Source organism: Ipomoea nil, unplaced genomic scaffold (assembly GCF_001879475.1).
Source record: "Ipomoea nil cultivar Tokyo-kokei standard unplaced genomic scaffold, Asagao_1.1 scaffold1421, whole genome shotgun sequence".
Classification (NCBI taxonomy): domain Eukaryota; kingdom Viridiplantae; phylum Streptophyta; class Magnoliopsida; order Solanales; family Convolvulaceae; genus Ipomoea; species Ipomoea nil.
In genome coordinates this window covers 7,046,867-7,185,000 of record NW_017617849.1, presented here as the reverse complement: position 1 = coordinate 7,185,000, position 138,134 = coordinate 7,046,867, and the positions used below count along the sequence as shown (strand labels likewise).

The 138,134-nt window shown below is 34.7% G+C and overlaps 18 protein-coding genes and 1 long non-coding RNA gene across 37 annotated transcripts; 9 read left to right on the top strand and 10 right to left on the bottom strand.

Annotated features, from left to right (window-relative positions):
* Positions 1 to 3,602: 3,602 nt before the first annotated feature.
* LOC109187248 (ras-related protein RABC2a-like) lies at positions 3,603 to 6,122 on the top strand. Its single transcript, XM_019337408.1, has 6 exons — positions 3,603 to 4,208; positions 4,929 to 4,997; positions 5,089 to 5,154; positions 5,284 to 5,405; positions 5,489 to 5,617; positions 5,709 to 6,122. Exons 1-6 carry the CDS (start codon positions 4,043 to 4,045, stop codon positions 5,811 to 5,813), a joined length of 657 nt encoding a protein of 218 aa, XP_019192953.1. The 5' UTR covers positions 3,603 to 4,042; the 3' UTR covers positions 5,814 to 6,122.
* A 64-nt stretch (positions 6,123 to 6,186) lies between these two features.
* LOC109187247 (monocopper oxidase-like protein SKU5) lies at positions 6,187 to 9,540 on the top strand. Its single transcript, XM_019337407.1, has 8 exons — positions 6,187 to 6,661; positions 6,735 to 6,844; positions 6,942 to 7,212; positions 7,476 to 7,590; positions 7,845 to 8,208; positions 8,562 to 8,930; positions 9,015 to 9,271; positions 9,372 to 9,540. The coding sequence occupies exons 1-8, from the start codon at positions 6,530 to 6,532 to the stop codon at positions 9,422 to 9,424; spliced, it is 1,671 nt and encodes a 556-aa protein (XP_019192952.1). The 5' UTR covers positions 6,187 to 6,529; the 3' UTR covers positions 9,425 to 9,540.
* A 2,121-nt stretch (positions 9,541 to 11,661) lies between these two features.
* LOC109187253 (monocopper oxidase-like protein SKS2) lies at positions 11,662 to 15,366 on the top strand. Its single transcript, XM_019337418.1, has 10 exons — positions 11,662 to 11,794; positions 11,898 to 12,010; positions 12,244 to 12,514; positions 12,879 to 12,999; positions 13,204 to 13,564; positions 13,655 to 14,029; positions 14,255 to 14,333; positions 14,653 to 14,830; positions 14,927 to 15,041; positions 15,125 to 15,366. The coding sequence occupies exons 2-10, from the start codon at positions 11,955 to 11,957 to the stop codon at positions 15,162 to 15,164; spliced, it is 1,596 nt and encodes a 531-aa protein (XP_019192963.1). The 5' UTR covers positions 11,662 to 11,794; positions 11,898 to 11,954; the 3' UTR covers positions 15,165 to 15,366.
* Positions 15,367 to 15,529: 163 nt separating this feature from the next.
* On the bottom strand, positions 15,530 to 16,921 carry LOC109187254 (hyccin). Its single transcript, XM_019337419.1, has one exon. The coding sequence runs from the start codon at positions 16,770 to 16,772 to the stop codon at positions 15,702 to 15,704; it is 1,071 nt and encodes a 356-aa protein (XP_019192964.1). The 5' UTR covers positions 16,773 to 16,921; the 3' UTR covers positions 15,530 to 15,701.
* A 2,322-nt stretch (positions 16,922 to 19,243) lies between these two features.
* Positions 19,244 to 20,709, bottom strand: LOC109187255. 3 transcript variants are annotated; one of them, XM_019337422.1, is made up of 4 exons: positions 20,571 to 20,709; positions 19,869 to 20,478; positions 19,648 to 19,829; positions 19,244 to 19,603 (listed from the first exon to the last, which is right to left on the bottom strand). In XM_019337422.1, exons 1-3 carry the CDS (start codon positions 20,619 to 20,621, stop codon positions 19,687 to 19,689), a joined length of 804 nt encoding a protein of 267 aa, XP_019192967.1. In that variant the 5' UTR covers positions 20,622 to 20,709; the 3' UTR covers positions 19,244 to 19,603; positions 19,648 to 19,686. The 3 variants fall into 3 exon arrangements, with proteins under 3 accessions (XP_019192967.1, XP_019192965.1, XP_019192966.1); XM_019337420.1 differs by having other exon boundaries at positions 19,648 to 20,478; XM_019337421.1 differs by having other exon boundaries at positions 19,244 to 19,597; positions 19,648 to 20,478.
* A 19,959-nt stretch (positions 20,710 to 40,668) lies between these two features.
* LOC109188064 lies at positions 40,669 to 41,935 on the bottom strand. Its single transcript, XR_002055351.1, has 3 exons — positions 41,833 to 41,935; positions 41,122 to 41,266; positions 40,669 to 40,958 (listed from the first exon to the last, which is right to left on the bottom strand). It is a non-coding gene; the product is annotated as an uncharacterized LOC109188064 (long non-coding RNA).
* LOC109188062 (probable pectate lyase 5) lies at positions 41,273 to 46,591 on the top strand. Of its 2 annotated transcripts, none has more exons than XM_019338560.1 (5): positions 41,273 to 42,010; positions 42,428 to 43,133; positions 44,211 to 44,402; positions 44,979 to 45,185; positions 46,329 to 46,591. In XM_019338560.1, exons 1-5 carry the CDS (start codon positions 41,874 to 41,876, stop codon positions 46,560 to 46,562), a joined length of 1,476 nt encoding a protein of 491 aa, XP_019194105.1. In that variant the 5' UTR covers positions 41,273 to 41,873; the 3' UTR covers positions 46,563 to 46,591. The 2 variants fall into 2 exon arrangements, with proteins under 2 accessions (XP_019194105.1, XP_019194104.1); XM_019338559.1 differs by having other exon boundaries at positions 41,276 to 42,010; positions 44,979 to 45,184; positions 46,325 to 46,591.
* Positions 46,592 to 47,540: 949 nt separating this feature from the next.
* LOC109188061 (serine/threonine protein phosphatase 2A 57 kDa regulatory subunit B' beta isoform-like) lies at positions 47,541 to 49,948 on the bottom strand. The gene is made up of 5 exons (XM_019338558.1): positions 49,789 to 49,948; positions 48,390 to 49,698; positions 47,912 to 48,212; positions 47,816 to 47,879; positions 47,541 to 47,673 (listed from the first exon to the last, which is right to left on the bottom strand). The coding sequence occupies exons 2-4, from the start codon at positions 49,539 to 49,541 to the stop codon at positions 47,836 to 47,838; spliced, it is 1,497 nt and encodes a 498-aa protein (XP_019194103.1). The 5' UTR covers positions 49,542 to 49,698; positions 49,789 to 49,948; the 3' UTR covers positions 47,541 to 47,673; positions 47,816 to 47,835.
* A 417-nt stretch (positions 49,949 to 50,365) lies between these two features.
* Positions 50,366 to 52,434, top strand: LOC109188063. 2 transcript variants are annotated; one of them, XM_019338562.1, is made up of 5 exons: positions 50,368 to 50,477; positions 51,462 to 51,706; positions 51,979 to 52,066; positions 52,178 to 52,244; positions 52,369 to 52,434. In XM_019338562.1, the coding sequence occupies exons 2-5, from the start codon at positions 51,562 to 51,564 to the stop codon at positions 52,420 to 52,422; spliced, it is 354 nt and encodes a 117-aa protein (XP_019194107.1). In that variant the 5' UTR covers positions 50,368 to 50,477; positions 51,462 to 51,561; the 3' UTR covers positions 52,423 to 52,434. The 2 variants fall into 2 exon arrangements, with proteins under 2 accessions (XP_019194106.1, XP_019194107.1); XM_019338561.1 differs by having other exon boundaries at positions 50,366 to 50,477; positions 52,178 to 52,434.
* Positions 52,435 to 54,447: 2,013 nt separating this feature from the next.
* LOC109188060 (serine carboxypeptidase-like) lies at positions 54,448 to 59,371 on the top strand. The gene is made up of 9 exons (XM_019338557.1): positions 54,448 to 54,989; positions 55,536 to 55,707; positions 56,171 to 56,290; positions 57,332 to 57,475; positions 57,552 to 57,702; positions 57,898 to 57,986; positions 58,311 to 58,569; positions 58,643 to 58,776; positions 58,907 to 59,371. Exons 1-9 carry the CDS (start codon positions 54,676 to 54,678, stop codon positions 59,033 to 59,035), a joined length of 1,512 nt encoding a protein of 503 aa, XP_019194102.1. The 5' UTR covers positions 54,448 to 54,675; the 3' UTR covers positions 59,036 to 59,371.
* Positions 59,372 to 61,123: 1,752 nt separating this feature from the next.
* Positions 61,124 to 64,519, top strand: LOC109188431. Of its 10 annotated transcripts, XM_019339105.1 has the most exons (5): positions 61,125 to 61,388; positions 61,513 to 61,552; positions 61,713 to 61,809; positions 61,935 to 62,005; positions 63,377 to 64,519. In XM_019339105.1, the coding sequence occupies exons 4-5, from the start codon at positions 61,998 to 62,000 to the stop codon at positions 64,206 to 64,208; spliced, it is 840 nt and encodes a 279-aa protein (XP_019194650.1). In that variant the 5' UTR covers positions 61,125 to 61,388; positions 61,513 to 61,552; positions 61,713 to 61,809; positions 61,935 to 61,997; the 3' UTR covers positions 64,209 to 64,519. The 10 variants fall into 10 exon arrangements, with proteins under 10 accessions (XP_019194646.1, XP_019194650.1, XP_019194653.1 ...); XM_019339108.1 differs by lacking the exon at positions 61,513 to 61,552; XM_019339109.1 differs by lacking the exon at positions 61,713 to 61,809.
* A 534-nt stretch (positions 64,520 to 65,053) lies between these two features.
* LOC109187547 (50S ribosomal protein L18) lies at positions 65,054 to 67,080 on the top strand. 2 transcript variants are annotated; one of them, XM_019337772.1, is made up of 4 exons: positions 65,054 to 65,490; positions 65,579 to 65,676; positions 66,476 to 66,628; positions 66,799 to 67,080. In XM_019337772.1, the coding sequence occupies exons 1-4, from the start codon at positions 65,364 to 65,366 to the stop codon at positions 66,952 to 66,954; spliced, it is 534 nt and encodes a 177-aa protein (XP_019193317.1). In that variant the 5' UTR covers positions 65,054 to 65,363; the 3' UTR covers positions 66,955 to 67,080. The 2 variants fall into 2 exon arrangements, with proteins under 2 accessions (XP_019193317.1, XP_019193318.1); XM_019337773.1 differs by having other exon boundaries at positions 65,059 to 65,490; positions 65,582 to 65,676.
* A 376-nt stretch (positions 67,081 to 67,456) lies between these two features.
* Positions 67,457 to 72,018, bottom strand: LOC109188279 (protein FLOWERING LOCUS D). Its single transcript, XM_019338887.1, has 4 exons — positions 69,982 to 72,018; positions 68,618 to 69,370; positions 68,452 to 68,497; positions 67,457 to 68,354 (listed from the first exon to the last, which is right to left on the bottom strand). The coding sequence occupies exons 1-4, from the start codon at positions 71,747 to 71,749 to the stop codon at positions 67,679 to 67,681; spliced, it is 3,243 nt and encodes a 1,080-aa protein (XP_019194432.1). The 5' UTR covers positions 71,750 to 72,018; the 3' UTR covers positions 67,457 to 67,678.
* Positions 72,019 to 72,640: 622 nt separating this feature from the next.
* Positions 72,641 to 73,351, bottom strand: LOC109187441. Its single transcript, XM_019337628.1, has one exon. The coding sequence runs from the start codon at positions 73,349 to 73,351 to the stop codon at positions 72,641 to 72,643; it is 711 nt and encodes a 236-aa protein (XP_019193173.1).
* An 809-nt stretch (positions 73,352 to 74,160) lies between these two features.
* LOC109188023 (exocyst complex component SEC8) lies at positions 74,161 to 88,540 on the top strand. Of its 2 annotated transcripts, XM_019338491.1 has the most exons (28): positions 74,161 to 74,216; positions 74,316 to 74,441; positions 74,562 to 74,638; positions 74,937 to 75,149; positions 75,712 to 75,885; positions 76,666 to 76,770; positions 77,968 to 78,077; positions 78,370 to 78,549; positions 79,272 to 79,440; positions 79,541 to 79,647; positions 80,102 to 80,409; positions 80,526 to 80,689; positions 80,836 to 80,951; positions 81,724 to 81,794; positions 82,144 to 82,274; positions 82,367 to 82,416; positions 83,181 to 83,281; positions 83,628 to 83,740; positions 84,052 to 84,159; positions 84,741 to 84,938; positions 85,268 to 85,353; positions 86,180 to 86,375; positions 86,508 to 86,585; positions 87,419 to 87,520; positions 87,616 to 87,690; positions 87,815 to 87,910; positions 87,994 to 88,043; positions 88,114 to 88,540. In XM_019338491.1, the coding sequence occupies exons 3-28, from the start codon at positions 74,597 to 74,599 to the stop codon at positions 88,199 to 88,201; spliced, it is 3,231 nt and encodes a 1,076-aa protein (XP_019194036.1). In that variant the 5' UTR covers positions 74,161 to 74,216; positions 74,316 to 74,441; positions 74,562 to 74,596; the 3' UTR covers positions 88,202 to 88,540. The 2 variants fall into 2 exon arrangements, with proteins under 2 accessions (XP_019194036.1, XP_019194037.1); XM_019338492.1 differs by lacking the exon at positions 74,161 to 74,216 and having other exon boundaries at positions 74,243 to 74,441; positions 74,551 to 74,638.
* Positions 88,541 to 88,762: 222 nt separating this feature from the next.
* On the bottom strand, positions 88,763 to 98,356 carry LOC109188022 (kinesin-like protein KIN-UC). 3 transcript variants are annotated; one of them, XM_019338488.1, is made up of 22 exons: positions 97,956 to 98,352; positions 97,280 to 97,380; positions 97,009 to 97,131; positions 95,642 to 95,827; positions 95,288 to 95,509; positions 94,813 to 94,972; positions 94,464 to 94,613; positions 94,219 to 94,307; positions 93,814 to 94,026; positions 93,537 to 93,671; positions 93,287 to 93,421; positions 92,664 to 92,843; positions 92,096 to 92,266; positions 91,838 to 91,963; positions 91,484 to 91,609; positions 91,289 to 91,409; positions 90,977 to 91,069; positions 90,486 to 90,611; positions 89,946 to 90,071; positions 89,546 to 89,689; positions 89,329 to 89,457; positions 88,763 to 89,131 (listed from the first exon to the last, which is right to left on the bottom strand). In XM_019338488.1, exons 1-22 carry the CDS (start codon positions 98,215 to 98,217, stop codon positions 88,983 to 88,985), a joined length of 3,267 nt encoding a protein of 1,088 aa, XP_019194033.1. In that variant the 5' UTR covers positions 98,218 to 98,352; the 3' UTR covers positions 88,763 to 88,982. The 3 variants fall into 3 exon arrangements, with proteins under 3 accessions (XP_019194033.1, XP_019194035.1, XP_019194034.1); XM_019338490.1 differs by lacking the exons at positions 97,280 to 97,380; positions 97,956 to 98,352 and having other exon boundaries at positions 95,642 to 95,778; positions 97,009 to 97,094; XM_019338489.1 differs by lacking the exons at positions 88,763 to 89,131; positions 89,329 to 89,457; positions 89,546 to 89,689 and having other exon boundaries at positions 89,966 to 90,071; positions 90,964 to 91,069; positions 97,956 to 98,356.
* A 2,883-nt stretch (positions 98,357 to 101,239) lies between these two features.
* On the bottom strand, positions 101,240 to 106,404 carry LOC109188324 (glycerol-3-phosphate dehydrogenase SDP6, mitochondrial). Of its 2 annotated transcripts, none has more exons than XM_019338951.1 (7): positions 105,832 to 106,404; positions 104,458 to 104,931; positions 103,713 to 104,044; positions 103,126 to 103,286; positions 102,712 to 102,970; positions 101,734 to 102,036; positions 101,240 to 101,638 (listed from the first exon to the last, which is right to left on the bottom strand). In XM_019338951.1, the coding sequence occupies exons 1-6, from the start codon at positions 106,190 to 106,192 to the stop codon at positions 101,737 to 101,739; spliced, it is 1,887 nt and encodes a 628-aa protein (XP_019194496.1). In that variant the 5' UTR covers positions 106,193 to 106,404; the 3' UTR covers positions 101,240 to 101,638; positions 101,734 to 101,736. The 2 variants fall into 2 exon arrangements, with proteins under 2 accessions (XP_019194496.1, XP_019194497.1); XM_019338952.1 differs by having other exon boundaries at positions 101,240 to 101,635; positions 101,731 to 102,036; positions 105,832 to 106,192.
* Positions 106,405 to 107,930: 1,526 nt separating this feature from the next.
* LOC109187559 (protein ACCELERATED CELL DEATH 6-like) lies at positions 107,931 to 110,243 on the bottom strand. Its single transcript, XM_019337785.1, has 2 exons — positions 110,047 to 110,243; positions 107,931 to 108,590 (listed from the first exon to the last, which is right to left on the bottom strand). Exons 1-2 carry the CDS (start codon positions 110,048 to 110,050, stop codon positions 108,016 to 108,018), a joined length of 579 nt encoding a protein of 192 aa, XP_019193330.1. The 5' UTR covers positions 110,051 to 110,243; the 3' UTR covers positions 107,931 to 108,015.
* Positions 110,244 to 110,714: 471 nt separating this feature from the next.
* LOC109188343 (tRNA wybutosine-synthesizing protein 2/3/4) lies at positions 110,715 to 116,430 on the bottom strand. The gene is made up of 9 exons (XM_019338977.1): positions 115,613 to 116,430; positions 114,726 to 115,119; positions 113,233 to 114,432; positions 112,907 to 113,036; positions 112,035 to 112,270; positions 111,774 to 111,909; positions 111,583 to 111,659; positions 111,137 to 111,243; positions 110,715 to 111,018 (listed from the first exon to the last, which is right to left on the bottom strand). The coding sequence occupies exons 1-9, from the start codon at positions 116,385 to 116,387 to the stop codon at positions 110,897 to 110,899; spliced, it is 3,177 nt and encodes a 1,058-aa protein (XP_019194522.1). The 5' UTR covers positions 116,388 to 116,430; the 3' UTR covers positions 110,715 to 110,896.
* Positions 116,431 to 138,134: the final 21,704 nt, after the last annotated feature.

The following is a 138,134-nucleotide window of genomic DNA, read 5'->3' as shown; positions in this document are numbered from 1 at the left end:
TAATAGTAAAATATCTTAATGATTATTTTCCTTATACTGCTTATTGATTCTTTTTCATTTTTCAGAGTGTAGAAAACATTTACATGAATAATATTTCCTTCCATTATTTTCCATATTTACATATTATTATTAATTTTCTTTTCAATATTATTATTAATTGTTTGGGAGTACGACTTCCTTCCATTCTTTTTCATTTTTTTTCATATTATTATTAATTGTTTAGGCGGGAGCTTGTAAAGGATGATTTGTTTTTATTAATTAATATAGAATATAAATATAGATTAATATAGAATATACATTACCAATTAAAATAAGTTTTTTTTTAAAAAAAAAAATTATATTGAACAATAATATTACCAATTATTATTATTATTATTATTATTATTATTATTATTATTATTATTATTATTATTATTATTATTGGTTCACATAGTTGAATTATTTATTTTTTATTTAATTATTATAAACATAAATGATATTTTACTAATTAATTTATGATATTTATCAAATTTTATTTTTTAAATATAGTGTTTTATCCATGCATTGCACGGAATTTTATTTTTGTTATTATGAATTTAAAATAAAAATAGAAAAAATAAAAAGATTCTCTAATATATTCTCTAATCATGTACATATTTAGATAAATTTATAGAAAAAATTCATATAATTAAGTTGATTTATTCCAAATTGTATTTCATATGTATATATGAAATTTAAAAATATGAATAATAAAAACTAAGGGAATTGTATTTAGAAATCAATAAAAAAATGTAAATTCTAAATTTTGTATGAATAAATAAATATTCTAATCGGACGCATATCCTTATATGATTGTATAATACTTTGTATATACACATAATATTTATTAAATAGGTATATAGGAAAGTCCTATAATATAATTTCATTAATTATAATTTATATTGATAGATTTATACTTAAAAAATTATATTTAGAAATTTAAAGAGTATATGTATGTATATTTAAAAAAAAATTATAAATATTCATGTTTTGTTAATTTTATAATTTCATTTCTTTAATTATATTTCATATTTTATTAATTATAATTTAATGAAAGTGTCACAAATATGTCTACGGAAGAAATCATATATTTCTCAATTTCATTAATTATATTAATTATTATTACCAAATATTGTGACAATTACCACAATAATTTCATCAATTATAACATTTATTTTCTTCCAATATTTAAATACATTACCATAAAATTACCATAATAATAACACAAAATAAGGAAAGAAAAATTATGAGAATAATCTATATCTATATATAATTAAAAGTAAAATCCTCCTAACCAAGTTTATCCCCAAAACTTAGGGGCATATATATATAAATTGCATATTTACCATATATGCATATTTTGTGTCTATATAGTATAATTTTTGGTATCAAACATTTGAATGGTAATAAACGGGGGAAAATGTCAACATACAAATGATAATTCTTTTATTACTATACTAATTTTAATGGTAATTCATTAATTACTATATTTCACGATGAGTCAGCCTGTTCATGCCCATCATTTTTCAAGAAACATAGAAATAAAATAGTCAATTATTAAAATTGTTTATGATTTCATTTTTAATTTTTGTCTAAAGTTAAAGATATATATTTTCGGCGATTATAACATTTTTTGTATTAACTGAAAATTTAAAAGTTTTACCTTTTTTGAGATCTCTTACCATTTTATAATTTCAATATTATGCGATTTTGAACTCATCCATGGTGTACAAATACACTCTATATGACCATACAAAATCCATTGAGGAGACATTTGCACTGAAGAGTAAACTTCTCCTTAAACTAAATTCGGGTGTCAAGAAAATCTCCGTTTTCATTCATAATGATATTCCTATTGCTGAGTCTCTCATCACTGTTCGGTACATCAATGATGTCTAGATTTCTGGGTCTTCCATTGTTCCCTTTGATCCTTATGATTGTGCCATTGCCAGTATTTTTTTATTTGGGTTCAGTACAACGTGAATTTTTTTGGGAGGTTTCTCTAATTAAATTTTTGGTTAAAAATTTATATTTCCTTTGTATTTTATTTTATTACTTTTTTATTTATTTATACTAATATGTGAATGGAGTAACACAAAATCTGAAATTGTATTTGTTATTTATTCCTTCTTTTTAAATAATCATTATTTTTGTGTTTTACAAAAATTTAGAAAAAATCAAATATAGCGAGATTTTTAATAGGTTAAACAAACACTCTACTCAATGATATATATAAAAATGCTGTGAAATGCTGTAAAATGAACTCTGCTTGGTAAAAAAAAAACATAGAAACTTGAATGACATGTACAAATCTCGAAGTCAACATACTAACTCTAAGTTTCAGAAAATCTTACAAAATTATCAAAATTACCGTCTTTATCATCCTCGACCGCATCTCTACAATCTTCCATAAAAACTAAACCAATAGGGTTCTGTTATAAATGCTCTTCCTCCTCAATTTCCTTTTGTTGAAGCAGAGCCTCCTTAAGTATCTTCAAACTCATACCAAATGATATAAACTGCAAAACATATTGAAGTATGTGAGAATATAGTTAGAAAAATGTAGAAAATTCATACAAAAAGAAAGCAGAGAGATGAGTCTGAGATTCTTTGATTGAAGAAGCCATTGTATTTATAGGTAGAAAATACTAATTCAAAAGGAAAGTGTAATAATTTATTTATTTAAGGGAAAGTATAATAATTTATTTATTTAAGGTAATAACATTATTTATTTATTTATTTATTAATTTATTTATTTTCCATTTGACATTTACTTACCAAATAAGTTTTACTACAAAAGTTTTGGAGGAAAAATTTGTTAGGAGAATTTTACTTTTATATATATATATATATATATATATATATATATATATATATATATATATATATATATATATATATATATATATAGATGTTCAGCGAATCAGTTGCCCCCCACACTTGCGAATAGTTATGGTTCTCAGTCTGTTTTAATTGGGAGGATTCTCCCTGAACTCTTTGTTACATTTGTTTTTATTAATGCATTATTAGTTTTCCTTTCAAAAAAAAAAAAGGTTTGTATTCTTGATTATTTATTATTTATTGCAAGTCCAATGGGCCTCGCAAATGGATATACATGGGCCCAACAGTTTACAGTAACAAATTTCAACATACATGACTTAAAACATTAGGTCCACTTGTACAAATGAGCCTGTCCATTATACAAAACATTTCATGTTGATATTGTTTTAGTATTGGCCAATAAAACGGTTAAAATGGGCTTAGTCTCATAGATCAATCCACCTCTAAACCTATTGAGGTAGAGGATAAGTTGGGGATTTATAGGCCCATCTCGCCTTGCCAAACTGGAGGCATGATGAGTTGGCTTAAATCACTGATTCAGTAAATAATATTTGAAAAAAGATATCAATATTCAAATTTTGACAGCTCATAGTAGATACGGATATTTAATTATGTCTGCTGATCCATCGAGTCGAGCCCCCAAAATGCCTATTGTACAATTGTGGAAAGATTTACAAACACTCATCAATGATTGTAGTATTCAATACAAACCAAAAAAAAATGTTTATAAAAACACATGCCGTAATCAAGAACAAACGGCGTTAAATCTACGGAAGCACCCTGGGAAAGGGCAAAAATGGGAAGCTGACGCCAATAAAAAACGAAAAGATCACGGAAGATGAAGCCGGTGACGCAACCTCGACGGGCCCAGAAGCTGGCGCGTGGACGACAGAGTGAGTGAAAACACGACATTTGTCTCGCCACCTCTCACTCTCACCCGCCAACTCTGCACCCAACCTTTTCAAACAATCTTTTCATTTTGTTTTAACACATAAATATCGTTGTCGGATTATTATTATCTTAATACTGGTAGTTTTGAATTTCTTGCTACCTCTTTTCATCTCAACCTACCCTGTTTCTCTCTCCAACAAAACTGCCACCTCCTCCATGTAGAGAGAGAGAGAAGAAGAAGAAGAAGAAGAAGAAGAAGAAGAAAACAGTGATAGAAATCTGCAGTGCAGTGATGATGGAGACAAAAGGCGGGAAGATGATGATGAGTTATAAAGGGTGTGGGTATGAATATTCGTTCAAGATTCTGTTGATAGGAGATTCTGGTGTGGGCAAGAGTAGTCTGCTTCTAAGCTTCATTTCTCATCACTATCCTCTCCAAAATCCCTCCCCCACCATTGGTAAGCCTTAAACCACTCAAATACTTGGACATTTTCTGGGTTTTATTTTTTGATATATAGCTTCATATACTCTATGAACTTTGATCATATAATCGTTTAAAAATGATGCATTATTGATTTTAAAGAATTATAGTTCTTGGAATATCTAGAGACTAGAGAGCAGTATCTATGTGCTGTGTAATTTGTTTGTGTGTTTTAAGACGTAGAGTGAAAGTGGTTGATTGCTTTAAATTTAAGGGGGCTGCTGATGAGTCCTTTTGAATTTTGATGGTTGGTAGGACTAGTTAAATTGGTTTAATTACTTGTAGTGTGGAAACGTATATAGATTAGAATGTTGATTAGGAGAGGTTTGTTTAGTTAGTCAACATAACAAAAAACTTGCCCGTGAGCTCTTCATAGGTTATATCTAATGTGGTGGACTACTGGGTCACCGTGATTACGCTTTCACTATCTTGTCTCCTTTAGTTAAGGAGTGGGTGTGGAGCCATTGGGGCGAGGATATTTTGCCTTTTAACATAACAAAAAGTTAAGAACTTTGATTCTTTCCATACAAAATCATTGACATCAAACATCCTATATATTGGTCTTCTTGATTTAAGCCGGTCAACTATGAATAATAGACTGATTTATCTTCTTGTGGTTAGAGCCATAAGGCCAGTTATCCAGTGCATACTTTCGAATAGTGATTTATTGTCGAAGTTTAACTTTGGCCATGTTTAGGTGTGGACTTCAAGATCCGGGTGCTAACCATTGGTGGGAAAAGATTGAAGTTGACGATTTGGGATACAGGTGAGTAATATATGAAACCATTATATTATATTGGCTCAAAAGTGGTATCCCATTTAGTTGTTTTGTCACTGGCCTGCATATATATATGCAGGTGGACAGGAGAGGTTTGGGACATTGATAAGCTCTTATTATAGAGGGGCACATGGAATTATACTTGGTAAGCCCACCACCATCATTTCTACTCAATTCCAGACAACTTTCTTAATTCCTACAACTTTGTCATCACACTTTCCTACAACATATGACCCATGTTCTATCTATGTCTGCTTTTGATTGCTTGTTTTAGTTTATGATGTCACGAGGCGGGACACCTTTACAAACTTATCGAAAATCTGGAGGAAGGAGATAGAGCGTTACTCCACAAATCCAGAGTGCATCAAGATGCTAGTCGGAAACAAAGTTGACAGGGTGAGTTGAATTGCCAATCTCGGATGGTTAGTGTATGTAATTATGTATCGTATCGTCTAGTTAATGACTTATTGGATTTTCAGGATAACGAAAGGGCTGTGAGTAGAGAGGAAGGAATGGCGTTTGCACAGAAACACAAATGCCTGTTTCTTGAATGTAGTGCCAAGACCAGAGAAAATGTGCCCCAGTGTTTTCGAGATCTTACTCTCAAGGTACACTATATATATAGCACGATTCAACACCCGATTTTTTCTTAGAAATGTCTGCCAATCGGTTTAGTTTGCTTTCGTTTTTTCGTAACAGATACTAGAGGTACCAAGCTTGTTAGAGAAAGGATCCAATGTTGTGAAGAACCAAATTTTGAAACAAAAGGAAATCGACGAAAACAAAAGCAAATGTTGTTCGTGATTCGACTTTAATGTGTGATGCAGACTACTGTTTAGAAGAGGGAAACAAAATGATCCTCCATTTTTGCTGGGGAAGAAGATATATATCTAAAGAAGACAAAAACTTTTGGGCTTGGATGTTCAGATCTGACCTGTTTCTCTCCTGAAACATCATGGGATAAGATCATTTCAGGGAACAGAGATCATATTTGTGTACATTTTTTTTTTGTTTGATTTCTTTAATGTTCAGAACACATAAAATAGATGACTACAGCTTATATCATCAGGAGATACAATACTGGTTTGAATGAAAACAGTTCTCTTGGCAGAATATTTTGTGCCAATGCAACAAGGTTCTCCTGCTTTATTTGATGTTAGAAGTTCTTAGGTTTATTGCTAAAGACAAGAACTTTGTACATGGGTTTATCATTAAACACAGCAAAAACTAGGATGATTTGAAACTGTCAAAGCCAGACCCACACACAGATTCTTGATTCTTTACAATGTCTCGGAGTTAACTAGGCTTTTCAAGCTGGCAAAGACTGCAATATCTGCATATCTCTCTGACCTTTTCTTGCCGGCCTCATTCTTGACTCTTTCTATTTGTAAAGACAATCGGTTTAGACATTTAGTTGAAACAGAACAAAGCTCAGAATCAATTCTGTTCGTCTTCATTGATAGGCTGCACTGTATATATATATTGTCAACTACATGGGAGAAAATTAAAGCTCAGGATCAATGGCTCCTAGCAGGTGGCTGATTCTGAGTCTGATTGTGGCTGTCTTAGCTCAAGTGAATTGCATTGATATCTATTACCAGTGGAGAGTTTCCTTAGACTACTTTCTGGATCCTCTTGGAGGTTCTAAGCCTGTAAGTTAATTTTGATCAAATTAGTTATATCTCGTTTACTTGAACACCACAATCACTGTTCTAAAATTTGCAGGTGATCACCATCAATGGGATGTTTCCAGGCCCTCTGATCAATTCCACAACTAATGATGTTGTTCATGTCAACGTCTTCAACGATATGAAGGAGCCTCTGCTCATAACATGGTACGTTTTATGTGGAATTGGTCTCGAGATCTCCCTAACGAACATTAATTGCAGCTAACTTTGTACTAGGATGTTTCTGATATCATGGTTTTTGAAGGAATGGGATACAGCAGAGGCTAAACTCATGGCAGGATGGAGTATCTGGAACCAATTGCCCCATTGAGCCTGCCACAAACTGGACTTATGTTTTCCAGACTAAAGATCAGATTGGGACTTACACCTATTTCCCTTCCATCCTTCTGCAGAAGGTGGCTGGAGGATATGGCTCGATTCGTGTCAACAACCGCGATGTCATACTTGTCCCCTTCCCGAAACCAGAAGCCGAGTTTGACCTTCTCATCGGGGACTGGTTCCGAGATGATCACAAGGTAACTATGCCCGCGTCACTACTGGAAATTATGGAATTTCCGACCACCTGAAAGTGATCTTAAATCAAGTCAAAAGCCTTGTTCCGACCACTTTTAGTATCGAGAAAAATCTTTATTGTTATTTCCGATCACTTTTTGCTTTCAACTCAATTTAAGATCAGGTGGTCGAAAATTTCATAATTTCCAACAGTGTGTGCACACACAAGAATACTCTTTGTGTGTAGTTGCAGTTTCATCTGTCTGCATTTTCTGGTGCCTCACAGCTTCTTAGGATTTACTCAAGATTCAAGTCCTACGCCTCTTACCTTGACGAGCCTGACGCGATTCTGATCAATGGCAAGGCGCCTGCAAACCCCGAGTCTTTCACTGTCACTAAAGGTACAAAAAGATAGATGCAGCAGAAACACACACTACGAAAATTATGGAATTTCCGACCACCTGAAAGTAATCTTAAATAAGTTAAAAGCTTACCACTTTTGGTATCTGGAAAAGTTTGTGTTTCTATTTCCGACCACTTTTTACTTTCGACTTGATTTAAGATCAGTTTCAGGTGGTCGGAAATTCTATCTTTGAACTTCTAATAAAGGAATTTTGCCTGAATTTCTATTTTGGGGGTGATGATTATATTGCAGGGAAGACATATCGGTTAAGGATATCAAACGTTGGAAGTGTGTTCAGCTTCAATGTCAGAATCCAGAACCATAAAATGGTGGTGGTGGAAACAGAAGGCTCTTACACCAACCAGATAACGTTAGACTCCCTGGACGTGCACGTTGGACAGTCATACTCAGTTCTTGTTTCTGCAGATCAAGACGATGAAGATTACTACATTGTCGCTGCTCCCAAGCTTCACGAAGCCAACGAAACCAGCCCTCTCGTCGCCAAAGGGATACTGCATTACGCCGGTTCCGTCGCTGCAAAGCCCGCCGGACCTTTGCCGGAAGGCCCTGACCCCTTTGATCTCCAGTTTTCAATCAACCAAGCAAAATCTATCAGGTAATTAAGCATTATATTAGTTTCCATTATATATACCCAGTTTGGTAAAACAATGGAAGGCCAATTTTGGCTTATTTGACCCTATTAATTGTTTGATTTAGTTAAAATATTAATTTTTTGAGAACAGTATTTATAACAAACATCTATAAGTTAACAACTAATTTACCAAACATTTTTTTATAGTCAGCTATTGTTATCAACTATTTATACCTTCTAATTAACCCAATCAGCTAACAACCCATTTTACCAAAGAAGGCCTATAATCACAAGATGAAGATGTTAATTAATTAAGTGATGATGAATATATATATATATATATATATATATATATATATATATATATATATATATAGGTGGAACTTGACAGCCGGAGCGGCGAGGCCTAATCCACAAGGGACGTTCAACGTCACCAATATTACACTGTCGCAGACCTTCGTCCTCCATGGCTCCAAGGGCGAAATCCGAGGAACCCCGCGCTACCTAGTCAACAACGTCTCGTATCGAACACCAGACACCCCATTGAAGCTCGCCGATTACTTCGTCAATGGCGCCGGCGTCTACGAACTCGACGACTTCCCAACTCACTCCGTCAAAGACGCTGCAGATTACGGCGTCTCCATCGTCTCCGGCACCCATAAAGGCTGGCTGGAAATCGTCTTCCAGAATCACCTCGCCGTCATGGATTCTTGGCACTTAGATGGCTTTGGCATGCACGTCGTAGGGTAATTAAGCTTATTATCTTATATCTTGAATTGAATAATCATACTAGGTTGTATATATTAATAATTTTGCTGATCGAAATATAGATATGGAGACGGAGAATGGACGCCGGCGGCGCGTGAGACGTACAATGTGTATGATCCGGTGGTCCGGTCGACGGTGCAAGTGTACCCGGGAGGATGGACGGCGGTGTATGTGTTCCTGGACAATCCAGGAATGTGGAACTTGAGATCACAACATGTTAAACATTGGTACCTGGGACAACAACTCTACATCAGAGTTCACGACGATGATCCTAATCCGGCCAAGGAGAAGCCACCGCCGTCCAACCTCCTCCTATGTGGTTAGCTCCGATCCGTTTACCTTTAATTTCTTAAAATTTGAATCAACTTAATTATTTCTTTCTATCTAATTTTTCGGTCACAATACTCCTTTTTTGGCAGGCATGTTTGCAACTTCACCTTCACCCGCTCCCGCTCCTCAAGCAGGAGGGTGATTACATATTTTAGTTAAAAAAATTAGCATATAATTTTATCATTGTGTTATAAATGTTCTCGATAATTTATAAATAATATTCACTTTATTCAGTGTATCAACTATCAAAGATGATAATTTTATAAATCTTTATTCTTCCTTGATCAACATCAAGATCAAGTTTCATGTAATGTATCATGGTTGAAAACTTTATTAATTTATTACATTTTATTGGTATCATGGTTGAAAATTAAGCTTTGTATATTTTTTTGGTTGGTCGGATAGAAATGGATGGAGATAGCGAAATTTTGGTGTATAAATATAGGAGTTTAATTTTCAACTTCAAATCAATGTTACGTTCCGTATAATCATGTTTGATGAATTACTACGTAAGTAACTATATATGTACGCTAAAATTTGAAAATGACAATTAAGGCTAATTAACGATACTGGCAGGTAGTGCCAAATATAAACTGCGTACACGCTAATACGCTTAATCTAATAATCTTATACGGAGTTTTTTTTTATTTTTTTTTATTTTTATTATCTGATAGTATACACTAAGTAAATCATGCTAATAATCTTGACCCTGTTTGGTAAAATAATTAGCTTATCAACTAATTTTGGTTTATTTGATCACTATTAATTGTTTGACTTAATGGTGTGGTGGCGGTGGTTGTAGTGGTGGTGGTGGCGACCACGACAACGATGGTTCGTGGTAGTGGTGGTGTGGTGACAATGGTGGTGGTAGTGGTGTGGGGTTGGGTGTGGATGTTATAAAATGACTTTCCAAAAAAAAAGATGAGAAATTATTTTCAAAGAAAATGAAAGTATTTTCTTTTGACCAAACAATCATTTTCGATTATTTGATTCACATTTTTCACTCTTTACCAAACATTTGGAAACTTGAAAAATGATACCCATTTTTCACATTTCCAAACACATCATATATGTTTAACCATGATGATAAGAATGTAAATTTATTTTCTTTTCAAAAAAAAAAAAAAAGAAGAAAAAGAATATGGTGTTTGTATAATTCTGGGTTAACAATCAAGCTTAAAAGTCCCACATTGAGGAACACTCTACCAACTAAAAATGACTACATCAAGAGTAAGTGATGAGCTATTTTCCCATAACTTAAAAGACTAAAAACTGTCATTTTTTCTATTTATAAATTCAAAAGCTGCATAAATATAAATGACAAGAAATTATTATAAAGAAAATATCTATGCAATTAATTAATACATGAAATTTAACACAAAATATCTATACGCTTTATAATGTTAACGTTCGGAGTAATTAACTTTTTAAGTCATAATATCACTGATTTTTTAAATCTTAAAAAAAAAAGAATTAAGATAAAAACCATTAAATTAAATTTCAAAATTAAAGAAAAAACCGAAAAATTTTGGGTGTTTAAAAATGTTTTGAATAGTTCTAACGATTTATTATCAGTTATTTTACTCATAATAATAAATTACCATTGTATAAATCAGAAGGTTACGAAAAGGATGAAGACAATAAACTTGTTGCCTAGCCAGTATCGTTCCAGCCTATAGTTAATATCAAGAAACGCCGTTTAAACTATGCTTAAACAACAATGATAAAAATATAATAAATTTTTTAAAATTATAATCGATACTTATACAATAATGGTAAAAACTAAAAAGACACAAAACACTAACTAGGTTGGTTAAATTATTTACTTGATTATTATTAGGTTCCAAGTTTGACTACCAGAACAACTTGTTGACTTAGTTTGGGTCGATATTAGGCTAGTTTATTACATTGTTGTCCTTTAATATGCTAGAGTCATAGGGCAAAATTTACATAGTGCACAGCCAAGATCGGATGATATCTACAAGTTTCTTTTGTCACTTAAAAAATACAAAAAAATCTGTAGTTGTCCAGCTAACTGTTCACTCAACTAGATTAAGGTGGCAGGCCTTGAGAATTTCAAACTTAGTTTTCCAAGTAACGATGCTATAAATGGTGAAGATTGTTACATATATCTCTAAAGTTGATTCAATTCGCAGGCGGCAGCCAGTTTAGGCCAAGCTGTCTTTTACAAGAACAGATAATAAGAAGCGTTTCCGACAACCAAACAACGTCGTAACATCCATCTTTCTGAAGACCGTCTTGTCTGGTCTGTTTCGTATTCATCGATCTTCTTGATAGAGTGAAGGCCGGAGCTATCGGAGAATTTACAAACTAAAGTCGGCGCCGGCGCCGGAAAATGAAGGTGGTGGCAAGCTTCATCTCCTCCTCAGTTCCTCGTCTTCTTTTTCTTCTTCTTCTTCTTCTGGGCATTGTTGCAGAGGGAGAGGACATTTTTCTGGATTGGCACGTCGCGCTTAACACCACCATCAAACCTGTTTCTGCGGATCAGCCGGTACACAACACACAATTTCGATTTTCTTCGTTAGTTTCTTGAAATTAATAAAAGTTTTTGGTTGAATCTATAGACAGTATGATTATGGTTATTATATATATAGGTGATTACTATCAATGATGAGTTCCCTGGACCTCTACTCAATGCCACAACCAATGACATGGTTCATGTTAATGTCTTCAACCACATGGATTCTGAGCCACTTCTAATTACTTGGTAATTTACCTTAACCTTCCCATCAGTTTATTGTTTATTTTCAAATTACAATTTGCATTTGCATTAAATGTCCGCTTACAAATTGACTTAAACTACTTTTTTATATATATTTTTTGTCTTATTAATTAAAGATTAAGCCATTAAAGTATTCAATCAAATAATGTCAGAAGAAAAGTTTTAGAGAAGAACATCACTAATTTATAAATTATGATGACATTGGGCCGGGCCTGCAGGAATGGAATACAACAAAGGCTAAATTCATGGCAGGATGGAGTGTCGGGCACAAACTGTCCGATCCAACCCGGAAAGAATTGGACTTATGTCTTTCAAATCAAGGATCAGATTGGGAGCTTCTTCTATTTTCCCTCCATCAACTTTCAAAAGGCGGGCGGTGGGTTCGGGCCCATTCGGATCAACAATCGAGCTTTCATTAGTTTGCCGTTCCCTAAACCAGATGCCGAATATGATCTCCTCATTGGGGATTGGTATAACCAAAGTTTCCAGGTATCTATAAATTTTTATAACGCCAAACATTGTGAATATGATTCCTTATCCGTTTTTATTATTTTATTTTTAACTTGTGATATAAGTTAATGGTTGAAATAATGAATGGAGATAAAGCTTGCTAGAATGTCTAGTTAGCTGTAAGATTAGGAGTTCAAACCCCAGTATGATTATTAGACTCCTTTGTGGTGGACAACAGTTGCGTGCAACATACGGAACATGTTTCACTAGTGCACTTCTCGTGAATTAACCGTTATTATGAAAGATATATTATATATATCTAATGAAAAAATTTAATCTTTTAACTTTACTATAACAAGTGTGGCATTGATAACATTTCTTATTTTGTTGTGCCAAATGATAGACAATTCGGAGGGAATTGGATTTGCCAGAGACAAAACCACCAAATATGATACTTATGAATGGCAAAGGATCATACCTGGACTCAAAAGCAAAAACTCATGAATCCTTCACAGTCACAAAAGGTATTGCACACATTATATTTTCCAACAAAGTAATTGCTAACCTAAGATGCAATTAAGTGTATGTTTTATGATTTATCGTTGCTCTCACCCTGAGAAGCCCTTTACTTCTCGGGTTCATACTTCAGCCTATAGAATTATAAAGTTGGGGGTAAATCACGGTGATTAAGTAGCTTTTTAGATTGATTTGTTGTTGCTATTCTGCAGGTAAAACCTATAGGTTTAGGATTTCAAATGTGGGAACAACATGGAGTGTGAACTTCAGGATTCAAAATCATAGAATGGATGTGGTTGAGACAGAAGGATCCTACGTTAACAAATTAATGGTTGATTCTCTTGATGTTCATGTTGGCCAATCATACTCCGTTATCGTCACGGCAGACCAAAACGTTGGCGATTATTATATCGTGGGCAGTGCAAAATTAGTTAACGTCACGAGTAACAGCTCTCTTGTTTCCGTTGGTGTTCTACACTACCACAACTCAACTACCCATCCTAACGGGTCGCTACCTGTCGGACCCGACCCGTTTGACATCAACTCCTCCGTCACCCAAGCTAGATTAATCACGTAAATAATGTTACACTAATTTTTCGAGTGACAAAAACCAAAATGTTACACTGATTTGATTTAACAAAAATATAATGTTTGTTTGTACAGGTGGAATCTGACGGCGGGGGCAGCTAGGCCTAACCCACAAGGATCGTTCAATGTATCAAACGTGACGTTATCACAGAGCTTTATTCTTCTTGGATCCACGTCCAAGATCCATTCTCGTGTAAGATACACCGTTAACAACGTCTCATACCTCACCCCCGATACACCGTTAAAGTTGGCGGATTACGCCTTGAACGGCGGCTCCGGCGTGTTTGAGCTGGATAAATATCCGGCCAACACTAGCCTGTCCAAGGCGGAGAACGGAACCTTTGTGGTTTCTGGCACACACAAAGGATGGCTAGAAATTGTGTTTAAGAATGATTTGGACAATGCCATGGACTCGTGGCATTTGGATGGATACGGGTTCTATGTTGTTGGGTGAGTATATTATATTATTTATGTGATAGCCCTTAGTTAGTATCTAAGTTAAGTTGTCCATAGTTAATCGACTCAAACTCAAACTAAGAAGCTCATAGGCAACTTCTATGGAGAGCTAAACTTAAAACATTGTGGTTATCTAACTAACTGTTCAACCAATTTAGTTGGGGTCACTACAATATAATTGTTTACTAGTAACCCTTTTTATTATCATTTCATATACAGGATAGGTTTTGGGGAGTGGTCACCAGAATCGCGACAAACATATAACCGTTATGATCCAGTTGTTCGTTCTACTGTTCAGGTATTCATTCTTATTTTCAAAAGGTCGAACCCCAACCCTAAGGGCCTCCACACCTCGACCCGACAGAACATCTGAGAGGATGTAAATCATGTAACTCAACTGAACATAAACCACAGAGGCTAGACTTCTACTGCTCACAAGAAGCCCCCTCACTTTGAGAGGTTGCTCCCACACTGTGAAACTCGATCCCTAATCATTCTTTCCAAACCTCATCTCTATGACCAGTTGAGTTGTCCATGCGGGCTGATATTCATCAGATTAATGATAACATGTGACGTTAGTAGCAGAAAGGTTGTTAATTAATATTATGATGATGCAGGTGTACCCTAAAGGATGGACAGCAGTTTATGTATACTTAGCGAATCCAGGGATGTGGAATTTGAGGTCACAACATTTGAAGAAATGGTACCTGGGCCAAGAGCTCTACATTAGAGTATATGATCCTGATCCCAACCCTGCCAAAGAGAAACCTCCACCCCAAAATCTACTTTATTGTGGTCAGTTTAATTTTCAATGCATTTTCATTTGGAAAGCTTTAAACAAATTTATTTAACTTAAATTAATTATTTTTTTACACTTTAATTTCTCGCCAGGAAAAGTACAACCACCACCATCTCCACCTCCGCCTCAAACACCACCACCAAATCCAAATATAGTGCCGCCGCCGGCACCCGTGCCAGCCAGTGCAACAATGTCACAAATGCGATGGTAATTAATAATCTACTAATTGATATTTTCTTAACTCAAAAATTGTTAAATAACTAATCTAATTGTATTTTCCATGGCGACAGGTTTAACATTGGCGTAATACTTGTTCTCTTTATACTTTAAATGGAGGTGGAGATATCAGATATATGGATATATAGTCTGAGTTTAATTAGAATCTTGTTGTAACCAAGTCATGATCAACTTGACTGGGATTACCCATCTTCATCTAAAGCTATCATAGGACATTGTTATGACAATCATGGGTTAATGCGGTCCATCTTCCGATTGTAAAACTATACATTTTAATGTTATTTTACATATTGTATGCCCAATGATACAGATGATTATAGGTATGGTAATGGTAATGCATGCTAATATGTTGCAATAATATAATATTAAATATATTGAAGTACAAATGTTTCATTTGATCTAAATTTTAATTTCATAGGAGACAATAAACCAAACTAAGTTTTGTAAAAGATTACACGTTCGATTCCTATCAGAACAGCCTATTAGCCTTCCAGACAACCTAGACTGGTTTACATTTTTGTGATTCTTTGACTATCAGACTCATAAGACAAGGTTTACATAGTACATAATTTATACAATTAAGTAGAAGAAGAAGTGAAGAAAAGAAAAGATCAGAAATGGATGGTGAGGTCAAAGAGTGATCTTGTTGGAGAATGTTATCTCCGTGTAATCGATTTCATCACCAGCAGCATCTTCTGCGAACTTGGCAAGCTTAAGAAGACTGCCAGTGGCAAGAATGTCCTTAGGGCTGATGTCATGCAACGCCCTGGCGTAAAGACACCGGCATGCCGCCCGTGCGGCCTCCTGCAACTCCTTTTTCTGGTGATTGGCCATCATACAATGCCCTAAGATCCTTAACGTCGGATGTAGAATCTCCCGTGAAAGATTTATCCTCCCTTTCTTTCTCTCTTCCTTGCTGGAGATTGATGACCCCGCCGCCGCCGGTGCCGTGCTGTCTCCGATGAGTAGGTTATTGTTTTTTCCGGTTTGGGTGGTTTCGCTGGGATCGCAGCCTTTTTCGCCGGCCCAGATTTTGCAGAACTCGCAGAAATCGAGCTTGGATTGGAGGGGGATCTGGGAGATTTTGCTGTAGAATAATTCTAAGGCGACGCCGACGATTCTCGCCCGTTTGGTCGACCGGACGCTGCTGAAGGGCTCTAAGCTGGAGGATATGACGGCCAATGCTAACTCCGTGGAGCTGCTCTTAGCGGTCTGTTTGGTTTCGTGGTAAATGCTTGAATGCGAGAGGTCGGGGATAGTGACGGTGACGGCTTGGCCGTTACGGGCGACGGTTTCGTGGGCGTATAGGGCTAAGAGGATGGCTTCGAATCCCGCGAGGGGCTTGTGGAGGGCGACGCGGGAGAGGTAGACGCCGGCGATGATGGGGAGGAAGCGGAGGACGACGAGGTGGAGATCGGGCTCTGAGGAGTGGAAGGTGTCGTAGAGCCAGCGGCAGAGGCTGTTGTCGCCGGCGCTGGAGTCCGGCTGCCGGAGGAGGTCGGAGATTTGGGATGCGATCTCGGAGTCATGGAGGAGGGAGAACGCCGGCGTCTCGGAGGAGGTGAGTGACGACGGGACGCGGCGGACGATGGAGGCGAGGGCTTTGATGGCGGTGTTTGCCTTGGTGTAGGAATCGGACCATGAAATATGTTGCTTAGCGGGGGCGGGGGCAGCGCCTTCTGAGTCAAAATCGGTGGACATTTGCGGCGGAGGTGGGTGGCGCGTGGAGGTTGCAGAGTTACCGATGTAAATGGAAAATTAGGTGACGAGGAACGTAGTAAAAATAGTTTTTACTTGTGAATGGAGAAAATTCAGGAGGAGTAAATGGTGGATCTTTCAACAGCAGAGTAATTTTTATTTTTATTTTCAAAATCCTATTTTCCTCTTCTTCTTCTTATTTTTTTTTTAAAAAATAAAAATTAATTTTGTAACTACCACGTCATCTAATCAATCCGTCAACAGGTCACTTTAGTTCAATTGTTTGAATTTGTGCGGTTCATAGATCTGATTGTAGTCTTTTTGAGTTGGATGATCTAATTGCTGTTTGATGTGTAGTTCAATGACCTATTTTACACTTATTCTTTAATTTAATTAAGCGTTGAAATTGGTACTCGTATATAGAGTAAATACCCAAAATGGTCCCTCGACTATAGCTAAATTCACAAATTGGTCTTCGACTTTCAATTTCAGCCAATTAAGTCCTTAACTTTGTAATTTTAACACAATTTGGTCCTCTATCTATTTGACCATTTGTTGATTGTGATTTTTGAGGATATATATGTAATTTCATGGTCCATCATCGGTTTTTTAAGGTTCCGGTTGCATTTCCAAACCGCACTGTTACATTCGAATCCACTGCCGAAAGCAATCTATCAAATCCGGTCGCTTTTCTTCATCCTCCCTTTGGATTCAATGTAGTTGAGTTCGTACCAGAGCGAAGAAGACGACGTGTTTCCGAACCGGTGCAACGTCATCCTGGAGGCCTCCACGTGCTCCGACGAGAGCTGAAGGTTCTTCTGGAGATCGTCGATCGCGGTCAACAAACGGTCAAATAGATGGAGAATCGAATCGTGTCAAAATTACAAAGTTAAGGACTTAATTGGTTGAAATTGAAAGTCGAAAACTAATTTATTATGAATTTAGCTATAGTCGGGGGACCATTTTGGGTATTTACTCTTGTATATATAATATATGACATCCCCAATTTTGTTAAATGAATATTTGTATTTGGGCTTGTGTGTCTTTGCTTGCATGGATTGGACCATCCACAATTTAATGAAACAAAGAGGATATTGCCGGCCGGCCGGCCGGCCTATTCACTCCTCCCCGCCTATCATACTTTAACTTCAAGCTTTTGTCCCACAATTTCAAACTTAATAGTTCAACTAACTCTACTCTGTCCCCTTTATTTTCATTCTCTTATGGACTTAGACATTCAAGACAAATCAAGGATAATTGTTAAAAAAAAAATTTGAGAACACGAAGATATAAATTAGTGTAAGTTACTCATAGTTGACATACTCAAATCAAGAAGAATAGCTCTCGTGGGAAGTCAAATTTAGAACCTTGTGGTTACCAATTTACAACTAATTAAGAGATTATGTGACAATGAGAAACTTAAGTGATTCATATACTATACATAACAAAACAAAGTTACAACTTTTTTGATAATTAAGTTTCTCCCTTTAGTATAATCAAGATTTGAAAATGTGTCATATCATATAATTAGGGAATACATATTTAATATTTTGGGTATATAATTTAAGACATGGATATCACTCTTGTGATTGGACTAGTATATCAAGAACTATATTACTTGATCAAGAAATGTATTCCCATACAGATATTTTGAGTTATAGCCACCATTTCATCCAATGAGACTATTGGAGGGTTTCCTTTTGAAGCAATAACAATTTTTTTTTAAATAATTAAAAATTGCATGATAATGAAATAAAAGTAGTTCATGATGAATTGGATGCTATTTTAATGGCAGACAGAGGCCATGCATGGTAGGTGCACTTTGATGGAAAAGTAGGATATCTGGAATCTCTAAGATTGCTTCTTCAACTCATATTTATGCATAATCAACTTCACTTTAACATGATTGTGACCCTAAAGCAAAGGATAATTACAAATATTACTAACCACAACTTTACTTCCATTCCATTATTGTATTAAATTACACAATTCTCCCTGCTCAATCATCACCATTTTTTATTTATGAGAAAGTCCGTAGTTACTATTATCCAAAGATACGTTCTGGATGAAGCTCACTTTGTGACTCTAAAAATCGGACTACAATAAGATTTGTCTTAAATCGACTCAAACCAAATCAAATGTCTGACTAACTTCACTCAATAATCAATTCATCACCACCTATACCTCTACAACTCTGCATAATCTCTCGATTAAGATACACTTGTACAACAATCATCCTTATAAGGCTATAATCTATAAATTTTTTCACCATACTTATACATTATACAATAAGATTAAGTTTATTAGGACATCTTATTAGACGAATGTTAAGATGTCCTGATAAATTGTTATATGTTAAGATTATGAGTTTTGAATAATTTTTCATCGTTCTCAAAATTATTAATTGAAGTAGTTGTGTTGCACTCTAAGTTTTTCATTCAATTAAATTAAATAATAAGAGGTAAGAAAAAGAATTTGTTAAATGAAAGGATTGAATTGATTTCCAAAACCATAGTATTAGTGGGATTCATGGTTGAAGGAGAAACAAATCAAAAGGCCATTCATAATTAGGCCTTCTTAAGCTCTGTCTCTCTCCTAAAATTAGTAATGAAGGATGCTTAGTTTCTAAGGCAAACCAGTACTAATTAATCCTAAACAATCTCTTTTCTTTTTGGTTTTTTTTTTTTTTTTTTTTTTTTTTGGTTCTTCCTAATTGGATGCATGCATGATACCATCCAGGCCATGTCATTCTGAGTAACTTTCCCAGAATGTTCAATTCTTAACAGTATGACAAGGATGGATATATGTATGCTTTCTGGTTAATATATATATATATATATATATATATATATATATATATATATATATATATATATATAGTAATGATAATGGAGGCGAATTGATGCCCGCGCCGCCGCTAGCTAGCAGAGATGATGTTGGTGGTCATCAATGGCGATATGTGGTTAAGGGCTTTTTGGTACTTTGAGGGAGATGGAGAGTCGCACGCGCCATTTGCCGGCCTCTTCTTGCTGAAATAACCCATGCCGCCGGTGGCGGCGGCGGAGTCCTGGAGGAGCAGCCGCTGCTGCGTGGGGGTGGAGGAAGCGGAGGGGGAAATTGTGACCGGCGGGATGTCGACGGAGTTGAGCTGAGGCGGCGGGTGTTGCCACTCCGGGAGAGGGCCGGCGAGGAGGAGCGTTTGGAGTAACGGCCCCGCTTCCATCACCGCCTGCAAGAATTTCCCCTTCTCCGGCAACGGCATTTTCGCCGCGATTTTATCCGTCACGTCAACACCCACAAACTTCGGAGTAATCGCCCCCGTCGCAATCGGCGGCGGCGTTGACGAGCGTTGACCCGGAGCAACATTAACAACAACGTTGTAGTTGTGGTTGTTGTTTTCCTCAGAATCCGACGACTGATCTTCATTGCTCGCCGCCGTGGTCGTGGCGCTAGAAGGCGGCCGGGCCTCCACAATGCCGCCGCGCGGTTGCCTCTGAATCTGCAGATTCTGCCGGAGAAGCTGTTTCTCTAATCCTAACCTCCGGCATTCCTCCATAGCCTCATCCCTCTCCTTCATAATCCTCCCCAGAAGATTCCTGAGCCGCACGATTTCTTGATCCTTCTTCGCAATCTCATCACGAGCACAAACAACTGTGTTCTCCAACTCCAACGTCGTATACAACAGAGAATGTTTCAGCTCCTCGATTCCCTGCACTCAAACCAACACATTTAACTTCAATTCTCATCAAAATCTCCAACAACAACAACATTAACAAAGATAGAATGAGTTAAAGTAGTTACCTCTTCTTGGAAAAAGTAAGGCAAGACAAGAGGGCTACATTGGTCTTCCATGTTAAGTGTGTAAACTAAGTAGTGTTTGGTTGAAAGAAGCTAAAGAAGAGAACACATACATCAAAGAGAAATGAATTAGGTATGACTTGTGAGGTATTGGTTACTCTCCCTACTTATAATGGGGTTTAAACTTTAAGGTGGGTTGCTTTCCCTTTTTTGATTAATAATTTTGTATTTTGATTTATGAGAAAGTCCGTAATTACTACTGACAATCATTATGCATGGATCATGATCCACCTTACAAGATAAATCACTGACATAATGTTTATTTGTAGTATAATAAAAATTTATTTTTAATACTTTGAATGTTTTTTTTTTGTCTGTACTGAAAGTTCATTTTTAAGTATACTACTTAAAAATAAACTTTTAATATACTAAAAATGAATATTAATATGTGGTATATAATCTAATTTGCTTGATATTGAAGATACATTATATTTTGGGTGAAGGGCGACTGGCTTGTGAACCTAGCTAGTCGACAAAGGACTACAAGGGATGAAATTAATCTAGGTTGTTCATAGTTAACGAGTTAATTAAACCAAGAAAATTGATAGATAGTTCTCAAAGTCAAATGTGAAATCTTATGATTATACTATTAAGTCATTATGATTATACTATTAAGTCAATTGTTTGATTAATTTGATTGGTTGCTAGTTAATTTTAGATTTTTTCCCTTATGGATAATGGAAAGGGTAGTATGGTTAATTAAGTTGGTGCAAGCTTTTTAGCAATAAAACTATATAAGATTCTTCATATTCGACGGGGGGCGGGGGTTGGGGGTGGAATGTGAACTGCTGGACTAAAGTTGACGGCCGTAACGTCGTCTGAAATAGTGAGTCCCAACTTGTGTAAATTAAAATAATTAATCGTAACGTTGACGCGCACGGTTGAGTAAATATAACAGCTATATATCCTTGTCTTCGGTCCTCCATAGTCGTTTTGCATTTATTTTGTTTTATTACTCCGCATTATCTATTTTATAAAAATTCTACAATATTAAAAATGTACTACTATTATAAATAGAAAAGAATAATGACATTTTTAAAAATAGAATGATAATTAATAATTAAAAAAATCTAATGCTTATTTATAATATTTTTTTTTTCAATATTTCAGAATTTTTCTTATTTTATTATGTTTGTAAATTAGAAAAAAAAAAAAAAACGTAATCAATGATATTTTGTTTTGTTTTTCTTTTTTCATTGGAAACTGATTAGACACCCATAAATAGTAAAACAATGACATCCCATGCTAAAAGAATGTACAAATTTTGCATAGTGAGTAAAAAAGTCTATTAATCAGATAGTTATCATGATTTATCCCTTAACATCCAATACAATCAACACAATTATTGGTCTCACGATAAATATGTATGAACTATAATAATATCAAATTTTACAAGAACTCAGTTCTATATTAATCGATGCTTAACTGCCTATTAGATATTAAATTCACAATTTAAAAAGAAAAGAAAACGAAATGTGTGTATATAAACTTATAAAGTAATGTTCACGCTTTTAGGTTGGGCAGATTCTTAATTATTTGATGAAATAATGAGTTAATCAACATTTTGGTCTCTCAATTGTTTTACAACTGTCAATGTAGTTCATAGTTTTTAATTTTAACTAATTTGATTACAAATTGTTTAAAGTTTTGTCAATTAAATCTTTTAGGAACTAAAATGGTGATTTTGAAAGTGCTTAATTAACAAAATTTTGAACAATTCGATGATTAAATTGGTTAAAATTAAAAATTATAAACTACATTAACAATTGATCTGGAAATAATTAAGGGATCAAAATGTTGATTTTCTCTAAAATAATGGATACCCTTTTTGTTTAAATTGAAACCTTTTTATGCATATTAACTATTAATGCATATATATATATATATATATATATATATATATATTGTGTAAAATATATGTTTAAAAATGATTAAGTCCTTCACACGTGATGAGTTTAGGCTTCTCCACCAGACCGGCCATGTCAATTGTGTCACAGGCAAGATCTAAAGAAATTATCTACAATATAATCAGATCATCAACTGCATTCTTTGGGGCCAATCAAAATATTCTTCTTAAGTCAGGAAAGGATGTATGATTGAGTGAAACATATATAATTCGATCTCATACAGTCATACTACAAGCTTACATGTTCGTCTTTTTATCAACACTTTCTTAATCCAGTCCAATGTATATATAGGATTTTCTTAATACGATTTACCTTTTCAGTGTAGTTTGTAGATAATAAAAAGAGAGAATATGTGGCTAGCTAACTCCCTCCCGGCCTTCAACAAATTTCTATTATTATATTTCTTCATCTTCTTCTCTCTTGCGTATATTATATTCACTTTATGACATTGTAAGCTATTACATGCACACGAGTAGAGTTCATCCCACACGCACCCTTGAATAGTGGATTTCCCTCGTCACTCAAAAAAAAAAAAATATTTTTCTTAAAATCAAGATTATCTTATAATATAGTAAATCAACCAATTATATAACTCATCCATAAAAATGTGAAGAAATTTTATTTCTAAAAAAAATCTCAAAGTGTAGCTTGCAAATCTTGAATCTTGAGATATGTTTGGACTATAGTTAACTAATTAATTAAATATACCAACATCTATTATGTATATATAAGTATATAACTATATATGCACCCAACAACTAGTTTGCAAATGTTGAATTTCTGAGTGTTTCTTGGTTTGAGGCCACAAGACATTTCTTAGATTCACACCTAAGTGCTAAGAACACCTGTGAGTGCAACAGTGAGGTTGAATTTAAATTCATTTATATGTATTGATATTGTGAGTGTTTTTTTTTTTTTCTTATATATAAAAAAATATAGCTAATGACTATTTAATTGTAATCAAATCAAACCCACACATTAAACTAAACAGTTTGGTCAGAGTAAAAGACATATAGCTTATTAGTAAATGGTAATGGTGAAATGATTGTACACCATTGATCCAAAGACTTTTTGCCCTTTCCATGTATATGCTATTGTTTTCCTTTTTGACTCCATAAAAGATATATAGAAATATATATATATATATATATATATATATATATATATACACGCTTGCGAGTTGAATAGATGCACGACTGCCCGAATGCACCCCAACTACTCAGCTTCGTCAAAGGTCTCCATCCTGTGTAAGTTTTTCTCTAATAATATATATTATTTATTAGAGCCTTAATTAAGTGGTGCAAGTTGACTAGACTTATTAAGTGGTCTGGTTAGACTGAATAACTAGAAGTTGTTAGTCAACCAGACTCTGTGCCTAATATAATCCTGGACTGATGGGATACAGGATGATTGATGTTAGCACATTCAGTTACGGTACTCAGACTGCTCAGTAGATAACAGTACACCATCTAGGGTTCTGAGTCAGGTATGAGGCAAAACATGGCTAACGGTCTACCGTTATAGGCAACAGGAACATCAACTATGGCCAACAGGAACATCAACTATGGCTGGAGACTACATAGCTACGCTTCCGCTCTCATACGAGGTCAGATTTCTTGTATACTATGGTTCAATATACTAACATCCCGTCCTTCAGGAATGCCTGGAGTAGTTGTGGTGCATTCATGCAGTAGTTTACAAGTTCTCAATTAATGTATAGTTTTTAATCACACTTTATATATAATAATACTAAAATAGAATATCAAATACATTTTTAATATATTAAAAATACATTATTTATTATATTGAAGGTACCTTACATACATATATAATGTACTCTTAGTATGTTTAAAATATACATTTTATTGCATGCAACCCCAAAGTTCATAAGTTTGAAATTAATATATGGCATAGCTAGGCGGCCTAATATTTAAGATTGTTGATGTGCAAATTGAGGACTACGGAGACAAAAGATGCGTTATTCGTGGATTCATCGGATACTATCCAACAACACTCTCCAACTTAATTGACGTGAAGTAAGCTTAGTAACATTAAGATTATATTCTCGAATTATTAGTTCTCATCTTTTATTGATTACACACTTAATTCGATAGTATTTGGAAGAAAAAATCAATGTTCGAACTAAGATTGTGATTTTGGTCTTTAAAGGTCAATTGCATGTTGCTACATCTAGAGTTAGAAATCTCAAAGGTCTAAAAATTTTGATCCGTGGTGACTCTAAAATTGTAATTCAATTACTATTGTAGTTTACTAAATTCTTAAAAATTTGTAATATTAAATACTATGTACTAAATTTTTAATATAGTTTAAGATTTGTAGTAATCACCCACCTTAAATATTATTTTAATTGTAAATATATTTATGTTCATAATTTTATAATAGAAATTCACACATAATAATTATTAAATAACAAAAATTATATTATATATATATATATGAATAAACCTCATATAGGGCATATTTTTATAACATATTTTTCGTGCATCGCACGGGACAAATACTAGTTATATATAATAATACTAAAATAGATGAATCAGATTAACTTTCACATTTTACTTGAAAATTATTCCCACAAAAATAATCTTCTCCATATATATGTGTGGACATGGAAACGAAAATTACAAATAAAATTTAATTGATGTTAACAACTCTTATTTGTTTTATTTGCCGCACAATGAAAGTGACCCCTTTTGACTGTTACGGGGTACAAGATCAAAATGTCTTCTAAAAAGGCTGTATGTGTGAGAATTACCAGACAATCTTTAGAATTTCACTTGTTTATTGTTAGTCAATTTTTCATATAGAACTATGGTGCATAAATATTTTTTAAAATTACTTTGAAATGACTTTCTCTGTAGTTAGTATGCAATGTGATAATTAAACTAACATGATTTCATTTTCACGAATTATACTATAAAACCACACCCTATTCTTGGAATATTGTCCGAAGACCGATGGGAAGAGTCTTGATTTTAATACATTGTTGGCGAATGACAATATATAATTTGGTATAGTATTGTTAGTTTTGACAATAATATTGGTCAATTTCAACGAGTTGATTGAAAATAGTCACAATTTTTTGTTTAAATCGTCAAAGTTGAAATACTTGTTACCAATAAGAAAAAAAGTTTTTTTTTCCAACTAATTTTGAGTGATAAAAAAATAATAGACTGACAATAGTGTGGGGAGTCTCATGAATTTAAAAACTAGGCTTCACTACAAGGAGCAATCTACACTTATAATCCAACATCTACCACCACATGTAGATGTAGAATTTGTTTAGAGTTTCACAAAGAAACTTTTATAAAGCATTAATATATTTGTTAACACCATCTCGATTGAACCCGTTGAATAGGTCTTCTCAACTACTTCTCCTGTCTAGTTTATTAACTATTACACAAAAACAAAGTTTATGTAGAGCGTACCTTTGGATATTAGTTACGGATTTTCCTCGTTGTCAAAAAAAAAAAAAAAAAAAAAAAATAGTAACATAAGCTATTTTAGATCAAACTCAGTCAGTTGAATTATTAAAAGCTGTGTTTTATCTTGACCAACATGTTAAAGTGGAAGTAAAATTGCACATTTACGGAGTACATTTTAATTTGTATATATTATTCTCAATCGGAATAATAATTCCAGCAATGGTCCTTCGACTATATTGATTTTCCAAAATTAGTCCTTGACTTTTAATTTGGACACTTTAGGTCCCTTGACTTTCAATTTCTTTTCAATTGAGGTCCTTTCGTCAGAATACGGTTAATTGAATTTTAAATGAAGGGGTAAACTCATCATTTCACATGCCTGTATTATTCTTAGTATTTCTCCATTGTATACGCGATATATATGAAGATAATCTTAGTCGAAACCCTAAAATGTTCCTCGTCGTTCCCCGTTTGCTGACTACGTGTGTATGCGTTCCTCTATTATTGAGATGTTTACAAGGTATAACAGCGAAATACGAAGGGAGAAATACGAAGAATAATACATAGGCAGGTGAAAGGACGAGTTTACCCCTTCATTTAAAGTCTAATGAACCGTATTCTAACGAAAGGACCTCAATTGGAAAGAAATTGAAAGTCAAGGGACCTAAAGTGTCCAAATTAAAAATCGGGGACTAATTTTGAAAAATCAATATAGTCGCAGGACAGAATTAACTCTATTTCATAATTACAAACAAGATTTTGAAACTTTTGCAGTACGTTAAACCTAAAATTAAGTCATAGAAAGTCAAAAGATAATTATATAAAATTATTAAATTCTACCTAAATTACAAGTTCATAACTACAATTTAAACAAGTCTAGGATGCACGTAACATCAACCCAACTTTTTTTTTTTTTTTTTTTTTGTCGATGCTGCTCATGTTTTTCTCCTAGGAAACTTTCATTCACCCCAGTCTATACGAGAGATGAGGGAAATATTTTTGCTTTTTTAGGGGTGGGGGAGGTATTGTGCTATTAATTTTTATTTTGTTTTATTTCATTTTATTTTGGTGACGAGAAAAACTTGCAGTTACTTTTTGAAAGTATGTACAGTGCACTAAATAAATCCAACTTTTATGTGGCATTGTGCAAACTACATAGGAAAAGTAAACTGATTTTTCTGGACTCGACTAATTCAGAAAGTGTTGAAAAAAAATCAAATTTATGTTTTTTTAATATAAAAATTATATTCTACTTTCTTGGTCACTCATTTTTGAACTTATTTAATTTCATAAATATAATTAAAGAATTAAAAGGGCGTAAAAAAAGAGAGAAATTTATGGTAGGGACCTCAGGGAAACATTTTGCAAAGCAAAGTTGCCTTTGAAGGAAATAGAATAACGGCTTCCATACTTTGACCAACTGCTCTTTCACGCGTTAGGTAGTGGGCCCAAATTTATTATAATTCTTATCAAATAGTTTTATGAGTAAATACCTAAAATGGTCCATCGACTATAGCTAAATTCATAAATTGGTCATCGACTTTCAATTTCAACCAATTAAGTCCTTAACTTTGTAATTTTGACACGATTTGATCCTCCATCTATTTGACCATTTGTTGACCGTGATCGACGATCTCCAGAAGAACCTTCAGCTCTTGTCGGAGCACGTGGAGGTCTCCAGGATGATGTTGCACCGGTTCGGAAACACGTCGTCTTCTTCGCTCTGGTACGAACTCAACTACATTGAATCTAAAGGGAGGATGAAGAAAGACGACCGAATTTGGTAGATTGCTTTCGGCAGTGGATTCAAATGTAAAAGTACGGTCTGGAAATGCAACCGGAACCTTAAAAACCCGACGATGGACCATGAAATTACATATATATCCTCAAAAATCACAGTCAACAAAGGGTCAAATAGACAGAGGACCAAATTGTGTTAAAATTACAAAGTTAAGGACTTAATTGATTGAAATTGAAAGTCGATGACCAATTTGTGAATTTAGCTATAGTCGAGGGACCATTTTAGGTATTTACTCTAGTTTTATTTTTTTTTTGAATGCTACTAGCTCTATTACATTGTAGAATCTGTTCGTATACTTTCTCAACCTACTGAAACACAGAGAGCTAATAACGCCTCCACTGAGGCTCGAACTTACAACCTTCCAAATGGAAGTCCAATCCGGATACCATTAGACCACATAGTCCTGGTTACTCTAGTTTTATTTAATTAATTGATTAATTCATGATTTTATTAAACAATCGTTTATTTTTGTTAATTTTGAACATGACTTAATTATATTGTTTTTTTTTTTTAGTAATACTAAACATGACTCAATTATATATTTACATTTAGCGTGAAAATACAGGTAGTTGACAATTTATTGATAACTGAAACAATTGATTAGAATTTTTGAATTTGATCGATATAATGGAAGCATGACAATGTGCAGAGGAGAGGCAATCTGAAATCTAGTTTATGTATATTTACAAAGAATAGAACAGAACGATGAGTTCTATTTTTTTTTTTTTTTTTGGAGGTGGTGGGGGGCTTAGGCTTCACCTAATCATTTCTTTACATTAGTTTTGAACAGTTTTTTAAATTTTAACATTTTTAAACAATAAGTTATTTAAAAAAAAAAAGTTGATTAATTTACTCATATTTTCTATTTAATCAAATCGATCAAATAGCTAATACTGATTAAATAAATCAAAATGAGTTGATAAGCTAACTATGTTTGTTTGAGTTTAACCATAAAAATGCAAAGAATTGATGCATGGAGGAATTGAAGACGTTGAATCGGTACACAGTCTTTAATTCTATTATTATTACTCCGTATTATTTTTGCAATATAATTTCAATATATAATTAATTCTCTACAGTTTCAATTTCTTGTGGATGAGTTAGAGGAAGACCCACTTTGGGAGTTTGAATTGGGGACTCGGAGGAAGACGATAATGGTGGACTGGAAAAAATATGCATTTTCATCATTCTCTGCGAATCTCTTCAATTTTTTATTTTTATTTTTTTTAAATTTCTTTGGAAAATGACCAAAAACAGAAGGCAAAGTTGAAACAAACGAGAATTTAGTAAAGTTTAAGTTGGACATATTTAAAAGAGAGTAAAATAGAGTTATGAATTTATTTGTTTAAATGGTTATTATATTCGCCGTGTTCAAAATTTTTAAGGAAGATCCTTGTGAGGAGTAAAAGTTTCACTTGGGATGATCCGTGGGGCCGTGGCCTCTTTCTTTTTAAAAAAATAAAAATTATATATTTATTTGAGTATTAAGAAAATTTAATTAATATATAAGTGAAAAATTAGAAATTTTATAAAGAAGAAAGTTTAATATTCGTTAAAAAAAAAAAAGTTTAAGTCGTGTATTGAAGTGGAATCAACTTCAAAGTTTCGTACTTTAACGTGAAGTCTTCCTCCTCTTTGAACCCACTTTTGCCCACCCCGCCGAGAACGAAACACAAAGGTAACAAGTCGAAGTTCCAATCCACACTAAATATACTATTCTTTTCATTTTTTTTTTTTAAAGAAAACTTAGGTGCTCCCAACTTCGCGTATTAGACTAATGCTAAGCCTACAAAACTCCTTTTTTAGAGTCACTGTAAAAATAAATGATGAGTCGCGCAATCAATCAGCGATTAGATCTTAGTCAACATGTGCGCACATGATAGTCACTGCGAAAGTAAATCATAAGTTGCACAATCAATTCACCAATTAGATCTTAGTCAACATGTGCACACATGAGATCTAACTACGCTAGCCCCAGGGACAATTCTTTTCTTTTCTTGATATAATTGTATATATATAATAGACATTAATTATTGATGATGCCCGCATAGCTCAGCTTAATGGTTAGTAGGCAGCGTTTGGGGAAAGAGACCAAGATTCAAACTTTGACGACGTCACTGTAAGGATTATGCCCAAAGTATATAGATCCCTTGTATGCGATAGATCACCCGATTTCGTTAGAATGACATAGTTGCAATTACTTTGAGAGGCAATGACGGATCATTATCCCAAACGAGTGCTATACACGAGAAAGTCTCGTGTGCTCTGTGTAAAGTTTAATGCACTTTGCGTGAAATATGTCTTGTGGTACAGTGCTAATGTGCTATCTAGCAAAGCATCACAAAACAGTAAACTAGCATCACAAAAAAGTAAACTAATCTAGATTATTCATAATTGATAGGCTTAAACCAAGCAAGTCAAAGAAAATTGAGATAAAATAATCTAGATTGTTCATAATTGCCATGCTTAAACTAAGAAAGTCAAAGGAAAAGGAAGTAAATTAGGGTTGCCCATAGCTAACGGACACAAACTAATAAAGTCAAAGAAACACAATTAAAGAGATAATCAGCGTAAGTTGCCACATAGTTAAATGACTCGATTTCTCAAATAAAAAAAATAACTTCTTGACCAACTCTGATACGGTTGCCCTCAATTATTATACTTTAAACTCCTAGATCCTTCTTGGTTTAATAAAAATTTGGACACAATAAAACTCATAATTTCCAAGTTCTGATTTGTTCCAAATTCTTGGAACACAATTAACATAGACTCTCACGGACAACAATTATTTTAAGCACCAATTAATTAATAGTATTATATGTCTGCTTTTTTTTTTTTGAAAGCGTATTATATGTCTGCTAATGTTACCATTATTGCCAATAAAAAACATAGGGACAAAAATTAGCATTGTAAGATAGCTTTTGCCAACATCCTTCCCCCCACACTCTCAACTAATACATAACCTAATCATCATATAATTGCATCAAATATACATATGATGGGATTGAGCTAACACCACTTAATCAACAGAAATATATTCTTGTTCTTTTTATCCACAAAAATGGATAAATATATTTAAATGGAGTGACAGTATGATTACAAACTAACTTATACTAACCTAACTTTTGCAAGATGGTTTAATTTACCATAAGTGTACCCATCAGAAATGTGTGACAACCTTAAAATTGGCCAATAATGGTGCTTCCTTAATCCCACTTACCACTCTCTACCCCCTCACAATACAAATTAAACTTATTAATGTACTCAGCAGTTATATTGCTGTGGCCTTGACACTTTCAGGCTTTCACATTAACTATAGTCAAATGAGACTATTGGGTGGAGACTCGAGGAATGAGTCTAATATCTTGCTATCAAAACGTGTCGTTGATTGTTATGTAAGTATAAAAAAATAAAGTTGTGTCTTTACTACTAATTATAACTATTAGTATATATAGCGGTAAACAATTAATCTTGACAATTAATATGTCAAGGATTTGAGTAATAAAAAATTAATCAATAATATATATTATCTTAAAGTATATAGTTGTCTTAAACACGCCAATGACCTTGTGGTCTAGCTAGTGGCATGAAGTAATTTTTTTAAATGGGAGGTCATGTGTTTGAGTGGGAGTAGTATTGACTCTTCGTATCAGATACGACATCGTAATAGAGTCAAAAATAATTGCCTTAAACACAAATTGGGCTTGGAGAATCTTAATTAGATTTATTTATTTATTTATTTATTTTCTAATTAGTGCATCCTAGCTTACACCGGATCCTCTGGCACTTTATATCATGAACCAGGTCCACATAGCATTGTGGACCATTGATCAAAATGACGTCGTTTTGATTTTTTTAATTTTAACTAAACATCTATTAATATATTTCAGGTACAAAACTTCATAACACAAAACACAAGACACATGCATATGTTATATATTTACTTTATTTTCAAATCTAATTTAGATAGATAATTTATGTTCTATAGTCACAAAATTTCACAACACAATACATAAATTCATAACATAAGACACACAATATGTTGTGTGTTACACAACTACTAATCTATTCTAGGTACAAAATTCATACTCTTAAGGTACAAAAATTCATAACACAAGACACAAAAACTCACAACACGAGACACATATATACACATGTTATATATTTACTTATTTTCAAATTTGATTTAGGCAGAAAATTTATGTTTTATCGGCACAGAATTTCACAACACAAGATATAAATTCATAATATAAGACACACAATATGTTATGTGTTACACAAGTACTAATTTGTTGCTAGTACAGAATTTCATAACGCAAGATACATTGTGTATAACGATCCGGATCCTCACAACCCGCAACTTGACTTGCCAGTCCATCCATTGTGTCCTAAGTTAGGCCATGACCTCTGTGCCCCAACACTAGAAAATCTAAAAATAAAAAATGTACATCAATATTATTACCAATCACCAGTTCTATAAAATTTGGACGATTAAATTACAAAATTTGTTCCCACATTTTTAACGCCTACTTCATCTACTTTTGCTTACGTACAAATTTCAACCATATATTCTTCTCCATGAATTCTATACATTGTGGGTCACATAATAAATTGGAGTTTGATTATATGTTGTAATTTGATTAAGGATTGATCACTATATATCCAGAATAATACACCAACCGCCCATCTCTTTTGGATAACGCGTCCACACATATGGCAGCAACCCTGGCGTCCAAGATTCATGATGTCGACATGCATGATGATGATGATTTCTTTATATTTATTGTCCTCTTATGAAACTAGGACTAGGATGTTTTCTCTGTTCGTTTCTCCTCCATATCGGACAACAACATGGGGAGATTTCCCACTGGGCTAAACTTTATTGCTCTCATCTTTAACTTTTGGTTCGTGCAGAAACACGGTTTTGATGAACTGTTTAGGAGAAAATTTATTATGGGTGCCCCGCAATAGTATATTGAATGAGCAATTGCACTTGAAACTTTTTTCAATACACTTTAGTGTGGGACTCGAAGCTACACGGATTCAATTTACCTCCTCGTGAATTTGAGGACGAGTTCATGAAGCTAATTAAGCTTGATTTACCTCTATCGGTTCGAACTCCACCACAAACAATCTGAAGATGTGCTCTACCAATTTAGTCTAGGGTTGAGGTTAGACTCCTTATACGCATAAGGATATAGTCTCCTGTGAAACTTGAAGTTTGACAAACTCAATTTACCTTCTCATAAGTTTGAAGACGGGTTCATTCAAGTTCGATTTATCTACTCTTAGTGAGTTTAATTTATTAGGTTCAGGATATAATTTGACAAAATTAAAAAAAAAAAAAATTATATTAAAAAAAAAAAAAAGAATTTTTATGGGTGGGAGCCAGGGTCATATCAATTGTCAAGCTTTGTTCTGTCCCCCTTTCATGTGAAAAGATTGATTAATAGTAAGGTTAGTTGGACCTTTTCTGGTTGTCCATTTTCTCTTATGATTAGATGTATTGAATATTATATTGTGATTCTTTCGATTCAATCAATTAAAACAATCCCCAGATTCTACCACTACTGTCGTCATTACCGGTCTTAATCCAACCGTTAAGCGGTCTGAACCTTTAATCAATTCAGGGTAGACAATAGAAATTTTTGTCGTCTGCTAATCACAAGAGATCTTGAAATATCATAACAAATTAAAGAAACTCAGGCCAATCACTTCAAACATTAGTAATGGAATTTATAATACAATTGTAAAATTGGATGATTGATTTTTGTATGTATTTATACTTTTAAAAAGTTTAAGCTCGGCTTTTTCAATATGAGTAAAATTTTACGGGTTCAACTTGAAGAGAATCTGGATTAGTGTCATAGTAGTGAGAATACTATACTCTATTTGGTAACATAGTTAGTTTATAAGTTAATATTGACCACTTGGTTAAACATTCAATATGAGTGTTTGATTAATTTATTTTTTATAGCAACTTATTGCTCCAAAATGCTAAAACTCAAAAAACTGCTCAAAATAGCTTTTTCGATCAACTAATTTACCAAACACTTATCTACGATCAGCTAATACTATCAACTTGTCAAACTCACTAACTCAATCAACTATCAACTAGTTAAACTCACTAGCCCAATTAACTAACAGTCATTTACCAAACACTACCTAAATGTTGTAAGTGTTAATCATATATAATATATATACATAAATAATAAATATGCAAAGCTACTAATAATTTAAAACTTTTAGTTAGAAGAAAACACAACTTTGTCTTTGTAACCTATCAAAAAGTAATCAGTTTATACACTTTAAGTCTTTAATTGAGATTGAATGCATCTTTCATTTATTGTAAATTAAAAAAAAAAAAATATCAGAACAAAGACGGTATTCATATACATATATACAGTTCAAAAAGTAATCAGTTTATACACTTTAATTGAGATTGAATGCATCTTTCATTTATTGTAAATTAAAAAAAAAATTATCAGAACAAAGACGGTATTCATATACATATATACAGTTTCTAGGTCAAACTTCTAGAATGATTTATTGTCAACTATTTTAACAACCTAGGACCATATTCTATACGAATTTATTATTTTGCTTTATTAAACTTTGTAATTTAGCTGCATAAGTCAATAACGGCTTATAATAAGCCGTGCAATCCAACTATTGGTTTAGTTTTTAAATTTTTAGTTGAAACAAAATACATTATTTAATTTTTCTAAATACATTCCGGTTTAAAGTTGTTGAAACCCATAACCATGCCACTACCCTTGACTCTGGGTCACGGGTTTGATCGAGATAATGTTAACAAAAATTAAATTTATGATTTGCTGGTACGAAAATCATGTTTTACCCACTCGACCACTTCTTTCGAAACAAATTGTCTTGTTGGAAACTAATATGGACGCAATCGTTATGCTGTGCATCCGTATGCACCATGCATGGTGCATACGGATACCAAAACAACGTCGTTTTATTAAAAAACACGCGTCTCCCCTTTAAAAAAAATTCAGGTTCGATTCCCAGCAACAACATTATATTGTTCATTCATTCTGGAATTTTAGTTCATAGATTATGGAATTATAGTTCATTGATTATGGAATTATAGTTCATCGATTATGGAATTGTAGTTCATCGATTTTGAAATTTTAGTTTATAGATTATGGAATTTTAGTTCATTCATTCTGGAATTTTTAGTTCATAGATTAGATTATGGAATTATAGTTCATCGATTATGGAATTTTAGTTCATATGTTGTTGTTGGGAATTGAACCTGATTTTTTTTTTTAAAAGGAAGACGCACGTTTTATTAAAACGACGTCGTTTTTGCATCCGTATGCACCATGCATGGTGCATATGGATGCAGAGCATAATTTGCCATATGGACGTGGGACTGGGGAGTATAACTGGGCCCAAATATTATTCGGCTGAATTTGTTGTAAAGGAACTGAGGAAGTGTGGGTAAAGAGGCTTGGGCTTTCTTGGACTGTTAAGATCAGATTTCAGTGTGGTCCAATGCAGTCCCAGAAGCCAAATACAAGCCCAAATGCTTTTTGGGCCTTATAGCTTTATTTGGTAAATGGTAAAACTCATCTCGTTGTGGCAAATTATATCACGCACCCAGAATCTACCTTGCAAAGTATATTTTGTTGGATGTTTATATTTTTAATATACTACATGTTTATTATATTTGATATAGATTTATTATTATTTTACTGTTGGTTCATTTTTAGTTATTGCAAGTCAAAATGAACTTGTAATATACCAAATTAAAAATAAACCTGTAATATTTGATCTTGTTACATGAACCTTGGTCCATAGTATAAACATTATTTCGCAACATGTTATGATTTTATGAAAGGAAGATTTATAATATCAATATTATGTACAAAATTGGGATAGGTAGTGAAGTATTACTCAAAAAGAACTAGTATAGGTTTTGGTACCCGTTACCATGTTTGTTTACCTATTATTGAAATCCAATCCTTTTGTAACTGCAAAAGGACATTACCCTACTGAGGTTCGAACCCACAACCTCTCATATAAGTGCAACTTGGTGCCATTTGACTACAAAGTCCTTGGCATATGGCTAGCTTAATCAACTTACATATGCCTAAATTATTACTCCATAATATTTAGTAGGACTCAAACTTTACATTTTACTACTAGCAAAGCGAACCTGATAAACTTATTTTGAGTGATTAATTAGTTAAGTTATGCTAAGTATGCTAAGTGTGTGTATATATATATATATATATATATATATACATACATACAGAGTGAAGAGTATTTTCTTGAAATTTGACATAATAAATGCAAAGATGTATCAGAATTCTTCGCTTTAATATAATCGTGTCATCGTTACATGGCAATTGGCAACATCTTCCTTTTTTTTTTTTTTTTTTTCCAGATTTGCATACTGCAGCCTGACTTGGATCTCATGCCAGTAGCTAGCTACCATTTTTTGACTTTAAAGTAACACCTCATAAAGATATTTTCCATCAAAAAGTAATAAAGATGAAATCTTAATTGGAATTTAAAAAAAAAAAAAACAGTAGAATAAAGAAGATCTACATTATATAATTTTAATATATGCATACACAAGTGCTAATGACCTTATGGTCTAGTGCATAAAGTGACTCTTCCAAATAAGAAGTCATTGGTTTATGTCCCAGTAAAGACGTTATTGATTCAGAATGAGTAGTACTCAAAACAAATATGCATAAATAAGTGATATATTCCTCTCGTATTCTAGTGATAGCACTTGTAAAATAGGTTATGTTAACTTAGACATTACATATACGTTAAACATACCAACAAATAATTAAAAATAGAAAGCATGCAACATGGGAAAAAGCAATTCAAGTCTTTATGTTTGGGCAATGCAAAGGTAGTGTAGTTACAATTCATCAGAATTCACGAAAAGCATGCACTTTGTACGTTGGATCATATGAGAAGCTAAGTTTGAATTGGTTAGTTGCATGATCCACACATTTAATTTAAATGCCTTTTTTTATTATTATTATATTAGGTTTAATTTGTCTATATCATATTTTCATATTTGATTTGTTTTCCTTTAATTTGTTAGCTTTTGACTTTCGTAGTTTCCTTGGCCAATTAAGTGCTAGTTAGGCTGGGTGTTCTCTCAATGGAAAAGTATTCGAAATGACGAGTAAATTTAGGCTTTCACAATCACTATTTGATCATATGCATTGAGTAAATTTTGTTTATGTTTGAATCAAAATAGTCTATAGCCCTGTTTGGTAAAATAGTTGTTAGCTGTCAGCTGATTGTGTCAATTAGAAGGTATAAATAGTTAATAACATTAGCTTATTGTAGAAAAATGTTTGGTAAATTAATTGTTAACTGATAGCTGTTTGGTATAATTTCTTTTTTAAAAAAGCTAATCGAAAAAGTTGTTTGGAGTAGCTTTTTGAATTTTAGTCTTTTAGAGTTGCAAAACGCTAATTAACCAAACATTTATATTGATATTTTAAGAGTAAATACCCAAAATGGTCCCTCGACTATAGCTAAATTTGCAAATTGGTCCTCGACTTTCAATTTCAACCAATTAAGTCCTTAACTTTGCAATTTTAACACGATTTGGTCCTCCGTCTATTTGACCGTTTGTTAACTGTGATTTTTGAGGATATATAAGTAATTTCACGGTCCACCGTCGATTTTTTAAGGTTCTGGTTGCATTTTCAGACCGCAATGTTGCATTTGAATCCACTACCGAAAGCAATCTTCCAAATTTGGTCGCCTTTGGTAATAGTTGGGCGTATTCATCTCCGTGCTAACCACCAGGGCGTTAGAGTTGGGGTGCACGTACAGGAGGTCACGTGCGAGATCGATCGAAATCAAACCGGAGTTGCACCCCATGCCGGAGAGATTATAGTTTTTGATAGATAGATTGACGAAGTCCCTGGAGCGGCTCTTCAAGAAAGTCGTGACTCCAAGCGACGTAGGCAAGCTGAACCGGTCAAAATTCTTTTGAGCTTTGCACGTGAAATTACATATATATCCTCAAAGATCACAGTCAACAAACAGTCAAATAGACAGATGACCAAATTGTGTTAAAATTGCAAAGTTAAGGACTTAATTGTTTGAAATTAAAAGTTGAGGACCAATTGGTGAATTTAGCTATAGTCGAGGGACCATTTTGGGTATTTACTCATATTTTAACTAAATCAAACAATTTAATAGTGGTTAAATAAGTCAAAATTAGCTTATAGGCCAATTTTTTACCAAACAAGACCAATATATTTATAATGTGATTTTATTATCTTATGATAGGATTATTGGTTAGTTCATGAATAGTGTAATACTTATCGCGATATACTTTATGAATGATGTCATTAGCTAGACAACAAGAGTCTTGCTACACTAACTTCTTAGGCTTACTTCCTAATATTTACCCCTTGTTATACCATTATTACTCGATTGACTCATTTTTGTATTTTATTGGTAAGTAGATTTTTTTTTTTTTTTTTTTTTTTGATACAAGGAGAAAGAAAACGAACACAGTGACCTAGTCATACTAACACAATCAATAGTAAACAAGACATCAACCTGTCTCTGAGACATCCAAAACATACAAATTGTTTTGTCTAGAGTCAACATTCGTTGCTAATCAATCATCATAAAAAAAAAAAATGTTTCTCTATAGTAGGGTAATAATATAGCATGACTATTATTATTATTATTATTATTATTATTATTATTATTATTATTATTATTATTATTATTATTTGTTTGACTAGAATAGAGCCTAATAAATTGGGCGGTGGAAGATTACAAAACAATGAGTCACCTAAAACGATTGTTGGCGGTAGGAAGTAGTTGAGGATTTCTTGGATTGATGTTACCAGCTTACGTCTTTTTGATGTGTTTTTGAGTGGAAACTGGAAAGTATTACTCTTCACCAATCAATTTTAATTTTGTCCTAAAAACACCCCTAATTTCAGGGGAATTTTTTTTCTTTAATTTTACAGTTGTCCTTTAAATTATTTGAGGTGGAATTCATTTTTTCCTTGTTGAAGGCCACACCCTGGGTCGACAGAGTATCTGGTAGTAACTCAACTGAATCTAGGCTAGACCTTTGCTTACCGTGCACAAGGAGAGCCCTCCTCACTGCCCACTGCCACTGGTGAGAGCAGATCTCTAGTCATTCTTTTAAACTTTCACATCTATGATCAGTTGAGCTACCCATGCGGGCAGGTGAAATTCATTCATATATATATAGATGATGATGTTGGCCTATACCATATTAATGAAACCATATTATCTCATTTATATTTATTATTAATTCTAGCAAATTTGAAAAAATAAATATTTAATACACTAAAATGAACCTTCAATATACTAAAAATAAACTTCTATATCAATGATCTACCTTGCAATGTAGAACATATTCAACAGTATAATGATTGTAGTTTAGGTGCTCCAGGTATTAATGTATGGTTTCAACTTTCAAGATTCAAAATGGAGTCTAGCCTACAGTTTAGGGTCAAGCTAGTTAAGGGTGCAATTAAGGGTCAAGCTAGTTAAGGGTCCATCACAGTTTATGCTTACAGGTTACATGCTTCTAAATTTTGTACATTATTTTAGATTAGTCGACTAATTGAATTGTGTTCTATAGTCAAACAGAAATTAGGCATTGTATTACGAACTGTATGGTCAGTTGCCGGATCCATGCATCAAAAGACTCAAATCAGTTACTAAAAGTGTCTAATATAATTGTGTTATTTAAACCATTATTATACATAAAATTGACATAACACTTAGTAAATTAGGGAGTTTGAATTTCATAATACAGTTTAATAAAGGAATTGGTGCAAGAATTTATTCTGACACCCCAGCCTTGTAATTTAAAAAAAAAAAAAAAAAAAAGTGTACAAAAGTGTGGCATCTGATTTGATCTGATCTGTCTTTATGTGGGAAATGTGATAATATCCTATCTATCCCTTTTACCTAAAGCCCTAAGGGGTCATACTATATTATTGCAAAATGGGAAACATGAAGAGTTGCCTTGAATTCTAAGGCACAACAATATATAGGAATTATATATATTTGTGGATTCATTCCATCTAATAATTACACTTAGCTTGCAATCACTACTTAATTGACCTATTGTTGTATTACCTAAATTCACAAAATTGTAATTGCAAGTCCACCATGACAGCTCCTAGTTGGGTGCTCAGGTTGACCATAACACGTGCCAACCACTTCTGTGATGACAGGAATAATAACGAAATATTTAACTTATTTATCCAGTGACGCTCGACTTAGGTGACTGATTTCCCAACAAGAATGATTATGGGCATATTATACCCAATGCTTGTGTCATCACACGAATAGAGTTGTTGTATAACATCCATCAATCTATCAATATCATATTATAAAAAAAAAAAATTGATTTTGAAAGAGTACAAACAAAAAATGCTTAGTTAGTTTAATTTTATTTAATTGGCATGGCATAAGTTCAAGTGTTACCGACATGCATAACATGAGAAACAGCAAATTCAACAACAAAAATGTTCTTACGTTACTACGTTAAGACAATTTGAAAATTGAAACAAGTTTTGGCTCTTTTATAAAATAATAATAATTAATAAATAAATAAATTAGGTGGTTATACAGCAAGATACTAATTTCAAATGACCAAACACGCTGTGCAAGTTGTTGAATTACTATTCTGCTATAGTATAGTAAACAACAAACTCCGATGCTATGTACTAGTTTGTAAATTACGTACACATAAAAGAGATTTATCCAAAAAAAAAAAAAAAAATTATATCAAAAAAATGTTGACAAAAATTAAATTTGTGACTTTTGATAAGAGAATTATGTTTCACATGCCTGGCTATTCATTTTCTGGGCATATTTTTATTTTTATTTTTTCAAATTGTAGGAGCCACACGCTTGACGCTTGCTTCATTAAAAATGGCAGTTTGTGATAATTAAAGTGGTTGACTGGTTGGTATTGAAGGCCAAAAAAATGACAAAGGTGCTATAATATTTTGCCTTAAGCCCTTAACTAATATTTTTTTATTTGGATAATGCTAGTATATATGCTACTATTTTATATTTCTTTAATACAAGTATACAACTTCATTTGCCAATCCCCAGACAGCACCAAACAAACCCTTATAATCTGCAAATTTCTCTTTACCTGTTAGAGCAGAGAACATAAGTTAATTGGTTTCAGTTATTCATAAGATGAGAGTGAAAAGAGGCAGTAGCCTTTGATGTCATTATGACTCAAAAAAGTTGCAAAACTAATCCTACTGCTAAGATTGGGTTTATATGTAACTTTTAAGATCTTTTAATTTTACCTTCTCCTCATCCATTGAAGCAAAAGTGAAAGCAAAAAAGAAAACTTTAACTCAAAGTATCAGAACCCAACCCTCCAGCTTTCTCCTTTCCAGCAAGAGAATCTTCAATCCCACAACAGCCAAACACACCATATATCTACCTCTCCTGTGAAATTTTAATGTAAGGATAATTTAACAGTACTAGACTAGTGTCATTAGAGAAGAAAGTGTGAACAGAGTTCATTGTATTGTCTGATTCAATGTTTGTGGCCAAAAGAAATATAAAAAACAAAAATTTGCCAGGAAGGGCTACTAATATTTTAGGATAAGAGCAGCCTTGATAAAAGAAAGGTGGAAGGTTGTCTTCCTATGTATTCACATTTGAGAATGGATTAACCCAGGATTCCTTGGGAAGAAAGCTAGGAATGTGAGTGTCTGAGAGAGGCTGCAAGGGAGAAGTGTAGAGACAACCATGGATGGAGACAACATAGCAGCCTTAGAAATCCAAAGTCTCTGTTCTTTCTTCTTGTTGAAACAACATGGTAGCCAAAGAAGATAGCAGAATGATTCTTTTTTCAATTTGATCATTTATAGAAAAGAGTATCACAATTTCCCAGATTTTGCAGCTTCCCCCAAAGTGTGCATTGAAGGGCAAGATATCTGGGTTCTTACCTCCATTTGGAGTTTCTTTTGAACAAGCAAGCAATAACAACAACTTACCAAATTATATACCTGTCCTTTAGTTTTTTACCATAGCATTTGCTCTTCCAAGGATGCTTCTTCCTGGCAGTGCCACCTGCATTTTCTTGTTCTGTCTTTTCTCTTTGACTCCTCTTATCAGTGCCACCCACAACCTCACCCTTCCCCATCAACACCCTTATCCTGAGGTGGTGGCTCAAGAAGTTCAAAGGTAAAACCTTCTCATCTCTTTCAAGATTGTGCTTCTGGGCAGGCTTTAAAGAATCCAGATTTTGCTCATTGTAAACATTTTTCAAAAATCTGAGCAGCTCTGTTTTCCTTCCAATGGCAGCTGAAAAGAACAGTTTTTGTTTGTTTCAAAGTGCTAATTTTCATACATTCTTCATTTGCTGTTTTCTTAAAACTGCAACTTTTCAAATTTGGGTCTACATTTCTTGACTTATTATAGCTTATTCCCCTTCCCCACTCTCCAAATTCCACAATGTTTTTGGTAAAAGAAAAGAAGTCAAAAACCCAATTTCTGAAAAAAGAAATCAACCTTGATTTCTCTGGTTGCATTGCATTTGTTAATTGCTATCCCCTGCCATTTCCTACGCATTTTCACAAACACCTGATGTGCTACCAACAGGAGAGTGAATGAATCAATCTCGCGAAGACTCCTGCTGCCAACGATTTCAAAAGACCAATGCCTCACCGGAAACCCTATCGACGACTGCTGGCAGTGCGACCCTAACTGGGGAAACAACCGCCAGAGGTTAGCGGACTGCGCCATCGGGTTCGGGCAAGCCGCAATGGGCGGCAAAGGCGGAATGATCTACGTGGTCTCCGACTCCTCCGACCAGGACGCCGTGAACCCCAAGCCGGGCACTCTCCGCCACGCCGTGATCCAAACGGAACCGCTCTGGATCATCTTCGCCGCCGACATGACCATCAAGCTCAAACACGAGCTCATCGTCAACAGCTACAAGACCATCGACGGCCGCGGCGCCAACGTCCAGGTCACCGGCAACGGCTGCATAACGCTCCAGTACGTCAGCAACGTAATCATCCACAACATCCACGTCTACAATTGCCTCCCCTCGGGGAATACTATCGTACGCTCGAGCCCAACGCACGCCGGGTGGAGAGGCAGATCGGACGGCGACGGGATATCCTTGTACGGCGCGAGGAACATCTGGATTGACCACTGCGCTTTGTCTCATTGTACCGACGGCTTAATTGATGCCATAATGGGGTCCACCGCCATCACCATCTCAAACAGCTATTTCTCCCACCATGATGAGGTCATGCTCCTCGGACACGAAGACGGATACATGCCGGACTCCGGCATGCAGGTTAGCGTCATTTACAACTTTACCCTTTTAAGTAATATTATCTTTTTCTCTTTTTCTTTTTGCAAAAATATCTTGATACGTTGCATGGTGTGCTCCAAATGTCACGCGCAATGGCGGCGGTTATTCTTTACGTGCATGGCACGTGCCTTACCAATCGGTATAATAACACTGCATACGTAAAGAACATTTTAATGCTACGTATAAATTTTTTAGACAAGTTTTATGATGTTGAAAATGTATGGTGTTTTGGTGTTTATTACTTATAACTTATAAGATAAGACATTGATACTTTCGTAAATAAAATAATTATTATTTATAAAAATATCACATTTACCTTTAAGTTAAGGAAAAGTTTGGTTTTGTTTATTCGATTATCAGTGTTTAATTGTTATAATCCCTAACTATTATATGCAAGTATAGGTTACCTCAAATATTATTTCAAATCATCATAATTTTGGCTCTTCTGTTAATAGTTTGAGAAAACTCTATTAAGATTAATAAAATATATGTATTGTCATGATTTTAAGAAATTACATGTTATTTAAATGTGTGAGTAGTACATGCTTTTTCACTTTTAGTATAATTTTTGTTATGATGGTTAGTAAAAGAGTCAAAATTACAATAATTTGAAATAATTAAAGGTGACATTTGCCTATCTATAATAGTTACCCGCTAAAAGGGACTAAATGCTAATAATAGAATAAATAAAATCACATTGTAAGTCAAGTACGATTAACTATAGAGTTCTTTGGCTATCTGATTATCATATGATAAGTATGTGGACATTAATCATTTAACCACATCTTTGCATGGTAAGCCCCATCGTCACGTCTCGAATCGAGTAGGAGCAGTGGCTGAACTCGGCCAACCTGACCGACGCCCAACATTATTTATTATAGTACACAATAAAAACACTGCTATTTTTATATTCTAATCCAACATAATTTGTGTTGACAAAATATCTCAGTCATAAAAAATATTACATTTTTATTAAATAAAATGTAACACGTATCACGTCACACATGATTTGAGCTAAAATATAATGTTGAAGGTGAGTAATTAGTTTTAGCGATGAAGGTGACAATTGCATTTAATCACTTTGGGGAAGGGTGTGTGCAAAGGATGCCAAGGTGCAGGAGAGGATATATACACGTGGTCAACAACGATTACACTGAATGGAAAATGTATGCTATCGGCGGTAGCGCTAACCCTACCATCAACAGCCAGGGCAACCGCTATATTGCGCCGCTTGATCCAAACGCCAAGGAGGTATTTTTTTTTTTTATTTTTTTTTTTTAAATTGCCACAATTTCTCTTTCAGTGATAATGGAAATAATTGGTCTAATAATGCATACTCCGTATGTATCTTTCAAATCCTCGTCAACTTAGCTGTTCTTAGAGCCATCGTTATATCATAAACCACCGTTCAACTTATTATATACACTTAGATGATTTACTTATGGTTCACATGTTGTTGGCTCAACCCATTTTGATTAATCAATGTTGTTGGCTCAATAATGTAACGTGGGGCATGGTTCTCTCTAAGAAATTAAAGTAAGAAGATTGAATTTAAATTTATTAGAGAAAATGGAAAGAAAATGATGGATCAACTTGGCTTAAGTGTTCCACTTCAATTATTAGACAGTATTTGTTTTCAATTATAATAAATTCTATAATCGACTAATAATACAATTTCAATTTGAAGTGTTACATTGCATCGTACTTTTGTTTTTACTTTGATTTGATTCGATTAACTATGTGTAACCTATACTGGTTTATCTCCGTGTGGTCATTTACCAACTATGGTCATTGTTGAGGTTCCATTAATGAATTTGTTTGGGACAGGTGACAAAGCGCGTGGACACAAATGAGGGGGAATGGAGTGATTGGAACTGGAGGACGGAGGGGGACATGATGGTAAACGGAGCCTACTTCGTGCCCTCTGGCAATGGTCTCAGCAACGAGTATGCCAAGGCCTCTAGCCTCGATCCCCAATCTTCCGTTCTTATTGACCAGCTCACCATGCATGCTGGAGTTTTTGGCGGTTCTAGGTATTGAAAAACTTATATATCGTTAATACACATCTTGCAATTTATTTCATATATTAAGATTATTTTTAAGGTAGAAACAAGAGCGGATTGAGATTCAATCATTGTCATAGTCATAGGGGTATCATAGTCTTCTTCGTTAGTGCATGTCTTCTTTCAACGAGGTCAGATCGCACGTTGCGCTCAATGGGCCTCTAGTATAGGCTCTTTGGACCGTTTGGTGCACTAACCAGAAATATCCGTTTGGTGCACTAACCAGAAATATATCATATAAACAATTGCTTAGTATAGTGTTTGAATAAACAATGATCATTAATTAATTACATGATAGTTTATGGCATTGTTTAAGGAGAGAGATGAGAGGTAGAGGAACAATGGAATAAGTATAAAGGTGTTATGTGGTACATAGAGCCATGTGAGTGCAGTGTACAGGCATAGAGAATCTAAGTTGACAGGCAGCCAAGTAGCCAACATCCTTGTAGGTAGAGTCGTAGTTTTGCCTCGTCTTTTAGACCCTTTTTTCCGGATTACCTTTTTGTGTTTCAAGGAAATTGTGTTTTTAATGCTCTTCACATCTTGTTCACAAAAGATAAAAAATTTTGTCTCAAGAACTTTTCATATTCTAGTCGGACACTATAGTTATTATGGTGACTTAACAGCTCATTAGGTGAAAGGATCAATGATTCATTAAGTGTGAGAATCAGTATTTGGTACCTACAAAGATTCACTTCACTAAAAAGAAAAACTCTCACAATATTTTTATCAGGCTTCAATCCTACGTCTTTTCTCACAATCTCCACCCAAAAACCAACTAAACTACTTGTGCTGGCCACATTTCCGTTATCTTCCCACAGGCATTAATGAATAAGTAGATCAGACCACTAGAAATCTTTGGTTGCCCTTACTTGATACCTCTTATCTTATCTTATCATAACAAAGAATCTTGGTATAAATTTGTGGAATAAGATCAAAGCCTTTTATCTTGACAACAAAACAACCTTGTAATAATGCATGGAGTAACAATAAGTAAATGTTTTGGATCGATAAATGATGTTATGGTGTCATCTAATTGAACTGCTTGTGTAGATAGAATTGTAAGTTAAGTTTGGCCTTAATTGATGTTAGTTTGCTATGACACTACAGGGGAGACAACAGCATTCCCATATCCTACGGTGGCGGGACCACCACCGGCGCAACCAGCAACAGCCATGCTAGGCCCACCGGCGGCGGTGATAGTGCAGACGACCCCTTCGGAATGATATTCGGGAACGCCGCTCCACCATCATCACCCCCTCCTATTGCAACCACCATTTTCTTCTTGTCTCTCTTAATTATTATTCCAAATTTGTACCTTAACATTGCCACCAACCAAGGTGGCTAATTATCATTACCATTATTATGTCTGCCATAGAAATATAATCAAGAAATTAAAAACAACAAATTATATCATTCAAGAAAGAATTGAACCAAATAAAAAAAAAAAAAAAAAGAAAATTTTAATCACTAACCACAGTCCCACTTATTTTTTTTGGTGACTAAGGAAACTCGCAATCATTATCTAACTATAACTATGTGCTTTTAAGTAAATCCAACTAGTGTGTAGTAGCCCATAACCCACAAACTAAGAGTGTGTATTGAGTAAAACTTAACTTCTGTGTAATAACCCACAACCTGCAAACCACATAAAAGAGATAAATCGCACTATAAAAACACTAAGTGACAAACTCGATCAAAAGAGTGTTGACAAGAATCAGACTATAATTATTAAATAGAAAGTTATGTTCCACCGACTTGGACATCCCGTTCCACCATTTTTATACATACTTGATTGGAATTAGGGGTTCATAGCTTGTAATTTAAGTAATCAAACAATTCTTCTAATTTTTTTTATTTTTTTTTTCTATTTTCCTTTCATCAGCAGTGGGATTTGTTGACCCTTTTGTCCATGATGTTGAGATAAAGTGACATTTTTGGATCATTACATCAATTTCAGAGCCTCTGTTAGGCTCTTCTTGAGCACACATCAATGTCACCTTTTAAATTCAACAAACAATCATACAATTTTGTTATCCTTCCGAATCTTATAATTGCGTCATTAACGTTGTGGGGTTGCTCCCATGTTGAGGAAAATTGAAAAACACTATTTAAAGAATCTTTTTCCTGTGCCGATATTTAAAAGTTTGAGTCTTATCTAAAACAAATTTTCTCAAACATGTGACTCTTATTAATTGAAAGATGTATTCTGTCTAACTAAACGTTTAAACTAATAGTGAGACGAGACCGTTACCGGAATATGAATATTCAGATGAAAAATTGAAAGTTAAAAACAAACAGTTTACTTGTGAAGGGAAGAATGGGATACAAGTAAAATTACCACTGTTGAGCTTCAACTGTATATAAAGCTATGGAGCTAAGTAAGAAGTAAAAAGTAGGACTGGATCTGTTTTCTCTTTTGAGAAAACTGGGTGGTTGATCATAAATTACAGCCAGCACTGTCATTATTGATGTTCACAAGTGTTAAAGAATAATGAATCTTGAAAGAAAGAAACAATATAATAGCAGTAGCAAAAATTGTTGAATTTTAATTTGTTTAGAAAAGAATGGTAAAATTAAATGATCAAACAATATCCATACCTCCTGCTTGCTGAATTAAGCTAGAAAGCAGAAACTTTTGAGCAATCCGGTTCGGTTTTAACCCCTGTGCAAGGATGATGTGATTCCAGTCTTAACCCCTCCTCGCTTTTGCAGCAGACTCTATTCTCTTCCATGTTTGCTTGCGCTGCTCTTCCACGGCTTCTGCACTGGCTTCTGTCTCCTCGAACTTCCTTTGACACTCCTCAAACAGCTCAGTGTCCATCTCCTGGAACATTCTTTGGACATTGGAAGTCAGCCCGTGAACCGCTTGGTTCCAGTGATCCTGCATGTTCCTTTCCAATGGTGTAAAGATGATGGGCAAAATAACATGTCGATACAGGGCAATTAATTCCACTATGTGTTCATTGTTCCATAAGAAAAGAGCACGTTCTGCAACCTGTCAAGTATAGATGAACCAAAAAGAATTTGTTAACAAGTACTGCAACCTACTAGCACCCACCATGACCTTTAGTCTGGCTCTGATACCAAATTGAAACATGTGCTCCATCAGCTTAAGCTAAGCTGATAGTTGGATTGCACATTAATGGTTATATACAAAAAAATTACATCAAACCTGGAAATTGGGGCTATTGAGGCTTCGACCAATTTGGACAAAAAGAGGAACCATGCAGCGCTGGAACTCAGCAGGATGTGTGCACTCCAAGATTTCTTCGAGTTCGCCAATAAAGAGAACTTCCTTTCCACAATTCGAAACAGGCCAGTACTTGAGCAGACCCTTGATGACAACACAAGAAAATCTATAGTCTTTCTCGACAAACAGTGAAGTGCAGTAAGACAAATGATGATGATAGTCAGTGACGCATTTGAGCTTGTGGAGAGGAATAAGGGCTCGAACGAGGAACAACTTATGCTCTTCTCTCATTGGCAACGCGAGCCCATTTATTATACTTCCAATAATCTCCAGCAGCTCCCCAATCCCATTATGCCTTTCTGTTTCAAATATGAACCTGTAGAGGATGTTGTTTATCGCCTTCCTTATAAACGGACGATGAACCATGAACTTCCCATATATACAGTGAAGAATAGACTTCAAATACTCTCGTTCCCTTAGATCCTCGGTTTCAAACAAATCAAGGAATTTGACAAGAAACGCGTGGTCGAGAAATCGCTTAGCAACCCTGGTGTCCATATCAGAAGACAAGACATATCTCAAAAGCAATTCATACACCAGCTGCATATGCGCCCATCCCGGGTCCAAGAACAAGTCATCTTCCTCAGGATCACCACTCTGCCCCCCAGTACACTCATACGAAGCAGGGGGCAAGCTCCTGAAAATGTTGATTGATATCATCTTCACCAAGTCTTCCTGCATTTGATCATTCATTTTACACGACCCCGTGTGAACTAGATCGATCAGCTCCGTCACTGTCTGCCGCTTGATCTCCTTCTCCCTGGCGTACTTCATCACGTCTATGAAATCGAAATGGACGCAGCAGATCTGGAGCTTCCGGACGAACAACGCGTGGCGTTCAGACGCCGGGACGTCCTTTAGCAACGGCAGGACCTCCACCACGCTTGGATCCGCCGGCGCGTTCGCCAAACACACCAGCTGCGGCACTTCGGAGACGCGTGAGGCGTGATGCGCCACCGCATCAGCGATGCGCGAGGCGTGATTAACCGTCACGTCCGGCGCCCCCGGGGCGGACGACACTGCCGCCTCTCCCGCATCGGTTTTCCCCTTTCTCCGTTTTATTATCTTAAACATAACTGATTATACCTAATTTCTCCGCCTCGATCACACCACCGCTATACCAAACGCCATAGCTTTCCTCTCTTTACGACTGCTCGTTAATTCAAAAACCCTAACGATAAACAATATCTACATAAACACAATCTTCACGAATCCAACACCACATTTTCCCCTATTATGCAAACCATGATAAATGAAATCAACACAAGTGAACAAAAATCAAATCAGAGATAAAAACCAACAAGTTGAGTACATACCATACCTGCATGAATTTCTTCCTTTTTCTCGGAAATGGGTAAGAGCGAGGAGACAGAGAAGAAGAGGGTACCTCCTATGGATCCAAAAAACAGAGAGATCCGAGAAGGGAGGAATGGAGTAGCAGCAGCCGCCATTTGCGCGGGTGTCTCACACAGACACTCTACTACTTACAAATGTAGCCTTACAATTATTTCTCCAAAATTGTTTTTTTTTTGTCCGACTCCATTAAAATGTAATCTGATCCTAAATTCAAGAATTATTATTCCCAATACCCTTTGTCTAATCAGTAACAAAAAATCAATATTCTGGTTCCAATGGGCAATCCATCGTTTCTTTTCCGACACTGCAATTGCAGAGAGCTCTGTCAAAACGAAAGCTGACATCATTTTTTTTCCTACCTGACAACGTGGGACCCAAATCCACGTCAGCAAGACGGGAAAGATTACAAACACACGATGCCAACGCACCACCGATCAATCGACCAACTAACGTCTATGATTTACGTGGGATTCGAGTATATGTTAGAATAGAACATCCCCTTTAATATAACACTGAACAGAAAAGACAATGAAAATGGTAATTTTGTTGAGTCAGATGCAAGAAATTCCCTCTCTTCCCTAAATATAAATACCCTCTTCATTCCACAGTTTTTATCTTCCTCTTTTCTTTCCTTCGTGGTGGGCATTCTGCAAGGTACAACTAACCTTTTTCCCTATATTTCTATTTTTACAGTATTTCTTTCTTGTAGGGTTCATATATGCCTTGACAATGTATGTCTTGTTGGTCTTTTAATGTTTTTGTTTTCATTCATTGGTTTGGTTTATGGCACCTGATGAGATTTAATGGGCACTCTCTGAATTGGGTTTCCATAATTGTTAAAAAGATTGAAGCTTTTGGGTAGCATGATTGTTGTGTATGTTGTACTGGAGGGGGTAATTTAGTACATGTGTCTTGTTTAGGGTTTGCACATAAATATAAATATGATGCTTGTTTGAACCAGTAAATCTTGTCTTATTTACTTTCTACCATTATTTTCGACTTCTGTTCTCGTTTATCTCAATAATAATAATAATAATCTTTCATTTTTTGTTGTTTGAAGTTCAAAAGAGTAATCTTTAAGGTGGTGAATTGAAAAGAGCTGCATTTGCTTGCATATTGGAAGGCTGCATTATACTGTAGTTTTAGATATGCAAGAGTCAAAATGTGGTTGTTCCATTACTCCATTGTGTGTAGAATGGTTGGGTGGATTAATGAACAAAGGTAGATACTATATAGTGACAGTGTAGTTCTATTTAGGAAAGGCGAAAAGAGAAATTCATTTAATCATCTTCATATTCCCGTGTTATAACCTGAATTCAAACATGTAAGTCTTAGGATTGATGAATTAGCCCATCGAATGCTGAAAGTTACCCGGTTAGATACTGTTTTGGTATAGCCCTGCAGTGGGGGGATGATCGAGTCTTGATAAATTGATTGTCTGATCTAAAGCATAAAACGGCAGTGTATGTATTCCATTCTTTACGGTAACAATAAAACTTTGGCTCATTTAAGATGTGGCGAGGGAAAAATGGATGGTTTTGTTTTTCACTGAGGGAATAAAACACGGAGTAATAGAGTTAATGCTATTGGTTTTGCATTCTGTCCATCTGTGTCCAAACACAATTGTTTTTATTTCAGGGATTTGCTACAATCTTTGTTGACCATGACTTATAATCCAAATTGAGGGGCACTGTTTTATAAGAATTTGTCAAAATTTACTCTTGCATTGCATAAGGTAATGATCGTCGACTCAATATCCATGGAAAGAGATACTGGAATGTCCCATTCCAATGAGAAGCGGCTTCTGGAAGGGTTCAAAACTGTTAGAGAAACTAAAACGCATTCAGGGAATGGTCCAAATGCTCCGATACTTATTAATCATGGTGAGTCTTTGCCTGTTTCTTCTGATCAGAAATTAGGGAACAAGGTCTGTCACGGATTGAATCTTACTAACCGAGGCAATAAACAATGCTGTTGGGCAATTTCTGTTGGTTCTGTCTTCTAATTATCCTCAGATCAATGGGGAAAATTAGGCAATTGATTATATCTTAATGTTGGCAACTGGAAACCAAATATTGTACACACAAACATGCAGTTGCAGACAAAAAGGAACATTTTTTTAGCGGTTAATAAATTATGTTTATACGTTTCCCAGCTGCCATTGCATGGCAGGAATGCAGAAGCAGATGGACCGGGGGTACATCACAGAGGTCAAAAATGGCGCTGGACGAACCAATCATAAGGTAAAACTTCCTTTTCACTATAGCATTCTAAAGCATGACATCTTTGGACTTCTTTTATAGTACGTTTTGTTTTACTACTGAACAACTTATTTTACGACGTTTTGTGTGCAGTTGGTCAATGACATATGAAGAGTTGTTGTCAACTAACGAACCTTTTGCCAAGCAAATTCCCTTGCGCGTAAGAATTCAAGAAAACATCTCTCTGTTAGTGCTCGTGTTAAAGATGTTCCTTCCCCTTGTGTCTTCTTGGCTGCAGGAATGGTTTGTTGAGGTTAAATTGGAATGGTTTCTGGATTTTACAGGAGATGGTAGACTTCTTGGTTGATATTTGGCACGACGAGGGACTTTTCGACTAGGTAACATTTGATCAACTGATTTAAGGATAGCATATTGTCGAGACGGATGTTCTTATTGTTGCTGCAGGCCAATGAGCATATACAGATTTGACACTATAACTCTGGCAAACAAGCTGGCTGCCTGACTCAAATTGCTGTAACTCTGATGTTTTTGATGAGACATTTCTCATCTTTCAGAATGTAATTAGCAAACCTACAGACCATCAGACCACATTACTTTTGTTGTACAAATATTGTTGTCACTTGTTAAGTTGTGACAAAAGAAATATTTATTAAAAGAAAAACATCGCAATTGTTGTCTCTCAATTAATTCTCATTGACTTCTACTACATGAACTTCTAAATCTTACTTCTAAAATTTTACTCCATGATGTGACACTGCGGCAGGCACTAATAACGTGTTTAAATTTCTTTTTTTTTTCTATATATAAATATATTACTCCCTCCGTCTCATTTTATATGTTTGGTTTGATTAACGAGGCTTGATTGAAGTTATTTTTAATTCAAATTTTCATAATATTAAGTTTAGTATTAGTATACAAAATTTTTATATTCAAAACTATACTAAAATAATATGAACTAATTTCACTTTTGGTCCCACGACTTTTGAGTTCGTATCACTTTTGGTGCACAACTTTAAATTTTTTCGATTTTGGTGCCTAACTTTGTTATTTGTATCAGTTTTGGTCCTTCCAGTCAAATTGACGGTAAAATATTTCCGGATTTTATATTTTAGGGGCGAAATCGTCATACCATGGAAAGATCTTCAATATTTAAACAAAAGAAAAATCATATTAAGAGGAAAAGAAGAGTTTGCCAATGGTCGAAACTATAAATCCCATAAATTTGTCTGGTTTCTGTCCGTCTTCCCCATTATTCTCATCGATCAAACACCTATAGATATGATTTTACAGTGATTTTATTTAGATATTGAAAATGTTTCCTTGGGATGACAATTTTACCCTAAAAATATAAAATCTAACAACATTTCGCTGTCAATTTGGCCGAATGGACCAAAACTAATAAAAATAACAAAGTTAAGCACCAAAATTAAAAAATTTTAAAGTTGTGCACCAAAAGTGATAGAACATTAAAAGTCGTGGGACCAAAAGTGAAATTAATTCAAAATAATATTAAACACAAAAAATCAAATTTAAAAATAAGTTAAAAATACTAAAGAAAATAAACAAAAAAGAAAGAGTTTGATTTGACCAATGAATAGTAAATAGAACAGATAAAATGGGTCAGATGAAGTATTATTTAGTAACATCACGGGTCAAAATAACTTTGTAGTTTGCAAAATATAACACAAAAGATATAATATTAATAAAAATTTGACTCGTAACCTTCTCCACTCACCTGGTTACTATTTTTACTATTTATAAGGGTTATTTTAATGGTAAGTTGTTAACCTTAATAAATTTATATATAATTAACTATCATGAACTTTATAAATATATAATATAAAGGTATAAAATAAATAAAATATTAATAATAATATTATTATATTTGAGCATGATTTACTTATAGGTCACACTTGTGTGAGACGAATCGGGTTGAGTCATGTCAGTATACAAATGTAATACGTATACTAGCAAATGTAATACTAATTATGAATAAAGTGTTTTTATTTATAAGAAAACGTAATACATAATTTTGAAGATAAATGTAATACTTTTACATTTTGATTAAAATTATTATTATTCTGTACTTTTTTGATAAAAGTATTATATTTTATTTTATAAGTAAATAAAGAGAAATATAATATTTTTGATAAAAAAATATATAAAAGTATTACATTTGTCCTTAAAAGTATCCTAATTAGTATTGCATTACTAATTGCTAATATAAATATTGCATTTCATCTTCATCAAACATATTTCAAGAATAAAAATATGTGAGACCTCATACAAGTTTTTGCTATACTTTGCATTAGTTATATAGACTAATAGACTAGTAGCTAAATAAAGTGAAATAAAGTGAGATAGTATAATATGCCTTCCTTCCCGCCTAAGACTAACGAAATCAAAACGTCCACTTTTCATCCATACCATCATCACTTGCACATTCCTTCTCCGCTACTTTCGTCCCCATCTCTCCATCTCTCCTAAGCAAAATATCTCTCTGTTTAAGTTCATACGTGTGAGAGTATACATCTCTGCGTACAATTAACTATATGCAGAGCCGTGCGGTGATCGATCTTCAGCTGTTTTAACTCTCTGTCTGGTTGTGATCTGTGAATCGATCTGCTGAAATGGAGAGGTCGATCGTTGTATCTCTTCTCGTATTGCTATTCGTTCTCTCGCCTTCATCTTGTTTGGGGGATTTATTCCCTTCGAATTCGAGGTTTGCGTCCGCGCAGGCGGAGAAGCTGATCAGAGAGCTGAATTTGTTCCCCAAGGAGTCCGTCAACATCGTCCCACGGGGCTCGCTTTCTGCAGCCGAGCAGGGGCCCAAGCTCGTGGAGAAGCTGTTCAAGTTCCCCAACCTCGCCGATCCTACCGTCTCCGTTGAGGATTTAGGTCACCATGCCGGCTACTTTAAGATCCAACACTCTTATGCTGCTAGGTATGTAGTTTTTTTTTTTTTTTTTTTTTTTTTTTTTTTTTTTTTTTATGGTGAACTTACTAAATTCTTTTGACATTATTGAACGTTCAGCCCCGAGGATTTTAATTTTGGTACATTGTATAATTGCTCGGTTTTGATCCATTATCAAGTGAAACACTGCTGTTCTTCGTTCGTGATGAATCACTTTGTGTTGAACGCATGATTAGCTGCTCTAATAGAGTGTAGGTTCCTGAAGTGACTATGTAAGGATTATACTGCATGTGGAGATTCTATACGGACTAAGCAGAAAGACGGTTGATAATTTTGGCACCATTTATCACTCCATCAGTGTTCCTTAAATGTTTTTCATACTCTAGTAGTTTACACTGAAAATTCATGGCTGTAGCATTAAAATTATGACTACAATGGATTGCATATTTGAGGTTAACATATCCACAAATTTCATCCAATTCATGCCTTACTGTGCCTAGCTTATTTATTTTTTCCTAGTCTCCACAACTTCCAAAGGTTTCCTTTGCCTAGACTGAACTGTGATTCTGTATGTAGGATGTTCTACTTTTTCTTTGAATCACGCCGCGGTAAAAAGGATGACCCTGTTGTTATCTGGTTAACGGGAGGTCCAGGCTGCAGTAGTGAGTTGGCACTTTTCTTTGAGAATGGACCTTTCAAAATTGCAAATAACCTGTCACTAGAATGGAATAAGTATGGATGGGATAAGGTACTTTGATGATTTTGCAAATCAGCTTTTGGTTTGATGCAATATGTTGAAGTTAGTATTGCATGGTAGAAGGGCATGATGAATAAAGTTTTAAATTTTTGTTAACATCCTCTTTTTCACTACAGACTTGACTGAGTGCTTTTACTAAGGATTTATATTGTTCCAATAATTATAATTTGGAATTTGAGTTTTTGACAATAGAATTCATATGAGGTGTGTACATGTAGAGGTTCTTGTATGATGCATGTATGTGAATATATAATTTCTACGTAGTTGAGCAATGTCAATGGCTTAATGCTGGAGTTTCTCCACTAAGCTGTGTCTTGTCTATTTCAAATTGTGTTTACTGGATTCTTTGTTATGTAACTTTTAGTTACTATAAGTCCTTTTTGTTAATTTTACATTATATATGATGAATCTTTTCTAATAGGGATGCAATAGATTTGACATGTTTAACCTGCAGGTCTCTAATCTTTTGTATGTTGACCAACCTATTGGGACTGGCTTCAGTTACAGCTCTGACAAACGTGATATTCGTCACAATGAAGAAGGCGTTAGCAATGATTTATACGACTTTTTGCAGGTTAATTTTGTCACTTGCTTAAATCGACTTTTCAAGTGAATATGGAAATTGTTTCCTGCTTGTGCTTTTGTTTCTCTAATTTAAAATAAGTCATAGATAGGTTATTTGGCTGTAATCTTTGTGTGTTTAACTGTTACGTTAAACAAAGTTTCTTACAAAAGTAAGGGGAATTATCTTTAACACTTCAGTGCTTTTTGCTCGCTACATTTCCATTTACTATCATGTCTTATGCATGGTAGATTGTAAGATAACTCTTTTTTTTTTTTTTTCTTTTTCTTCTTAGTTTTATTAACTTGTGTTTTGAGGTCCCAACTCGATAAATATTAAAGGCAGACCTTAGTCATATTGATGGGGTAATGGAGTGTCATTATTCGCCATCTTCTATCATGACAAGTACCAGTGTACCCCTGACCAGTATTATCCCTTTCTTTCCACATTGAGTGGATTAGGAGGTTGACAATTGTAAGCAGCAGAAGTACATAATGTGATTAAAAAATGATATTTAGATCCTCTAGTATAAGAAATAGACTAAAATTAGAGTTTTTTTTTTAAAAGTAAAAATTGTAATATTGCCTGTCCTCTGCTGCATTGTATCTGTTTCTAGGCAATCACATTCTTTAGTGACTGGATTTTCTCTTTCTTTGACAATATCTAGCATGCTATTCAATTTAAGCTGAGACACATGGCTAAGGTCACTACTTTAGTAGAGGCATTACGCTCGAACTTCAGCATTTCCTATGTTAATATACAACATTAGTTGAGTGGGATGACATTTAATTTGTAACTTGTTATCTCTCAGATGATTTGCATATGATAATTTCTTTAGGGAGTAGTGCATCATGCCTTCATCTGTTATAGATGAAAGGGATTGGTTTATGGTGTTTGCCCTAAATTTGAGATCAGTGTGATTTTATCCTCTTTTTTTCTAGTTTAATTTTTTGAAGGTATAGAGAAATCTTTCAAAGTTATATGTGAAAGTAACAGAATGCATACATGCTTATTTCTGCTTATAAACAACTTATTAATATATTAATGTTTTAGGCTTTCTTTACAAAACATCCTGAGTATGCAAAGAATGACTTTTACATTACTGGAGAATCATATGCTGGGCACTACATTCCCGCATTTGCTGCAAGGATACACAAGGGAAACAAAGCCAATGAAGGGATTCATGTAAACCTCAAGGTAATGTATTTTAGAAACTATTTACAGCTGTTGCTCTTATTCTTATTCTCCCTCTAACTTGAAAGTGATTGAAAAGGGATTTGCGATTGGTAATGGGCTCACAGATCCAGCAATTCAATATAGAGCTTACCCTGATTATGCATTTGACATGGGAATAATTTCTGAGTCTGATTGGCAGAGCATCAACAAGGTGGTCCCACTGTGTGAGGCTGCAATAAAACTATGTGGTAACAGATATTTTTCCTTTCTTTTCTCAGGTTCCTTGTATGGGAAAAATAGGTTGTTTTTTTTTTGGGGGGGTGGGGGGTCTCAAGTTTCCGTATAAAATAGCTTCCGTGTTTTCGAATTGTCTGAGGCATAAACACATTCCCTTGTATTATTCCTGTTTTCCTCCTGAATGTTCTCTTTTTTAAATGATTCAGGAACTGATGGGACTATTACTTGTGTGGCATCCTACGTAGTTTGCAATGGCTTATTTAATGCTATTATCACACGTGCTGGTAATATCAATGTAAGGAAATCATTACGTCCTCTTTGATATATTGTTATTCCATCCACACTGTAAGTGGTGGCTTTCACAATATATAATCTATAATCATCAAACTAGTTGTCAAGGGAAATGCTAAAAGCCCATATAACATAGAGAGGTTATACCAGATAGTTTAGACTTTCTCTGTTGAAGATCAGAATATCATGTACTGTATAAAGTTGTTAGCATAAGTAGACTGGTCCGAAGGCTCAAGCTTCCTTTTCTGGTTTTGACCAAATAAGAGAAGTCATGTTTGAATACTTGTTGGGATACATCATGGTTGACCTGAACAATTGATATTTGCAGTACTATGACATCAGAAAGAAGTGTGAGGGGCATCTCTGCTATGACTTCTCAAGCATGGAACATATGCTCAATGAGAACTCTGTCAAAACAGCTCTAGGAGTTGATGATATAGATTTTGTCTCGTGTAGTACTACTGTTTACCAGGCTATGCTTGTTGACTGGATGAGAAATCTTGAAGTGGGCATCCCTGCTTTGCTTGAGGATGGAATAAGGTTGCTTGTTTATGCTGGAGAGTATGATCTTATTTGCAACTGGCTTGGTATGGCATTTTACATTATTTTTCCTCCAAACCTGTAGTTTTATTGGAAACTAATTTCATTTAAATTGAGCAGGTAATTCGAGATGGGTTCATGCCATGAAATGGTCTGGTCAGAAAGAGTTTGTAGCATCTTCTGAAGTACCTTTTGAAGTTGATGGCTCAGAAGCAGGATTATTAAAAAGCCATGGACCTCTCAGTTTCCTCAAGGTCTCATTCTTTTCCTTCTTTGACTCCAATGCCCCTTTTCCTTTGATACATTTTCAATTTGTAACAGCGAATTGTTGTCAGTCGAGCTAACAATGCAATTTCTTGCCCTGGTTTTATTAATTATGAACAGGTCCATGATGCTGGACACATGGTTCCCATGGACCAGCCGAAAGCTGCACTCAACATGCTGGAGAGGTGGACTGCAGGTTCGCTTTCTGGGAGAATGGCTGAGCCTCAAAATTTGATCTCTTCAATGTAATCTGTAAAGAGTTTCTTGAATTTCATGAATAGAGTGTAGATGTCAAATAAATAATCTTAAGCTGTCGTGTTTAATATTGAAACGAACTGCACCTAGGTCCTCTGATCAACAGACTACAGACTACTGATTGGCTCCAACTATAATTACAATCGTTATACCCTGCACCACGGCGCGCGCAGCACTGTGCGTCTCGTGCCTCTCAAAACGACGTCGTTTTGAGAGGTGCGGAAGGTGATTGATGTGATTATTTGTATTTATCTATATCGTTATATGTATTTGTTTATACAATTATGTGTATTTTTTATAGGGAAAATGACACTTTTTCCCCCTAAGTTATATACTTATAGCACTTTTTCCTCCTCAATTATTTATGTAAGCATATTAGCCCCCTCAATTATTTTAAAAGTGGTGGTTTTTCCCCCTGATATATTAAATTGACATTTCTACCCTTAAAGTAAATATTTTATTTATTTTACTTCTCCAACAAATTATTGTGTATATGTAGCAATGACCACGGTTCGGTTCGAACTGAACCGGACACTATAGCAATCGAATTAAAAGTTTTCGGTTATGATTCAGATCTAGAATCCAATATTTAGATTTCAATTTATTAAATTTATGAACCAAAAAAACTGGATCATGAACTGTGAACCGGCGGTTTCGAATCCGGTTTGTGATTTTGAACCGTCTTTATTTTAAATTTTATTTTATTTTTTATTTTAAAATAGTCTAAATTCAACAATAAATGTATTTTATTTTTTCAGTTCGGAACATGAACCGACCATTTCGATTTGTGATTTTAATAAACTCTAAATATCGCGTTTTGATTCTAAATTGTAATTGGAATATTTTGATTTGGTTGCTATAATATCTGTTTGGTTTGAACCAAATTATAGTAATAATTTGTTGGAGAAGAAAAATAAATGAAATATTTATTTTAAATATTTATTTTAAGGGTGAATATGTCCATTTAACATTTTAGGGGGGAAAAGAGCCACTTAAATAATTCAGGGGGAAAAAGTGCTATAAGTATATAACTCAGAGGGAAAAAGTGTCATTTTCCCTTTTTTATACAGTTATATTTGTTTATTTATACAATTATATATATATATTTTTTATATAATTATGTAAAACGACGTCGTTTTGCATCACGATATAAATTGCCCTATAATTATGTTTGGTGTTGCCTTTTGTACCCAGTCTATGTACTATTCGGTTTCCCAACATTGTCTCTATTCAGATATCAACTTTTCTCTTTCGCTTGAATTACTTGTTGAGGAATTATAAGAGAAATGGTTATCAATTTTTGTAATAATATTATTAATGGAAGTTTTTAAGTATTAAAAGTGACATTAGCATTCCAACTGTTCCTCTTTTAACTAATCTAAATTAAATATAATTATATTACACAGAAGAATAAATTACTTGAAAATAATCAATTCATTTTATCTAGTAGATAAAAAGTTTCATTTAAAACTTATTTCAAGTAGTAAGCTAATATTTAATCACTTTCACACTTTTAGTGACTAGGTAGACTTCAATCTTTGTCATAAAGTCGCAAATATTTATTAGAGTTTGAATTTGGAATGGAATTTGCCATCGGAAATCAAAAGAAAAAGACCTGTAAGGCCAGAACTCCAGAAACCCAATTGTTATACTATGGACCAGAGATTCATATTGTATTGTGAATTCGATTCATATTGTATTGTGAATTCTGATGTAAAAATTATGTATCTGCAGTTAATACATTCTGTATTTACAGGTAATCATTTTTTGTATTTACAAACAAAATAAAGGCACATAATATAATAGTCACAGACATATTAATTACAAACACCAAAATTGTTAACTTACGAAATATGTTAATTGTAGATACATAAGATATTAATTAGTATGTCATATGTTTACATTTAGCATATTATATGTACTTGCAGTTAGCAGTTTATATATTTAAAGTTATTATGTTATGTCTTTAATTTGTTTACGAACATTAATTATATGTACATAGTTTGTTATCTTGCAAATGTAAAATTTAAAGATTCTTTTTAGACAAGGTCCAAGTAGACATGATACATGGTATAATTCGGCCCAGAAGCTACCCAATGACAGAAATGAAAATCGTTGCCTCTGTTCCGTTTCGTGCTTTGCGAACTTGAGACGACTCAGGCGAGGATGATTATGATGTATCGCTGTGTAAAAGAAATCTGAAAATCAGTTGCATCAACAGAAGACAACAACTCATCACACTTGGATGTATATGTATTTCATCGTTCGACGGGAAAAATCACATCCAAATAAAGATCCAAAGCAGCTCGCGGTGTTCAGATGTCTTTACTGTGATCTGTAAGCTGAGGTTTCTATCCATTCTTTTCATCTCTCCAGTCGTTACACGCTTATACATGCAGCAAAGAGGGATAGGAATAGTGAGAATCAGCTAAATTTTGGATTTTGAAATTTGGGCATTTCTTTATTGGTAGGAATTGATTGATAGATTCCTCTGGGGTTTGGATTTTTAAGGTAATGATTTCGCTATTTGATTTTTGAAAACAAACAAGTTTTTGTCTAGGAGATAACTCCTTGGAGTTGCCATGCTAATTATATTATCTTTTGAACTTGGAGTTGCCAACTTGCCATGCTAATTATTATTATTATTTTTTCTGAGTCTTTTTCCCTATAGGTATAGGAAATTGTCTCCAATGTAATCTATCGTGGTCTGATAAAATTTCCTGAATTCCACTGCAAGTCTCTGTATACTTCACCCAGTGGTTTGCTCTGTAAGACCATTTATTTTAGCTGCAATTGTGAAATGTGTTCTTTTCTTTTTAATGGGGGTATGGGCTTCTTTTCCTTTTCTTTTTTGACAATGAATAGTTAATCGCTGCTTTCAAACTATCTGCAGGTTGCACATTTTTTTACATTTGCCAATTGACCACAAATGAGCTTATAAGGGGACACATGATCTATGTTTGAGTAAGATACGATTGGATTTCGCGTTAGAATAAGATATTCTATTATTTTTCCTTTCTTGATTACGTTGGAAGACTAATATTAAGTTATACATCTTTATCTCTTTATTACTGTTTACTATAAAGTAGTTTTGGTAACTTAGCTGACAGTTTCTGGTATGCATCAAGTCAAAGAATAAGAGCAATGTGTTGTCTCAATGTAATACGTATGAGACTTAACCATTCCACTTTTGAGTTGTGAGATTTACAAGAGACTGAAATTCTAGGTGCTAAACACTCTAAGGAACACAGATCAACATGTATAGATTTTAGCATTTCTTTCAGTGTGTTGGGGGGATTTTCTAAAATGAAGCAAATCCTAAACGCACCTGCTATGGTTTGCAGGAAATAGGTGTAAAAAGTCCAAAATGTATGTGCAATGCTTTTGAACTTAAATGCTAGGTGGAATAGGATGGGGATACTAGGGAGGCCATTTATTTGGTAAATTGTTGATTGGGTACAATCAGAAATGAACCCGAAGAAACCTATTAGGATTTTGGTTTTCAGTTGGTATATCACCCAGAAGTGTAAGAAATCCTTGGTTGAGAACTTATTGGAGGCCACCCAATCACATGGAGTGTGAAAGTCATTCATTGGCGGGGTTCACCATTAGTTCCACACTTATAGTTACTTCATGATCTGGTAAATGTATTTCTCTCACCAAGTTATTGGAGTCCATGATCTTGTTTTAGGATGTGATCAGTTGGCTGGATATCAAGTAAAACGACATCAATCGGGGCATGCTTTATTGTGTGAATTCATGAACTCTCCAGATTCGTGGGCGGTTGGTTACATCTAAGGATAAATGTCTATTCTTTCTAGAATGTCATAATGGAGCTTTTACCTTATCTAGATAGTTAACTGGATAAGTAATTCTAGTATTTGCCATTTGCTTGTTTGATCACTGGATAATACCACTTGTTATTAATGCATAGTGGCATGATAACTGGTTTAAGAAGGATATGTAAGTGGAACCAGGATTCATCTGTTATTGCTTTATGATGGGCGCTACCCATCTTTGAGTATACCCGGTAGTATAGCTAGGATAAGTTCAGCCCATCTTGTTTACTTATCAGATATTAGAAGTGATATAGGACAGGAAAACATTACTCTAACCTCCTCTTAATACTAGTGACTAGTGTTTCTATAATATTTTGCTGCTGAGAATTATTATATTTGTTCGATTTCCCAAAACGATCTTATCCAAGTAATCCTGCTTAGAAATATATCATTCGCAATGCTTTCTGTTTATTTATTATGGAGCCCAACTCAGATAATTATCTTTGACGTCTGGCATATTTGTTTGTTTCTCACTTTCTGTCATTAAATTTGCCAGCAATGATGAGCCTTTGGCCTTAAAGAGGATGCACGAGTTTTCTGCAGTGGAGGGTTTTGCGGAGATAACCAGTAGCTTGGCAGACATGATAAAATTTCTGGCAAATGAACCCTCGGTGGGTCTTTTCTACATTCAACAACATACCCACAATGCAGTACCCAACCTTGTCAATCTTAACAATACTGTGGCGAAGAAATCTCGTGAGGTGACTTTGCATATGGAAGATTTAGAGGATTCTATATCGATGATGGGATCAATGAAAGAGTTTGGCTTTCCAATTGCTGAAGAGATGATCAAAGAGATTAAACATTCCCTGGCTGTCATATCAACTAACCAACCGAAAAAAGGGTTAATAAATGCCCGTGCCCCCAGTTCAAGTTTCGGGTTGGGGAGAAGTACTTCATGGGGTCCTTCAACGTGGAGCCTTATGACGACAAACAGCATGGAGCAGCAAGATAGCGAGAACAGCAGCTATTTGTCGAATGTGTTCAAATCTGCTAAGCAAAGAGCTAGCAACTTCAGGTGGACTCAAATTGAAACCCGAGAACCTATTCAAGTGAAGCGTGAGCCCTCGTTGTCTTCCCAAAACCAGGCTTCATCAGCTGCAGATGCAAGTTCTTCATCAACTATTGCCAAGACAGGCGTCGATGAGTTCCCCTTGCCGAGTCAAACAGCAGATGAAGCGCTACACGAGTCACAGGTGAATCGGAGCTTGTCCCATGGTCAGTTGCTGTCTTTGTCAAATAACTACGAGGAATTTAGGGCTAACAAGGAAGCAAAACTGGAAGAGTGGTTGGAAGGAACAGGTGATCAGCAAGATAGGACTGAATAACATGAAAATGCAAATAAACGGTCAGCGAATCAGGTCGCCCATGCTTTGGCTAAGGAAGCTATTTCTTTACCTGGCTATGTGGAATGGTTCTATACTCCCCCTAACTTCATTGTGGATGTTTTGAATTTTGATGGTTCTAATTAATATAGTTCTGTTACTTTCAAAAAAAACATGAAAAGCAGATGGGCTTCATTATTCTGGGCAACATATAATGCTTCATTGTGAAGGGCTCTATATGTATCATTGCTGGTTGACCCTTTGGAGCATAATAAATGCCAAAGTTAAAAAGAAAAGTCACAAGGGATGAAAAAGATTGTTGAATTTAGGGGACAAGATTGCATGTAATCCAAAATTAATTGATTTTACATATTGTATTATGATTGTTCATCCTGGTGCTGTCTCCTGAACTTGAGTAATTCCCAATCAAATAAAATAAATAAAAACCTTGATTTCCTAGAGAAGATTCATAGGATTTGTATTAAAAAAAAAATAAAAAAAAAAAAATAAAAAAAAAAAACAAACAAACTAGCAATGCTACGTTGCTACGAGCTTGACCAGATCAAAAAGTATTGTGCGCCACCTTGTGTGCTTTGATATGAAAATTATGTTTTATCCCCTGAATTACTCATTTTAGGTCATGTTCATTTTTTTTAAAATGTAACTTTAACGAACATATGGTAAGCATACTCTAATATAATTTTTTAAAAAATAACTTAAAATTTAAAAAGACTATTTTTTTTTTTAAATTTCTCGACAATACAGACATTTAATTTCAACCAAGTTAGTTAAACTGTTAAGTGGTTTGAAGGTTTGAACATATCAGCTTCATATAATTCATATAGTGATTTGTGGTTTCTCGAGTTACCAAAAATAATGAAATTCTGGATTTCTAGACCGTAAGAACTTCCCGGGCCACAGTAATCTGTTAGTTATCCTTTAGCCACGAGCAAGCTTACTGTTTAGCCCACATTCACAGGCAGAGTGGCTACAGAAACGTGGGAAGAGATCTATGCACGCTAGATGTTTGAATAAATTACCGGAAGAGCTACTGTTATTTGTTTACTTTGGTGTTGCGCGATGCTAAACTCGTTCGAGTGATCTAGATGTGGGTTAGCAGTTATTCGGCAGGAAATTGAGAGTCTTCTGGAACTGAAGATGGTTGTTGAAGCTATGGCACTGTTCACTGTTAGGAGTGTTAGAGTCAGTTCACTGCAATTCAAGAGTAGTCAACTCCTTGGGACTTCTATGAATTTCTCCCATATCCTTCCCGTGCAAAGTAGAAGTATGTCTTATTTATCTTTAAGTAGACTGTACTAATCATCATTGGTTCTTGTAGTTCATGTCATTTTCACTTCTAAAATCATATTTTGCAGGCTTAGTTATGAACCCATTGGTTGTTCAAGCAACATCGAGGGCCAATACTCGGACAGAGAATGCAAAGATTCGGAACAGAAGATTAAGAAAGAAGGTAGTGCTTCATTCCAAAATCATTTCTATCTGATCCTGCAATTGTTTATTCTTTTCAATGTGGGCACTGGGGAACATAATTAAAGACCAACTATGTTGTATCTTAGGATAAATTATGCTACTTTTCCGTGAGCAAAATATGAAGCAATATTTGTGGAAACAGAATTGCACTGTAAATCATAGCCTCAATGCCTCAAGAACTCTAGAAGATAGCTCAGATTCCTTTCTTCCAAGCTTAACTTTTTAGCATTGAAAATAACAAAAGATTCCAAGTTGGCCTGTGGTTTGAGAACTACAAGGTTTCAAGTTCGACTCTCAGTGGGAGCGGCTTATTGGTTTGAGCCGATCAATTATGGGTAACCTAGACTGGTTTACCTCATTGTGGTCCTTTGTCAGTTAGGGTTACAAGGTGGGGTGAGCCGGTCGTAACCTAGACTGGTTTACTTTCTTTTCGTTGTCCTTTGTCAACTAGGGCTACAAGGGAAGGGGGGTGGGGGGTGGGGGGTGGAGTTTACTAATTCACACCCTCGGGTAGTGGTTACGAGTTTCCCTCGTCATCCAACAAATAATAATAATAATAATAAAATATTTTATTGACCTTGCTGATAACAATGATCCAAATGTTTGATCAGTTTTTACACTAATTAACTTCATATGGTATAAGTCTGTAACCAAGCTAAGGGCTTAATGCCGAATAATTTGTGTTGCTTGCTCAGGCTTCTTAAACATAATATTTTGTTTGATTCATTTCTATATTACAGAACTGTGATCTTTAGTTATTTATATTGTTTCTTGATCAGTATAATGGTACGCCCGCAAAACCAAGGCTTTCAGTGTTCTGCTCAAAAACACAGTTGTATGCTATGCTGGTAGATGATCAAAATAAGAAATGTTTGTTTTATGGAAGCACTCTGCAAAAATCAATCCGCGGTGATCCTCCTTGCAGCATCATGGTAAGTACACTCGCCATCCTCGAGATCTGGTTAGTAAACATTGATAGTTGGGTATGGCATTCAAAAATCAAAATCTTGTAATATAGTGTTTCAGTTCTTGTTCATATTATGACTTGCTGTGTATCAATGCCATTAGTGAACTTGAAATGCCCCACACAATCTTGTCTCAGGAAGCAGCTGAACGTATTGGCGAAGAGCTTGTGAAGGCCTGCATTGATCTTAACATCACTGAGATTTCATCTTATGATCGCAATGGTTTGGCTCGAGGAGAAAGAATGCAAGCTTTCGAGATTCCTATTTCCCAACATGGTTTCTTGATGCGATAAATCATTTGCATTTTCTCTTGATTTTGATTTGCCAGTCTCAATGTAAGTTGTTAGCAATAGGATACATACTTGTGTTGAACATGATGAATGAAGTATACTGAAAATTTTCTCAAACATTTCATGTGTTTTGTACTTTTAAAAACATTGTTGATAGTAATGTGGGCAAGTAGGAACTTGGCACAAAATGACAGCATATCAGTTTGAGAATTATTCACCAATAGTATTTAACTATTTAAACCAAAATTTATAACTAATGGTCTGATTGGTTCGTAGAAAAGAATTGAGAAGAAATTGAATTTAAATTTCATTAAAAAATTACTTGGAATGTTAATTTCATTTTTTAGTTGGTGAGAAAGAAGTTATTAAGATTAAATTAAAATGTCTCTACACATTAAAGATGTGTGAAGGTAATAATAAGAACTATGTTGTAACTTTTCTCTCAATTCTATATTAATCAAACAAGATAAAATATATTTTTCTTCAAATTTGAGGAAACCAAAAATGCCATAAAACTAAGTACATTATATTTATATATTTGATAATTAACATCAAATTACAACACATTTCCTCTGCCACAGTATAGTACATAAATGTTGAGCTTAGGATGGTATTGTTAATATCAAAATGGTAATGAATCGCCCCAATCAACTCTGCCAATGAACACATGAGGCCCTTTCTGCCAATGAACACATGATGGATTGGAAAAAAAATGCTTCATGATCAACTATTGGAAATCAAAATTCACACTAGGAGGTAGATCAAATGTTTGTGCACTATCATCACAATTACTTGGGAGAAGAGTGGAGCCACTGCTATCATCCCAGAAAATTTCTTCAAGAGTCAAGCTTGGAGGGGTTGAGCTACTGGTTTTGTTGCCCGATGGCACTGATGGAGCATCAACGTTCCAATTCAGGGGCAGGGTGGAGTCACTGCCCCCTGGTTTAGAATCCATGTTGTTATCCAAACCGATACTAGAATTCAAAGGCGGGGTGAACATACTGGCGTGTCCTCCAAATGCAACATCTGAATTCAAATTCCAAGGCACTGCATAACCAGTACCACTACTCCCTGGTCTAGACACCATGTTAACATTCACTTCACTATTTGAATTAGAAACCTGGCTAGAGCTAGGGGTATTGCTTGCTAATCTTGCAGCAACATTTGGATTTAGATGCAGTGTGGAGCCATTAGTACTAGCTGGTTTAGACCCCATATTGATATTCACGCCAACGTCATTTGGATTTGGAAGAGGCATGCCGCTAGTGTTATTGCTCACTGGTTTAGGACCGGAGTTAGTGTGTGGTGCAGGGGCAGGGTTAATGCCAGTACAAACTGCTTTCATTCTGGTATCTCTGTTGGGTGCAGTAAGTCCATTGCCTCTGCGTACTATTTTAGCTTTTCTGAAAAAAAAATAAAATGAAATATACAAATTTGAGACAAGTGAATACAATAAGATCAAAAAGGGGTTGACTCAAAAAGGATGATGTACAATCATACCTGACTAATCTCTTCTTTGCAGTGGCAACTTTTGAATTTGACATACCTTCCAAAATAAGGTAAAAAAAGACAAATATCAGGCACAACTTTCTTGAATGCTTGTATCTAAGTGCATTTTCTTTTAGTGACAATTTGATGAAGGGAAAAGGCAAAAGAGACTACCCACCAGATTTAAGAGGATTTGATCCAGGTTTACGTCTTCCCCTCTCAGCCCTAATGGAAGCTATTAAAGAATCCGCGGATGACCCCAAACCCTTCCTCCCGACCAGCTTCACCCCAAATTTCTCACAAATGTAATTCAGCCTGGCCTCGTCACCCCCTCTCACCTCTCTCAGCTCCAGTGCTTGTTGCTTAGATAACAATGTATAGACATGAAGTTCTTGCTGCTGATTAAAATGAGACTGAAGCTGCTGAAAAAGTAATTTATTTGAGTGCTGGTCAGGCTTTAATCCATCATTACTTTTCTTACCCGGTCCACTAAATGTCACCCTTAAAATTGCCGCTGATTTGGGATCAGTAACTTTTCTAGCAAAGATTACAGAAAAGCTACCGAATTCCAAGTCTGGCTGCCTGAATAAATCAGCAAGAAGAGAAGCGCAAGCATGAGCATTCTTTGATGGGTTTTTCTCAACTTTCAGCTTCAAATTTCTAACCCTAGCATGATGAGCGATATTGGCAGCTTCTCTAAGCCCAGTAAGAAAAGCTCCATGCATAGTTGCTGGATAACGCCTTGTAGTGGCTTCCCCTGCAAAGAAAAGTCTTCCATCTCCAACATTTTCAGCTAAAATATCATAGTCATCCCCGGATGCACCCACAGCAACATTAGAGTACGATCCTAAGCTGAAGGGATCACTACCCCATCTTGTACAGACCGTTTGGATAGGCTCAGGTACTTCAATTCCTTGTGGTTCATATATCCCTAATTGCATTGGGTTAAGCATCTTGTTAAAAGAGAGTTGAAATAAACTGAATAGGCAAATGTAACTTCACATAATATGAAATTATGAACCAAATATTTATTCAACTAGTATAACAAATTGTAGCTCTGCAGATATTTGTTATATAAAAGAAGTGAATTATTATTGTTGTTGATATTGAAGAGGGTAGTTTGGACAGTGTGGTATAAAAGGAAGGTAAGTACTTTATTAGTATATTCAATACATGGATGCAACTTATGTAACATGGCTTTTAGAAAGCAATGGTCTGCCATATACTTTCTCATGTTTCTACTTGCTTGTTAATATCCCATCTTTTAGTCCAAATCACTCCCCCAGAGTTGTATGAAAATAAATACCACCAAATATATACAATTTTGAATGATTTTATTCTCATATATTTCCTTTCCATTATTCCACCTTGCCACTTGTTAGAGTTGCTCATGATTTTCACATCAAAAATTTGCAAAAAGAAAAAATATATATACTTACCAGAAAGGCAGGCATTTAAGCAGGGAGGATATGTTCTTGCAAGATAGAGTTTGACAACTTGATATTTAGAAATACAAATACTACATCCGTGAATTGGTTTTACCTTTAAGAATCTGAATAACCCGTGTCACAGCATCAGTTGGGGACATGCTCTCAAATTTGTGAGCAGCTTCTCCAGCTACTAGAGCTATCAATAGAGCACCACCAGCAACAGGTGCATAGCTATAGAACAGAAAGAACTCCCCACGATGACTAGGATCCTCAGTAAGATGCCCAAACGTATCAAGATCAGTGCCCCAGAAAACATGTGGGAAAAGCATTGCAACCTTATTTAACAAACCAAATCCTAGTCTTTTTATTCCATCAAGCTTCCTCTGAGGCAATTCTGGTATAAACTTAATAGACCCATTCTTCAGAACTCCAAGCGAAACAGTGCACAGTGCCATATCACACTCAAAGACCTGTGCCCCAGCAACGACCTGCACGCCATCACTACTGTAACGAATTGTGTGCACAGTTTTCTCATAAAGAATAGGAACATTTTCAGCCATAGCCTGAACTAGCCTTCCATTTCCGCCAGGCAAAAAGCAATGATCCCCTCCCATATCATAGGGGTCATCTTGGTCCCAAAATGCTAATGAAAGTTTTGAAAGTAAGCCAGCATTTGCATATTCCAGATTTGCAAGATGCCAGTTAAACAGGCTCGTTTCCTGATCATTCACCTCATTACCAGTAACCTGGCGGAAAGTCTCCAATGCAGCCCCAAGAGACACATCCTGAGAAACATCTCCCATTGACTGCCTGAGCTTGCTTGCCTGATCTAAAAGTCTGTTAAAATCCATCTCTACCTTCTGATCCAAATCTGGATCAACTGGTTTCCCATCTGGTCTATACAGTGGACACTTATCCCTCACCTTATGAAGGGTATAAGACAGTTGTCTGGCAAGAATTCCAAGCGGATTCCCCAATGTTCCTGTCAACACACTCCCTCCCAAATCCGCAGATGCTGTCCGATTCCCCCCTTCCATCTTCTTTGTATACACCCTTCCACCTGCACGCTTCCTTCCCTCCAAGACTGTCACTTTAAACCCAAATGACATCAATTGTCTTGCTGCAGCCAACCCTGCCAGTCCAGCCCCAATAACAATCACTCTTGGCTTACTAGGGTCAGAAACAATCTTCTCCTTAATAGCTGGTGCCACTCCAAAGTTAATATAGCCACGCGAAACTAAGTAGTTATATGCAGAATCCAGTAGAGTACTACAATGCTTCGGAATAATATCAACAAACATATCCTTTGTCATCCAAGTAGACACATTTTCCCGCCATTTTGTAATAATATGATTCCTAATGAGAATGTAATTTACCTGTTCAATCCCACCAACCATAGAAACAACCCCAGCATCAATTTCCTCATCTGTAAGCGAGTCAGCTGGAAAACCGGCTGTTAGAGCAATCAAGGCCTCGGACGTGGCCTCCTTGTTGATCACGATGATCTCGTCCGATACGTCAGCAGCGCTTTGTCTTTGCACAGCGGAATTGGTGACAGCATTAGGGTCTCCAACTCCATTAATTCTCGAGAAATTGGGATTTTCTGACAGGGGTCCGAGAAATTGTACATTATTATATACCTGGTTCGACGCTGTGGTATTTCGAGGACGGCCTTGCCTTCGCTTCCGCGGAATGGAGAGAGATATCAATTGTTGAGTGATTGAGGTATTAGGGTTGTGATCATAAATTGGGATTGGATTGAAACTGTGGTTAGGGTTTGGAATGGGGTTTGATTGCGGCAAATGGATTGTGAAATGTAGCGGGTTGTTACTGGTAATGTACGGCTGGTCCTGATTAGGGGTTTGGTTTGATGGATCCATATCTGTGTGTTTGTGAGCTTCTCACTTCAGTACAGAGCTGGAACACGATGGCGAAGAAGACGACGATGTAACCCGTACCCGGATTCAGTCAATCGGGTTCATAACCCGGTATCGATTGGTTAGGGACTTCGGGTTCCGGTGGCATCCGTCTACAGAAAATTGAAGAACTCACTTCAAAATCCAAACCCTTCTGTGTCACTCTCAGATTGGGCTGCAAATTTCATACAATTGTTGTCACGGTGTCCGTCGTAAATCCTTATACCATGAACCACGGTTCACGGTGGACTATGCACATTTATATTATTAAATTTTGTACCTTAAAATTATAAATTATGTATTTAAAATTTTAATAATTGTGTCTTATATTATGAATTTTTGTATCTTGTGTTGTGACATTTTGTGTCTATGAACACAAATTATGTACTTAAATCATACGGAGTATTTAAAAAGTAAGTAAATATATAACATGTGTATGTGTCTTGTATTGTGAAATGTTGTACCTTACGAGTATAAATTATGTACATCGTCTTTTTAATTTAGATCTATAATATTATGTGGACCATGGTGCATGATATAAATTACCATATCATGTAGTAATATTTATAATTAGTGTAAACTCAACATTAAAAGATCCAAATTATATTACAAAACATTCAGTAGCTTTAAGTACATGTGTTGCTATGGACGGATCTAGAAAATTATATGAGTGGAGTGAAGTTCAAATGACTTTAGAAATGTCAATGACAAAATATCAAACATTTATAATAAAGTTCAAATACAAAATACAATATTAATTATAATACAAATATACAATGTTTATGATAGACTACATGATAGTTAGAGTTTGATCCAAAATATACTCTCTTTTTTGAACAAAACGGAAATACTTTATTAATGAATCAACATAGCAGAGATACAAAAAGGCGGGACCTCAGTCCACGAGCTAGAGCCAGACGTAAAATCAGTTGCCCATGCTAACACATGAGCCACTTGATTAGCTGATCTCTTGACATGGCGAACGAACACATTCCCTATGTCACTAGCAACCGAATTGCATTGCTTAACAATCAAATCAACATACGAATAAAGAAAAGAACTGGAATTAAAAGCCTTACAGAAATTTAGACAATCAATTTCAATTATTAAATCATTCCGGCCAAGACTTCGTAGCCATTGGAGTGATTCTTTGACTACCGTTGCCTCCGCCGTGAAAGGGTCACAATCACAATTAAGGCGACCGTTTTTGGTTGCCACGAAAACGCCGTTGTGATCCCTCACGGCTGCCCCAAAGGCTACTCCCGAAGCCAACACTGTCGCGTCCACGTTACACTTCAACCAGTTTCTCTTCGGTGGCTCCCAATTCACCGGATTAACACGCACTTGCCCACCTGGAACCATTGACTTGAAGGTCCTTTGCCACTTGATTTGTAAATTCGTGATCTGGTTCTTCAGCTGGTCGCCTCCCCTCGACAAGTCTCGCCAGATGCGGTCATTGCGCTCAGACCAGATGACCCACATCACAGCCGCCATACGGACTGCCTTGTTAGGATTAGGCGCCCCAACAACAGCGTCCATAAAACCTTGAAGAGTATACCCGTGCATGATATCGTCTGACCCCCGAAGGAAGCGAGCCAGTCGACACTCACCAAATAGGTGGTCAGCTGATTCATATTAGTTCTCACCAGAATATACTTGAGTTGGGTGAAAATTTTAAAACACATTGAAGTACAATAAAAATATATATGACAAAATATGAATCATAATCAATCAATCAATTAGATAAAATAGTTTGAATCGAAAAAACAATATATTAATAAATACTTTTTAATTTTAATTTCTTTTAGATATTTGAATATGATGAAGTATAATATAAACTTGTATATTACATTAACTAAATGATTCATAAAAATTACTTAAGTAGGATTTTAAAAACATGTAATTTGTCGTGTGAATGGATGAAATAATTTTTAAAAAATTTAATGTAAGAATATATTGAGAATATTTTTTTGGTGTTTTGAGTTGGGGATGGTCTCATAACGACATAACATACATAATTTTTTTTTTTTAAAGGACATAACATACATAATTTAGATCCACTGCAAATTTAAACTTAACCATTTGTTATTTTATTTTTATTTGTATTGGACAAAATTCATAATTTCTTTATTATAGTCAATTAAAATTATAAGTTTCATACTCAACAATTTATCAAGTCAAAATCATTCTTAACATTAGCAATTACTTTATTATTTTAGCATTGTCACAAATATCATACCATACCATACAGTAAGTGATACTTCGATTATTAAGTTGAAAATTGGGAGAAGATAATAAACTTTTCAAAGAATATCCTGTTTTTAATCTTTGACGAAGAAAATAATGCCAGAGCGTTAACCATTGTCAATGACCTGCATTGACTTGTATCCGGGGAAGATGCATTGACAGTATTTGCCTGGAAGCAAAAGCAGTAAAAAATAGAAAGAGAAACAAAATGTTAGCAATACGCGTAATAATTACTCTGTAATTACTAAATTTGATTTCTGACATCATCATCTTCGTTTTCCAGCTCTGCGTTGCTCTGGTCTTGTTTCCCAGGCGCTCTCCCTTCCTCACCGCCTATTTCCGTACGCGATCTCATACAGTTTCTCTGATCCGTCATTCTCCCCGCGCCGGAGTATCGCAGATCTAATAGGTAATTTTTGTTTTCTAGTTATTTCATCAACTTATTTGCGTGTATATGTGTTTTTTTCCTCTTGCAGAAATGCGTAGTTCGGAGAATTTTATGATATGAATGGGAGTAGTTGACTTGCAGGAGGATTTGCGTTTGCTTGAGCTGAGTGAGTTCAGATGGGACTCCTTGATGGACTCCCTATTCCCCAAGACAAGTTGGTGAGTTTCCATTTCACTTCATTTTTCGCCTTAATTTTACTTGAGCTTTAGCTTGGATAGTTTCCGCTGTTGCTGGATTCGAAATAAGTGGCCAAAATTATGGCCGGTGTTGAGGCAATTGATGAAGCGGCTGTAACTTCATCACTTCATGTTTATTTTGGTATTGTCCGTTGGCATTTGGTTCAATTGTTGTTGGTCGACCACTTTCTTGTGTAAAATTGAAAATGGCGGTAGTTTTCATGCATAACATTTGATTGATTCTAGATTGTGTTGTGATTGTGTTTTATGGTGAATGCAGTACTTAAGGGAAGAATTATCTAAGATAGATGAAAGTTGGACAGCTGCACGGTTTGATTCGCTTCCCCATGTAGTGCATATTCTGACCTCAAAGGATCGGGAAGGTGATCTGCAGATTTTGAAGGAGCAGAGTGGGATAATTGAGGATGTTGTGGATGAAGTAGTACACGCATACCATGGTGGATTCAATAAAGCAATTCAAAATTATTCCCAGGTGTTTAAATAGGTTTTCATCTCTTTCTTAGGGGAGGGGGGGGGGGGGGGTTGAGTTTACATCTTTTTTACACATCACCGTCTTTCTTCCTGCAATGAAGTTATTTTGTGAAGTATTTCCTCAAAAAATTTGTTACTGCTTAAGATTTAGTTCCATTTAAAGTGAGTTAATCAATACTGTGGTTAGAAAGGGCTAACTGGTTCTGTGTGTTATAAATTTTATTCATTTGTGAATGTAATGTTTAAATATGTCATTACCTGTTGAAGAGTGTTATCTTCCTTCAGTTTGGTAAAAACCCAGATGCTTTCAAACTTTAGAATCAATCCTTCCTGAAATTTGCAAATACATGGGCTAATAGCAAATGACCTGCTAACAGTCTCAACCAAATATATCGTTGTTTTGTTTTTCTCTTTCCATTCCCATTTTGTAAGTGCTAAATTATAATTTATATGTCATTGCTGATACATCTTTTTATCCTTTTGGTAAGGTAAAGAATGTTTAATAGATGTTACATGAAAGTTATAGGAGAATGTATTTTAGTATTATTTTCATCACCATGCAGATCTTGCGGATATTTAGTGAATCTGCTCAGAGCATTGCTGTCTTAAAGGGTGATTTGTCTGATGCGAAGAAACTCCTGGGTACCCGTAATAAGCAATTGCATCAGTTATGGTATCGGTCGGTTACACTGCGACATATTATAGCTCTCTTAGATCAAATTGAAGGCATAGCTAAGGTCAACTGCTCTTTGTTTTCCTATATCTATTATACAGTTTCATCTCCATCTTTCTAGTTTGCTTTGTTAAAGTGTGAGAGTGTTTACAGTACTTGTAATGATAATATTTCTAGATTGCAAATGTTTCAAGAGAAAGAAATAGCGGTATCCAAAAAAAGAAAAAGTGCAATCAGAGGCAAGAAGCCCTCTGGTGTGAACTGAAAGCAAAAACAGTTGCAATGGGCATAAGTAATTTAACATGGCTGTTATCCTTCACATTATGCCTTCTAATTTGTTTTCATGTGGTTTCCTTCCAAGAGCCACTCCTTGAATTTAATCATATAGGATTTTAAAACAAAACTGGTATTTGATTAGTTTTTCTCATATAGGGAGATCATACATGGACTGAACTAATGGTACTTAATTTGGTCTTTTCCTTTATTACTTAAACAGTTAAACATTCCAAAATAGTAACAAAATTTGTGTATATCATTTGGGAAAAATCACTAGGCAAAACTCATATTTCTAATAACAAAGGATTTATTTCTCATACAAAATATCACCAAGGATACTATCCCATCGGTTCTTCCAGTAGTTCACTTGGATCAATTTTGGATCTGGCCTGACTTTGAAATAGAACCTAGATCTTAGGTCTTAGTGACATTCTATTGGTTTGTGGTCAATTGATCTGACTAGATTGCGTTTAGCTCTGACTGTACATGACTTGTTTGCATGGATGGTTTCACTTTGGGCTCTTAGAGAAAGAAATTACTGAGTCATATTTTATTATATGCATCTCAGGTTCCAGCTCGGATTGAGAAGCTGATTTCTGAAAAGAAGTTTTATGCTGCAGTGCAGTTGCAAGTTCAATCAGCTCTAATGCTTGAAAGAGAGGGCCTTCAGACTGTTAGTTGTCTCGGCAAATTAATTTTTTAATTCTTTCACTTTTATTATTATTTTTTTTTAATGTCTGCATTGAAATATATCTACTGGGAAATATCTTATCTAACTCATATTCTATTTTACTTAGAACTCAGTATACTCTTATTACTCCCATCTTTTAAACTTCTTGGAAAGCTATGTATGTATATATATATGTATTTCTAGCAAAAAAGACTTATTCTTCATTCTCATTTCATGTAAAGTGTTGAAAGCATGTGTTTAATAATTGGAGAAATGAGTCATTTTTTGGAAAAATGAAAAATTGGAGAAACGGGAGCATGTTTACCTACCATTTTACCAAAATAGAAAATGGTAAACTTTGGAAAAAAACTTTGTTTAATTCTCCAAATTGGAGAAACGGGAGGTAGCATGCACGGATGAACAGTACATTCCAATTTTGAATCCTGGTATCAGCTTTTTGTAATTTGGTGTTTCTTTTTCAGTTCTCTTTTTCCCACCTTCTTTCCAGATTACTTTTTTCAGTTTTTTTCTTTTTTTTTCTCCTTCCTATTATTATTTTTTTAATCCTTCTTTTTTTATTCTTCCTTTTCTTTTCTTTGTTTTTTTTTCCCAGGTTTTTCCCCTCCTCCTTCCTCCCTTAAAAAAAATCTATTTTTTGGGTGCATTTTCAATGCCCCCCCCCCCCCCCCCCCACACACACACACACACCCACCCACCCACCCACACACGCACATTCCTTCTTTTTATTTATTTATTTATTTATTTATTTATTTTATATATATATATATATATATATATATATATATATATATATATATTTTGGGTGGTTATTTTCAACATTAAAAAAAAACACCACTTATTACTCTCCGAAATCACATTTTGTAACAATTAAAATAACTTAATTTAAATAGTTGCAATTTATTTCTTAATGTTTGTTGCCTTTCAAGTATTTATCTAACATGTGATGTGATTATATAATTCCCAAAAATTTTGGAAAATGAATTTGAAAAATTGGAGAGGGAAAACTAGAAAACTGGAAAAATAAAAAATTTAAAAAATATAAAACGGAGAAATGAATTAAATAGGCTCCTAGATTTTTTTACATATAGCTTCATTTTTTCTTTCTCATTTTAATTGCTTTATGATTCACATTGAAAGGTTGCTTAGTACTTTAGTGGGCTCATTATTTGCTGTCCTCAGGTTGGTGCTCTACAGGATGTCAGATCTGAGTTGACCAAGCTGCGGGGAATTCTCTTCTACAAGGTTTTGGAGGATCTGCATGCACACCTTTATAATAAGGGTGAATACAGGTATATAATCTGTAATGGTTGTATTAGTAAGAAACTTGGAACATCTACCTCTACAACATAAAATTATTGTTGATTCACATGATTGTATTTGTCTACATCATAAATAAATCAGACAAAAGTTTAGGATTTCATATTTTTCTATTTGTGTCCTTCACAGTTCTTCAGTTCTATATATTCTTTCATCCTAGGTTTCAATTATGCTTTTGTGATCGTAAGCATTTGCTTATTAATTAATTTTTTCTATTTCTCTGAAAAGTTGTAATGTAACCAAAAATTTCCGTTTATAATGCAGTCCAGCTCTGTTAAATATTAGTGAAAGGGATGATGAAGTGTCAACTAGAACAGCTATTACATTGTCTATGAACAACTCACAGCCTCTATCCCGAAGAACCAGGCTACTAAAAGGTGACAATCACTTTGGTTTGTTTGGAGTTGGTGATGGATCTGACAGACCTAGTTCTGTTGATGGGGGGTAAGGCAACAATCATCTGTTGACACAATCTTCATCTAATATTCTCCTCAAGTCTTGTCATAAATCACCTTGTGTTTTGTTTTGACATGTCTTTTTTAATGATCATCTATAAGCAATATTTAACTCTCCCTTTTGCAGTGTTTCCATCAATGAACAATTGATATTCTAATGATAACTTGATATATTATGACTAGTGATTGCATAGAAAACCTGATTCTAAGGCTAAAAGATTTTTAGGATTTGAAATAGCCACTTAATTTGATGATTGATACTGTTACACAAGTTTAAGAGCTGCTTTAATTTAATCATGTTTGTAGTCTATCTTAGTTTCTTGGTAAGCCTTGGCTTCAAACTTCAGTCTCTCACTAACCCTGCTTTCATGGTAGTTCATGGGATGGTAAGTTGAGAACTGGAGTCTTGTAATGGGTTAGAAACATTAAACATCCTAGAATTTCCCCTCTTTTTTTTTTTCTTTTTCCCTCGTATGGGAGGAGGCTGGGTTAGGGGTGTGGGTTACTATAGGAAAGCTTAATAAAAGGTGTTGAAAGCAGTCTTTCTAAAATGGTCTTATGTTGGCTGGATGACGTTATATTTTTTGGACTGGTTAATACACATAAGCAATGAGGTTTCTGTTAAAAAGGGTTTGCTACAATATATGGAAATGTCATTGACACTTGTGCCTTAGTATGTTCACTTACTTTCCTCTTCTGACAAATTCTCAGTTTATTTTTCGATGGTCATGATGAGGATGGTGCGCTGGAACATGATGATGCTACATCAGATGGTTATACAATAAGGGCCAATGGTGGTGATGTTGCTCTCAAGGAATCAAAGATCATTTCTCGACAAACTCCAATATGGCTTTCTGATTCTACTCCTGATGAATTTGTTGTATGTTTGACACTAAATACTATTCAGTGACAATGATCAAAATTTTAATTGAGTTCCAGTTTCAAAAGGCTTAGTTCATAACCTTTTGTTCTAAATATAGGAAGCAATGAGAAAGAGCGAAGCTCCCTTTCACGTGAAGTATCTGCAGACCATGGTTGAGTGCCTTTGTATGCTTGGCAAAGTTGCTGCAGCTGGTGCTATGATATGGTGAGTTGAAGTTTTGTGCTTTGCAGAATTAATTCATAAAGTTCTTTATTATAGAATGAACTTAACAGTAATTTGCCACTTGGACTATGTTGAAACAGAAGGTAAGTTGGATTTGCGACGATTACGGCTTACTTCTCAGCTATTTTTAACAATTCATCTAGAAGATATCTATTTTGTAGTTGAAACTTTCTTTCTGTAGCTGAAGAAGCTTGCATGCACACACCTTTCTTCTGCATTATTTTTAATTTTATTTAAGGGGTTGGGAGTATTCTAATGAGAAAGATTTGAAACTATGTTCAATTCACCATCTCCTCATCCCTTATCATGATAGAAATGGTTCAGTATAATTTTTTTTAGTTCATTTAATTGTTTATCACCATTCTTGGCAGATTCTTCTATCTGTATCAAAAGTGTTAACTCTGTCTCCTTTTCCTATTTTCTATCTTTGTAACAGTCAAAGGTTGAGGCCTACCATTCATGAGATAATTACTACCAAGATAAAATCTCATGCACAGAACATCAATAGTTCAAGGCATGGCATTGCCCCAACTTCTCATAAGGGTATTACAGGTCTACACTATCTGAAAGGAAAAGTTGAGAGTTATCAGCCTCCTAAACAAAAGTGCCAAAATGGGATATCATTGGCTGGAGTGGTTCTTGCAGTCAGTCCTGTCTCATCTGTAATGGCTCCTACAGGAGCAGCTCAGGCTGCTGCAAAGGAGCTTCTTGATTCAATTTTGGATACTGTTGCTCATATGTTTGGTCAGTGACATTTAATCTTCATAATTCTATTTTCATTTGTGGTAATATTAGTTCCTAAAACTGACTGCTATTATACTTTTGCTTTAACTTATATGCGTTCTTATGCAACATTTCAGAGAACCATGTCATTGTTGGGGAGCTTCTAGAGTCAAAATCCTCACAACAATTTGACTTGAATGCACCAAAGTCTATACCAGCAGATATTAACTGGAATCCAGATTCAGACATATCTAATGATACTGGAGGTTATAGTATTGGCTTTTCCTTGACTGTCTTACAGGTCTTGTTCTTGTGCTTTGTTTGTTATTTGCATCTTCGTCCTAATTCTATCCAGTTAGTTAGTTTCATTACAGTACACATGCTGACATGCATAAATCCTTGAAATTGTATTTAGATGTAAATTTTATTCTATAACTGTGTTAATAGAGTGAATGCCAACAACTGATATGTGAGATCCTACGAGCAACACCTGAAGCTGCTTCTGCAGATGCTGCTGTCCAAACAGCTAGACTTGCAAGCAAGACACCTTCAAAGGATAAGAGGCAAGTGCATGAATAGTCAACTATCATGCATGTAATCTTCAAGTGTTATTTGTCTTGCTCCAAGTTTACCTCTTTCATATTTTCATCGTTTAATGGCTTCTATTTCTGAACTTATCCTTCTTATTTTTATTTTTCTGGATTGAAAAGGGAGGTGGGTTGGGGGGTGGGGGGGGGGGTGGGGGACGGGTTTGAGTGATTAGAGCTGCAATGGAGATTCTTTTATTAGATGATCCACTTCAGTTGCAAAATTAATCTTGCACTGGTTTTTGAATCTTTGGTTTTATTAATTTCCACTTCGTCAAAAGTCAGAGAGATATGTTTGATGTTTCACTTATACATGTTGGCTGTTGTCTAGAGAAGAATCAGTTTCCACTATAGATATGGAGCATGATCTTTTCATTCCCAATCATTGTGGATATTCCCTATTTCCTTGTGAAACAATTCCAAATGAGAATAGAAGGAAGACGAGAAAGCTATGACATTAGCTATTGGGAGCTTGAAAAGATATATTTCTCTTGTATTTTTCAATTGCCTTTTGCCCTTTCTCCAAGGAAGATATTTGTTTTGTACATTTTTCCAGTTTATTTGTGAAACAAGTCTAAATGAGAGTTAAAGGAATAGGAAAAAGCTATGACATTAACTATTGGGAGCTAGAAGGTTATATTTCTCTTGTATTTTTCAATTTGTATTGCTGTGTTCTTTTCTTCTGTATTTCATATTCTAAATGGCAGACTTATTTTGAATTGACTATTTCATTGCTTATTGGTTACAGAGATGGATCAGAAGATGGTCTTACTTTTGCTTTTCGCTTCACAGATGCTGCTGTATCCATTCCTAACCAGGGTAAGTAGGCATGAGCCTGGGGTAATTCTTCAATATATATGCTTTTACTTGGATGCATGACTTGTTGGTTTTATGTTCTATCTGTTAGCAGCTAAAGAAAGGGAACACATCCACTGGTGAAAATTTTAAATAGATGTTGAAAGTCTTCCACATGAAAAAATAATAATAATAATAAAGAGAAAAAATGACTCTACATATGCAAAATGATTTATGACATTATCATAAATTTATCCACACTCAATGCCTTTCCCATTGAGGAAGGTTTATGGATTTCTTTTTTTACATTAGACTTGCCTCTTTTCAGTCACTTTATGATATTGATATTATGTCTGTGACTATTGACTCTCAGGACTTGATCTGATTCGCCAAGGATGGAACAGGAGGGGTGCAAATGTACTTAAGGAAGGTTATGGTACTACAGCTATTTTACCCGAGCAGGGAATATATTTAGCAGCATCTGTATACCGACCTGTTCTTCAGGTATGTGATATCTTAGCTTTTCCAGTTAATAAAAGGAAATTCTATAACTCTTTTTTTTTTTTTTTTTTTTTTTTTTTTTTTTTTTTTTGCAGTTTACAGATAAAGTTGCTTCAATGCTGCCTCAAAAGTATTCCCAACTTGGGTAAGTGGGTTACATTGTGTGCCTCTTTTTGTGTTTGTGGGCAGTCAGTCACCTTGGATAAATATATCTCTAATCCTTCCACTCGTCTCACTTATTTAGGATTTGTAGCGTTAGAAGCAAATGTTAGGGGAAGATTTTTCCTTACTAGTAACTATTTTGGCATTTTGCTATATTTATGTCATTGTGAGATAAAGTATTTCCAAATTTACAATTTAATTTAGGACTGCCTAGTGCCTACTGAGAGGACACGAAATGTTGCAGTTTGGTGGATGGAAGGTGAAAGCCAGAATTGCACAAAGACATAATAGGGCAGCTAGGGAAGGAAGTTTGGTGTAACTGTGCAATTGAATTTTTTATGTATTGGATTGGTGACAGCCTTGGAGACATAGGGCTTTGTTAAGTAGAAAACAGTAATAGATCAATGTTCTGGATTGATCTTGTCAAGGGTTTTGTTGAGTAGAAAGAGAATATAGAAATGGGTGGCTATGGATTGGCTTAGTCAAGTATTTCCAGTAAAGTTGAGTTTCATATTTTCGTGCAAGTTATGATGCAAAAAAGAATATTAGGGACTAATTAGAAATGTGTTAAAAAACTAAGAGGTTGTGCAAACTTTTTTTTTTTTTTTTTTAAATCACATGCTAGAAACTCAAAGGTCATTAGATTAAGGGGTCTGAAGTCAACATCAACTGTATGTTGCTATGTTTTTACTTCATTGTCTAATGCAAGATATCTGTTGATAGTTATAATGCAATTGACATTTGCAGGAATGATGGGTTGCTAGCATTTGTTGAGAACTTTGTGAAGGATCACTTCTTACCAGCAATGTTTGTAGATTACAGGAAAGCTGTACAACAGGCCATAGCAAGTAAGTCCTATGACACTTCTCTCAATTTACCTTAGTTGATACCAGCTACCCCTAAGAAAGAAATAGTGTGCTAATTACAAGTATAAATTGGGCATCATGCATCAATATTACGTGTTCTAGAAATGTTATGGAATACAGCAATTATGTCTTGATATGAAGAAATACAGGTTAACAAATGACTATTGATGCTAGTATAAGCATCCACTATAGTTTGATCACCTACTACTACACAACAAAGCTAAACGTGATGTTTGTGTAATTATTTCTTTGACATAAATCAATTACAGATTATTATATGTACAAGAATGGTTACCACAAATTGCTATTCTAAACTATTGCTTTACAGGCCCAGCTGCATTTCGGCCACGAGCACAAGCTGCTACTTCTTACTCTTCATCAATTGAGAAAGGACGACCTGTGTTACAAGGACTTTTGGCAATAGACTTTTTAGCGAAAGAGGTATCTGTTAATTATTTCTGTAGATTTTTAAGCTGTTACATGGTTTGAGCTTGTTATGATTTATGAACTTATGCTTGTACTCTTGGAAAGTACAAACTGGGCAGAATGAAAGTTTCATTTCAATTCACTTCGAAAACCTGAAGAAAACAAATTAATATAAATGAGAACACTTTGCTTGATTTGGTATGTTTTTTCTTGAACTGTCTCTATTTCACTCTGACATGGGCTGTCTTATTCTTATTCTTTATCTGGTTTATAAGTTTAATTGAAATGATCAAATTCTTGTACTGAAATTTAGTCTTTTTACGCAGGTGCTTGGCTGGGCTCAGGCAATGCCTAAATTTGCGGCTGATCTTGTGAACTATGTGCAAACTTTTCTTGAAAGGACATACGAAAGATGCCGAACTTCATACATGGAGGCAAGTTATTCCATTTACTTCATGTTCTCTATCTAGTCTTTTATTTTATTTTTAATTAAGTGGGGTTCACTACAATTTAATTTTAAGTAGGTGCCACTGGCTTAATAAGCATTATCCATGACAAGTATGGTGGAAAAATCTTTTCCAAACCTGCATTTTCCTTTTTCTTTTTTTTTTTACTCAACTCCTATTCTTTATTTCTGCCTAGAAATATTGCCAGATTAAGACAATGCTGTGTTAAAGCGACTTGAAAATACTGATGGTGTCATAATAACAATGAACAAGACATAAGGATATATATTCCACTTTTGGTCTCTATCTTTTATCCTCTTTGACACTATGACCCCTATAACACCAAACTTGACTGTTTATGGTCCCTCAATATGAAGTTAGCCACTCTGTTCCATTCCTTATTGATGCCATTAATATGCAAGCCATAATCTGTAGAGAAGTCTTGTGTAAAATTATTAAGTTTCTTGATTGTTTCATTGCTTTTTCTGATTAAGAATAACATTTTTATCATCTGAATAGATTACGAGGAGATTATGATGACTACCTCATGTGACTTGGTTATTTAACAGGCAGTTCTTGAAAAGCAAAGTTATATGCTCATTGGAAGACATGATATTGAAAATCTTATGCGACTTGATCCAGCTAGTGCATGTTTACCAAGTTCTCTTGGTTACGCAAGCTCAGAAAATACTGCTTCTGGTGCTGAGGATTCAGAGGTTGAGATGGAAATAAGTGATGTATTACTGAAGTTGAGGCCAATCAAGCAGGTATATTTTAAGGCCATTTCTTGAATTAATTGTATGCTCTTGGGACCTTTGGCATCCAAGTTTCACAGACATGGCGTGTTAAGTGCAATAATCTATCTAAATATTGGTTTGTGCGGGTGGGGTGGGTTGATGGAGGTGGAATGGAGCATAGACCGAGAGTTGAAGAGAAGAGCATTAATTTAACCACTAGCCAATCATGTCTGGTATGGTTTGAATTAGTCATTTAAACCAAAATGACTAATGAGCATATTAAATAACACACAGGAAGCCAAAATGATGGGTGCAAAAACTACTATTATCAATTTCTTTTTCTTTTTTTTTTTTTTCAGGAAAACTTGATTCGTGATGACAACAAACTTGTTCTGTTGGCATCCTTGAGCGATTCATTGGAATTTGTTGCAGACTCAATAGAAAGGCAAGTTCTAATAGCCTCTGAGGCATATTGTTTTTTGGGTTGGAATATAGTTTATGCTCGTGTAGTCATGTTATAAGATTATTTGGTGGCAGAAAGAGGAAATGTGTTCCTGCACCCATTTCATTGTCTTATCTACTTGATAGATGTATGCTCTTGCATTAAGTATCATATTTTTATGGACTTTTTTATGGATGAGGTTCAATAAACTGTGCACTTTAGACAAATCACATCATCAGCAGAATGCAGTGTGAGATTCCACTTGTTTCCCTTCATATACAAGTTACTGACATCCAGATAGAGATGATGTCTTCCTCTTCGTATTGAATACTGACCTAGAGTTCACCTTGAAGGCTAATGGTATACACATAAAAACTGAACATTAATATACTCACTAATGATGAAAGAAGCAGCAAAACAAGTTGGCCGTGTTAAGTAGGAATTATATGAAAATTGTTACTTGATGGTGAGCAAGATACTTTCTAAAGCAACTAGAGAAGCAAATCTTCTGTAGCTGAGTGGCTGATCCTGTTAATTTTAGGCTGAAATTTAGTGTATCTTGTTATCCTCAAATTGTCTCTTGAAGCATATTTTCTGATAATGTTCCAAGCAATTGGAAGAACATAGAAATAATCCATGTTTCAATGATCCTTGAGTTAGTTGCCTAAGATGAAGGCTCCTAGATTTATCATTTATAGGTCAGTAGTTCAAATCCCCCATTCCCACTGATGCAAGAGAAATATATGTGTGCTTACTACCAGAATTTGTTTCTTTGCAATATATACTTTTATATTGACATTATTGAGTAAATGTCTTGTTTAATTATCAGGCTCGCAAAAACGTGTAGCCGAGAAACTACTCAAATGGAGGAGAATGGGAATACGAAAACTCACAAACATTCTAGAACAACTAGCTCCCTTCCCAAGGATCTTGCAACATTTGCTGAAGAATATAGAAAATTAGCAGTAGATTGCCTCAAGATTCTGCGTATAGAAATGCAGTTGGAGACTATTTTCCACATGCAGGTTAGTCACATGTGTTACTCATTTGCCCTGTGATTCATTTGGGAGAGAGATTATGAAACTGTTTATATTTACAATCAGTCAAGGTTGGTTTTTATTTATTTATTTATTTATTTATAAATTTACTGTATACAGGAAATGACAAGTAGGGACTATCTGGATGACCAAGATGCAGAGGAGCCTGATGATTATGTAATTTCATTAACATCCCTGGTAAGTGCAATTCTCTCCAATCCTCCACCAGAAAGAAATCAGATAGTTCCCTCACTTGACTTATAAGAACCGCTCTTGCTTTATTGAGTAGATGGTTTTGTCCTTTTTAATCATTTACCAGGTTTTTTTAATATTGCCAGTTCATTCACATTCATTCTCTACTCTCTTCGGTTCTTAAGGTTTACATTTTGCTGATATTTTTCCTCTCTGAAATGCCTAATGTTCTTATACTTAGAAGTTTGAAGTCTTCCCTTGGGAGGTGGATAAGGGGAATGTTCTTGAAGTGTCCTTTAAATATTTAGGTGAGAACCAAAAAGTAGAGGGAAAGTATTATGCATCAATATATGGTTGGGGTGCCTCAAAAACGACGGGTGATGTAGCATATAAAGCGAGCTGCATGGTAGCAGTAATGTCGCTTTCTTTTTACCATGTGGGCTGGGTTATGCAATAAAGAGTCCTGCATTTGCTTATGACTGCATGTTTGTAGGTCTAAAGTAAGAGGCCTGAAGATTGGGATTGGCATTAAAGCATCTAGTTACCATGTGGTGCTAACAACCTTAATGGAAACCTTTAGATAGACATGTTAACCTGTATGCCATTGAAAATCCTTTGCATTTTATTGAGAAGTTGAGCCCCTGAAAATTAGTGGCAATCACTAGGAGAACCCTACCTTGCATTTCACTTTCTGCTTCCAATTGCTTAAAGTTGTATTATAGTTTGGAAGGAATGCAAAATATTGTTGTCCGTTTGTACCAGGTGGAGTCTGTTATTTTTCATTATCTTATGCAACACTTACAGCATGTTTCACCTTTCGTCTATCTCGTGCGTTACAGATAACACGGCGAGATGAGGAAATGTCACCTTTCATCACAGGATCAAAGAGGAGCTATATTTTTGGCGGAATATGCAGTGTTGCAGCTAATGCTTCCATTAAGGTCTGCATGTTAAACATTCATTCTTATTACATTATTATTATACAACTGAATTTTGTTTCACTTACTGATAGCCATGGTATTTCACTGGCTAACAGGCTTTAACCGAAATAAAATCTATCAACCTATTTGGAGTTCAACAGATATGTCGCAACTCAATAGCACTGGAACAGGTTGACATTTTTTCCTTGTTTTGTAATCAGGAGTGATTAGCATGGCAGTTCTCAATCTACATCATTTTAGCAATTTAAAGTTAAAAGTTGATTGGCTAAGAGTTTTCTTCTGTTTGATTTTTAGGCTCTTGCAGCTATCCCCTCAATTGACAGTGAAGCTGTGCAGTTGAGGTTAGATCGTGTCCGAACATATTATGAACTACTAAACATGCCATTTGAGGTGATTATCAAAGTCGTTTTACTCATTTCAATCTTCTCTGGCGGCAAATACCTATTTTCTCACTACTATTACTTTTTACCCAGGCCATACTTGCATTCATCAGCGAGCATGAGCACCTGTTTACAACTGCAGAGTGAGTTATGATGGAAACATACATATTCAAAGAATGAGTCAAATATGTTATTAAAATAAATCTTTTGCAGGTATTCGAGTCTTCTAAAGGTCCAGGTTCCAGGAAGAGATATTCCAGCTGATGCAGAGGCACGTCTATCTGAGATATTACTTCACTAGAATTCCAACCAGGTAATCTTCTTGAGAAGTGCTGTGCTTGCAGATTCTTTGTCTATCGATTGCAATGTTTGTCGAGGAAGAACATTTTATGGTTGTACAGGAATATTGTATATTTGTGCCAGTTGCATCGTCGAGGCAAACTTCCATGTATAATTGAGTTCGCATTGTTGTCTGCGTATCATCATGCCATTTTACTTTAGTCGTGTCGTTGTAGCATCAAATTTTCTCCCCTTTTTGTCTTAGGGTAGTGTAGGGGCATTTGCTTTATATAGGTGTGTAACAAATTGTGTGAAACGTTTAAGTTGGTAATACAGAGTTTACTCATTGCTGAAGTTCAAATTTTCCAACAATCCTTTACCATTTTTGTAAATTTAAATGGAACTTTAGCCATAATTATTTACTAATCAAGATTTCTAGTTGGAAGGGACACCCTCTCCCCCCCACCCAAAATGAACGTTGTTGATAACTTCATAACTTGTATAGAAAATTATTTCAATCTTCAACAACAAAATACCAATATACCATCCAACTAAACTAGAAATGGCGGCAAATTAAATCAGATGCAGTTGCAAGACTTGGGACTATATTGGGTATAACAATATTTGCAAATTAAATCAGATGGTTCATCTCTCAGATTTCATTTACAATTTTTGCAAGTTTCAACCTGATTCTGTTTAATGTCTAGTAAAAAAGGAGACCTAGTTTGTACACTGTAATAGCTTTAGCTTAACACGGACTCAATAATCAGTGTTCCTTCCTTGCGGGTACTTCACTACTTTGTTCATTTGACATGTATCTGAGATTGGAATGTTGGGTTCAACTTCAATGTCTTCTTCGCCAGATTACGAATATCCTCTCTAACAGATTCATTTGATATCCGTACAAGTTCTTGTAACGCCCCACTTGATATAAAGTCTTTGGCATTGTCATCTGTAACACCCCAAGTCATACTATGTTTAGGGACATGTACTAGACAGTTTATGGTTTCCCAATAAGCAATATTTTTACTATAATCTGTTTTCTAGATTTACCATTTGATCTCCATGCAGTATTCAATAAACTAAAATGAATTAACTGAAATCATCAAGCAAGAATCACGTGTAACAATTTCTGAGCAAAGCTTTTACCATTTTGCGCTAAATGGCAAAGGGCTAGTTCAATCTGGCGCCGAGTTGTTGCAGAGGCATTATTGGAGTTGGTGATCAACCATGCCAGAACACCATCTTCCAGAAGAAGCGAACACCCTCTTCTATGCCCTGGAAAAAATTAAGCATTAAAAGATAAGAGATCAAATACAGTAGACCATATATACACATTCATAAACCAAGAGCATTAAGACCGTACCTTGGATAGTTCCTCGAGATTCACACTTTGCAAAGTTGGCCAATCCTCTGGAAACCTGAGCAACAGTATCGATGTTCCCAGATCTAGCCATTTCCAGAAGGGTTCTGATAGCCCCCTCCTCTCTCAGCATAACATGTAGCTTTTCTGTCATGAAAAGTCTCCCATTTTAAGTATAGGTGTTTCATGCAAATGATTGAGAACATCCATACTGCATGGCTTCATATTTTAGTATGTATATGTTTCAATTCGATTAAACATAAAGCGTGCTAAGCAATGACTCCACGCTTTTGCATTAACAGTTTTACATGGCATGAACTCAGCAGCATAATAATAAGCAAAATTGGAGGGAGATTAAATTAGAGTGCAGACAAATGTCAGATAATATGATCCTTGATAGTACCATTTCCACACAAATTTGAAATTGCTCCAGCAACCATCCTTAAGGTTTGGGGATCATCCGTTCTAGAAGCTGTATTTGCCAGAAGTTTAACACCTCCTTTACTTACTATTAAATCTTGGTTCATCTCTGAAAAAGGAAGGAAAAAAAATCAGATCTTCGAGAGGATGTAATTTAATGTAATTCACCATACTCCTACATCATGCATCCAAAATATCCATATTTGTAGAAGGCCCCCAATTCGAGCTAGTGAAGAATATTGAAATATTCAAATATGAAAACCACACCACTCAGACATCTCAAACAAGCCCAGTTTCAGAAGGCTTTTCCTCCCTACAGTATTTATTTCCTTTTTGAGTATTGTTATATCACCTGATAGTTAAAGAGATTTGAACCATTGAATTTAAGAATGTAAATTAATTTTTAAATTATAATGATAATTTTTCATTTTTTACCTAACTCATCACCTGATTTCATGAGGTTGAAATGGAGATATAGGAAGTATACACAAGAATTTTTTTTAAAGTGAAAACCATGAGTTACCATTCATTGCCAAATTGGCAATTGCGCCAGAAGCTACTCGGAGTATGATTGCATTTTCTGATGATTGCAGCAGCATAAGCAATGCATCTAGGCCCCCTTCCTGCACAATTTTTTCCCGATTGTTGTCTGAAATGAGAGTTTTACATATTAGAACTGAAATTGCATAAGAACTGAAAATACAACATCCGTTAGTCCTCCCAGAATACGAAATAAATTTCACTCTTCACTGTGCAATGGATAGTGGAGACATGATACGCAAGACAAATGTAAGACAACCAAAGGTACAAAGCAGCCAGTATTAAAATCCTCAATTTAAAGCTTTTGCCATGCATATCTGGGAATTATCTTTCCCATGTATATTTTCTGCTTCAAAGATAGCCAATTAGCAAAAGATCCAAACATTTGACATTGTTCACATGCAACTGTCAACTCAGTATTAATCTATTCTTCCTCCCATAAGACTATACAATTGACTCACAGCATTTGTGTACCTTCTGCAGCAAGGTTAGCTATCACTTTGACAGCATGAATTTGGACTTCCAAATCCCCAGCTGTTAATAGTGATACTAGCTTCTGGAGGCCAACTGAACAAAAAAGGCATATATTCTAGTAAATTGTCATGGAGAAATATTGAAAGATGATTGTTAATTATCTATAAATAAGTTTAGGTCTACAAATTAGGTGAGAGACTAGGTTTTAGGTTTCCTGGAAATGAAATTTCATTATATCTAAATTTGGGGTAATTGATGTAGTGTTCTACAAAATAAATACATTCATACACACAAATATTTGAAGAATCTTACCTTCTTCAATTATCTTTGCCACAGTGTTCCTGTGGGCCAACGTTGTTTCTCTTGATTGACAAGATCTATGCATATTAAAAGAGCCTTTTGCAGCACATTGCTTTGTATATGATTTCTTTTCCTACAAAAAAGTGAGTGTAAATGTTCATATCAAGATAATTTATCAAGTAAATATAGTTTATGGCCACCACTCACATCAAATGCATCTTCACTTTCAGGTACAGCCTTCTTTAAACTAAGCAGCTCATCTTCAGCACTCTTAGGCTTTTCCTTGACTTGAAGTGTTCGCCTCAGAGAATGAAGTTCACTATTTACTGATTCCTGACAATCAATATTCAGAAGGCCACAGGTGAAGTCAGTACCTTGTCAGCCAGAGGCATCCTTCATTCAACAGTTTGGTGGGTTATTATTCATTTCTTGGTGTTCTTTTTGTTTCCTTTTATTTCATATTGTGTGCGTGTGTGTGTGTGGGTGGGGAGGTGTGAGGAGAGATGGGGGATTGGTGTTTCTGATTGGACTCTGGTAACAGCAAGGAAAAGTACAAAACACCTTCTCGAATTGCAGATCCTGATATTTTGTTTTCAGTGTCTGCAGTTCAATGGCAGTTGTCTCATGCAGCTGATGCAATTCTTGTAACGCCAGTCTAAGTCTTTCGACCTCTTTCTCTGATTGAATCTAGAATTGGAGAGAAAGACATTAAGAGGAGAAAACAGGATCAGTTGTAGATCTGATATATTTATAGTACAATAAAATTTGCTAGTCTCAATCATTTAAATGAATGCATGGTGAAGATTGTGCATACTTTACCTGGAATGAATTTTTATGATCATCAAGAAGCCTTTTTGCTATAGTTAGTTGTCCCTCAACATCTTTAAAACGAATACCCTCATCCTCTAGCTGTTGGACTAACCCTGCTATCTTTTCCTCATAAGTCTTGGTAGTGTCTGAAATGGCCTTCTGATATTTGGTATTTTCCATCTGATGTTTGAAATGAAGAAACAATAGTCAGATTTTCCCCATTTGCTGGGGGACAAAGCAATCATATTTTTCTCCATAACTTTATCAGCATGAAAATTTAAGATGATAAAATGAACCAAAAACCAATATTTAAAATCTATGTTACTCAGACTTGGGCATCCATGCTGTCTGGATATTTGTCTCAATATGGGAACATCGGGCCATTGGGGGTAAACTTAAGAGTTTAGGTTAATGTTTTAATGTTAGACCACATCAACATTTCAACCAAAATTAAAAACTGTTCGGAAATATCTCAATCCATACAAGATCAATAAATCAAGACTGGATAATCAAGACAAGATGTGTACTAAATGAGAATGAATGCCAGACTTTCCAGTATATAGAATATTTGATCAACCTGCAATGAGTTCTGAAGATCATCTAATTGCTCCTTCATCAGTTGTTGCTGTTTATCCACTCTCCTAAAGTGAGCTTGCTCATCTTCTAATTGCTTCATCAAATCGGCAATTTTCTTCTCGTACATTTGGGTAGTGTCAGCAAGTACTTTCTGATATGTTGAACTTTCTAGCTGGTGTTGCTACTAACATTGAAACAAGTAATTAGTTCCTTCATCAACTGGAGGAGTACAAGCCTAGGCTGAGGCAAGTTGGGGCAGGGATAAAAGAAAAGAAACAAGGATAGATCTTCCAGTATTCAAGCAAGCAATATTATTATGTTTCTTCTGGTTGGCATTCACTCAATCAAACCCGCTAGATGGGGCAAGGTTTGAGTTGAGTGGAGGTGGTTCTGGAAGGCATGGCCCTAGGAAGGAGTTAATGAACTCTGAGGACAATACTACTGAAGGCATATGGGATTTCAAATATCATTAAATCACTAGACAAGCACGTTCATGATACTGGCCTCAATCTAGCCTAATAAAAGCAGTAAATGGATCTTTGCCTCAGTCGAAGAATAAAACTCCATATGCATATATATACACAGGCACCTATTTGAAGAATAGAAGTATAATTTCACAGATACCTTGTTATGTTTTAAATTTATTTCTAAATGTGCAACTTTATCACGCATCACATCATTGTGATCTTTATGTTCATTCAAATCTTTCAGTACATTTTTTAGCTCTGACTCCAAACGAGTATTCTCCTTCTCCAGGAACTGCATTTAAATAGAACAAAATTATGAAGCATGAGAAATCAGCAGAACATTAGCAAAATGAGAGGAAGGGGGTAATGAAAATGTTTGAGATTAAGAAGTTACTCTGGCCGCATACCTTGCTTTTCTTTACATTTGATTCTAGGTGTGCAATCTCATTGTGTATTAAACTGTTTAGGTCTTTCTGACTGCTCAGTTCCTTTTTTAGATCTTCAACTTCTGATCGTAAATGGTTATTCTCTTTCTCCAGAAACTGCACTCGCATATGAAGCATATCAGTTCATCAGCAGCTGTTATGTATTAAATAAAGCTGTGATAACAATGGCCTGTACACAAATCTCTTTCCACATTCAAGCATATTCAAACGAAATGAGAATGAAAGGTTAAATAACTACCTCAGACCTGGCAACTAAATTCTTTTCTGCTTCAGCAAACAATGTTTGAGAGTCTCTAAGCTTTCTTTTTATTTCAATTTGGTCATTTGATCTCAACTTCTGTTGCATATCAATCTGTGCAATGAGGTGATCAACTTGAGTCTCTAATTTCCGGCACAAGCTTTCATAATCAAATTCCTCTTTTACTTTCACTGTATTCACTATTTTCATGGCCTGCACAACTTAGGGAAAAGTTGTTATGTTTTGAAAGACTCAAGTAGAAAACAAGTGACATCAGTACCAAACAAAAAACGAGTTATGCAAGTAAATGACAACTTAGATCAGCACAAATGCACTTTAAGGCAAGGAAGTGTTAGATTGGCTTACAGAAGTAAAAGACAATTTATGAAGGAATAACAAACTTACCCGCTGTCCAAACATTATTGTGCTCAAGGTTTCTGCATAATGTCGAGAAGACGGCCCAACTGTTATAATAAGTGATGTTCTTGCAGAACCTGTTGCATTAATTTGTATCAATTTCCATCCAAAAGATCATAGTGCCTACCTCCAAATGAGGAGAAACATAGTGTAATTATGGAGAAACAAACACTACAGATGCAGAAATCTTACTTCACATTGAACTCATAACAAGATAAAGAAATAGGACCTACCTCCAAATGAATCACGTAGCAGTCTTGTTAACTTAGAATCTCTTGTAGGTATATGCGGACTATTTTCAGCCACTGCATTTATACATTTTCCCAAAGAAGTAAGTGACAGGTTAATAAATTTAGCCTCGTCCACCATGTGACCTTCACTTCCTGCGACATGAAAAAATGACAATTAGTTCATACTTTTGGACCAACAATCAGCTAGACATAGTGGTAGGCTGCCATTCAGAAACACATTAATAATGAAGACTGATATAAAAAGTATCAGTAAGAAAGAAAATAAATTTAATATAGACATTGGGTAGAAGGCTAAGATAGAAATTTAGATCATCATGAAGAGGGAGTGAACCAGATTTGTCTAATCGCTCAGACCCTGCAAGATCAACTATCAGCAGCTTGCTTTTCCGAACTATAGGTATATCATTGCCATGCCTATCAGTTTTGCTGTATTTCTCTTTGAAAGAGAAGTCACTTTCTTCTCTGTTTTTAACTGATCTCCGAACAGAAACCTGTATATAAAGAGCTAAATGAATGCAGATTCAAAATTTTCACCTCAGTTGTTCTTTCATGAAGAACTACTAGTGCCCTCCTTACTTATTCATTTGCCATGATTCATATTGTATAATAATTGTATGTGGCATGCCTCATACTTAATAGGCAATGAAATTTCAATAATAATAAAAAATTAAAATAAAATAAAAGAGAGAAAAATGAAAAGTTTCCTGGCTTGTTTACTAAGAAGCCATGAGTTGAAACTTTCTGTGGAAATCCAGGATTGGAGAACCCTGAAGGAGACTTGGCTGAGGGTATGAGGAAATGCATACCATAAGAATTGCATGACTACGTGATGACTCTGTATTTAACTTTGTATTTGCTGCATAACGATTAGCTTCTCCAGTTTGCAATAGCTGCAAGAAATGGTGAAGATCCTGAATTTTAACCGAAGTGGCACCAGGAACCAATACTTCTCCAGTCTTTGCATCCTCAACAACTGGGATGTTTATCTTTTCAGGAGCAAGCAAATCTTGTATGGATTCCATGTACAACTGATTGAACAATGAGATTTTCAGTTAACAAAAAATTGATACAGTACAACAAAAAATAATCTCATTCACCATAAATTTCATTGTTACAAGTTGATTGCTTGTGAAAAATACTGATTAGTCTAGTTCAATTACCTGAAGATAGGAAATTTCCACACTGTCAGTCTCAGGAGATGTATTGACAATTATGTCTTCCAATGCTCTAGCCATGATGCCACGCTTAGTCACATCATCTTTACCCAGTTGGCCAAGCGTATAAGTCTTGCCAGTACCTGTTTGACCGTAAGCCATTACTGTCCCATTATACCCATCCAACACACTCTGCAAAAGCATATCAAATTGCTTTTACTTTCTAAATATTTATGCTAGCACAACCAACATTATATATTCAGTGCAGGTTTTTTGATCTATAGGAAGGGGGACACCCAATAAAACTATATACAAGCTAGGGAGCAATCGCCAAACAGGAATGCTGACTGCATCATCTTCTATAATCTCCAGTAGATCATTGGGTGGTTGACTCAGAAGGCGCAGACCCAAAGCAGTCAATGCTGCCAATCTTGCTAAGTGATCAGCAGCAGCATTCTGCTTACGGGCTATGAGTATGATCTGCCATCTAGGTACTAAAAGAAATGTATACTCCTGAAAGTACAATGAACAGCACTAGACCCAAAGTTCTAATTTATAAGCCCTTGAGAAATTGTTTGCTTGCACCAAATGTATTAGGTATTAATATGTGCAATAAAAAAATATTGTGAATCAACCATTAATAATTATTAGAAAGAAATATTATTCAAGAAAGAAGTATGCATTCAATCAAATAGTATAAGCAAAAGAGAGACGGTGACTAACATCAATAATTCACATTGTTCATTTGCAGAACTCCATTTTACTCCCTAGCCTAAAGTGGTATTTCAATTTCAGTGTCCAACAATTCATTTGGACCCAGACAGTCCACTAACCATAAAAAGCGGACACAAAAGGGTCAGTGCCTCAGTGGGTCACCATTTCTTGAAAACCAATGATCTTTCCATAATTGAAGTTTGCAAACAGATTCATTGATGGTGTCCATGGTACATCTAGGACCAGTATAGTTTAATAGGTTAATTAACTTGTTTCTGAAATCAAATAAAACTTCTTACTGAAAACAAGAAGACAGGTAACTTCTAATGGTATTAACTTTAGCTTCGTCCACAAACTATTATAAGTCTTGACTTTTATCAGTAGTGTTGTCTTCAAGGGTAACATTGGATGGGAATGCACCAGTAAGCAGTCTCAACTTGATAGCAACTATCCTAGCAATGTTAAACCAACCTTTGGAAGTTGACCAACATATTGCTTCACAAATGTCAAAGTGCTTTAGTGCTCTATAACAGTTCATTAGGCATGCCCATTGGTTCCCACAGCACACCATAGAACAGTTCATGAAACACATACACAAAGGCTTATGAAGAGTCTGAATGAAAAATCTTGGTACTTTATTGGGCTCTAAATCTTTTTACCTCAACTACTGGCTTTGCTACTGCATCATAAACACGCTTTTGGGATGCACTTTCTGCGAAGACTTCATCAAACCTGTAAGACTCAGAACTCCAGTTGTTTTTCTTCATCTTTAACTTCTTGAGCTACGAGGTGGAAAATACATTTTATAAATATATGTGCAAAAGAAAACATATGTCATAAGATACAAAGAAACACATCCATGTCCCCACAACAGAAAAGGGGGGGTGAGAGAGTGGGGGAGTTTAAACCATCAGAACACGTATCAATCACCTCAGGCTGCATTTCAACACAATCAGCATAATCAGAATCTGTAAGAACATCCTCAGCATTTCTAGGTCGAAGTCTGACAGCAACTCTGACTCTTCCAGGTTCTGTAATAGAAATACTCCATAACTAACTGTAACCAATTTCCAGAAGAGCTTGCACAGTGTTGATCTATGACTAGGAAAGGAAATTTCCAAAAGATCTTACATAGTGTTAATCTATGAATAGGAAATGAAATATGTGAGAACTACTTTATCAAAAATCTATACCTCAGTGCGCTTACTGGTACTACGAGCCTAGGATGATTATATACGATTCTAACTACTATTTTCACTCAAATGCCTACAGCATTAGTAATGCAAAAGCAACACTTCTGTAAAAACATTTTATGGAATGCTTATGATAGTGTAGCACAATTTAACTCTAGGCTCAAATCACTGATTTAAGCTACATTTTACGAAACAGCATGCGAATCCTCCACAGTCCAATGCTGATATGTCCTTTTCTAGAGTTAGACATTTTTAGGAATAGTAATTCTAAAACCTTCTGCTCTAATGGAAACATAAATGCAAATTTTAACAACTCCGATAAATTTCATAATGGAGATATAAACGGCCGTGAAATACAGTGCAAGTTAAATTAAACTCCCAGATCAGTAAATTCTGAGGAGACAGAGAGCGACCTGAATCATTGTCCAGCGAGGGGGAGAATGCGGGAGAGCGAGTTCGAGAAGTAGGAGTGACAGAGCGTCTAGAACTCGAAGTACTAGTAGTAGTAGTAGGAGCTTTGGAACGAGAATAAGACTGGTGCTGCTGTCCTGCAACGCCATTACCAGCTCTGAAAGAGGAAGCGGCGGCAGGGGGAGGAGGAAGAAGAGGAGTAAGCCTTTCGGACCTCCCGCCGTGTGACGATGATGGTCGCCCATTAGAAGTCGACAACGCCATTTTCGTACTCGGGAACGGAGAAAGATTTTTTCAACATAAAATGAGATGTTCTTTTTACACTGGAGAGAAACAGGAAAGAGAGAGAGAGGTGAGGCCGGCACGTACGGTTCGTTGATTGAAAGGAAAAAGTTTCCATAAATGAATTCCCGCTTTACTTTTGACATCTCTTCCGCGATTCTCACTCATTACTGAGCTTCATTAATGTAAAGTATTCTCACTACTATTATTTTCACGCGATTTTAAAGAATATACGATGAAAAATAGATAATACTTTAACACGATTCTAAAATAAATTACAGTATCATTTAACTAGTTACAACTTACAAGTATGTCATTTTAAAACTATTTTTGAATTAATATGAATTATTGAGATAAAATCATTTTAATTATGATATCTTGAATGAAATAATATTATCCAACCAAATCTTGAATATTTATTCTTCAACCTTTGATCTCATATAGGAATAGGAGATATATATAAATATATTAGAATCCACAACCATAAATAAGAAATTAAAAAGGTAATAAATATGTGCCCCTTTATATTACTCCGTAACAAATATGCCCATAAAGAAAAATTCACAATCACCCCGAGTAACCTTACTCATATATATATAATTCGCAAATTTTTAAAACACATCATGTGCTATGAACTCGAGCAAGATGATATTAACAAAAATCGATAAATATGCCATTTTGGTACATATAAAAAATGATACTAAAATATATTTGATTTAATATGATAATTAGGTAAATTAATTTGATCTTTAATATTGAAGTAATCATCATTTTGATCCCACAATTATTTTTCAATTGTCAATGTAGTCCCTAGTTTTCAATTTCAACTAACTTGATAATCGAATTGTTTAAATTTTCATCAACTAAACCGTTTTAGGGACCAAAACGGTGATTTCTACATATTTAAAATTTCAATTAATTTGATCCCTGAAAGGGTTTAATTGATAAAATTTTAAACAATTCGAGAATCAAATTGGTTGAAATTAAATTGAAAACTATAAACTACATTGAAACTTGGAAAATATTTGATGGATGATTTCCCCTTTAATATTCAACTAACAATTTATAGATGTTGTAGGGACATAAATGAGGAATAGTAGATTGATTGTCTCTTGTAGATGTTTTTGTAATTTGATTTGAATAATTGAAGAATTAAGATCTAAGGTACCAAAGTGAACAGAAAGAGATGTAGCTTTTTGGTGGGGTTTCTTTCTTCCATTCGGGCGCGCACCCAACAAAAATGTGAACTTGATAGCCTCTTTAGAGATCAATCATACCGGAAAAGGTAAAAAGGTGACAATTGATTATCAAGAAAGTAGGATGACAACATTGCATTGATTTACATTTGATGTGACATGCGTATATGATAATTATTGAGAGAAACTCACAGTTATTATCTCAAGGTATGTACTCAGTAAATATCATATTATAATTTTAGTCGATAAAATACCATATTATTAAGAGTAAATATCTAAAATGGTCTATCGACTATAGCTAAATTCACAAATTAGTCTTCAACTTTCAATTTCAACCAATTAAGTCCTTAACTTTGCAATTTTGACACGATTTGGTCCTCCATCTATTTGACTATATGTTGACCGTGATCGACGATCTCCAGAAGAACCTTCAGCTCTCGTCAGAGCACGTGGAGGCCTCCAGGATGACATTGCATCGGTTCGGAAACACGTTGTCTTCTTCACTCTTATACGAACTCAACTACATTGAATCCAAAGGGAGAATGAAGAAAGACAACCGGATGGTAGATTGCTTTCGGCAGTGGATTCAAATGCAACAGTGCGGTCTGAAAATGCAACCGGAACCTTAAAAACCCGACGTTGGACCATGAAATTACATATATATCCTCAAAAATCACAGTCAACAAACGGTCAAATAAACAGTGGACCAAATTGTGTTAAAATTGCAAAGTTAAGGACTTAATTGGTTGAAATTGAAAGTCGAGGATCAATTTTTGTACAAACACGTAATGTGACCGATCTAACGAACCTAGAAATCAGCGCCAAACCTCGTTAGCGAGAATTTCGACATGTGCTCTTTGACTTAATACGGTAAACTATCTTGCTCCATAAAAGAAGAGATTCCACCTAAAATATATCTTTAGTATTTCCTGACATGTTAAAACATTCCGACCACTAAATTTCAGTAGAACCTTATTTACTAAGGATTACATATATAAAAATTTTAAATCTTTTATTCATAATTATACACTTAGACTTGAACATAACGGTATCATATAATTAACATTATCAACCCGGCCATTCAAGTAATCAAGTGTTAATTTGCATAATTGCATTGATTCATAGTGTTGATGGTAATTCACGGTACGACCAAGTTGTGGTATTCACATGTATATATGCAAAAACAATTAACGATGTTTGGGATGAAACAAATTAAAAATGCTACGGCTCCCAACACTAATTATTAGAAGGGATTTTTGTCATTGACTAGATTCGTACAGCTTAAATTATACTGTACGTAGTTGCCAGCATGTGAGCTTTAACGTGGCTTGCCGGCAATAGTGCAAGACAGATTGTCCAAACACGTCTCTGTCTCTATCACCGCCCCCACCCCGCCGGCTCAAGGGGATGCATGCCGGGTTGGACTTCCCCTCTTTGACCACGTCCTCGGATAAAAGAATGCCACCTGCATACCTTATCTCTAATATATTATTGAAGGACTGCATGCTAATCCGAACGTCTTAATGAAGTAAATTACGAAATGTTGGTGAATGAAGTAAACTAAAATTAATCAATGTATTCTGTAACTCTTTTACTACGGTAGGAAAAGGGACAGGCCAGCCAGGTCTTTGCAGATCCTGACGCTGAAAATCAAGAAAACGGTTACCGAGACCGTGGGCGTAGTGCAAAGGTTGATTTTGTCGGCCACAACACGGTAGGGCATTCAGAGGAGAAGTGGGTAAATTCTATGAAGTCAGAACTAATGTTAAAAAAGTCAATTCCATAGGCACATGCAAAAAGCATTCGTGTGGAACAGATGCATAAAAATATTTTATGAAAAGGGGAAAAAGAAAATATGGTATGTTCAGCCCAGAACTGTTAAGAAGAAGTGCAGTGCAGCCCAAAAACAATTTATTTACCAGGAAGCAAAATATTGGTCCTTTTTGGTACAGAATACAGAAAAAGAGCTGCAAGTTTATATGATTGAGTTACATTATTCTGGCAATTCCCTAACTGTAATTAGTTAAAACAAAAATCAACTTTAACTTATCCCAAAAGTTCACATTGCATGACAAAAGCATAACTATGAGGCTGTGGCTGTATAATTTCAGTAATCATATTATATATATGCTTGGAAAAGGAGGGGCAGGATCCATAACTTTTCTTTGTATGGCGATACAAACCCTGCCAAATATTTTTCCAATATCCTGAAAGATGATATAATGATGATTAGATAAGGTAATGTTTGAGATGGATAATGCTCTTAATAGCTCATTATAACACTCAAATCACAGAAACATACATGTTATGTGTGCTTCCCATCATGGAACTGTGCATTTTTTGATGACTTGAAAGTCTCCAAAAACTCCCTTCCCTTTTGGAATTCTTGATTCTGTTTGGACTTGTTCCATTTGTGTTCAGCTGCCAAAATCTCTATAACACGTGGCAAAGCATGTATTGCAGCATCAGTGTCAAGGAAAGCAAGACGACACCTTCTAGCAATGAAATCCACTGCAGATTCACAGTATTCATGGCGAGCACAATATGCAACCTCAGCTTCTAGGAAAGGGTACCCATGGGCAAGTCTCTTACCCAAATTTTCATTCTGCAGTATTGAAAAAAAAAATAATAAAAATAAAAAAATCATGGAACTAGCATAGAAAATAGACTTATCACAAGGAAAACCATCCGCCATCTGCATGGCTAAATCTAGACAAGAATGAGAGTTCAAAGAGAAAGAATTCAATAAAAGACTCCATAGGTATCATTCTGAGAAGAAAGATAAAAGTTTCATGGTATGCCACACTAAAAATAGTAAGAGGGAAAATCCAAGTTTTGCCACGGTGTGTATGCATGTTTTGTTGTGCTGGTGTTGGAGGAAATAAAATGCAGCCTTGAATTCTCATGTAATTGATGGGCAGGACTAGGGATTGAAATGACTAAAAAGTGGTTATAGTATTTGACATCTATCACTGGGTCAACAGATGGATTCCCATGCCTAGCATCATCTCTCCAATCAATAGAAGAATAAGTCTCATGCTGTTCAGTGAGATGAGATACGCTCAATACACTACAGTTCTACACCTGTAATTATCAATTATTAGCCGCAGGTTGTCCAACTTTCTTTCCAACTCTCATGTTTAACAGTACCTTGGAGGGTTTTAATTAATTTTTAACTTTTTGAATTTTACAGTCACGGAGAAAAGGTTCTGAACAGGTTTCAAAAAGGTGGGAGAATCCAATTTGGGAAAAGAAAAAGGAAAAGCAAAATGAATAAAACCTGAGCTATAGCAGCCACTTTTTCAGCAAGAGAACCATATGCATGAGATAAATGTTTGGCACTAGCTGTGTCCATCACGCCTGGAACAACCTTCCCACCATGTGACCTTTTCATGCGTACATATTGCTGAGCAAGGATTGTAAAAGATGCAGGCTCCCATCCATCTGCACCTATGAGTTGTAGGTTGTATGTTAAACATTGATTATTTGGGGTCAACTTTCCTGACTTTATAGCAGCATCAACTGCATCTTCTGCCATGCTGAAATTGTACCAAGTAAGCAAAAACTATTCACAAACGCTTAACAAAGGATTAAAAGTAAAACCCTGTAAATATGAGCATACACTAGGTACAAGGTGATAGGGATACTTCGAGAAAGCTTATGTGAATTTAGGAATTTACATTGTTCCATATACCTTCTATATGTTGTCCACTTTCCACCAGTAATAGTAACTAAACCAGGGAAATCTTCAGTGACAACATGATCTCTGGATATGTTAGCTGTGTCCTTAGCATTAGGATCCACAGCTAGAGGGCGGATACCGCTCCAGGCAGAGAGAACATCTGTTCGCCGCACCTAAATTTCAGAATAAAGTTCTTCACAAACAATGCTAGACAAAAACTAAATGAATAACACTTAAACCATCACATTAACTGTATTCAGATAGAATAAAACAAAGTGGGCTATCAAAAAAGAAAGAGAAAGGAAAGAAAATGGGAAAAGGGCAACAATAAACATAACAAAAGATATTAAGTAAAGAAGAGACAGTATTTTATGGTTTCCAGAACAAGATCTTGTGTGCATTCAAAATGGTCAGGAAGAGTGCACTACTGTATAGTGGATAGTAGATGCCATTGATAACAGTACATAATTATAAATGAAAATGTTACGGAGTATAATTTATACATGGACTGTAAGCACTATGCTTTTCTGAAAAATTCGTAGTGGAGGAAAATGGAAACAATGTAATATAAAAGATGATGGAGCAAAAGTTCAACACACCTTAACATTAAGATAATCAGAAATGGCATCTAATATGAATTCAATCTCATCTTCATGAGGTTCTGGCAGCATTGTAATAATTGTATTTGAATCAGTGGTACCAGCAACTGTTCTCCCCAACCAAGGAAGCATAAAGACAACACGCCCATCTTTTGTTTTGGGGACAATTAAACCCATCCCCTCCGGAGAATAGTAATCAGGAAGCACAATATGTACACCACTACTGGGAGAGATCATAGGTTTTGCATTGGTGTCAGCCAGCTTTCTTACAAAATCACAGAATGGCCCACCCGCATTCACAACTACTTTTGCATATGTGTCAAATTCCTTTCCTGTGCACTTTAACATAAAGTAAGATCTCAAACAGAAGACAACATAAGCTAATAAAAGCAACATCTAAAAGAGCAAACTACTGGGGTTACAAATCACTAAATGTGAATATGTGATATTGGTTATTGTTCAGTATTAACTGATGTCACTGCACAACAATATACTGATAAATAGATGATTGACTACCAATTTGTTTTGACAAATAAAAGGCATTAGACAGAATCTGTAGAGCTGTGAGTCCAAGTGCAATGCACAATAGAAATTGATCTGTGGCTAACCTATTCAAACATACACTTACACATCAAATTTTAAGGTTAAATAGTTTATGAAACATTGTAAGCAAGAAATTCTATCTGATTTAAACTCAAAATTTTGTTTCTTATGAACAAAAGATAATATATAAAGATTAATGTACCTGACTGGTTGTCCCGAATACGGGCACCAGTTATCCGCCCACTATTCTCATCTTTGAGAAGTGATACTACTTCAGCATGGTTAAGAACAGCAGCTCCAGCTAATGCAGCAGACAGTGCTATTGAAACATTCAGCCTTGAGTCATTCATCTGTCCATCATAATATACCACTGTTCCCTTTAGCGTTTTATCTTTACCATTTCTTGCAAGTGTTGGAAATAATTCAATAGACTCATTTGCAGAATAATATCTGGACAAGTGCAGCAAATGTCGTCCTGCGACCAGATCATACATTTTCAAGCCCGCCCAGTAGTATATCACCTCAAACCAATCAAAACATGGTGTCATGCAAGGCAAAGCATTGCAGAGGTGTGGAGCATTGCCAATAACCTGTTTACGTTCCTCGAGGGCATGAAAAACAAGCTTCAACTGGCCATAGTCCAAGTTAAAAACAGCTTTCTCCAAATAGCGGACTCCTGGACCAAATGTCTAATCTTGAGTGGACATAAAAGCAAAAGGGGGGAATAAGAAGATTAAGAGAAACTCTACTGAAAGAAAATCTAAAATGGATCACTTTGAGTATGACAAGTAAAATAGTAATACATTAAAGCATACAACAAACTGATTGAGATGCATACATGCAAAAATATTGCAAAATGAAGTCAAAGTAAATAAAGGTAGACTTCAAAAGATACAAAGTAATCCAGTACTAATGTGTCATAATTTTTCCACATCAATTAACAAATCACGAGAAGCAAATGAAATATTTAATGATTCCTGTCTTTAATTTCTAAAAAGATCATCAATGAACTTTCTACTTGAAATGGAAGGGTGTGATCTTATATTGATGATAGGTGAAATATATCAGGCCACAATATAATTCCTTCTGAAACGCAGAAGTATACACAACAGATTTAGCACAAATCATTCTCTTTGAATCTAATAGGCTTCAACAAGGAACATCAAATGATGCCTCAGTCCTCATGAAATACAGCACGGGAATTTCAAGAATTTAACCAATAGGAAGGATTACGGTTGCTTATCACCATTATGAAATCCAATCGATAGCTTAATTCATATGATAGACGTAACATCCAAAAGATCAAGCGAGAAACCGCGCCAAAGTTCCAATAGAGCTGATGCAGATTACAGAATCGAAATATTATATATGATAGAAATGCCAAATTCCCAGACACCTAACATACATACATCATAATATAGAAAACTAAACTACATCAGGCTCTTGTATCAAATTATTTAAAAATCAGTTTCCTACCTCCCCGTGTTCTTCCTTCCTGGTTCAACATAGACAGCACTTGTATACATGATCAATGTGTGTGTTAGGTGTACATGTATATGTATATCGAGATGCTAACCTCCGTGAATTAGTTTAGTAGACCTGGAGGAGGTGCCAGAAGCGAAATCCTCGCGCTCAACAAGGCCAACTCGGAGCCCACGGGTGGCAGCATCCAGGGCGACGCCGCTGCCGGTGGCGCCACCACCGACAACGAGTATATCGAGAGGATTAGCGGCGGTGGAGCCAATTAAAGCCGCCTCCTGATCTGCTCGGCTAGGCAGGACGGCGAAGGGGTCGGCGATTCTCCGCTGCACAGTCTCAAGGGCAGACATACCGGCGTGGTCATTGGAGGAGAATGGAGGCTCGCGGAGGAGAGCGTACGCTCCGGCGGAAAGGGCGGCGATAGTGCCGAGTCGACGCAGGCGAATGGCAGTTGACATGGCGAGTGATTTTCGGTTGCGAACACTACCTGTAATAAGAACAGAATGGGAAGGATGATTCCGGGAACTGATAAAATTCCTCCGGGAAAATACTTCTTGTCCGTGCCTCTGCTTTTAAATGGTAACGTTGGGAACCGAAATGGAAATGGTAGATGAAATTACGGTAGTGCCATTGAATAGCTTCTGGAAAAACAATAGAGATAGCGGGTCAGAAAAGTAACTCGATCGAAGGCGATAAGTCAATGGTCAAAACCAACTACCCCTATTAAGCTGTTTTGGCTTGTGACGCACCACCCTTTAACATTTACTCGTACCGTCGTACGTACATTTTGGCACCAGGTATCATGTGATACCATATAGTCGTCTACTACGTATATTAATCCGTATTTAAATAATAACTAAAATATATTTATTCAAAATAAAACACATATAAATATATACACACTCACCCATCATAAAATATAAAAAATTATTATATTATTTCAAAAGTAATTATTATAAATTGTTAGCCCACATTAACTGATTGACACTCCTATTTTTTTAGGTAAATATAAATAATATATATACCCAAACACAAATACAGGTACGCGGGGCATTTCTCGTAAAATACAAGGAAGATAATGAACGCAAATAAAGCTAGCTAGACATTGAAATCTAACTCTAATCTAGAACAAGGAAGACTAGTGGAAACGCTAACATTACCTAGTTTAAGGAACGGCTAGGCAGCTGTAGCCTGTAGGCCATGTGCCAGATGGTTTTGGTTCGTGTGATGGGCAATTGAGAGTTGAGACAGGCTTTGTGGCGTTGTGGGTTGCATTGTGAACCGAATTGTGTTGATCATGGCTTTCACTTTAGCTTGACTCCAGTTATGCAATTGGCTTGTAACTGCCCTATTGCATTATAGTCCCTAATTCATAAATAACTCTCATAGGCCATTGTTAGCGGGCCAACTAACATGTAGGTGTAATGACATCCTGGTTAGTGGTTACTATTCCAAAGTTCAACTTTTGATGGTGAAAGCTTAGATTCTTTGGACTGAAAATGTTTAACAAAGTATAGAATAAATACTACTTTGTAAAGAATCATAAGTATTAAAAATTAAAGATCATTGTTAACAGGTTGGCTGGGTGTTGGCAAAAGGCGTGCTAGTGAAAATGGGCAAATTATGCTGTGCATCCGTATGCACCATGCATGGTGCATACGGATACAAAAACGACGTCCTTTTATTAAAAACGCGCGTCTCCCCTCTAAAAAAAAATCAAGTTCTATTCGCAGCAACAAAATATGAACTGAAATTCCAGAATCGATGAACTATAATTCCATAATCGATGAACTAAAATTCCATAATCTAATCTATGAACTAAAAATTTCAAAATGAATGAAGTAAAATTTCAGAATCTATGAACTAACATTTCAGAATCGATGAACTACAATTCCAGAATCGATGAACTATAATTCCAGAATCAATGAACTAAAATTCCATAATCTATGAACTAAAATTCCAGAATGAATGAACAACATAATGTTGTTGCTGAGAATCGAACCTAATTTATTTTTTTTAAGGGGAGACGCGCGTTTTTAATAAAACGACGTCGTTTTTACATCCGTATGCACCACAGCATAACTACTCGTGAAAATGTAAGTCTATATGTCTCTTGTGTGGGTGTGTGTTTAAAAAATAAAAAAAAATAAAAAAAAATCCATGACTACTATCCAAAAATGCACATTATGTAACATCTTAATTTATTTTATTTTATACATTAATATTAAGATTAAATCGAAACTCAACTGAATATACAAATTTGAAAGTCATTAACCTAAAATTACAAGTCAAGTATTTCAGTATTTGATATCGCTCCCCCTAGAATAAAGATTCGTAAAACGTAAAAAATAAGAGGGAAGAAAGTGAGGCCCAAGACAGTGACAGTAACAGCAATGGCGGTTGAATGCGCATGCGCTAAAATGGAGTAACTCCCCGTAACGAACGCAAGGACGATTGCTATCAAAGCGACAAGAACCAGAAATCCAGAGTAGTCGTAGAGTAGCCAGATGGGTTTGGATCTCTTGTAAAGCATCGCTTCCTCGACCATGACGATGTAAGCGAAGATTGCGGCGAGAGAGCAGACGAAAGCGACTGTGTTGGTGACGAGAAATGCTTGGAAAGCGGCGTTTTTTAGGAGGATCGGCGCGCCTTTGGGTTGAGCTTCGGTCTCGTAGCTGCCCGGCACTGCGAACGCGGCTGCGAAGGTTATGGTTGTTATTAGAGTGGCCACTATGATAGTAATTTGCGGATTTGCTGCATCCACCATATCTTTATCGGTGTACCCGCCAAAATACCGATGCACTGCCCCACCGCCACCGCCATTATTGCCGGCAGGCACTTCTACGCTGGGTGAAGAAGCCGGAGAAGTCATTTCCCGACAGCCTTGTTTGGATTAATTTGAGAAATGATTTGTACCACTTGAAAGGAATATATATGATACCAGACAATATGCACTGTTACGTTGCTGATACTTTGAGTCTTCCATTGGACATCCACCGATTACGGTGACGTGATTCGTTAATGCTAGCTAAAGGTATTGTATCAAAAAATTCACTTATTTAGTTTATGTTAAACAATTCCAAAAACTACAAAAGAAAATCCCTTAGGACAATTAATTTGGTAACTAAAATGTTTCTGATTGCCTATGACTATGTGAGAACTATCTATTAATCTTTTTTATTTAAACCAGTTAACTATGTGTTGGAAAAATAGCTTAAAATGGCATATTAAGTGGCTATTTTGTGGTACAATTATCAGTGGGGTCCACTTCCAATTTTGGTTGAGTCAAAGTAGATTCGGGTTTTTCGTAGTGAGACGAAGAGATTGATATATTGTACGCTCAAAACGGATAATGGGTGAATGAGATATTGATTCTCAAAGTAGACCTATTTGAGTTGGGAAATGAAGGAAAAATAGTGGACTTTGTCCCACATTGATTTGGAAACAAGATTTGCCCCCCTTATATACAAGAGCTCATTTGAAGCTTGTAAAATTGTATAGTATAGAGATTCTCTCACGCGCGGGCGGTGCAAATCAAAATCCAACTAGAAGAGATCGAAAAGGCTTGATTCAAGCCCGAGCTCGCATGCGCCGGCACCTGTGGGCGGGTTAAGTTATTCGAAAATGCACATTATGTAACCTCTTAATTTATTTGATTTTATACATAAATATTAAGATTAAGTCGAGACTCAACTGAATATACAAATTTGAAAGTCATTAACCTAAAATCACTAGTCAAGTATTTCATCAGTATTTGATATCGCTCCCCCTAGAATAAAGACGCGTAAAACGTAAAAAATAAGAGGGAAGTAAGTGAGGCCCAAGACAGTGACAATAACAGCAATGGCGGTTGAATGCGCATGCGCTAAAATGGAGTAACTCCCCGTAACGAACGCAAGGGCTACTGCCACCAAAGCGACAAGAAGCAGAAATCCTGCGTAGTCGTAGAGGTGCCCGATGGGTTTGGATCTCTTGTAAAGCCACGCTTCCTCGGCCATGACGACGAAAGCAAAGATTGCGGCGAGAGAGCAGACAAAAGCGACCGTGTTGGTGACAAGAAATGCTTGGAAAGCGGCATTTTTTAGGAGGATCGGCGCGCCTTTGGGTTGACCTTCGGTCTCGTAGCTCCCCGGCACTGCAAACGCGGCTGCGAAGGCTATGGTTGTTATTAGAGTGGCCACTATGATTTGCGTATTTGCTGCATCCATCATATCTTTATCGGTGTGCCCGCCTGAATGCCGATGCACTGCCCCACCGCCACCGCCATTATTGCCGGCGGGCACTTCTACGCTGGGTGAAGAAGCCGGAGAAGCCATTTCTCGACAGCCTTGTTTGGATTAATTTGAGAAATGATTTGTACCACTTGAAAGGAATATATATGATACCAGACAATATGCACTCTTGCAGATACTTTGAGTCTTCCATTGGACATCCACCTTTTACGGTAACATGATTCGTTAATGCTAGCAATTAAAAGGTATTATTGTATCAAAAAAATCACTCATTTAGTTTATGTTAAACAATTCCAAAAACTACAAAAGAAAATCCCCTAGGACAATTAATTTGGTAACTAAAATGTTCCTGATTGCCTGTGAGAACTTTCTATTAACCTTTTTGATTTAAATCAGTTAACTAGGAATAACATTCACCCTAAGGGCCCACACACCCCGACCCAACAGAGCATTTGGGAGGATGTAAATCATGGTAAACAAAGAACCCCTCACTTTGAGAGGTTGCTCCCACACTGCCGCTGGTGAGACTCGATCCCTGGTCATTCTTCCAAAGTTTCACCTCTGTGACCAGTTGAGCTGCCCATGCGGGTAACTAGGAATAACATTGACTTACCTCATTGTGGTCCTTTGTAGGTTAAGGTCACAAAACAGACTTCATAATCAATCAGGTATGAACAACCTAGGCTGGTTTACCTCAATGTGATTGTTAACCAGGGTCCCAAAGCAGGATTCACCCAAAACGCCCATATTGATAACCAAAAATACCAATTAATTTAATAACTAATTCAAAAATTTTGTTACAATATTGATAGTGGAGAAAGAGATTTCAATACATTGTTCTGAACAGTGAGGCTGAGTATCAAGCTCTAATAAGAACGTGGAGGGAGCATTTAAATCAAGATTGGGCAAAACTTCTTCTGTAACATACCTTCAAGTAACTTGTGGCGTTTCATCATTGGATCTGCATCTTAAATCTACAACGAGGTGGCGAATGTGTGGAGCGTACCATTTCACTCTCTCCACGTGTTCTACTGATACCTCCCAGGCGCGGCCTAAGAACATAATCCAATCCATTAGTTTCTATGGAAAGGGTTACTACGATGAAACCTCTTCGTGTTCCATACTGAGGATGCAATGTGTTAGTTTAGTCATGAGAATCGAGTACACTACCTTCAGATTGGGCGATCTCTTGGATTGACCGTGAAACATACTGCGTCCACGAGGCTTCTTCTGAATCCTTCACATTCTCATGGATGTGCATTATTCCACCTTCCTCTCTGCATTTTGAATGGACGAGTTTAGAGATGAAATACTCGCCCCTATATAATGAAAAGGACTGTAAAGAATGTTAGCAGAAAATGTGCACGGGATAAACACCACCTTGTGGTGGTCTTAACCGGCAAAGGACCAGAATGAGATAAACTAGCTTAGGTTGCCTATAACTAACCGGCTCAAACTAAGAAAGCCAATAGACCTCTCCTGCTGGGAGTCAATATTGTTACCTTATGGTTACCAAGTCGACAGCTTGATCAACTTGGTTGTGCGTATAAAGTGCATATATATTTTTCCAAGTTCCTAGGATAGGTAAATCCTACATATCATTTGAGATAACAGACCTTAATGCTCTCACCGCAGTGACCCAACTGCCCTCGCTCGTTGGCAGGAGCCCAAGGCAGACACGATGAGCAACACCCTGTAATCGAACAAAGATCCATAAATCCATAATTTTACACCGTTGAATACAAGCGTATAGCTATAATATCAAGGAAGCTAAAACAACTGATGCAGTGGAAGCTAAATTACATACTTTTGGTGCTGTAATTCGATTATCTCCTTCAAGTACTACACATCGGTCAGCTACAAGATTAGCATGAAGATTGTGACGGAGAGCCTCAATAGCCAGGGGGTTCCATTCACAAGCGTAGACCATCTTGGCATTAGCCCTGAAGAATATAAAAGAATGAAAGCAAGTTTAGCAGTCATATATATTGAAATTGTTGAGGTAATCATCAATAAATTTCTAAGATCGTTCCTATATTGCTAGAGAAATTGGTTAAACGAGTTTTACCTCACAAGGAATGGCAACACAAAATATCCAATACCAGCAAATAGATCCACTATAACTTCATTTGTACAGTCAAGGCGAGCCATTCTCAGCTTCTCAGAGAGATTACCCCACGAGAACATGCACTTGCTAGTATCGAAAGAATATAAAATTCCATTTTCACGGTGATCTACCCAGCCATTATCTCCAACAAGGATCTCCAAAGTACTATCTCTCGTGCCAGTTGGAGAAACTCTGCCCTATAATTTTAGGCACACTAAGTTAAGAGATTGGCTCGAAAGTTCAATAAAACCTTTCCATTACCAAGTGTAGCAAAAAGTTAACTACCTTTTATGTAGTCATATCAAGTAGATATGTGAAACTTCTAATAGGCATTGTAAGTTAACATATTGGCTTCTAACCTTTCCACGGTTAGATATAGCAAAAAAGTAACTAGACTTCATGTATTAGTATCACTTTCATATGTGAACTTTCTAATGGTACTTTGCATCTAATTATAGTAATAATTAAATGGTTCCAACAACATAATAGAGATTTAACAACTTATAAAAACTAAATACATAGTTGTACAACATAACCAATGCTCAGTGATTAGCAAATAATAGGAATTGAACACTTCCTACAAGGCTACAATGATAAGAGAATGTTGATCAGATTTCTAGGGTAGGAGAAAAGGGACATTATTAAAAAAAATGGGATGTGCATGCCCCCATAGTCTCATCTTATAATCCAGCATTAATCCTAAATATTTGACGACAGAAGCTCAAGAAAGCCTATAGTAAGGTTTAGTTAGTATGCAGGAAAGATTGTGTTGGAAAACATTAATAGCAACATTTTGGTATTGCAACGCCCTAAATTTCACAAATAACTCTTACTTGTCGAGCAAGCCTACGAGCTCCAAGTGACTTTGCAACAGCACACCAAAGCTCCTCCCCAATAGAGTCCCATTCTGGATCCTTGAAGCATGTGATAGGAAGTACCACAATATCACCTAATCGCTCCCATCTGAAGAAAATAAGTGTGTTTAATCTTATAACATAAAAGTTAAGTGTTAATCTGAAGTCATACTGAACTGGGCAAAACTTTAGTGGTCCATACATGTCACGGTAATGCTGTTTATTTCTAACTATTCAGAAGAGAGTGTGCCGCTGTGTAAGTATATGATGTGCTTTTAAAAAAATAAGAAGCTAGAAAATGAAACCTTGATGGTAGTTGCTCTAAGAGTTGTGGCGGCAGTCCTCTTTGACTGATTAAAGAGGCTACAGCTTCCTTCATTATTTCCAAGGGAGTGTGTGTGGCCTTTTTCACTTTTAGAACTTCATCTTCAATTTTTGTTGCATGACATTCCATCAGAACTTTCAAGGCTGTTGAACTGGAAATGTCTTTTAAAAGATGTTCCCTTTCAAGAAATGGTTTTGAAGAATCAAAATCATCCGATTCTTTAATGTCATCACCTAAGCCGGGTCTCTTATCAGGGAATATTGAGCAAAAATTTTCTGTTACAGGAAAACATATATGCATTCCATCATCCTGGGAGTAAACTTTTCTTCCAAGATCCAACCACCCAAAATTTTTTAAAATATCTTTCACCAGTTTTGCATATTTTCTTTCTAGTCTTACAACCCAACAGGAGGCAACAATATGTTTTCCGTCATTTTCACCAGATTCTCTAGGGTCAGCACTTTTATCCATACCTCCATCTTGACCCATTTCAACTCCCTTCTGGGAGAACACCGATGAATTAGTTTTCTTGGTTTCTATTCCCTCTCCCTGCTGATAATCGACAGACCTATTCATATGGTCTGAATTGATAGAATTATCAACTTCAGAGATCAAAGAAAGCAAGTTTATTTTCATTGGTTCACTGAACCTAGTACCGAATGCATAACATGCTGCCCCACCACCAATCATTATTAAGTCATCACCAACAACGTTAGCTGTGCTGCGAACTAACAAGCCCTTGCCTAAGAAACTGACGACAACATGCTTCCACTGCCTTAAGCGCAAATCAATCAATGACAACTGATGATAACTTTGACTAACAGGACATCCTCCAATAATACCAAGAAAGTTCTTATAGACGAACATAGAGTGGGAAAACCTTGCACTTGGTGGTCTCCCAGACATATTTTCCTTCTTCCAAAGAAGTGTTTTAGTATCAAAACTATAAAGATCTCCAAGAGGTCTCTCCCCATCATATCCCCCAAAAATATATAATTGAGTCCCATTTGCTACCATGGAGTGAGAGTGACGGGGACATGGCAATTCCCCTTTAACTTCTAGTTCATTCCATGTCATGGCTTGTGTGTCAAGGACATGTAGTGACGACAATATTACATCATTATGAATTCCTCCAAATATATATATTTTTGAGCCAATCACTGCTGCTGCATGCCGATGCCTGCATGATAACATGTTAATTTTTTAAAAAAGAATGAAAATCGAGGGAATTGATACCATGTGGAATACGTATGTATAGAGCATTTAGAGTGTATTGAACTGATGAACTAAACCTGTACAAGAAGCCTATATATACATTCTAACAGCAGGACTCAGCCACTCATTTGAATTTAAAAATGAGTAGCTGAGAGCTAATTCCTAACAACCTTAGCTTCTAACAGTAAATAATAATGAAGGCATGTAAATATGTAATGCACTTGGCAGAGTTATAGAAAAAGATGACTTAAACATCACCTTGGCGGGAATAAACTTCCAGAACATTGTAAAAGTCTCCACTCCTTGTTGGCAATGCTAAAAGCCCACACATCATTCAGAATAGTTAATGGGTCAGCTCTTCCACCAATTACATACATACTCTTTTCTACTATGGAAGATGTATGACCCAAACGAGATGATGGGGTTTCCTGAACATCAACTACTTCTAACTTGCCAATTGGTAGATCAAGAAGTAGCAGATCATTTCTCCGTGTATGTCTACCTGGACCTCCAAACCCACCAAAAACGAGAACCCTCTTGTCAAATGCATCATCCATTGCAGAAGCAGAGTGACCCCAGAGGAAAAGCCTTTCAATGGACTCTCCGGCAATTGGCATCTCCGATGGGTTGATACCAGAAACTGCTGATGATCCTGTCAATGATTTAAAGATTCAGACTTGCTGTCACATTTAAGGGAATGTATCCTGCATCGAGACATAGTAGTTAGAGTACTACCAAATTCTCACACATTTACAACTATATCAAATGTTGCATAGGCCCATACATCAACTCGAATTTTTGAATTCTTTAGTCAGAGAGTATTTAAAACAAACTATAGTAGCTAATCATTACAAATAAAGTGTAGTCTATTATACATAAAAGTAACAAAAAGTTCAGAGTCAAGATATAAAACTAATCAACCACTCACCATACAACACAGAAGATAGTCAATTCTGTCTATTATCTTGAGGGTGTACTCTCTAAACCCATGGAATATACAAGCAATGATCTTTGTATGTGCATGCCAAACCTTTATCTAAATTGTACAGCCCCATTTTTTCCAGTATGAGAAACAAGTAGACAACAAAAAAAGTTCATAATAGCTTCTACTCAAACACCAAAGAGTTTGTTTTAGAGACAATTACCGCATGTATTTTCATCATTCTTATGGCTAGTCATGCCATCTCTGGAAGAATTTCCCAAGAACTCTGACTCGGGTCCATCGAGAAAACCTGAACGTTCATCAGAATCCACTTCATTATTGCCCAAAAGCTTTCCATTACTAATCTGAGGCTCTAAAAATCTATTTTTTAACAGTGCATCAAGAAAGCCATCAGTTCTCTTCCTGTTAGCGCCCATCTTCTCATTTGCAAGCTCAACGAGGTACTTCAAGTATTCCGGCGACACCATTATCCTGTCGCTATATCCCAGCGGCACCTCCAATCGAATCGAGCACCTTACAGCAATGATCACTCTCTTGTTAGTGGCACTAGTAATCCCACTCTCCCTAAACCCACACGAAATCGCCAAGGAAACCAGCGACTGAGCTGCCTCCACGTCTCTACACTCAATGGCGATAATCAGAGGCTCAAACCTGAACACCAGGCTGTGGGAGACAGGAGACTGAGTCAACTCGGTCCCAAATAGGAGTGGTAAAACGGAGTCGGGATCAACTGGGTCGTGGGAGATAAAGACCCATGTCCCTCCTTTGGCCTTCTTGGGGTTATTTGAAGGGGCGGTGGGGTGGGCAAAGATGGAGATGCGGCCGGAGCAAGAGCTGGTGGTGAAATATGAAGGGTGAGAGTTGATGGCGGCGAGTAGTGGCAGGATTGGGGCGTCTATGTTGCCTTTCGGAGACTTGTCCGGTTCCGGCGAGTTGATTGAAGCTAAAGTGGCAGCTTTCCTCTTCTCAAACTCCATCTTCTCGACCTGAGTCCGAGGTTTTTGGTTTCAGACCTCAGGGTTTTGTGCTTATGTTTTGTAGATTTTTGGGCTTATATATATTTTGGAAATGTTGGGTTCAGATTTTGTAAGAAATGTGGGCCGTTTATCCATCTTGATTGAGAGGCCTAATTATATCTTAAAAGCCCAATTCATTTTCCTTTTTTGTTTAATTACACTCCAATTTTTCTTTTTCTATTTTAGCACATAAAAGTTCAGCCCCGTTTACAAGACTTTCCTAATTTTGGGTTGCGGCATGAATTGGTCTCAACTCTCAACTCTCAAAAAGGCAAATTAAAGTAGAGTTGCAATGATATGTATACACTGTTCCTATATTGAAGACTAGTGGATGAGATAAATTATATAAGATGTATTTGCTTGTATAACACAATTCAAATATTATAGCTTGAGATTGTTAATAAAACAAAACCTTTTAATTTATTTTGATTTACTGACCAATTGAGATGCATTTTGAAGTATTACTAAACAATACATTCAGTATGTGTTGTATGTAGAGTAATCTCAACCAAGTTGGTCTAACGTACGGTTACCTTAATATATAATCAGCTTAATCACAAGATTTTAAGTTTGACTTTGTGTGAGAATTGCCTTTGGCCTTCTTGGTTTATCTCACTATGATCATTTGCCGACTATAGTTATAAGGCTGGTTATATAGAGTAGTTTTCTTTAATATTCTCGATTTGAGCTGGTTTACTTCGTTATATATATGATCCTTTGACAACTAGGTTCATAAAGTATATGCGTTGTATGCAATGCAACGACACAATTAGTGAACAGTGAGAATGGATTTGTTCATTTGTTGTCATGTCCGGCTAGGTGTGGTGGTGAAGGTTCGATGTGGGGAAGCTAATTGATATGCTCGTAAGTCGTACACACTAAAAAAGGGGCATGAAATATTTGCCACAAATTGGGTAATTATTGAGGGTTTTGATTGGACAGCCCAACATCCAACTTCAATTCTATTCCATTTAGGGAGACAATCCCACCTGAAGTAGAGACATTTTTGGTTAAACAAAGCTGATTATAACATAAAAGACCATTCGATGCATGCTTAGGAGGGTCCATTAAGTAACCTCTCATGGCCCTGTTTGGTAAAATGGTTGTTAGCTGTTAATTGATTGTGTTAATAAGAGGGTGTAAATAGTTGATAACATTGGCTGATTGTAGAAAAGTGTTTGATAAATTAGCTGTTAGCTGGTAACTGTTTGATATAATTTCTTTTCTCAAAAAGCTAATTGAAAAAGTGGCTTGGAATAACTTTTTGAAGTTTAGCCTTTTGGAGTTGCAAAAAACTAATTAACCAAACATTTATATTTATATATTCTAACGAAGTAAATCTTCTATCTCCAACGACACGAATAGAAGATTTATATTGGCCCTGTTTGATAATTAGTAGTGACAATTCAAATTTATTGGCCACTTTTATATATAGCTGGTATTATTGACCATTCTTGTAGATAATTAATATTATCGAAAAACTTTTTTTTTTATTTAAAAATCGTTAGAAATTGTCTATTAAAGTACGTTAAATGTTAAATGGTTCAATCAAGACATAAATAATGCTTACTTAGCTTACATACATACTCAGTTTTCAAAAAAAAAAAAAAATTGTTCAACTGTGGCTTAATGTGACAACATAATTATCCTAGCTAGTAATTGTCACTAAGAAGGAAAAAGATGAGAGAGCATCAAACATTACATCTATCCCCGCTGTCGCTTCTTTCAGTTTCATATACTTCCATTATTTCATTGGTATATAAATATTGAATATGTTGAATGCACATAGATATTTTATGCAAAATTTAATAAAATATCTAGACAGAAAGGGAGAGGAAGAAAACGGGAAAAAACTGAAAAGAATTGAAAGGAATTTAAAAAAAAAAAAAAAACAAAAAACAAAAGAAAAGAAGTTAACGTTATGTTTACATGACGGGTGTGCAAAACATACACTAACACTTTTTTTTTTCTCTACACATGACTTACAAAAAATTCTCATTATTATAAAATACTCAACATTGTCTCTCATATCCTCTCCCCCGTTCGGCCATTCACCTCATCCATAAAACTTACAAAAATCTACAAAAAAAAAAAAAAAAAAAAAAAAAAAAAAAAAAAAAAAAAATATCATTATGGATGCTCTAACAATGTTTATGATTGTATGGCAATAATCTCGTGGTAGCGTTTGAATTAAATTAGGCAATCATGCATTAAAAAGGTTTATTTAATGATAATTATACTAACCACTAACAACGCGTTTGGTTGGTCGGGAAGGGGAATTACGTGAGAAATGAATTGCAATTCCATGGGAGATGAATTACTGGGAATGAAGTGAATTTAAATTACAGCGTTTGGTTTACAAAAATATAATTACTGAGAATTTCAATTCTAGTGTTTGGTATACATGGGAATTGAAAGGGAATAAGTAGTATAAAGTTCAAAATGCTCAGGGTTGTTGTGGTATTAATTTTAGGTTTAAAAAAAGGATGGGTAATTTTGTCTCATCACTCACTTTTTTTCTTCATAAAATATCAGGAATTAAAATTTCAGGGGTACATGGGATTTTAATTCCATGAATATGGGGTGATGGGGAATATACCCCGGGTCGGATCAAACGGTTCGGGTCAGGATCAACCTGCCAACCCTTGACCCTATAAATAGGGCCTTAGCCCTCCAAGTCAGGGGATTTTCCCCTCTTCTTCTACACACACTCTCTCTCTACATTATGCTCTCCCTTGTCTCTACAAATACAAAAGAGCAATTATGAATAAAGGGACTTCTTTGCCTATATTTCTCCTTCCTTGTTCATACTATACAGACATTCTACGAGTACAACCGGGAATTACCCGTATCATGAGGGAATTGCAATTCCTTCCAACCAAACTAAGGAATTTTATGGCCTTTGGAATTAGGTGGGAATTTAAATTCCCTCCAACCAAACGCCCTGTAAGTGTCAAAAATAAATTGGGCAATCTCATATGAATTGACTAACTGATTTCAGTTGATCAACTATGAACAATCTATGCTGCTAGTTTACCGTCCGGTGATCATTTGGCGGTTGTTAGCTAGGTTGGTTTACCTCCTTATGATTATTTGCCGACTAAGTTCACAATTTGAGTTTCATCTCAAGAGCACATTTAGATAGGTGTTGAGAACTTTCAAATACCTATTGTGTAGGAGAGAGTTTTCATGCTATATAATTCAAACTTATTATAAAAACAAAAAAGTTGAATAGTATTTATACTAACGCAAATCACATCAATTTTCAATGTAGGACAAATACTACTTAAAAGCATTATCAAATACCATTATATTTTATCAATTTAAAAAATAATACTCTGTATCATTTTACCAATTACATTGACACACTTTGAGAATCAATTTTTTTTAAAGGACTTTGAGAATCAATTTTTATATATTTCCATATTGAGCATATAATATATTCTGATCCGTATCATCACTTATGATAAGTTAATAACGCGAATCCACCTTAACAACCCATATTAAAAGTAGACCTCACCCAGAATCATCACTTTTAATGTCAGTTTTATCTCAATGTTTGAAAAGAACATTATATTCAATCCTTGCCACTTGTTGCTTTTGCTTTGCCAAATTAAATTTAGTTAAGGATCTAACTTTTGCTAAATAAACTCATTCTTCAATACACACCCACCCCTCAGATAGACTCAAAAAAATGAAAGGAGGAATGAAAACAATATTTGTTGGCAATTCAAGACCTACTATGTACGTAGACTCATAAAGCTTACATTATTAAATTACAAAACATTTCGTTTAATTTTTTATACACTTGATTAGAATATGAAGATACATGAAGTTTGGGAAGAATGAAATTCGGAAACAAATAACTCGCGCGCGCAATTTATACCTTAAAACCTGATTAAATCAACCACAAGGTTTCTGGTAGATATATACATGATATCTGGAGAGGAACAGAGCTGCGACGGAGAAAGTCAGAAAGAGATCAGACGACTCTAATGGCCGGAAACTAAGCGTCGTCGTATTGGTGCCAGCAAACAAGCATGGCGACGCAGCGGCGGAGGATATAAAATCTGGCTCTCCTCTCTTTCACCAGCTTGCTGCATCTCCGCCCAGGTTTCTCAAAGCAGCTAACATTGCCGCCGCCGCTGTTACTCTCTTCATCGCCGTATTCATTCATCGTATGCATCTCCGGCGGCTCAGAAGTAGAAGCTGGCTAGCTATCTGCTGCTGCGGATGGATCGGAGTTGAGTATATAAGTACAGAAGCCGTCGGATCTTTGAGGGTATCCTAAAGTGTCGATAGTACGATGATCGGATTACGGGCTCAGCGGACTTATATATGCATTCAACTTGTTGCGGGCTGTGGCAAATTATGTTCCAGTGAATTATAACAAAAAGTATATTATTTATTACTTTATACTCCGTACTAATTATTTCTAATAATGCATTTTTCAATAACTAAATAATAGAATCAATGTTCCTAAATGATTTTTTTTTTCATAAAATTTAAATTCAATTCATTTTCCTTAAACCAAATGTGACATAAGGGTGTAAAGTTAGTCCGTCGCTCAGATTAAAATTTACTAAAATTTATAGTATATTATGATAATTTACTAATTTTACAACATTTCATATTAAGGTTGTAAAGTTAGTCAGTCGTTCAGATTTCGATGAGATGACATGTTCAATCCCACATAGCATAAATTAACTAATTGGTTAAAAGTCCTAATTTGGTTGAGTATTTAAACCTCACAGATAATTTAGGGACTAGGAATGCCACTTCCTTTATTTTTAAAAAGAATTGCACCATAATCTTGTGATCTTTAAAATGTGTTTCAATTGTCTACAATAGTTATCAAATAAGCAAAACTATTATTATTATTATTTAAGATGACAAGGAAAACATGCAAGCATTATATGACCGTATGCACTAAGAAAACCCATATATAATATCTCACAAAGTAAAATTATTAACTTTTTAAATTAATTAATGGGAAAATGGCACTTTTTCTTCCTAAGTTATATACTTATAGCACTTTTTCCCCCTCAATTATGTATGTAAGCACATTAGTCCCCTCAATTATTTTAAAAGTGGTGGTTTTTCCCCCTAATATATTAAATTGACATTTCTACCCTTAAAGTAAACATTTTATTTATTTCACTTCTCCAACAAATTATTGCGTATATGTAGCGATTACCACGGTTCGATTCGAACTGAACCAGACACTATAGCTAGCAATCGAATTAAAAGTTTTCAGTTATGATTCAAATTTAGAACTCAATATTTGGATTTCAATTTATTAAATTTAAGAATTAAAAAAACTGGATCATGAACCGTGAACCGGCGATTCCGGATCCAGTTCGCGATTTGAACCTTCTTTATTTTAAAATTTTATTTTTTATTTTAAAATAGTCTAAATTCAACAATAAATGTATTTTATTTTTTCGGTTCAGAACATGAACCGGCCATTCCGGTCCGCGATTTTAATAAACTCTAAATATCGCGTTTTGATTATAAATTGTAATTGAAATATTTTGGTTTGGTTGCTATAGTATCTGTTTGGTTTGAACCAAATTATAGTAATAATTTGTTGGAGAATAAAAATAAATGAAATATTTATTTTAAGGGTAAATATGTCCATTTAACATTTCAGGGGGAAAAGGAGCCACTTAAATAATTGAGGGGGGGAAAAGTGCTATAAGTATATAACTTAGGGGGAAAAAGTGCCAGTTTCCTTTAATTAATTAGTTAATTGTGCTCAGAGTCATCCTTAGTATATATTAAAGCATCGAGTAAATACCCAAAATGGTCCCTCAACTATAGCTAAATTCACAAATTGGTCATCAACTTTTAATTTTAACCAATTAAGTCCTTAACTTTGCAATTTTAACACGATTTGGTCCTCCATTTATTTGACCATTTGTTGATCGTGATTTTTGAGGATATATATGTAATTTCATCGGCCCCCGCCCTCATCCGCTGCCGTGACACAGTCTAGGATGACATTGCACCTATTCGAAAACACGTCGTATTCTTCGCTCTGGTACAAACTCAACTACATTGAATCCAAAGAGAGGATGAAAAAAGGCGACAGGATTTGGCAGATTGCTTTCGGCAATGTAACAGTGCGGTCTGAAAATGCAACCGGAACCTTAAAAAACCGACGATGGACCATGAAATTACACATATATCCTCAAAAATCACAGTCAACAAACGGTCAAATAGACGGAGGACCAAATCGTGTTAAAATTGAAAAGTTAAGGACTTAATTGGTTAAAATTCAAAGTCGAAGACCAATTTGTGAATTTAGCTATAGTCGATGGACTATTTTGGGTATTTACTCTAAAGCATCCCCACCAATAGATTTTGGTGGGGTTTTTGAGAAAACAAGAATGAGGTGGAGGAGAGAATGTGAGGAGAGAAAAAATTTCGATATCTTGGAGGAGAACCGATTTTTTGCGTCAATAGTGGGTCTCACCAAAGAACATAATACATCCATCCGGTGCGCGTGAGGCGCACCAGGAGCGCCCAATAGGGCACGTTAATGCGATATATATATATATATATATATATATATATATATATATATATATATATATATATATATATATATAGAGAGAGAGAGAGAGAGAGAGACTGGTTTTTTGTTTTTTTCTATTTCCTCTCATTTTCTCTTTTATACTCACACATGCAAAAACACCTCAAAAATTTTGCCGATGCTCTTATAGTCTCTTACTCTCTTCGCCATCGTAGTTAATAGGGGAAGTTGGGCTGCTTTTGAAATTTTGGAAACATTGTCCCTCATTTGGTCTTGAGCTTTTACCATTGAGCTACTCTAAACTGATAATTCTTTTGAAATGCATTATGGGGAAATCATATTGGGCTCGCATCTAACAAATTAGACCATGTTTTAAAGCCCAATGAATGATTGGAAAAAACTGTATTAATTTTTCAGATAAATCTTTCTTTTTGGTATTTATTATGAAACAATATTATATGTTTTGTAAAATTATGTGTTTTAGAAGTAATATAAATGAAAAAAAAAAAAAAAAAACACTTTCATTAAACACAAAGTGTACACCAAATTCCTAAAATGAATTTCGAAAGTTTGAACTTGATTTATACCCTTTTTAAAAAAATAGTAGCGAAAATTAGTTCTCCTATGTTCTTTGTTGTACAAGTGACAATTGCATTATATGACCATTATTGGATCATATAATGTGATCGATCGAAATAGTACTAGTGAAACCTTAAGGTGACTATTTTGTTGTTTGTCTGCTTGTGATAATGGATAATGACATAAAATCTTCAAGATTGTGGTTCTATATATGTTCTTAGTCCAATTATTATGATAGTTAGGTATATCACAAAGAGCCAATAGTAATTTACTATGGTAAAGTTTAGATTGTGCGGATAGATATTGTTTAGCTATTAGTTGCAAACCAAATCAATAACCATCATTGCATATATCCATTTATAAATTTGTAAGTGCCGTAATTTAATTTACTTTTTGTAGTGCATAAAAATACACCACAAGTTTATACTATGCCACTGCTTGAATTTAAGATTGTCTTAAAATTAGTTATACGTACAACTGATCAGGTTAAGTTCAATAGAATTGAGGATCGAATCGACACTGAAATGTTAAACCAAACCAATTAATACATTTCTTTTAAAGAGTAGGTCTGAGACCATCTCACATTAAAAACAAAAGTGTAATAATTTTTTTTTTGAGAAAGTGTAATAATTTTTAGTTAAAAATATAAAATTAAAAAAAAAAAAGATTCAAATTAGTCATCTAACTGCACGCACAAGTGCAATTTTGGGTCATTCAACTCAAACAAAGTGCAATTAGGTCCTTAAACTGTCCAAAATTATGTACTCCTAATTTTTTGGTGGGGACCTCTTGACAAGTGGTGATAGGTGGTTGGTGCAACAAGCCAACAAGCTAGGAGTCTATAAATGTGTTTAAGTGTCATTCCAAAGTTCTTTCATTCAACTTGTGTCACCCAATCTAGTTCTTCCCCCCTTGAATGTATATAGCCGCTCGATCTCTTCCTCAAAAGAAATATACCTTTCATTCCCTTTCTAATATACTAACCCCCCCTCTTTTCTATATATGCATATACATATCAATATCGAATCTTTCTCATTGTTATAATATATAATTCTAGGTTTTTGAATCATATATATCTTTGCCCATTCAATTCTATCATCAATTTTTTTTCTTTGTATTGTCATATTTCTCATCTTATCAACAGATTTGGTGCACGCCCATGAGTGGGTTTAAACCAATCTCTCTACATTTAGGGTTCTTCCTGCCTATCTCTTCAAAATCTTTCATATATATATATATATATATATATATATATATATATATATATATATATATATATATAGAGAGAGAGAGAGAGAGAGAGAGAGAGAGAGAGAGAGAGAGAGAGATGTATTCGATATATATATCACAATTATATGTTCAATTAAGATTAGGCAGCCATATATATACTATGGGTTTTGTCGTGCATGGAGGAGCAGCGCAGTCGTTGGTTTGCAGGTGCAGCATCATCAAGATTCACCTACAAAATCAATCTGGCTGAGCATATATATATATTGTGTGTGTGTCTATATATATATATTGACCGTTATTTCATATATATGTCATACATATGTAAGCTCCCAGGTTTAATTTGTACAGTACGAGAATCTTGATGATGCTGCATCAGCAAACAATGGCTTACATATATTTTTGCAAGAATGCTATAACTATGGCTCTGGGAAAGGGCACTTCACAGGCTTGAATTGGTGGCTCTTTTTCATTTCTTAATTAATGTCTTGTTTTCAGCTTCTGCATTCATCATTTCATTAATCTGCAGATCAATTAACATCTCATTCTACCTTTTTTTTTTTTTTTTTCATGGATTTTCAGCGGTTGATGATGATGACTTTAATTTGCGTGTTTCTCTTTCACTCCGGACCCGCTCTCAGTACCAGGTATCTCTCCTCCTCTCAATGAGAGCACGAATAACAAGTAGTCAAACTCAAGTTAGGTAAGGATCGAAGCTTATCCCAAAAATCAGCAATGTAGATTAAAAAAAAATCATTTAAGCATTACTTAATTCGCAGTCTCTTATGAAATTGATATACAATTGTGTCAGTTTCACTCTTTATTTGCTCCACTGAACAAATTAAAATTCGGCAATATGACCCGTTGTACTTAGTAGGGTCGAAAGCTAAACTAATTTACCTTGCTCATTATAATTTTTTACGGACTAGGGTCATAAAGCGAGTTTCACATGTTTGCGAACTTTCTCATGAATCAAAATTTCAGACAGAACCTAGATGAAAGATTACTAATTAAGATTGAATATAATTCAATGATGTGTATGTTCTTTTCATACTTCACTGTACATGATAAACTATGATTATATATATATATATATATATATATATATATATATATATATATATATATATATATATATATGTTGAAGTACTTATCATTATTCCTCCCAAAATCACACACAAATTTTCACCAGATCAAAGCTTTTCTATAAATTTTATATATGATGCTGATAAAGTGATAAGAGGTTTGGCATTTTCTGTGTATTCTTAATCGATCTGTCAAAAGGCAGGAAATTAATCTGTAATGTTAGAAACAGCAAAAAGATACTATGTGTGCAGTGTTAGAAACTCCACAGTCATACGGTGGCTGACCGGCTGAACCTACAAGAGACGTGAAGAGAGCCCAGGGAGGGCATGCATTGACTCTTTGTGCTTCAGTAGATTGAGAAAGTATGTATGAACAGATATTACATTGTAATAGAGTTAATAATATTCAGAAAAAAAAATAAAAAAATCTTGCACTGTCTAAGAGGAACCCGCATTAATGGATAGGTCAAATGTGTTTGACATATATTGAAAATATAAAATTTTTGAGAATTCATAAAATGATAGAGGATTTGAGTTTAAGGTTGTTTACAATTTCAGTAAGGATGCATATAGCAAACCAAGTGTCCATTTCTGTCAATTTCATCTATATATGTTGAGAACTCTTATTGTCCTTATTCCTTAAACCTAGGTTATGAATTATCACCAAAGGTTAATCTAACTTAAGTAGTCACAAGGTTCCAAATTTAATTTCGTATGAGAGTTATTTATTAATTTTATTGGTTTGAATCTGTTAACTATATATGGACAACTTAAATTGAACTACCTCCGACCTTGTGATCATTTGTCGACTAATGTCACAAGACAACCTTAACCCAAAGCGCACCTTTAAGTAATGTCTGTAAATTTTCTTGTAAATCAAAGAATTATCACCAAAGCTTGATCTAAGTTAGTTTTATTTGAAGGATCAATAATTCAAATATGTATGTACTACAACCTAGTTTTGCACTATGAACTATGATTTGAAGCTTTGAACACAATAGGACATGTCACTACCAAAAATGTTTTATCAAAAAGCTAAGCATCACTTTATGTCACAATGTAATGGTTTCACATGTTTGTCATTACTATACACACATCTTTATTGCCAAAGTTATATAGAATTAATGAATGTAAAGTCCCTTTCAAAAAAAAAATGAGTGTAAAGTCGACACGTTTCTACATGTAAGTGATATGAAATTAGTGAATATGAAACTGACACGTTTTTATCTTAGGAGCCGTTGAAGTAAATAACAATCTAAAATTAAAGCTCCACATGAGTGGAGTTGTTGGAGACAAAAGCATTGCTGTCATGGTACAAAAACCAGATGGAAAGTGGTGAATAATGTTGTTTGAAGGTCCACTAAAAAGAGATGCCCAAAAGGAAAAAACAATGTAAACGTTGTACTGATCGATCAAGAATTGCATCTATTCTTCCAAATTAAACAATCAATATTATAAGTTTGAAAAGGAAATTAAATATTAATCAAATCAACCAAATGTTATGGCATTAACTTTGAAAAGTTAATGTTGATGTAATAATGCCAATTCAACGGCCAGCGCAGTGAGGTCGACAAGAAATACGTAAATTTAGCATCTTCGATCACAATGTTGTCAGACCTGAGACTAGAGAGTTGAGTTTCATTGGATAACCTGACATAGAATTGTACGGACATGTCAAGTGTGTGATCTAAAAGATCCACGGATAATCCTCACTGCCAATCCACCCAGAAAGCAATAGTCTCCCTCAATGGGGGATATATGTATATATAGGATTATAGGAGGTTAATAATAATTCGCTTTGCTAGCTAGCAATTGCATGATGTATAATTTGAATTGATTTTATTGTATTATTATGTATGTAATTGTACAAGAATTTATATATGGACACTTGAGATGTGTTGAAATGATTGATGTGGACACAAATGATCATACTACAATAATATTACAGTCAAATGTATAAAAAAATTAATGACTAAAAGTGAACTATCTGTGACATATAAATGTAGAATAAAAAATAAAATTTACTCTGAGTATAATGAGCCCACCCCACCCTAATACTGAAAGTGAATCTGTGAGTTTTTTCATCCATTAAATCAATATCCTGAGATATTGCATACCCTCGTTTAATTTATTGACGTTATTATATTGTCTCCATAGCTCGTACTATATACTTACTCAGCTTGAAAACAACCTTTCGTTCTGAAAATATCTTTTTCACTGGTTTAGAACGAAAGCTTCATCTCCATTGCTGTCATCAGTAACTTTCTGAGGACACTGTAAGAACTTTTTCACCTTAATCCTTTTGTTTTTGCAAAGAAAAGTTGATTTATCTTGAAATGGTCCACCGACATTATATGCTTCTTAATTACAGCTTATGAATACTTCACTGTCATAGATTCATTGTTTGATTTACTATATATAATATTGTTTGGCTTCTGGAAAATGAACCCAAAAAAAACATGTTTTTACACTCTTGTCCATGAGAATGGACATGTATAATGATATGACCCAAAAAAAAAAAAAAAAAAATTGTAAAAATGTGTTGGAACGGTAATGTAAGAAACTAAAATTAATTTTAGGTGACAAGGGAAGTGGAAGTACAATCTAGGCTCTATTTCATCCACTCAATCAATTCTTTCTGGACATTTGAGGTTTATTTTTGTTTTTTTTTTAATCTAATTTAAGAAGGTGGTTTATAACTTTGTGGTTAATTTTAAGAATATTCTCTGTGATTTTAACTTGTAATATTATAATAATTGAGCAAGATAAATCTACAATTATAATTAAGTGGTTGAATAGTAAAATGTTCAATCGTATAGATTTCATTGATAATTTTAGGAATTGATTGTTTTATATGAAATGTGATGTTGATTGTCACGTAAGTGTCGAAAATATATAGTTATGAGGGAGTTATAGAGGTCAAAATTTTGACATCGTAACCTAAAATCAAAAGTCGGTACTATACCACTTAACTACAAAAACTCAATCTTTATTATGTCTTTGTTACTACTTACTAGTAATATTTTTTGACTTAATAATGAGCATTCCATCTAAAAAATTTATCTTTTCATTCCAAGTTGGTTATAGGATTGTTATGCCATGGACATTGGACCCGTGTCCATCTTGCAAGGTGGACTTGGGTCCAAAACGGCATCATTTTGCTTCAAAATGACGCCATTTGAATTAAAACAAAACAAAAAAAATTGCTTCCTTCATGACCTAACGTCTTCAGAATTCGTTCCTCTATATTCATAATTTTTTAATTATAATTTCATAATTTTTGAACTCTATTTTCACAATTTTAGATCTCTATATACAAAATTACAGATCTCTATATTCACAATTTCATAACTCTATTTCGCAATTAAAGAACTCTATATTCATAATTTTTGAACTCTATTTTCACTACACACACACACACACACACACACACACACACACACATACACACACATATATATATATATCATTGGCTGAGGAACGGTGTCACTAATGACACCGTTATTCCAGACGCACATTTTGAACTTAGGTCCACCTTAAAAGGTGGACCCGGTTCCATAGCATAATTTGCCTTGGTTATATCATATATGAATTGGAACTTGATATAATGTTGTGTGGGCACTCATGTATAATGTTCAAATAGATATTTGGCATGTTTTATGGGCCTCAGCTCATGGGCTACATCCGTTTCTTTTCAATCCAACTCGTGCGTGGCCCAAACTTACCTTAAAATTTTTATGTTTGGACAGCTAAGTAATGAAATTGTGTGTGTCTTTTTCTTTTTTTTTTTTTTTTTTTTTTTTTTTAATAACGGGCTCGATCAACAAGGATTGAACTCATGATATCCACTTAATCATCTTTTTTAGGCAAAATTTTATAGTCATTTTTACACTACTGTGCATGCGACGGCCACGTACGTGAAGTCGTGAATTTTGTAAATGATGCAAATTTTATCTAACTCCACTCCATAATTTCTTTGGGGCAACATTTGTAGTCAGTTTCACACTACTGTGCAGTGCGACGGCCACGTGGACTGCATAAACGATACAAACCTTATCTAAATGGTGTCATTAAGTATGTATGTATATATGCATAATGTATGTCATTTTCAGATGAAAGAGTTTCGTGAGACACACATGATTGAAGCGGAGAATCTGGGAGCTGAGATTCATTTAGGAATCATTTGCTTTAATTAATGTGGTCGAGTATCATATTCTGTAGTGGTCCTAGACTGCTGCCTCATTCGTCCAACAATTTTTAGTGGTTTTCTTAATCAGATTAATGGGCACTAATGACTTTTACATCTTGACTTGACAAAATAGTGCAGTATAAATCACAATACTCAATAATATTTTAGATAAGAATATAATACTCACAATAAACTCACCACATTAAGTATAATTCACGCACTGCGACTTGACAAAAATATATGAGATATGAATGGAAGTCTGAACTTTCATCAGACAATTTACTTTCCCTTCTCTATCTTCATCTTCTTTCATTTTCCAAAGGAAACAATACAAATTGAATGAGATTGGCTAGAGAATAATATAGATGAATTTCCTACTGTCAAACAATGGTCGCAAATATTTATGCGTCTAAGATTACGATTAAAATTTTGAATAATGGAAATTTAAGAAAGATGATGACAACAACGATAGTACAGTGGTTAGTAACTGGACTATTAATACAATTATAAAGTTGGATGCATGACTTATGTATGATAAAAAATTTTAAGTTGACCTAGCTTTTCTCAAGCATAAGTCAAAACTTTGCAGGTGCCATTTGAGCTGAATTCCGATAAGTCTCATAGTAATTATGATATTGAATGTCCTATTTTTTTTTAAAAAAAAAAAATTAAATTACCCTAATTTAGAAAAACCTCATATTGGAAAAAAAAAAAAAACGATATGTATAATGATCCTAGACTCCTATACTAGCTAACTCGTCAATGAGTTATTTTTTAATATAAATATTTTATATTTTTATATATTTGAGAAAATTGGAAATTATATTCCTCTCTTACATTATATATCATAGATGGACACACTATATTAGATTATAAAATGTGATATTAGATTATAATTAAACTGTCTTTGACCATTGAGGTATGATATGTAAGCATGATCCAAAAGCAAAGATACTTTTACTTCGTCCAAGCTATGATGTCATTCATACTTTAAATTTAGCTAAATTAAGAGGCATATAGATGTGTTACATGTTGTCACGAAACACTAATGAATAAAATAAAATAAAATAAAAGTCATTTTTTAGAATCATTAAGCTACTAAGTTTAATAGTTTGATATTTGTGGATGATGAGAGAATCCACTGTGTAACAAACTGCAAATCATATAAGATAAATAAATCGTATTAGGAAGACCGTATGTAATAAGTTAAACTATAACGTGTTAACGATAATAAAAAATATGACATCATGTTATGATAATCATGGCATACCCTTTTTGGGACAATAGTTTAAAATTTTTAGTCTTTAAAATTGTTATTGATTATTTTACTGGCTAATTTCATTCCAATTGAACATTTATTAGGCCCTGCAAATTTGTCAATAAATAAAAATTTGACAAAAATAATATTATTAATATTTTTTTTTTGTCTATTTTACAACTTGTGTATCAAATTAAATCGGACATTTTGTGTAACTTCTATGTGGCTACCTACCTTCCACGTATTTCATCTTCTAGTTTCTTCCGATCTAATATCGAATAATATGTACTATACGATATATGATTGAATTCTAGCGATTCCTACTTCAAGCATTGGATCTCTCGTCTCATCTCAATTAAGAGGGGTCATGGAAAGAACAGGTTCAAAATCACGATCAATTCCTTTTTCAAATCCGGGAGACTTCTAGAGCTCTCCATTTATTAAAAAATATATTTGCACTTTTTGTTTGTGAAGAAGAAAACTCACAATTATTATTTAAAAATGTACATTTTAATTATGCATCAGAGTGACTGTTTGGTTCCCCCTAACTAGGGGTGATATAGGTTCACTCTTGTAACTATATGATTAACTTGGTCATTCTTTCTTATCTTTTGCCTAAATGTGTAACTAATTCCGTTTTAAAATTAATTCAAAGACTATAATAATGTTGCATGTGCTAAAAGTTATATTGATGAATCAAACATTGAAGAGTAATATTATATTTTCGTTGTCTCATTTTATTGGTCTTATTTACTATATTCATTTGTCAATCTAATTTTATTTCTTTGGTGTGTATAATAGTATTTTTATGTAGTTTTAAAATATATATATAACTTTTTATATACTAGTACTAAATTAAATATTTCAAAAAATTGAGTTATAGTATCGTTAATTAAACTAGATATATAAAATAGAGCGGAATAAATACGCGTTTAAAACTTTATTTACCGTGATATATTTTAATTTTTTTGAATACTACTGACTCTATTACAATGTACTAATGTATTATGTGTTCATAACTACTTTCTCAATTTAATGAAGCACAAAGAGTCAATATAGCCTCCACTAAGACTCAAACCCACAATTCCCATATAAGGGATCAACTTTATTTACCGTGATACGTTTTAATTTGTAACTTTTTTTTTTTTTTTGATAAAGTTTTAATTAATTACTTATTCAGTTAAACGATGTATAATAAATAATAATTGACAAATTTTTATAGTGAAACATAATCATATTGTTTTCTATATTTGAAAATTGTGCTGACTCATCCGGGTGTCCATATCCGACCATATGCCGTAAAGCCAACTCGGTTACTATTATGCATCTATGCCTATCTATCACATATCAGTACGTCGTCGTCTCAACTCATTCACCCTAATTTGAATGGGAAGACATGTCATTTGTGGGTCCAATTGCCCATGCCCTAAACCCTAATTTTGCAGTTTCTTGGATGTGAACCAATGCATGTTGAGAGTTTAGACTCATATGGAATAATAATATACATATTTTCAAGTTTTACTTTATTTTTATTAAATATTTGTTGCTTACATGCATATCTTGTTTTGGTTCATCAATAAAAAGAGTAACACATAAATTTTAATAATATATTTCTCTTCTATTAATAAAATCATAACATATAGTGAAATTTTTTACTCTACAAGAGTCCATATATCATTTGTCAACTCAATGACTCACGTTAACATTGCCTAACAATTACTTTGACTAGTTAAGTTGAATATTTAAAGAGTCATCGATCCGGAGGATGGTTTGAGTGTTACCACGAACTTGCAAGTAGCAAGAAGTTGAGTTCTGTTGGGGTTCTCATCCTCTTAATCTGATCAGTAAAAAGGTTCAAGCTGAAACTTAAACATTTAAAAATTTTAAGATGCCAATTGTCAAAGATTAAATTTGTCAATTATAATTGTTGGGTTATGACAAATATTGATTTGAATTTCAGACGCTTAATATTAAGGTCCAAGCGCAGCTTTTCACAGAAAATTTTCAATCTTTAATTCTTTATAATGTGTTTTCCCTCATGTTTATGGGTTTCCTCGAGAAATACGTCAAATGGATCGAGACACATATCGTACAAAAATACAAAATGCGGCGAACCGCACACATCCAACAAATATCCGATTATCAGATCTGATCTGCTCCATCAGAATATAATTAATGTACTACTTTTAATAGTCCTTACAACCTGGCATTCAATTTCCTTTTCATTTAATTTTTTTTAAAACTTATATTGAATATTCGCTGAATTATTCCCAAATTTGATCTTAGTTTGGTTCATGCTGCTGCTTTCCAATTGTCAATTCACATGCTTACTGTACCAAAAGATTAAGAATAATATTTAAATTATTAAAATATTATTTCTGCAAAGTATTGTTAATCGTAATAACCATTTTAATTTACACATTTTTTGTATCTATTACACACAAATTAAATAAATGGTGTACAGGTTAAAATATTTTGCTTTTCAAATTATTTCTATAGTAATAGGGATACTGGATGCATTGAATTATTGCATATTGCATGTACTAGCATTGCTTGGACCTCAATCGGTTGTAATACTGGGACATATATACACATGGATTCGAACCATTGATCACATATTTAAGTGACTCAAACCCTTCTTACTTGGTCTAACATCTTTTGGTCAAATAAATTTATTTTTGAAAATTTGTTATAATGACATATGTTAAAATGTCAAATTTTAAAAATAGATCTAGAACATAAACAATACACAACTTATATAAAATCAAAATTATACTCTCGTTATTTTTCATTTTAAAAATATTACTCTATCCTCCAATTTTATGTATTTGGTATATTTAATGAGGTTTGACTGATGTTATTATTTAAATTTTTATAATATTAAATTTAATATTAATATATACAATTTATATATTTAGAAACTAAATTTAAAGTATTATTAAATACAAAAAATTATACAAAAATACTAAAAATTAAAAAAAAAATTGACAAATAAATAATAAATATGACATGTAAAATAAGATAGGTGGAGTACATTACATTTTTATGTACAAAAAAATGATGATTTGTAATTGGAATTGGCCCTTTCGATCATTTTTTATATTCAAAAATTTCGACAACCAAAGTTAATTAAAAATTTGTTTTAAAATTTTGTTTACCATTTGCCAAAAATGGTGGATTTTTTTTGGAAAAAAAAAAAATGTTAAATTTTCGTTTACTTTTCCCTACGTGACCACATGGCGGCTGTTTAATTGGGATCTTAAATAGTCTGTATGGCTGTTCAAGTTGTACAAGTGATAAGAGCAGCCCAGCATATGTGTGTGTATGATGGTGACATTGATTTTGTCATTTCCTAATCATTTTTGCATAGAAAATTATTATAAAACCTAGTAGATCGAGCTTGTGATTTTAATCTTAATATTTAATTTGGTAAGAAAAAATATTGTTTAGTCTCTTAATTATTTGTTATTAGTTATTTTAGTCGCTAACTTTTTATTATTATAATATACATTCTAATTTTTTAAACAAAATTACAGCTTTAGTTCACGGAGTGATGAAACTGTTAAACTTGTTTTACTTAGTACATTGATATTTTACTATTTTATTTTATGATTCTTCTTTAATTATAATAATCTTCACTATCAAAATGTTATCTACAGACTAAAAAATAAAAATTTTGATTTTAACAAGTTTGTGTATTGGAAAATAATAAAGACAATGTTCACATATGAAGAGGAGGTTGGGATGAAGGTTGTCAATTCTTTATTTTAATTTGTGAATAAAATACAAAAATTGATGAAGCAGTTATACAACAAAAAAAAAAAAAAAAAAAAAAAGTTACTAACATGCCCATATATTAAGCAAAACTCTAATGTAATCAAATGATTTTGCATTTAAAAAAAAAAGTTAAATGACTAAAACAACTAACAATAAACAATTGAGAAGTCCTGAAAAATGTTGCCAAGTTGGTGGAATATATATAATTCTCGTATCAAAATGTCACGTGATTTATTATCGTCAATACCCTATTGGTCGTGTCTGTCGCACATGTTCTCCCAGCCGATTGGGGCTTATATACCACCCAATACACAGTTTTGAATAGTGACTGCGAATTTACCTCAACATCTAAAAAAAGAATAATTGAAAAAATAAAAATTATTATAATTTTATCTTTTCTTGAAAGCTATTATAATTTTATCTATTAGTTAAGAAAATATAGTTTTTATTAAATAAGGCAATAAAACAAAAAGAAATCCACGTATACTGTGGGAGTGGTGGGGTGGATTTTGACCATTTCGCTTTACATTTATTACAAATATTCTGCTTTTAGTTTAATCGATTTGTTGGAATGTCGGGCATAAAATAATATAAAAATATATTTCATATCAATAATTGAGCCTAATGTTAATTAGCATATATGGATCAAGACCACCCAATATACACAGTATTAAGTCAAAATACATTAATATCAAAATTGGAATAACCAATTATCAACTTGCCAGAAGAGGCCAATGAATTGTCATTGGTCATGGCCTTCACCAATGGTGAGCTCTGGTTAAATTGTCCAAACAATAAATATGAAAAATTACAATTTTAGTCCTAGTATTATAAAATTATTGTAAATTTACTTGTTATATTATAATGCTGTCACTTTTAATAATTGAATTGTCAATAAAATGACAGTTGTGAATTTTTCTTTAATGTATATATTAAAAATTTTGGTTACTCTTATGAAATCATACTTATAAGGATTATTAATGGAGTTTTACTTTATATTTCTATATTTTCATAAATAACGTTTTAACTCCACACTTTAGTAGTAAGACATGTAAACCATTAACCCCCATTGCATTATTTTTTAAAAATTTTATTAGGTCAATAGATGCTAGTAGTCTATATTTTTGTGTTTTTAGTCACTCAATTACCCGTGCAATCACATTAGGCACATAATTCGTTAACCTCTTTGAATATGAGTCTTTTACCATTGAAAGTTTAAACTTTCTATTAAATATACGTGATATGTCTAAATATCACTTGAGTAGTATATACGAGATTGCGAGTTTTCATCATCACTCAAAAAAATTCTAAATATAGTACTAATTTAATAAAATATTCAAAGTTAAATCAGAGTATATACTATTATATTCCTCCCATATAATTGTGTGGTAAACATGGAAAAAATTATAAAGCTGAAAAAGTAGCATACATTTTTAAAGTAGAAACATCAATGTTACTACGTATTTATTTATATTAGAATTGCGATGCTACCAACATAAAATAATTATATTAACATATTAATTTATTTATTTTACACCATTGGACTAATTCACTAAAGGCCTTTAACAAGGTAACACCATGTTTTTTTTTTTTTTTTTTAATTTTTTTTTAGTACTATTCTTTCTATTACATAGAGCATCCCCACTTTTTCTCAAAAAGAGTCACAAAGGTGTTAATTGAGTATAAGGTGTTTGGCCACCGTGGTATAATATTTAATATAAGTTATTCACAACTTAATTTTTTGCAATATTTAATTAGTATCAATAAATAAAATCTATATATTTTAAAAATATATTAAATGGATTATTAAACAAAAAATGTGAATTTTAAATTTTATAAGGAAATACATTTTAAAAAGGATGGTGACAAATGAAATATGAGATGGGGCAATATATAGCACCCGATAAATAGGTATCTTCATTCGTAATGAGAATACAATTTAGTCATTAAATTAAAAATAAATACAATTAATCGTTTTACCATAAAATATTATTAACAATCACTAAATTTCTATTTACACTCCCTCAAAATGAGAATATAATTTAGCTGTCAAATCACCTTATATGCAAATTAATTAAAGCACCTATTCAAAATTAATTCAAATTAAAACTAGCCCCACGAATTTTAAGGAAAGTCGACAATGCATATTCTAATTCTAAGAATAATCATCAATGTCAATGGACATTGGTACTGATAATAGTAAATATACTCTGTATTACTTTTTGTTGTGTCATGTACTATTAGTGCGCGATGCGCAAAAACATATGCCCAATATTTATATTTTAAAAAATAACTAACAAATTTTTAAAATTTATGTGAAATAAAATTTATTTATATTATATTAATTCAATATATAATGAATATATAATGTTTTACAAATATTGGTATCATTAAAGAATATAAGAAAAGATATGATAGATGCATGTGCATGGTAAAAGTAATGGAAAAGATAACGGAAGTTATAACGGTAAATGTATTTTTGTTCAAAAAATTGTATAGTACAACTCTAAAAGCACAATTTACAAAATAGTTAGCATTAAAAACATGGACACAAATGAAGGATATAACTTTGATTGAAATTTATTATGTTTTTTGATATATATATTAATAACTAGTCTTTTCTATGCGCGATGCGCAAAAACATATGCTCAATATTTATATTTTTTGAAATAACTAACAAACCAATACTAATTAAAATTATATGAAATCAAATTTATTTATTATAATAATCCAATATATAAAATTTTTGGGTGTTCAATCGGTTAACCGAAGTTTTTTCTTTAACCGTTAATCGAACCGAAGTTTGCTCTATCGAATTCACCGAACCGAATTTTTTTTCGGTTAACCGAACTTTTTAAAGCTAAAATTTAAAATTCTAAAAATAATACCTAAAATAATAAATCCAATTAAAATAAAATACATATCATAATAAATTTATAACAAAATATAAAAAACATGAATTATAAACTCCAAACATCCATAACTTCAATTTAGTATTTATATTTGTATTATTATTATTATTATTATTATTATTATATATATATATATATATATA

Coding starts and splice junctions, on each gene's coding strand:
- LOC109187255 (XM_019337420.1), bottom strand. CDS start 20,621: ATGGAAGACCAATGTAGCCCTCTTGTCTTGCCTTACTTTTTCCAAGAA. Junction 20,479..20,570: donor CTTACTTTTTCCAAGAAGAG/GTAACTACTTTA, acceptor GTTTGAGTGCAG/GGAATCGAGGAGCTGAAACA.
- LOC109187254 (XM_019337419.1), bottom strand. CDS start 16,772: ATGTCCACCGATTTTGACTCAGAAGGCGCTGCCCCCGCCCCCGCTAAG.
- LOC109187253 (XM_019337418.1), top strand. CDS start 11,955: ATGGTTCATGTTAATGTCTTCAACCACATGGATTCTGAGCCACTTCTA. Junction 14,334..14,652: donor TTGTTCGTTCTACTGTTCAG/GTATTCATTCTT, acceptor ATGATGATGCAG/GTGTACCCTAAAGGATGGAC. Junction 15,042..15,124: donor ACAATGTCACAAATGCGATG/GTAATTAATAAT, acceptor CCATGGCGACAG/GTTTAACATTGGCGTAATAC.
- LOC109187247 (XM_019337407.1), top strand. CDS start 6,530: ATGGCTCCTAGCAGGTGGCTGATTCTGAGTCTGATTGTGGCTGTCTTA. Junction 6,662..6,734: donor CTCTTGGAGGTTCTAAGCCT/GTAAGTTAATTT, acceptor TAAAATTTGCAG/GTGATCACCATCAATGGGAT. Junction 8,931..9,014: donor TTTGGCATGCACGTCGTAGG/GTAATTAAGCTT, acceptor ATCGAAATATAG/ATATGGAGACGGAGAATGGA.
- LOC109188279 (XM_019338887.1), bottom strand. CDS start 71,749: ATGGATCCATCAAACCAAACCCCTAATCAGGACCAGCCGTACATTACC. Junction 69,371..69,981: donor GGTTATTCAGATTCTTAAAG/GTAAAACCAATT, acceptor CAATGCAATTAG/GGATATATGAACCACAAGGA. Junction 68,355..68,451: donor GCAAAGAAGAGATTAGTCAG/GTATGATTGTAC, acceptor TTTTTTTTTCAG/AAAAGCTAAAATAGTACGCA.
- LOC109188063 (XM_019338561.1), top strand. CDS start 51,562: ATGATCGTCGACTCAATATCCATGGAAAGAGATACTGGAATGTCCCAT. Junction 51,707..51,978: donor TCCGATACTTATTAATCATG/GTGAGTCTTTGC, acceptor TACGTTTCCCAG/CTGCCATTGCATGGCAGGAA. Junction 52,067..52,177: donor CTGGACGAACCAATCATAAG/GTAAAACTTCCT, acceptor TTTTGTGTGCAG/TTGGTCAATGACATATGAAG.
- LOC109187248 (XM_019337408.1), top strand. CDS start 4,043: ATGATGGAGACAAAAGGCGGGAAGATGATGATGAGTTATAAAGGGTGT. Junction 4,998..5,088: donor GTTGACGATTTGGGATACAG/GTGAGTAATATA, acceptor ATATATATGCAG/GTGGACAGGAGAGGTTTGGG. Junction 5,618..5,708: donor TTCGAGATCTTACTCTCAAG/GTACACTATATA, acceptor TTTTCGTAACAG/ATACTAGAGGTACCAAGCTT.
- LOC109188343 (XM_019338977.1), bottom strand. CDS start 116,387: ATGGAGTTTGAGAAGAGGAAAGCTGCCACTTTAGCTTCAATCAACTCG. Junction 115,120..115,612: donor GAATGATGAAAATACATGCG/GTAATTGTCTCT, acceptor AATCATTGACAG/GATCATCAGCAGTTTCTGGT. Junction 111,660..111,773: donor ATCGAATTACAGCACCAAAA/GTATGTAATTTA, acceptor GTTCGATTACAG/GGTGTTGCTCATCGTGTCTG.
- LOC109188060 (XM_019338557.1), top strand. CDS start 54,676: ATGGAGAGGTCGATCGTTGTATCTCTTCTCGTATTGCTATTCGTTCTC. Junction 57,703..57,897: donor GGCTGCAATAAAACTATGTG/GTAACAGATATT, acceptor TAAATGATTCAG/GAACTGATGGGACTATTACT. Junction 58,570..58,642: donor TCTTATTTGCAACTGGCTTG/GTATGGCATTTT, acceptor TAAATTGAGCAG/GTAATTCGAGATGGGTTCAT.
- LOC109188061 (XM_019338558.1), bottom strand. CDS start 49,541: ATGTTTAAGATAATAAAACGGAGAAAGGGGAAAACCGATGCGGGAGAG. Junction 48,213..48,389: donor TCAATAGCCCCAATTTCCAG/GTTTGATGTAAT, acceptor TATACTTGACAG/GTTGCAGAACGTGCTCTTTT. Junction 47,880..47,911: donor TGCTGCAAAAGCGAGGAGGG/GTTAAGACTGGA, acceptor ATCCTTGCACAG/GGGTTAAAACCGAACCGGAT.
- LOC109187441 (XM_019337628.1), bottom strand. CDS start 73,351: ATGCACGGGTATACTCTTCAAGGTTTTATGGACGCTGTTGTTGGGGCG.
- LOC109187547 (XM_019337772.1), top strand. CDS start 65,364: ATGGTTGTTGAAGCTATGGCACTGTTCACTGTTAGGAGTGTTAGAGTC. Junction 65,677..66,475: donor ACAGAAGATTAAGAAAGAAG/GTAGTGCTTCAT, acceptor TTTCTTGATCAG/TATAATGGTACGCCCGCAAA. Junction 66,629..66,798: donor ATCCTCCTTGCAGCATCATG/GTAAGTACACTC, acceptor ATCTTGTCTCAG/GAAGCAGCTGAACGTATTGG.
- LOC109188324 (XM_019338951.1), bottom strand. CDS start 106,192: ATGTCAACTGCCATTCGCCTGCGTCGACTCGGCACTATCGCCGCCCTT. Junction 104,932..105,831: donor TACTAAACTAATTCACGGAG/GTTAGCATCTCG, acceptor CATTTGGTCCAG/GAGTCCGCTATTTGGAGAAA. Junction 104,045..104,457: donor TATTCGGGACAACCAGTCAG/GTACATTAATCT, acceptor TAAAGTGCACAG/GAAAGGAATTTGACACATAT.
- LOC109188022 (XM_019338488.1), bottom strand. CDS start 98,217: ATGGCGTTGTCGACTTCTAATGGGCGACCATCATCGTCACACGGCGGG. Junction 91,964..92,095: donor ATCATAAAAATTCATTCCAG/GTAAAGTATGCA, acceptor CTCCAATTCTAG/ATTCAATCAGAGAAAGAGGT. Junction 90,072..90,485: donor TGCCAATTTGGCAATGAATG/GTAACTCATGGT, acceptor TTCCTTTTTCAG/AGATGAACCAAGATTTAATA.
- LOC109188431 (XM_019339101.1), top strand. CDS start 61,287: ATGTATATGTATTTCATCGTTCGACGGGAAAAATCACATCCAAATAAA. Junction 61,379..63,376: donor AGATGTCTTTACTGTGATCT/GTAAGCTGAGGT, acceptor TAAATTTGCCAG/CAATGATGAGCCTTTGGCCT.
- LOC109188062 (XM_019338559.1), top strand. CDS start 41,874: ATGCTTCTTCCTGGCAGTGCCACCTGCATTTTCTTGTTCTGTCTTTTC. Junction 42,011..42,427: donor GTGGCTCAAGAAGTTCAAAG/GTAAAACCTTCT, acceptor TGCTACCAACAG/GAGAGTGAATGAATCAATCT. Junction 45,185..46,324: donor GGAGTTTTTGGCGGTTCTAG/GTATTGAAAAAC, acceptor ATGACACTACAG/GGGAGACAACAGCATTCCCA.
- LOC109188023 (XM_019338491.1), top strand. CDS start 74,597: ATGGGACTCCTTGATGGACTCCCTATTCCCCAAGACAAGTTG. Junction 79,648..80,101: donor GCAGCTGGTGCTATGATATG/GTGAGTTGAAGT, acceptor TCTTTGTAACAG/TCAAAGGTTGAGGCCTACCA. Junction 82,275..82,366: donor TATACCGACCTGTTCTTCAG/GTATGTGATATC, acceptor TTTTTTTTGCAG/TTTACAGATAAAGTTGCTTC.